General features: G+C 41.9%; 5 protein-coding genes across 14 annotated transcripts; 2 read left to right on the top strand and 3 right to left on the bottom strand.

The window, feature by feature from the left end:
- Positions 1–6415: 6415 nt before the first annotated feature.
- aars1 (alanyl-tRNA synthetase 1) lies at positions 6416–27457 on the bottom strand. 2 transcript variants are annotated; one of them, XM_034236165.1, is made up of 20 exons: positions 27338–27457; positions 24314–24471; positions 24030–24218; positions 23545–23690; positions 22397–22588; positions 20840–20984; positions 19348–19493; positions 16538–16646; positions 16231–16381; positions 15580–15704; positions 14460–14604; positions 14201–14379; positions 13429–13542; positions 11950–12156; positions 10952–11136; positions 9998–10106; positions 8821–8934; positions 8537–8743; positions 8035–8148; positions 6416–7257 (listed from the first exon to the last, which is right to left on the bottom strand). In XM_034236165.1, exons 2-20 carry the CDS (start codon positions 24455–24457, stop codon positions 7078–7080), a joined length of 2901 nt encoding a protein of 966 aa, XP_034092056.1. In that variant the 5' UTR covers positions 24458–24471; positions 27338–27457; the 3' UTR covers positions 6416–7077. The 2 variants fall into 2 exon arrangements, with proteins under 2 accessions (XP_034092056.1, XP_034092064.1); XM_034236173.1 differs by having other exon boundaries at positions 24314–24467; positions 27338–27407.
- Positions 27458–28546: 1089 nt separating this feature from the next.
- exosc6 (exosome component 6) lies at positions 28547–29955 on the top strand. Its single transcript, XM_034236184.1, has 2 exons — positions 28547–28892; positions 29269–29955. Exons 1-2 carry the CDS (start codon positions 28564–28566, stop codon positions 29813–29815), a joined length of 876 nt encoding a protein of 291 aa, XP_034092075.1. The 5' UTR covers positions 28547–28563; the 3' UTR covers positions 29816–29955.
- Positions 29956–43110: 13155 nt separating this feature from the next.
- On the top strand, positions 43111–70659 carry cunh16orf70 (chromosome unknown C16orf70 homolog). Of its 2 annotated transcripts, none has more exons than XM_034236246.1 (16): positions 43111–44311; positions 44482–44564; positions 45773–45856; positions 46167–46210; positions 46630–46709; positions 46817–46911; positions 57630–57694; positions 59393–59505; positions 60466–60599; positions 66202–66285; positions 66829–66911; positions 67695–67738; positions 67824–67873; positions 68485–68543; positions 68759–68831; positions 68986–70659. In XM_034236246.1, exons 1-16 carry the CDS (start codon positions 44248–44250, stop codon positions 69079–69081), a joined length of 1251 nt encoding a protein of 416 aa, XP_034092137.1. In that variant the 5' UTR covers positions 43111–44247; the 3' UTR covers positions 69082–70659. The 2 variants fall into 2 exon arrangements, with proteins under 2 accessions (XP_034092137.1, XP_034092127.1); XM_034236236.1 differs by having other exon boundaries at positions 57597–57694.
- Positions 70660–76506: 5847 nt separating this feature from the next.
- On the bottom strand, positions 76507–92892 carry b3gnt9 (UDP-GlcNAc:betaGal beta-1,3-N-acetylglucosaminyltransferase 9). 3 transcript variants are annotated; one of them, XM_034236032.1, is made up of 7 exons: positions 92684–92892; positions 91135–91498; positions 89559–89678; positions 78839–79198; positions 78006–78247; positions 77659–77914; positions 76507–77576 (listed from the first exon to the last, which is right to left on the bottom strand). In XM_034236032.1, the coding sequence occupies exons 2-7, from the start codon at positions 91249–91251 to the stop codon at positions 77232–77234; spliced, it is 1440 nt and encodes a 479-aa protein (XP_034091923.1). In that variant the 5' UTR covers positions 91252–91498; positions 92684–92892; the 3' UTR covers positions 76507–77231. The 3 variants fall into 3 exon arrangements, with proteins under 3 accessions (XP_034091923.1, XP_034091937.1, XP_034091930.1); XM_034236046.1 differs by having other exon boundaries at positions 78839–79195; XM_034236039.1 differs by having other exon boundaries at positions 91135–91438.
- A 2109-nt stretch (positions 92893–95001) lies between these two features.
- On the bottom strand, positions 95002–108130 carry bbs2 (Bardet-Biedl syndrome 2). 6 transcript variants are annotated; one of them, XM_034236208.1, is made up of 18 exons: positions 107832–108130; positions 107327–107493; positions 106843–107070; positions 106005–106130; positions 105659–105721; positions 105086–105163; positions 104776–104880; positions 103661–103747; positions 103365–103500; positions 101969–102108; positions 99571–99700; positions 99299–99470; positions 99094–99223; positions 98302–98421; positions 97915–98052; positions 97576–97688; positions 97301–97449; positions 95002–95657 (listed from the first exon to the last, which is right to left on the bottom strand). In XM_034236208.1, the coding sequence occupies exons 2-18, from the start codon at positions 107441–107443 to the stop codon at positions 95551–95553; spliced, it is 2139 nt and encodes a 712-aa protein (XP_034092099.1). In that variant the 5' UTR covers positions 107444–107493; positions 107832–108130; the 3' UTR covers positions 95002–95550. The 6 variants fall into 6 exon arrangements, with proteins under 6 accessions (XP_034092099.1, XP_034092091.1, XP_034092110.1 ...); XM_034236200.1 differs by having other exon boundaries at positions 107327–107461; XM_034236219.1 differs by having other exon boundaries at positions 107327–107416.
- Positions 108131–118081: the final 9951 nt, after the last annotated feature.

Below are 118081 nucleotides of genomic sequence, written 5' to 3'. Positions count from 1 at the left end.
ACCTTCCCCTGCAGTGGGTGGGAAGGTCCTAATAGCCCCAAACAAGGCCATGACCACGAAAACCGCTATCGGCATCCTCAATTTCTCACAGATACAGACCAGAACATTGTGATCAGATAAAGTGGTAGCAGGGTGATCCCTCCCTGCTGGGTGAGCCGACACTGGAGTTGAGTTTACACAGAAAATGACACAGCTTTGAGAGTGTTCCCTGTAGCATTTATAACCTAAAGTAGTTATTTCCTCCTGTCGCTGACCCAACAATACACAGTTCTCTTTTGGTCCTCGAGTGGATTTAAAAACAGTTTTAAGAAATATAGTTTCCAGTTCAATTCATATGGCAGGGCTTTGTCAGGGTAATCAGTCAGGAAATAAAACGGTGTGTGAATGTGATGTTCAACCATCTGACAGAAGTAATCCAACTACATGGGCAATTCTGATCTCCTCAAAAATGTAATTATTTATTTTCTTGGCCCATGCTACAACCTTCCAACCGTATCATGAAAATTGGGCCAGTCGTTTTCTCGCTTTTCTTGTCATAATTTATCATCGAGGTCTTTTTTTTATTCCAGGCCAGATTTATGCTAAACATCACTGCACTAAAATCATTCCTCATTGCTGTCAGCGAATCCAGGTTCTTTTCACATCCAGGACTATTTTTACACCGCTTATGTGCTGAGGCAAATGTTAGTAAAGCCTGATTGCCTGGAAATGTGTCATTGAGCCTTGTACGACTGCACAAAGCAGCCGCAGCAGCACTGTAGTTAACCACATTCTATATGTTCCTGTGGGGGAAAGGGAGGCACATAAAGCTAATTGAATTATTATGAAGGGCTATGGGTTAATTCAACAGAAGGACTGTAAATATGAACATCTAAAATATGGACACTATTTTTTGAAAGGGGTATATCTGTATCTCAACCTTTTTTTACATACATATACATTATCAGGAATATGTGACATTTTGGGAGATACATTTTGTAATGTAAGATGATTGATACCACTGTGTTAAACATCCATCCATCCATCTTCTCCCGCTTATCCGTGGTCGGGTCGCGGGGGTAGCAGTTCCAGCAGAGAGCCCCATACTTTCTTTTCCCTGGCGACATCAACCAGCTCTGACTGGGGGATCCCAAGGCGCTCCCAGGCCAGCGAAGAGATATAATCCCTCCACCTGGTCCTAGGTCTACCCCTTGGTCTCTTCCCAACTGGACGTGCCTGGAACACCTCCCTAGGCAGGCGCCCAGGTGGCATCCTAACTAGGTGCCCGAACCACCTCAACTGGCTCCTTTCGACGCGAAGGAGGAGCGGCTCAACTCCGAGTCCCTCCCTGATGACCGAACTTCTCACCTTATCCCTAAGGGAGACACCAGCCACCCTGCGGAGAAAACCCATCTCGGCCGCTTGTATCCGCGATCTCGTTCTTTCGGTCATGACCCATCCTTCATGACCATAGGTGAGGGTAGGAACGAAAATGGCCCGGTAGACGGAGAGCTTTGCCTTCTGGCTCAGCTCCCTTTTCGTCACAACGGTGCGGTAAAGCGACTGCAGTACCGCTCCCGCTGCTCCGATTCTCCAGCCCATCTCACGCTCCATTGTTCCCTCACTCGAGAACAAGACCCTGAGATACTTGAACTCCTTCACTTGGGGTAAGGACTCATTCCCTACTTGGAGTGGACAGTCCATCGGTTTCCTGCTGAGAACCATGGCCTCAGATTTGGAGGTGCTGATCCTCATCCCAGCCGCTTCACACTCGGTTGCGAACCGATCCAGTGAGTGCTGAAGGTCGCAGACCGATGAAGCCATTAGAACCACATCATCTGCAAAAAGCAGTGGTGCAATCCTTAGTCCACCGAACTGCAGACCCCCTCCCCCATGACTACGCCTCGAAATCCGATCCATGTATATTACAAACAGGATTGGTGACAAAGCGCAGCCCTGGCGGAGGCCAACCCTCACCGGAAATGGGTCCGACTTACTGCCGAGGACCCGGACACAGCTCTCGCTTTGGGAGTACAGAGATTGGATGGCCCCGAGTAGAGACCCCCTCACCCCATACTCCCACAGCACCTCCCACAGTAACTCCCTGGGAACTCGGTCATACGCCTTCTCCAAGTCTACAAAACACATGTAGACCGGATAAGCGTACTCCCAGGCCCCCTCCAAGATCCTTGCGAGAGTAAAAAGCTGATCCGTTGTTCTACGACCAGGACGGAATCCGCATTGTTCCTCCTCAATCTGAGGTTCGACAATCGGCCTGACCCTCCTTTCGAGTACCTTAGAGTAAACTTTCCCGGGGAGGCTGAGTAGTGTGATGCCTCTGTAATTGGCACACACCCTCTGATCCCCCTTTTTAAAAAGGGGAACCACCACCCCGGTCTGCCACTCCTTCGGTACTGTTTCCGACTTCCACGCAACGTTGATGAGACGTGTCAACCATGACAGTCCCTCAACACCCAGAGCCTTCAGCATTTCCGGGCGGATCTCATCCACCCCCGGGGCTTTGCCACTGTGGAGTTGTTTGACGACCTCAGTGACCTCCCCCCGGGAGATTGGTGTTGATCCCCCGTCATACTCCAGCTCTGCCTCTAACATAGAGGGCGGAGTTGTCGGGTTCAGGAGTTCCTCAAAGTGTTCCTTCCAACGCCCTAACACTCCATCAGTTGAGGTCAACAACGTCCCATCCTTACTGTACACAGCTTGGATGGTTCCCTGCTTCCCCCTCCTGAGGTGTCGGACAGTTTTCCAGAACAACTTTGGTGCCGCCCGAAAGTCCTTCTCCATGTCTTCTCCGAACTTCTCCCACACCCGCTGCTTTGTCTCGGCCACGGATGAGGCTGCTGCTGCCCTTCGGGCCTGTCGGTACCTTGCAACTGCCTCGGGAGTCCCCCGGGATAACAAATCCCTGAAGGCCTCCTTCTTCAGTCGGACGGCTTCCCTGACCACCGGTGTCCACCAGGAGGTTCGAGGGTTACCGCCCCTTGAGGCACCTAGGACCTTGAGACCACGGCTCCCCGCCGCGGCTTCGGCAATAGAGGCTTTGAACACCGACCACTCTGGCTCAATGTCTCCAACCTCCACAGGAATGCCAGAAAAGCTCCGCCGGAGGTGTGAGTTGAAGGCCTCCTGAACTTGGGCCTCCTCCAGACGTTCCCAGTTCACCCGAACTACACGTTTGGGCTTACCAGGTCTATCCAGAGGCTTCCCCCGCCACTCGACCCAACTCACCACCAGATGGTGATCAGTTGACAACTCCGCCCCTCTCTTTACCCGAGTGTCCAAAACATACGGCCTCAGGTCCGATGATACGATAACGAAATCGATCATGGACCTTCTGCCTAGGGTGCTCTGGTACCACGTACACTTATGAGCATCCTTATGTTCGAACATGGTGTTTGTTATGGCCAATCCATGACTAGCACAGAAGTCCAGTAACAAACCACCACTCCGGTTCAGATCAGGGGGGCCGTTCCTCCCAATCCCGCCCCTCCAAGTGTCTCCATCATTGCCCACATGTGCGTTGAAGTCTCCCAGCAAGATTAAAGAGTCCCCTTCAGGAGCCCCATACAGGACTCTTTCCAGGGTCTCCAAGAAGGCCGTATACTCTGAACTGCTGTTGGGTGCATAAGCACACACAACAGTCAGAGTTTTCCCCCCCATAACCCGCAGGCGTAGGGAGGCGACCCTCTCGTCCACTGGGGTAAACTCCAACAACGAAGCACCTAACCGGGGACTTGTGAGTATCCCCACACCCGCCCTGCGCCTCACACCTTGAGCAACTCCGGAGAAGAATAGAGTCCAACCCCTATCCAGAAGTAAGGTTCCAGAGCCGACGCTGTGCGTAGAGGTGAGCCTAACCAGATCCAACTGGTAACGCTCCACCTCCCGCACAAGCTCCGGCTCCTTCCCCCCCAGAGAGGTGACGTTCCACGTCCCCAAAGCCAGCTTCTGTCGCCTGGTCCGTCGAGACCCTCCGCTTTCACTGCCACCCTTCTGGCAGCGCACCCGACCCCATCGCTGTTACCCGTAGGTGGTGGGCCCGCGGGACGGAGAAGCGGAGGTGTTGCCCACGTTGCCTTTTCGGGCTGGGCCCGGCCGGGCTCCGTGGCAAGCCCGGCCACCAGACGCTCGCCGACGAGTCCTCATTCTGGGCCTGGCTCCAGAAGGGGACCCCGGGCTTCCTCCGGGCCGGGTATCCTCACTTCTTGTGTCATCTTTCATGAGGTCTTTTGAACCAATCTTAGTCTGGCCCCTTGCCTGAGACCAATTTGCCATGGCAGACCCTACCAGGAACACAAGGTTCCAGACAACACAGCCCCCAGGTTCATCAGGGCACACAAACCTCTCTACCACGGTAAGGTGCTGGTTCTGCAGAGAGGGTGTTAAACATCATTTACTTAATTGCTGAAAATATTGTCTATTGTCTATTGTCTATTGTCTATTGCAGTGTTTCTCAAACTTTTTCATACCAAGGACCACTTAACCAATAAAAAAACACTCGCGGACCACCTAACTCCACAAATATCCAAAAACACATCGTTTTTTACAAATCGCCTGAAAATTGTACAAACAAGTGGCAACATGTGTGACGAAGGTGCTTATCTGGGCTATATCATGCAATCGAAAGTGAAACTTAAGCTCGTTCCATTGCGGAGATATTCCCGCGAGAGTGCGAAAAACTTAAATAAATTTATTTATTTAAAATGTGAAATTTTACCAATATACTCACGGACCACTAGGGGGCGCTCACGGACCACCAGTGGTCCGCGGACCACACTTTGAGAAGCACTGGTCTATTGTCTACTGGACGGTCAAGGCATCAAGAAAGGTGCAGATACTTTGAAATTGGTGCTACATAACCAGAGTAAGAACGGAGCAAAAGGAGTTGACCTATTCCAATTTGCTGAAAAAAAACTAAAACAACTAAAAACCATTGCAAACTCTGCTCATTTGCATATACATCTAATGCTACAATTTGGTCAAAATCAGCAAATTGTTAAAAGAAAGGCTAAAGGCAGGAGACAGTTAGCATAAACTGAAAATGGGAATAGCTAGCCAGCTTGTCTTTGCACACTTCTCCAGGTCAAAAAATACTAACATAACACTACTGTAAAACTCTACATTTTTGTTTCTTCACAAACCGTGTGTTGGGAAGTGTGTTCAAGAGGCGCTAGTAGACTAATTGTAAACTGTGGACAGATCTAAGCAATTTTTTTTCAAGGTTAGGCTAACTCTCTACTTTCATACAGAATTGAGTGGTATCAAAACATCATCTAACTCCTGGCAAGCAGGCAAATTAGTGTTTTTCCTTTCAAGTTGTTATATTCAATGCTTTATCACTCATAACCTATTTATCAGAACCTCATCACTGAGAGACACCTCAAAATCTGATCACTGCCGGTGCGGGCTGTTGCCAGCGTGCTGCTTTTCCTCATCAGTTCACTGGTCTGCATTGAACAGGAACAGCTCCCTAGCAGCAGTCACTGTCGCTGTGGGTTGTAAAGCTAACACTCATACCTCTGTCAGTTATGGTGCTAGTACCCTCTATCAATTATGAAGTAGGACTAAATGCTGCTTAGATTATACATCTGCCATGCCAGCAAAACATTGGTGGCTCATATGAAACAGATACTGTAGGGATTTAGAGTTTGGAAGTGAAATCTTTCCACGTGGGCAGCTTCTTTCTGCCAGGCCTTAATGTCCTGTTCTTGAGAAGGACTACCTTTTGAACAAGGTAGCACACCTGCAATTACTCCATGTGATCAAACTCTTTGCATCTTATGCTATTGAACAAATAAAAGCTTCATGAAACATTAGGTGGAAGTCTGATGTTGAGTTTGTGGGGAGCTTCGGTTTTCACTGCCAGGTTATAATTGGGCATTAAGCTAGGAACATTTGTTTTCCTCAGGAGATAATAAAGTAAAAACCAAGCTACAATGAGTCAATTTGGACCCACTGGAGGACCGAAAATAGGCAATTGTTTGCTATCGAGTTCAAAATAACATTCTCATTTTCAGTTTCATAGTTTAATTTTGGGTTCCTACTAGACCAGGTTTTTTTTTTGTAAAAGTCTGTTCTGCAGTGAAGTCAAAAATGTGTATTTCTTGTGGAAATACTCAGATATACTGTATCCTAATAAGCCTGGATGTGACATAGGACAAGGAGCCCTTTTTTTTTCATGATTTCATTAATTTGGGCCTGAACAAGGTACACAATATTCCTTCTTATTTAAACTGACACCATTAATAATAAATGCTGTGAGAAACTCATCATTTTTGTTCAGTGATCCACATCGAATGATCCGTCTAACCTTGTGGTGTAATTGATAGTTGATGTTCAGCGTAAAGTTTACTTTCCTCCTGAAATGAATCACCAACACTATGATGTCATCATCACTCATAAAGGAGAGAGGCAGACATGTAGCATAACCAGTTGTTTTTATTCCATTCCCATAACATCACACTTCTGACATGAAACAGCTAAAAGACATTTTGCATTCGACGTATTCTTGTGAGCAAAATTAAGTTACACAGATGAAGGATTTGACACGTTCATAATTATTTTATACAGTTAATGAAATATGTTTTACTACAATAAACCCCATGTCTTCTTACACGTCAGATAATGGCTTGTTATTCGAAAAGCAAGACTATGTTACAGCTAGTGCGTGTACAACTCTAGTGCAACCAATCACAGGGGAGAGCTCAGGCTTCTGCTCTCACCGATGGACGGAGCCACTGTTTACAGATCAGATCAAAGGACATACAGTGCCTAAATCCTTTTAGAGCTGGGCTGACTTATTTACTTCTTTTTCCAAGGCTAACATTAAGAGTTAAGTTGATTTGCAGTTTAAAGCAGCCAAAACCAATTGGGCTTTTGGGGAATGAATTAAATAAAGGGTTATTGTTTACTTCTTCAAAAGGGAGAGGAAAAAAGGAGAGGAAATGGACCGAGGAAAGGACGACGTGTGGTGATTTCTAACTCAGTTAAGACCGTTACCTTATTTCCCCTTCACTACTCGAACTATGTTTGCAACCTAAATCTCCTCTCCCCACCTGACACACAGCCCCCTCTCTCCTCTTAGTTCTCTCCCAGTTTAAGCTGTGCAAACTGGTTGGCCATCTGCAGCGCCTCCTGCATGCACTGTGTGTTCTTGCCCGTGGCCTGAGCGGACATGTCCTTGCCGCCTCCTTTGCCGTCCAGCAGGGGGCACAACTCCTGAACCCACTCGCTGGCCTTTAGACCGCGTTTAGCCACATCCTGAAGAGAGAAGGAAGGTTTAGGGTTAATTAGTTTGAACAGGGATAATTCACCCCAAAATTACAAATACCTACTTATCTGTTTATATGTAGTGCTGTTAATCAATCTAGATTATGTTGGTGTGTGTGTTGCGTCTTGGCAACAACGGTCATAGCCTCAAAAATACAATTGAAAAAGTAATCAGCAATGTCTCAACTCCACAGACCTTGTTGAGAGCAGTTCAACTATGTGCTTTCTACCCTGTCACTGCATTGAACGAAGCGTGCATCTAGCAATGGAGAAGAGGCTCGAGGTTGTAACGGCACAAGATGTAAACATTACAGCGGAGGTGATTTTTTTTGGCGCTTTGAGAACCGCCAGGCAGTGCCATGAATCCTTTTGTGAAGATAACTGTGTAGTAAATATTGCATTTATTTATAGAAGAAAAGGGAAATAATAAAAATTCTAACAGTAAAATTTATTTCTAACTGTTTATTTTGCATTTTGCCTCTTTTTGGAAATGTAATTAGGGATAGAGAGACTAAGAGAAAACAAAAAAGAACATTATTTAAGAAGGGCTGGATTATTTACACAATATTACCATCATTGATTTACCTATAAATCAAGATTTTATTTGTATAAGTATCACGATTATTGTCAATATCAGTGTATCCTGACACTCCTGACTACAGTGAAGAGTAAAAACATGTTGTTTTTTGTTATATTGGGGTGTACTGCCCCTTTAAGACATGGCCCTGAATGGCCGTCAGCATGAGACTGAGTGAGTGGACATGTTACCTGTGGGACTTGACACAGGCAGGTGATCTTGCCAGCTTCCGGGTCTACAGTGAAGAGCATCGCAGCGGTCTGAGGTGATTGCGACTTCAGCAGCTTCAGGGACTCGTTCAGGGCCTGAGAGAAGGAGAAAATAAAAAAGTCAGATAGGAAAGAGGGGAAGAGTAGAGACAGGGAGGCAGGACAGCGAGATAAAGTCTCCTAATCAGCACTATTAATGTCTCAAGGTCAGAACTAATGGGCCACAGAGCTGATTTAGTCCCATGGCAATAACACAATGAGATAAGTTAAGAGACGGTCTGAGAAAAGTGCAACACTGCAGAGATAAACTGGAATGTAATACGGTTTGTAGTTTTTGGGAGTTTGAATTATAGATTTCCTTTTCTTCTACTTGGACAAAGTTGTATTTAAAGTGAATTAGAAGAATACAAAAAAGGTAGAAATGGCTTTGTTTGGAATTCAGTTACATTCTTTCAGTGGACTTCTGTTAACAGTTCTTGGTTACCTTAGCTGAGGCCCCGGTCTCCATCTCCATGACGAGCAGCGCTTGGTTGGGGCTACTTTCGATCACCTCCTTGGTCTTTTCCAGGACTCTCTTCTGGATGTCAGCCTTGTAGCTGCGGTCCAAGTCATCCATGGTCTTCTTCAGGCCCTTCAGGGATTCCCTCATCTCGTCCTTCTTCCACTGGGAGATCACCGCAGTGCCTATCAACTGCAGAGAGGACGCACGTGTTGGTACCGTCTCACAGAGCTGCACTGGAGGCTTCTGAGCACAAAGATGCCATTTACCTCCGTCATGTCGGCGATGTCCTTCTGGATGTCCTTGTTGGGGTCCGTCTGCTGCTTCACCTTTTCTCCCAGTGCGGACAGAGACTGGAGCAGGGAGTCAGCTTTCCTCTGAGCCTGATGGATGTGAGACAGAGGCAGCATGAGCAGTGGAGCAGGAGTGAGATGAGAGGCAAAGATCAGGGAGTGAAGGGAGTAGGGATGGGTACCGAGCCCCGGTATTAAACGGGCCCCAGGGCTGAATTATTAAAGACCGTGGTACCGTTAAGCTCCGACGTTATCGGTCTTTTTATCGGTACTGGAGACATGTAAAATATATGTCGTATGTATTATTGCTACACAAACATTATATTGCATTTTTAGTGTCACCAACTCCGTTTCTAATACGCAAAAAGACTGCAAAATGCGTCTATGATTATTCTGAGCAATTTGTCTAAACATTTAGCAAAAGTGCACCACATTCAGACGGAGAAATGCACCGGGTTCGACTGTCGTTCTAGTAGCTCTGTCGCCCAAAACACTTGTTTCTTTTGATGTGAAATATTATGTATTTAATTTAAATAAAAAGCAATGTTAGTTTTGTTCATAATTTATTTAGTTAGTTTACCTTGTTTTTTTCTCCAAAAGAACCGATAAGAGTACCGTTAAAAGACCGGACCGATAAAAGTAGTAGTAGTACCGTTAAAACCTTTACGATTCCCATCCCTAGAAGGGAGACATTAGGGAAGAAGGAAAAAAGGAAGAAGAGCCGTGGAAGCAAGAGGAAAGAAGAAAAGAGGAGGATCAAACAGCAATTTTTGTCTAAAAATAGTAAAGATGAATTTGTCCTCAGGCCAAGAGAGAGAGAGGGGAGAAATTCTACATGTAGCTCCAAGTTCAGCATAAGACAAAAACAAGCTTCATTAAAGGTTCATCCCTGGGCTTTCTCACCAGGGACCAAATTCAAATATCTAGTCCCTAAGACTGAGATCTACTTAGGGTTTTCAGTCAAAGGCAGCAAGAAAACCACCAACACGGCCTGAAAGAAGTTGGACATACACTGTAGGAGAATAAATATAGCTTCTTTAAAATGCTTGCTAAATTATTTTCTATGCAAGTAGAGGCAGGGTAGTTGTGTCAGATGGGCATAAAGCTTAAAGCAAGTGCATACGTTTGTGTGTGTGCGTGTGTGTGTTCTGACCTTCTGGGCCTCTGTTCCTGTCACAGCAACAATGCGGCGGATGCCCTTAGCGATGGCCTCCTCTGAGACGATGACAAACGGCGCGGCGTGACCCGAGTTCCGCAGATGGCTGTGGATAAGAGAAACCAACAGCACGTTACCGACAGTGTTACACAACTGTGGGAGGCAGATAATAAGGAGAGCGGTTAGGGGAAAGGAGGACATTACAAAAAATAAATAAAAAAGGGATTCTTTGAAGAGGGTGCGGATTAGAACATCAAAGATAACATCAGGAAGAACTCCAACAGCGGAATCATTTCAAACTAAAACGCCGTGATTTAGTTGACACCCAATTAAAAAAAACAAGATAAGTGCAAATGTCTCCTCCTCTGCCTGAATCAGGATCAACTCTTTAGACATGCAGGGTTGTTTTCAACACCTTAGCACATGAAATGCAGCTCGGAAATCATTTAGACAGTAATCGAATATACTTGCTGTATTTGAGGCATTCAGGTGAATTTAACAGCCAGGAGCAGATGCTGTTAAAGTCAGTGCAGCACGTCTAATCACTGGATGTAGCTCTACAAACTGTTCCAGGCTCCGACTGCACGCGGCTGTTTCACAGTAAAAACCCACAGATTGCATTTCCACTTTGTCAGACACTTGTGAGAACTGTTGGCTTCATGCAGACGCAGACATTTCTTTAGAAACTGCAGGTTTGGAGTGGAACATGCGCTGTATCATTAATCAGCAATGCCATAGACGTAACCGTGAATACACAATCAAAGCAGCAGCTCATGTAGCAAAATCGCTAACAGGTTAAAACTGTGGTCTTGTTCTGCTAATTTACCAAGCTTCAGAAACATATTCAACTGACAGCATCATGATGTTATGGAGCATGTGGTTTGCATCCCCTGTCACAAGTCAGCATAAGAAATGCAAGACCGCCATGAAAAAGTAAAGCATCACACTCACGTTCCACCACAAAACTCGATGGAGGTGAGAGAACCAGCGGTGCTCTCGGGGTTCTCCAGCAGCTCCTCCACGGGGATGCCAATGGACACGACTCGGACCGGGTCGGGGTACGTCTCATCGAAGACGGCGCGCAGACCCTGGATGGCCTTGGCTTTTGCTAGTGGGGCATCCATGGCGTAAACTGGCTGGAGAAAGCAAAGTGTAATATTTAGAATCATTATTATAATCAGGGTTAAAGGTTGGTTCAGTCCCTCATCATCTTATTAAGAGACATTAAAGAGCTCCTATCATGCTATTTCTGACATATATTATGGGTATCAGACATATAAAAAACATATCTATGATGTGTTTTGCTCAAAATACCAAACAGATCACGCATTTTAGACATCCCTCATATCCCTCTATTTCAGCCCCGTTAGAGAATGGCTGATTCTCTGCTGGCCCCGCCCCCTTTTGAGCAGCTGGCACACTGTGAGTTCTGTGACGAGCAGGCTGTCTGCTCTGCTCAGATGCAGCTAAATGCTGCCGTGATGAAACACCATATCATGTTCCAAACCACTTCAAGGAATATTTCTGAAACAGTATGGAGCTCAATCGCTTCTTTTCTTGCAGGTTTACTACAAGGTGAGTTCCTTCTTTTATTTCCTTTAACACATACTCTCTCCAGTACAGGTTTCTGATAGGGCCGTTGGCGTTAAGCCAGCCAATATTTCTGATATTGCGTCATATCGGCGGCAAATCTGGATCAGCTCCGTTGTACCCCCGTTTTTAGAGATTTGGGTACGGAGGAAAAGAGAGAGGGTTTTGTTTTCTGACACTTTGTGAGTTCCCTGACACACCGGGGACACATTTAAAAAAAAAAAAAAAAGAAGTACATTTTGCATGATAGGACACCTTGAAGCCTTTATTCTGTGTAGGTTTTAGCAGAGGATGTTGGATAGAATTGTCACTGATGCATCAGAATCATTTGAAAAAGACATGTGAATGTTCCCACTAACCTTTGCATCTTTTATGATAGCACAAGCGATCTCCTCCGTCCGGCGGACCTCCCCCGTGCTCAGGGCGCCTTTAGCAGTGAAATCAAAGCGCAGACGGTCGGGGGCCACCGAGGAGCCCCTCTGGTCTGCCTCCCCCAGAACCCCCCGCAGGGCGAAGTTCAGGATGTGTGTGGCGGTGTGGTTGCTCATGATTGGCCTACGACGGGCCTGGAGAAAGTATATCAGCAAATACGTGTCAGATAAACAGATTTGATACAGATGCTAAAAAAGTGGAATAAACTACTCTAGGTAACACTTTATAACAACAATCATTATTACTTTGTAAATTGATTTGAGTTAATAGTTATTGTAATGTTAAAAAACAATAAAAAGGATAACAAATAATGTTTATTAGTCATGCTCTAACTCGGTGCTTCTCAAAGTTTTTTCAGTAATGTACCCCCTTTGAAACATTTTCTCAGCCAAGTACCCCCTGACCGACCCCGGACATTTTTGACAGAAAAAGCCTATATAAATAATTACAATATAGTGATGTTCCATCAGTGTTTGATTTATTAACTCCTTAATGCACAAATTACAACAAACTAAGGATATTTTCATCTTTATGCATGAAAAAAAAGATTTTTCCAAGGAGTTTTTCAATTGAATTAATATATGTTTAACAAACCAATGAACAAAATGATATATTATTAAAAACTATAAATACAATACACACATGTAACATGTTTATATGAGGACCCCTTAGTGGTTCTAGGAATATTTTATATCAAATTGTGTTTTCTATTTAACTTATTGCACTAAGATTATTTTTGTAATCATGCATGGTATTTTTTTAATTAACCTTTTTATTTATTTTTACCTCACGTACCCCCTGCAGTACCCCAACGTACCCATAGGGGTGCGCGTACCCCCATTTGAGAATCACTGCTCTAACTGATATTGTTATATTATATATATATATATTGAATCATAGCTGATAAGACAATAAAAAAAGAATTATTCAATTTGTATAAGTGAACTATTATCAGTTTATGGTTGCACACATTATATCATTAAATATACTATATTAAGCATATATTAGTGATTAGCCAATGGTTTGAACATTTTTTAGAAATTGTTTGTAAAAACAAACATTTTAGATATATAGATGGACAAGAAAGCAATCATTTTATTTACTCTAAATACATGTATTTATTTATTCTATCAAATAATGTTTATTGACAGTTTACAAACCAACTTTAACCATTAATTAAGTGTCAATCTACGTAATGATTACAAATGTTTGGTTATCATTAACAAACACTTGGTTATGGAATATAAAATGGTATAATGTGTCTAATATTTAACTCATAAAATAACCTTAAAAATAGCATTACTTGCAATAAAATTGGCAACTATGAATTAAGCATACATTAATGATGTTCTTTATATAGTTTTACCCAAGTGTTGATAATAGATTTCAAATAGTTATGTTCTCACCTCATCGAGGCGTAAGGTGACGCGGTCTCCGACCTTCAGAGTGCCGTAGACCGTCCCCAGATGGAGAACATAACCTCCTCGAACCTGCGTGTTCTTCACCGTGAACTCCATCCGCTGCCAAGACAGGAAAAAAGACGGATAAGCAAAATGTTCGGAATTGTCATTTCAGAAGTCCCGTTAGTTTAGTTACAAAGCCGTGTTTGTTTTGTTTTATCAATTTTAAATACATTTTGAAGACCCATGCTTCAGATTTGGACGTTTTTTAAGAAATGTTGTTGATACAGAAGATAACATAACACTAATTCATTAGCAGAAGAAGTGCCTTTAGCAAGTTTGAGAAAAATACCAAGACATACAAAAGAAAAAAACTAAGTACCGACATTTGAATGGATTTTTTTCTGACATGTCTTTTGACAACTGTGAAATGAAAGTGTTTTCACGCCATCAAGGGTCTTACTTGTGAGACTACTTGCAATCTTTCATCTGTTCTCCTGTCCACATGCTGATATTTCCAACTTACATCATGGTCTTATTGCCTGCAGCTATCACAACCCATTTAAACAAACACTGACTAAGTGGCAGTGTTTGTCATTACTCATACATTTAAAATGAACAATAGGTGAATTACTTTTAGCTTTGGAAGAACCTGGATTTGTTTTTAAATGCATAATTATCTATATTAACTTTAGTGAAAAAAGCAAGCACCAAATCTCATAATGTTTTCACAAAACACTCAAACAGCCTCAGTTTTCTTCATTTGTATTTCACTTACATCCTCTGTGCTGTCGTCCTCTCGAACCATGTACCCCTCGTCGAATGTCTGCCCTCCCTGCTCGGCGTAGAAGGAAGTGGAGTCCAGCAGCACGCCGCACTCCTGACCCGTGGTCACCTCGTCGCAGAAGGCGCGGTCGCAGCGCAGAGCCTGCACCGTGGCTGAGGCCTGCTCAAAGTCTAGACACGCAGACAGGAAGAGAGTTAGCAGTCAGTCGTGTGATCTTTAAATCTGCCTTTTGAGAATACAACCCACTTACTGTAGTTGCCGTTTTCCTCAGACGTGTATTTGTATTTGGAAGAGTCGTCTGTGGCGGGGATGTTCTTGTTCCTCAGATCTTCAATGGCATAGATGTCCAACATGATGTGGTCCACGTCTCCTGCGCCCTTACCCTGGGACTTTATCTACACACACAAAGTCATTGGTCAGTTATACACCCAAACTCTACAACAATTGAACACAAGTCAATTTATTTACATGAATGTGCGACATTTCTTCTCAAAGCAACAATACTCCTGACAACATTACAAATAAAAGTGTGTGTACTTTCCAAAACTATATTTCTCTCCTCCTCCCCAGTGTTTAATAAATGAAGTCCATTTGCCATTTTACCGTTCATGTTAGAACATATACATTGTGGGGGGGGACGCAATTTATTTTGTGCACCTGTACAATCTAACGCATTAAATCACTGCAGGAATACATCGCATCTTTGTAAGCCTTTAATGTTCAGTTTGTGTTCATATTCTCTTCAAGCTATGTTTAACTAAACCTCAGTGTAGAAATCTCTGATAGCTTCAACCAAAAACAACCTTTACAAGCTTCACAAAGTTTGGACTTTCTGTTGTGTTCTATTAGGTATACTTAGGAAATATAAAAACAGATACTGTGACTGCAGTGACAGCATGTCTACACACTTCACTGTTGTGTTGGACAGCAGTCTGAGGCTGCAGTAAACATGAAAATGCATTACATGTTAGACGCTTTTATCCAAAGCTACTTACATACTCAATACTGTGGGCAATCCCCACAGGAGCAATTTGGGGTGAAGTGTCTTCAGGGACACAACGACATGCTGACTGCAGTGGGGTTTGAACCTGTGACCCCCTGATCTGAACACCTACGCCACACGCCTCCCTACATCAATCTCTTTGCAAAACTAACCAACAAGGGATAAGCAGAGGGCTGTAAAGTAAATGAGGGATTATTTAAACAGCAGGTGCACCGCTTCTGGTTCTGACTTACAGTGCAATACTGGAAAACGCTGACACAAGGGGAACAAGTGGACCCACGGGAGAGGACACAAAACACTGCTCAGTGGAGTTTCCCCTCCCAGCTAAGGCAGATTCAAACAATCAGTTAACATCAGTCCTCCTCACCTGTGCTGCCTTCTTCTCCTCCTCAAAGGAAGCCACGTCCACCGCCATGCCTTTCTCCTCTGCGATGAGAGAGGTCAGGTCCAGAGGGAAGCCGTATGTGTCGTATAGCAGCCATGCTGTGTCACCTGGTGCACACATAGGGAGAAACTAAAGCTGATTGATATGCAGGAGACTGTTTGAAGCTACAATGCTCAAAGACTCCTTGAGTCAAAGAGAAAATATGTTATTCCAACAAAGTAATGCAGTCAGCAGCAAAGAGTTCGATGTGAGGGTATGTAAATGTAAGAGAAGTCACGGATAGACTCGCATTTTAGCACTAGCTTCAATTTGTCGCCCCGGGACAAAGAAGAAGTGCAATAAAAACCCTGAGGTAGACAACAATCTGTCTCAATGACTTATTTTGTGATAGATCTCTCATTAGTATTTTGGCTTTTCTAATTGTAGTCGCTTTCGTTTAGAAAATCTGAGCGGTTCAAAATAGTGAATAATAAAATGTAACACATTATGTATGGTGAGACAGACATGTGAAAAAAAGAGAAACTTATCCATAATGACTACGACCAAATCGGATCAGTTTAAATAAAAGACTAAAAACTGAGCAATGGAAGAAAGGAATAGAGGAAAGGGCAAAGAACACTTGAACTCTCTCACCTGGAATGGTCTTGCTCTCTCCCAGACTCATGATCTTCCTGTCGAGGATACGGCGCCCCCTGCTGAGGGTTTTGAGGAACTGCACCTCCTCCTCGTTAATAATGTCCTTCACCACTTCAGGGTCTTTCTTCAACTCAGGGAAGGCATTGCCCTGAAGAAGAGATGACGTGAATTGTGGATGGACATGTAGAAGAGAGGGTATTGTGTTAAAGGATGATAGAAAGCTCCAAAGTGAATATTTAACAGTAGAGAACAGATCAAACATGATATGTGCACAATATTAAGGTGAAAGAATAGAAAACCTCACCAGGGAATCGACCACCACATCCACCAGAGTGGCAAAAAAGCCTTTCTGGGCTCCGAGCTTCTCATGGGAATAACGGACTGCGCGACGCAGGATCCTCCTCAGCACGTAGCTAATGAAGGAAACGGCAAAATATCATAATGAAGATTTAAATATCATTCTAACACAAAATCTATGGTGTCATTGCTGAAACATTAAATTATCCAAAGTATGATTCTGTACATCAAAGACTAACACACTAATTTCTCTTCAAACACACATTACAGTGTTCTAGTGGTATTTTTAAAAGGTCCCCTATTATACTGTTTTTCATCAATATATTATAGGTCTCAGATATATACAAAACATGTCTCTGAAGTGTTTGGCTCCAAACACCAAGCAGATCATTGTAGCATCCCATAATCCCCGCTCTGTTTCAGCCCTGTTCCAAAAGTGTAGTTTACTAAATAAAAACGATGCCAAAATCTCTCTTTACTTTCGTTGACGAAAAATGAGGAGACGAAATATTATCAAAGATAACGTTACATCTCTGATAGTCAGTTTTTCTCCCAGCAGTTCTATTTCCGGTGCTGCGGCAGGGCAGCAGCTGTGTGTCTGTGCTGCGCGCAGCGGTACATTTGAATTACACCGGGCAGCGGCACACTGTGAACTGTCAGGAAGACTCGGGTCTAACGAACCTTATTTAACAGAAAATAAAATGGCAACAACAGGGCTTGGGAGCAGTGGTTGCGTTAACCGAATACCCCCCCCGTCAGCGCGAGTGAGTGACGAGTTGTGTACAGACTCGACGGGTAATAATGGATTATGACGGAAATGTTACGATCCTGTCCGTCAAAATGACTGACAACGAAAAAGTCTAACCCACCACTGCTTGGGAGAAAGAAACGATGTGATATTTGGGCCCATTTTTGCTACAATGAGGCGAATCCATTGTTTTATCAGAAGGGAAGCAATGTGGCCATAACACAGCTGGTAAAACACCACAAACCTGACCAGATACTCTCTGCAAAGCTTCTTAATCATTCAACCTGTGTTTTTCATCAAATAAGGATAAGATATAATCTTATTGTGAAATACGTTTGACTAAAATGACGAATTATTGGTTTTGGCTAGACTAGTTTGACTGAAATGTTCTACAGTATATAATCTGATTATAGTCTGATAGTTTTCTTTGACTAAAATAAGACTAAAATGCTCAGACTTTTAGTCGACTAAAACGTGGCTAAATAAAAAGAGGATGAAGGTGACTAAATATGACTAAAACTATAAAAAGGAAATTGAACACAGGACTAAGACTCAAACTAAATGAAAAAATAGCTGACGAAATTAACACTACTCCCCACGCCCCTCAGAGAGATATTTGGTTAACAAGAACACGATGGTGCTCTAGGAGGAGATTCAGGTGATAAGGTGGGGGGTTACCTTGGTTGGTTATTGGCTAATGGTTACACAAGCTAAAAAAAACCTTATGACATCATAAAGTGGCCAAATTCTGATCAGTTCATTTTCAGACAGGTTTTTTATATAAATGGATCAGGACTAGGGGTGTAACGGTATCCGTATTCGTCCCGTACCGTCACGGTTCGGACGACACGGTTCGGCACATGCAGTCACACGGCGAATACGCCTTTTTTTACGAGTGGGAAAAAAGTCTGTCACTCAGGTCAGTATTACACTATATATAATCCAGGGGGCGGTATTGCGCCTAAAAGCTGTTTGCCAGCAGCCCGTAAATAGCAAATGAAGAACAAGAACAAAACACAACAAAACGAACACAATACATGAAGAAGAACAGTTAGTAGCTACGGCGAGTTCACACAACACACAGGAGCTAGAAGACCCACCTGCTTCTTTTAAATCAGGTGTGTGGGAACATTTCGGGTTCCCTGTGGACTACAACAATGATGTGGATCGGACGAGGACGGTGTGTCGGCGTTGTTCGACAGCGGTGCGGTATGCTAGTGGTAACACGTCAAACATGCTCAATCACATCCGAGTCACTCTCAGTCCCCAGCGAGAGCGTTTTCTCGACGGCAGGTGACATAGTTACCGCCAACAGATCTGCCCTCACTGCTGACAACGTAGACAAACTCATCTTTTTGAAGAAAAACTTGAAAATAGAGTAAAGCTTGAGTACCTTTATTTAGGCATAATGGCCTCACACACTCAAGTGAATTACACATGTTAGACATTGCTCCTAAAGGTACAGATTTTATTTAGTTATATTTATCATTGTATTTATTTTATATTTTGACATCAGGAGATGTCATACAGTTCTGTATTGCCTTTTATTGATTGTGATTGAAACACTTTCTTATTATTTATTTAATATTTTCAAGACATTCTTTTTAGTTGTTCAGCTTATTTAACCTTTTTGTTTGACATCAGCCAATATAAATAATATGGCCATCTGAGTGTGTGTGTTACTGTTTGCGGTTTGTTTTTAACTGTGTAATACAGTTAACGATTCAAAATGTTATAGTTCCTTATTTTCATACCAAAACTTGCACTACTGTTACAAATAAATAACAGCAAAAAAAATTATGCATTTGGGACTTTTTTTTGCTTTTCCTTGTTGTACCGAACCCGTACCGAACCGTGACCCCCAAACCGAGGTATGAACCGAACCGTGACTTCTGTGAACCGTTACACTCTTAATCAGGACAAAAAGAGAGAGAATCTTTTTTCCTGAAACTTTCAGAATCTCTTTACACAGACACATGTTTATGTATGAAAAAGTGGATTTTGCATAAAGGTGACCTTTAAGCTTTGTAATTCCCTCCCTTTTCTGCTCTGCAGTGTTTATATCCTACCCTCTCCCTGTGTTGTCCGGTCGGCCGCCGTCTGACAGGGCGATGGTGATGGTGCGGGCGTGGTCAGCCAGCACACGGTAGGCCATGTCGATGCCGTCAGTATCCTCGGCTCCTACTTTACCAGTGTAAGGTCGAGCACCTGTGCCCTGAAACAAACACAAATTATGTTTAAACTAGGGCTGTCAGTCGATTAAAATATTTAATCGCATGATGTCCATAGTTAAATCGTGATTAATCACACATTTTCTATCTGTTCTAAGAGGAATATTTTTCAAGTTTGTAATATGGACAAATATGCTTTATGCAAATATTTGTTTATTATGCGATCCGAATTATCTAACGCAGCACCCCCATCTGCGAGGCTCCACTAGCACTCGCACCCCCCCCTCCACAAGCGAGCGGCAGGAGAGGGGCTGTCAGCATCAGCTGTGTGCTTGGCTTGCCGTTTAACACGCCTTTGTGACAAATACACATGCGTTAATCGCACGTTAAAATAATTAGTGGCGTTTAAAACAAATGTGCGTTAACGCGTTATTAACGAGTTAACTTGACAGCCCTAATTTGAATGCTTAATATATTAGTTGTGTAATACATTTCATTGTGGAAATGGTACACCCAAAAGTCCATTGACGAGTTCGACAGAAAAATATCCGGCAACTATTTTGATAATCAATTCTTTGTTTTAAAATATTTTTTATTGACGAGACGATTACTGTTGGTCCAACAAAACAAAACAAATGTTTAAGACTGCAATGTCAAAACTAGCTTCCAGTGCTAATGGATCAGCTGCTTCAGGCTCTACAGCAGGCTCTATGTGTGACTACATTTGAATTGATTGATTCAACAGAGATCTTTCCACACTTGTATTCAGTTATAGGGCTGAACGATTAATCGATTTTAAATCGAAATCGCGATTTGAAATGATGCGATTCTTTTTTTTCCTTTTTTTCTTTTTCTTGTGTGTCAGTCATCCACACCAATCAGAAGTGCTGTGCTCCACATGTACCAGCCATTGTTAACCAATCAGAAGTGGCCCATGATAGAAGGTGATAGACGGATTGATCCAATCACCTGTCAAGTATTTTTGAAAGTGCCTGCCCTTTCCAAATGGCTTCCAATGGAGCTCTCCTAGATGGTTTGGTGAAACAAAGCATCTGAGTCAGGTTAGTAATGCTCCATCACATGTTTCTATTACAGGGTGAATCTTAAACTGAAGCTTGGCTTTAAAGCAACCCAACGGAAGTTTCATGTAAGTTTAGTTCTTTCACTCGTAGCTCGGGCTGCGGGGGTGCTAGAGACGGGAGTACGTTGATGCAACCTTCCTAGCCGGAGTTATGGCCGCATTTTACAATAAACTTCCGTTGGGTCGCTAAAAAAATAATATCGCAAATCGAATCGCAATCGCAATATCTGTCAGAAAAATCGCAATTAGATTATTTCCCCAAATCGTGCAGCCCTATTCAGTTACACATATCTGGGGCCCATTTAGTACCTTCTGAATGGCTTCAAAGTATGGGACAAAGAGGTCCGTGTCGTAGTTGGACATCTTGTTCTGCAGCACAGAAACCAGGCGCTCCAGGCCCATCCCGGTGTCGATGCTCTTCTTCGGCAGGGGCTTCAGCTCGGTCTCTGACTCTCTTAGCAAGGTCGGAAGAGAAACAATCATTACAAACACAGACTCACTGATCAGTATGCACTTTGGAAGAAGAAGCATTATAATATTGTGGTAGAGCACACAGGTTTTTCTTTGAGTATCAAACAATTCTGTTTAGTTCAATTACATTTTGGATTATTTTGGATACAAGCGATTACTGTCTATTTTATTGGACCATAAAATAGACAGTCGGGAGGCGTGTGGCGTAGTGGCCTAGTGCGTTGGTGTTTGGATCAGGGGGGGCACAGGTTCAAACCCCTCTGCAGTCAGCATGTCGTTGTGTCCCTGAGACACTTCACCCCAAATTGCTCCTGTGGGGATTGCCCACAGTATTGAGTATGTAAGTCGCTTTGGATAAAAGCATCTAACAAGTAACATGTAATGTAATACCATTTCTGTCCTGGGTCATGCAAGCACACAAACTAAAACAACGTTCAGAAGCAAGATTAGGGCTTTACACAGCCAAGTAATCAGATTTCCTCACTTTCTGATGTCGTTTATTTGGACAGCAATAACACATAGCAACAACTGTAGAGGTGTGTAGAAATATTTGATTCAGTAGCTGCACAGCATACTGTACAAAGCAGATGACAATAAAAAGGTGTGTCCAAATTCCAAAAGCACCTAACCTTGGTTAATGGTTAGGTTTATGTTTAGCTTGTGATCAGTTCAATGTTCTTTATATAACTCACTGAACTGGTTACAAGCCTTGTAAAGCCACACAGAGCAATGATGTGCTAGTGTGAAGTAGGGCTGTCCCAAATACAATTTTTCAGGCTCCGGAAGTAAGCGGCAGCGGATATTCGGGGGGGGGGGGGGGGAAGTAGTAATCAGCAGCGAACCGCTTCAACACGTGTATTTTGGTTTATTCACGGCATTCATTTGGTTATTCTACAGTATTGTTGTGTTATAGTTATTTGTTAATGTATACAACCCAATTTGTGTTCTTTGAAATTGAAAAGGATATTGCATTGTGTTTGTTACTTTCATTGCAGTTGTATGTCTTAAGTGTAATTTGGCTTGGCTTCCTATTTTTTATGGACGTGCTTTTATTTTGAAGGAGAGTTAGCGCTGTTGACAGGAAGTTGTTGTTGCTATGGAAACAAGGTGACGGAGATTAACGGAGAAAAGTCATATCTACACATAAAGACGGAGAAAGTAAACAATAAAGTTTATGGTTAAGTGTTAGCACCCCCCGAAGAGGCACAAGCTCTTACGTTGATATTGGAGATTTCAATCAATTCAATCAAAAAAAAAGAAGAAAAAAGAAAAACGGATAACGAAATTGAAACCCGAATAGTACTCCAACGAACGAATATTCGGATATTCGGGTACAGCCCTAGTGTGAAGGTGTAAACAGCCACAGAGGTGTGTGTGAGTGTGTGTGAGTATTACCTGTTGAACTGGATGAACACCAGGTTCCAGATTTCCAGGACGTTGGGATCGTCCATGTTCACCAGGTGAGAGGCGTCCCTCCCCCCGATGCGGTCGTAGTGCATCTCGCTGCAGGGGCCGCAGGGGCCCGTGTCTCCCATCTCCCAGAAGTTATCCTTCATACTGCCGGGCAGGATGCGAGCCTCCTCCATCCTGAGAGAGAAAACAGAGAGCAGAGAGGGAGGATTTCATTAACCTCACTGTTTAAGTTCAAACTAAGATAATTAGGAAATATTTGCAAAGTGTAAAAGCCACCCCTCTTTCACCCTGTGTTTTTTATCCTGCTGGTGCTTTTTCTGTGGTTGAACCATTGAATAGTCATGCATGATACTTATAGGAAGAGGAAATATATTAGAGATACAAAGATATTTATTTACCTCAGTTACGTGCACTAGTTTTATTTCAGCTCATTGCGAGTTTTTGTGTTTTTGTAATTTACTGTCCCTATTTCTCTCCTCTCCATTACCAATCTTATCACAACCACAAATCAAATCATTTAAAATTAAAATTAAAATCAGCCAAAAACAATCCATCAGCACCCTGGGACAATATTCAAATTGTGTCCTTCCAAAATATTTATTTTTAAAGAAACAAAGCAAAGCCACCGCGTGAAATCTTTGCATGGTTATATATCATAGACTTGACGAGCAATGCGTATCATCATCATAGGAAGTATATTGGGTAAGGTAAGAACCATTTTTATCCTAAAGATCTGCATAAATAGTAGATAAAAGCATTGAAACACGAAGAGGGAAATGTTTAATTTAGTGGGATATTAAAAGAATCAATGGTGAGATATGATTTGAAACAGGGAGGAGGAGAAATGGAGAGAGAGACAATATTTTAGGCGTTTGTTGTTGGCATTGAGGAGGCTCGTTGGGACTGGGGGAGGAGAGGAAAAACAGTTCCCCTAGGAAAAATCACACAGCATCATGCAATAACATTAAACAGAAGCTGATAGACGGAGCATTTTTGCAACATTCATGCAGAGATACAAAGCAGGATCTGTAAAATAAACGGTAGTGTATTGTAGGAGAGAAATTAAGAACTACAGGTGATAATGAGGATAACAACCCAAAATCAAATAACTTCACAAATACATGTCTCACCCTAGGTCGATCCAGATCTGTTTGCACTCCAGGTCGGGCTCCAGGCCTGCTGCAGCGTCCCCCCCGAAGTAAGTGACGTACAGACGTTCAATTGGAATACCAAACTCCTTGGTCAGAAGCTCCAATGCCATCTTACAGGCCAGGTGCTGCAGGGAAGATACAGGGAGAAAACAAGACAGAAGCGTTAGAGGACTCCACATGAAACATCTGTGCCAAATAGGTGCAGGAAAAGGGGGGTGGAGTAAAATGATTAACGTAAGCTAACCACTTTATCTAAATGTCAAAATGAAGGGCACTGCAGTAGATTAAGTTGCAAGTAGGGCCGAAACCAACAAGTCTGCAAGTCAATATTAGCTTATTACAGATATAATGGGGCAAGACATTTCAGTACAGAAACTAAACTGTAAATTGTCACACAGATCTTTTGATCAATTGGCCTCCAAAATCTGTCGTTGTGATGGTATGAAGGTATGACAGCGTAGTACCTTAAAGTAGTCCCCAAAAGACCAGGACCCCAGCATCTCGAAGAAGGTATGATGGTAGACATCTTTACCCACATCGTCCAAGTCGTTGTGTTTACCTCCTGCGCGGATACACTTCTGGGTGTTGGCGGCACGACGCAGCTTGGCCATAGGGTGGGAGGGATCGATGGTGTTGAGGAAGATTGGCTTGTACTAAAAAAGAAGGGGTACAAAAAATGTAAAAGAGTGAAGAGGTATAATAGAGACACCATGAAGTGGAGTGATGGGGAGAAGTATGGGTAGTATACCTGGTTCATGCCAGCATTGGCGAAGAGCAGCGTGGGGTCGTCCAGAGGGATGACGGAGGACGAGTGGACATACGTGTGCTCATAGCCGCGGAAGAAGTCGATGAACTTCTCGCGGATTTGAGCTGCATTCAAAGTGGAGTCCATTCTGAATCAGCTGTCTAAACATAAAAAAGACAATCAGTAGAGTTGTCATCAAGCATGTTTAAAAGGCACTCCCAGGGGTCGCAGCAACATGTTTACTTGAGCTCCATCTCCAATTAAATCTTTCTGGCTCCCTGAATGTGTTCTAGTGACACCATGACATTTTGTATGGAGATTTATAGTACAGCTTACAGCATTGTTTTAATAGGACAGTAACTGGTCTAACCTGCCGACAGCAGTTGGGCTTATTTATAAGGTTACATAAAATGGTTTGTTTTACTAAGTAATGATTATTTTAAGCCATTATTGTAATTATAATTTGTTCACAGAACAATAACTGATTCATTGATAGAAGATGTTGGCTCTAATGGCCCACCCATTTTGGAATGATGCAACTCCTTAGTTGCATCATGCATTGTCCGCATGTTGGTGTTGATGTGGCTGCTCTTTCTAAAAGTCAGTTGAAGGAAAATCCTTCCATCTCAATTGAAACAGAAAAGCTCAAAAGGCCTGCAGATAGCACTTATCCCAAGGGCAGTTTCTCTCTGCACTTTAGCCGTGTGTGAGTGTGACAAGTTAGCACTGGCTAAGTCCAATCTGTTGGTTATATGTTGTCTGCAGACCAGACCAGGGAGGTTAAAGACCTGTCCAACCAGTCACGCCCAACAACAGCAGTTTTTGTTGTTCTCATCATTTGTGGAAAACCCTGTTGAACAACAACGCTGTTATGTTGTCAACAACTAACTGTAGTTGAGTTTATTTATTTTCTTGGAAAATGTGCGATCCTTACAAAAGGCATATACCAAGGTTAACAGCAACACAACAGCTAGTCTCACTTTTAGTTTAATAAATATTTGATTTCACAGTGAGTTAGATGGCTCTGGTTTTAGGGCAATGACAACAGTCAGACCACCTTAGCCCTTGCGGCAGGTAAGTTATTTTCTCCATGGCAGGGATATGAATCAAGAAACAGTTTGAAATGTTCTGCTCCTTTGAAATGCTATGCCTCAGAGGTTATACATTTATTTGATTGAAGCAGACATGTTCCAATAAGTGACGTCACACTTTTTGTACACTCCTGAGGCCTGTACTATGAAGCCAGTTCAACCTAACCTGGATATGTTTGAGTTACCCGGCTTACCTAATCCAAAACAAACGCGCTCTCGCTGAACCGTCCTACGACGCTGGTTATCAACTGGTTCTCTCAAGCCAGCCGTGTCCTATCTAGTTAGGTGCGCGTTCACATAAAAGGGGTGGTATATGGAGCATTCGACCAATCACAAACATGGACAAGCATACTGACAGCACAGCGTCATACTTCCTGAATGAAAAGTCAACTATAATATTAGACAAATATGAAGAAGTTAAACTTTAAACATCCATGACTTAAACTTAAACTTATCCAGGATAAAAGCCACATAGCTGCACCTGCAAGGTGAATACAGCTGGTAAAAGAAAAAGTGTTTGAATGCGTACATTAACAGGTTTATGATATCACTGCTAAGACACGAGTGGATCTGACTTTAATTACATTTGACTCGAGTGTTTCGTCAACTTAATGTGTTGCTTAAAATAATAATATTTTTGCCGGCCGTCTTTCCTGCAACGGCAGTCTACACTGTATTTCCTTTCTCCTGTAATATGACTTGATCGCTTTAAACTCCACACACGGAGCTCTGATTGGTCAGCAGGCGGTGCTTTCACTGAGTTGAGCTCTTAGCCTGCAACCTAACCTGCTCCGGAGCATGGCAGAGTGGAAGATACATCAAAGCGTCTTCAAGAAGAACAATGACATTCTACTTGTAATATTTGTTCAAAAAATATTTAATTTGATTATTTTCTTTGTTGATTCTACAGAAACTGTATTATAACTTTTACGTAGAGGTGCATAGATAGATGCATATAAATATTTACTTTAAATGTAAAGCTGGAGACATTCATTGAAATGAGAATCAGAAAAAAACCTTTACCGATGAGAAAGATTTGAATACATTAAAACAAATATGTTTGGTTTTATTAACAAGCTCCATAGCTGCAGATTGTGTTTATAATTAAAAGGGCAGCACAGTAGATTCCCAATCATTGGACTCATTTGTAAACTCGCTGGCAAAGGAAATCCCACAGCTGAGTCCTTCAGCCCTCTGGGGCCAGCATTAAAACAGTAAACAGCCACCATCCCCATCCTGACTACGACACCACCCTGTTGGCAACTAGAGAAAGTGGAGAGTGATGGGATGGAAAGTGCCTCTGCAGAGAACATACTATAAGAAAAACTAGTGCAATGTAAAGAAGGGTTTGTGTGGCAGATGACGGTTCAAGTCCATTGTTGAGACAAAACATGACAAGAGGAGAATACAGTAACCGGACTGGTGTGCACTTTTAAGGATACAAACAAGGATCAACACAATATGTTCTTTTGGGTAATTACTACATTGACAAAGAGCAACAAAACCAATCGTATCGAGTGCTACAATTAGGGAGGCAAACAAAAACAAGCTAAAATTGGTCACATCCGCAGGTCTAACATGAAGTCTCCGAGGGTTAATTTCCTTTTCTCCTGCTGACATCCCCTGTCACCTGTGCTGTAACCTAAAGGTGCACAGAAAGTGGTGCCACAAAATAGTGCCAATCATTTCAGACACTCAAATTTATTTTTAAGACAAGAACTATCAGAATTATTAGTAAACTGGCTGTAAATTACTTTCCTATGCAGAGGAACTACTATCTTGACAAGCTGACGTTAGCAATTGATATGTTAGCCAGACCGGCTACCTCAATAAATCCAGCCTGAGAGAGATTTTCGCACACATAAAACCGACTTTACTGAATGGTAGGGTGAATATTATTTATTTCAACATCCCATGAGTAAAGAATAATACTCACAGAAGTCGTTATTCTCGCAGAATGAATGTGTTACTGCTCCCAGGCGCACCGCTTTAGCCCACGCTGCTCGACCAAAAGGAAAGCACAGACATTGAGCACGCCCTCGGCAGCTGTCCATTGGTCCAGCCAACTTGTTCGTCTGCAAACGTACATTTCTATTGGACAAACCACCTGTCAAACTTAGCTGGCACATCAGTGGTACTGACTTCCCTGGTTTGGCTGATGCAATGGAAAAGACACCGGTGTCATTAGAAAATGATTGTTTAACCATTGTATGGTGTTCATATTTGTGTTACTCAGCCAGTGTTCGTGGATCTGGGTGGACCCGCTGCCTTTTTGGCCTTCAATTCAACATAATCAAACTATTTTATGTTAAAATACTCAACAGATGTTTACTTCATCTGAATTACAAGCAATATAAACAGCATATGGTTAATATTTGCCCTTTTACATTTGTTGGATCACATTAATGAATTAAAGTGCTACTTGTTTTTTTGCCCGCTGACCGGCTGGTCCTGTGGCTCATCTTTTTTTTGTAACTAGCTGATGCTCAATCTCATCCTCTTCTTCAAAGTCACTGTCAGACTCAGAATTCTCAGAAATGTGATCCTCACATTCTGAAACCTCTTCCTCACAACATCATCAAATGGTTCTCTCTCTTCCAAAATAATTTGCAAGGCCCTCTGAGCAGAGCAGAGAATCGTTTGGCCAAACTGGCGAAGCTTTATTTATTGTGTCTCGCCCCAAATTTGCAGCTTGGATAGAGTGTGATTTTTTTGGGGGGGTTGTACAGTGGGTGGTCATTGAAAATGTGTTCTGTATGTTCTTCACAGAAAATGAGCCATGGCCATTGAGTGTGAGTTTGAAAAAATAATTTGTCATGTCATTTTTCTTTACCTAAATAATGAAAACCGTTCCACAGACCCGAATACCATACAAGGGTTAAATGAGACGGATGACATTACACATTTAGTTGTTTCCCACCAGTAACAATATGTAATCGTTTTGGAAAGTAATGTGGATGTTTAGGCCAGATCACCATGACAAATATCACACATGCTCAATAATTACAATGAAAAGTGTTGCAATAATTACAATGAAAGTGTTGATTATACAACTGTTTTTGCCTATATCTAAGATAAGTCTGTGACTTAATATTTTCTCAGTGTTTCATTATGCCACGCGGAATCATTTCTCCGCTTGCTTTGTTTCGGGGGACTGTTTTTATGCCGGACTGTTTTCCACACGCCGTCACATTTCCTTTTCTCTGCACCACCATGCCGACTGACACCAAACGTGTACGCGGCCCAGAAGTTTCTCAAAGTCCGACTCTGTTTTTGTGTAAGCATGTGGCCGTTCTCCCCTCGCACGGGCGCAGAGCGGACGGTCGGCAGCGGGACCAGGTAGACGTCCGGCCGGTGTTTGTGCGCTGCGGGCTAGTGAGCCAGGCTAAAGGCTCCGCGTACATCGAGGCTGGAAACACCAAGTTGATGTGCTGCGTTTACGGCCCCAGAGAAATGGAGCGGAAAGACGAGACCGATATGAAATGTGGAAAGTATGTCCTGATTTCATTAATCAATTAATGCTTTGACTCGGGTATTGCTCTACAGCAAGTTAAACGCTTATGTTAAAACGATATCTTGTGACTTACACATCCGGCCTGAATAAATAAGCAGTAAAAAGTAGCTAATAATAAACTTAAGATAGACAATTTAAGTGTTCAACAGAAGTTAAAAGTGCAAAATGAATAGCAGAGAGTAGATTGGGTAGCCTATATCGGTTTTGTTTTTTTAAGCCATTTTGCTTCATACTTTTATGTCAGTATCAGCATCTCTTCATCATGCATTCGAGGAGACACCAATGTCATGTATCTGTAATAAATAATATAGAAAGACTTTATGAAGACAGCTAAACTATTTCTGTGTATCCAGGTTGACTACTGACATGCGTTTCGCTCCATTTTCCTGCCTGGAGAGGGGCTCCTGGATTCAGGGAAGCCAGGACAAGGACCTCTCCCTGATGCTACATGAGAGTCTGCAGCCAGCCGTGTGCCTCCATAAATATCCCCGCTCTCAGATTGAGGTTAATGTGATGGTTCTTGAGAACAGCGGCTCAGTTCTGGCCCATGCTGTCACATGCGCTTCCCTCGCTCTTGCAGATGCAGGAATCGAAATGTATGATCTGGTGCTTGGTTGTTCCATACGTCAGAATGGCGCCTCTTATGTTGTCGATCCTTCTTACATGGAGGAAAACAGCTGCAGCTCAGTCAGCAGTGAGAACCAGGGTGGTCTGACTGTAGCTTTCCTCCCTAGCCTGAACCAGATTTCTGGGCTGCAGTCAGATGGAGAAATGAATGAAGAGACTCTGACAGCTGGGGTCCGGACCTGCATCGAGGGATGCTATAAACTGTACCCTGTCATCCAACAAGCCCTGACCAAGGCTGTGCGCCGAGCTGCCCCCCCGCCATCAGAGAGCTGAAAGACTCAATAACCAATAGCATAGCTTTACAATGTGCAGTTCTTACATTCACAACACAACCTTTGTTTCTGTTTGATATTATGTTCTTACAAAAAGATTAAAAGACTGTTTTCTTATTAAACTATTTAATGATACATTTATACGGTATAGTCTGCAGTTTCTGAATTAATTGTTTAGGTTTTTTATTTCTATTATTATTATTGACCAAGGTGCAGTCGAACAGACGGTTTTCAATCTGCGACAAAATATGTGTAGGCTTTCTGCTGTCCTGATATCAATGGGTTACACCATTTTGGAGACAGGATATTAAACAAGCCTGTTTTTGTTGAGAAGTACCTGGGTCCCACTCACAGTGAGGGAGTAGTGAGCTAATATGTAGTGTGAAGTGCACATGCTGGAGTGTATGGTTTATCCATGTCCTGGATGTAGGGCCTGAACCTTTCACATCTAAATCACAGATGGACTAAGTCAGCCAAAGGTATCCTGCTCAGTGGAGCAGTTGGTCTGCCTTTAGCTTTGCCGGCGGGTTGGGCTTAAACCTGTTCCATCTGGAACAAAATTACATTGATTTTAAAACATGACACTGCAGCTAGAATGGAACCTGTTGTTTGTCAAAACTAAATTGATATGACTGTAGAATATCTTATCTATCTTATATCAATAGAGATTACCCAACTTAACGCTAACGCTGTACTGGAGAGAATATGTGTAAAAAACCAGGATATAAAAAGGTACTCACCTTGTGGTAAACCTGCAAAAGAGAAAGCGTTTGAGCTCCATACTATTTCAGAAATAATCCTTGATGTGGTTTGGAACATAATATGGCGTTTAATCACGGCAGTGTTTAGCTGGTTTTGTGCTAAAAATCTTTCTCTTCTCATTTAAAGCTACGGACCCAGAATCAGCACTTTTGTAACAGGGCTGATTCTGAATAGAGGGGTATGAGGCTACGATGGGTGATCTGTTTGGTATTTTGAGCAAAACACAGAGACATGTTTTGTATAGATATGGCCCTATAATATATTGTTCAAATATAGCATATTAGTTGAGCTTTGAGACACTTTTTTCCAAACTCTTAACACAGCAACACACCTGTATCACACTACAAATCGTTTACTGTTTAAAACAACTGTTTGTTCATGAAATACCAACTCTAAATTCCAAAATGCAAAGATACTGTCTCTACACAGCTAATAGTCTTAAACACTAGAACAGTATTTCACTATTTTAGAGTAACATAGCCAATCATTGACATGTTACACTTGTTCTTGCACACAATAGGCTCAGTGTTTTTTATAGTCTGGTTGGTTTTACCACTTTGCCTTTTTTTGGTTGAGTGTGGAATACAGGCATTTTGAGTAACATACTATCTCAAAGTGAAGGCGTGAACTTTACTTGAGAATAGTTATAAATAAAATGATGGAATTGCTGCAGTAAAAGCTGTATAAGCAACAAACAACAAAATATATCAAATATGCATGACTCCGAAAAAGATTAAACAAGGCACACGAAAACATGTTGGTGCTTGGAATAGTTTTCCAAAAGTCATACACACACAAGATTAAACTAATTTGGGTCATTGATTGCAAGACATGTAGCTTTGCGAGCTTCAGCAGATTGTGAGAAGACCCTTTGTCAATCTCAGTTTCAACAGTTTTGGGATGAAGTGCAGTATGAAGTGGATCTATAGTTGATAAGACATCTAAGATACCCTAGTTTTCCAAGAAGTAAATTATAGATGAACTGCCTCCAGAGGTTAATGGATATACATTGCATTGCCTTCATTTTGAGCGTATCTGAATATTGGGGGGATATACACAATGTACAGTGGGAAAAAAAAGTATTTAGTCAGCCACCAATTGTGCAAGTTCTCCCACTTAAAAAGATGAGAGGCCTGTAATTTTCATCCTAGGTACACTTCAAATATGAGGGAAAGAATCCAGGAAATCACATTGTAGGATGTTTAATGAATTAATTGGTAAATTCCTCTGTAAAATAAGTATTTGGTCACCTACAAACAAACAAGATTTCTGGCTCTCACAGACCTGTAACTTCTTCTTTAAGAGCCTCCTCTGTCCTCCACACGTTAACTGTATTAATGGCACTTGTTTGAACTCGTTATCAGTATAAAAGACACCTGTCCACAACCTCAAACAGTCACACTCCAAACTCCACTATGACCAAGACCAAAGAGCTGTCAAAGGACACCAGAAACAAAATTGTAGACCTGCACCAGGCTGGGAAGACTGAATCTGCAATAGGTAAGCAGCTTGGTGTGAAGAAATCAACTGTGGGAGCAATTATTAGAAAATGGAAGACATACAAGACCACTGATAATCTCCCTCGATCTGGGGCTCCACGTAAGATCTCACCCCGTGGGGTCAAAATGATCACAAGAACGGTGAGCAAAAATCCCAGAACCACACAGGTCAATGACCTGCAGAGAGCTGGGACCAAAGTAACAAAGACTACCATCAGTAACACACTACGCCGCCAGGGACTCAAATCCTGCAGTGCCAGACGTGTCCCCCTGCTTAAGCCAGTACATGTCCAGGCCCGTCTGAAGTTTGCTAGAGAGCATTTAGATGATCCAGAAGAGGATTGGGAGAATGTCATATGGTCAGATGAAACCAAAATAGAACTTTTTGGTAAAAACTCAACTAGACGTGTTTGGAGGAGAAAGAATGCTGAGTTGCATCCAAAGAACACAATACTGTGAAACATGGGGGTGGTAACATCATGCTTTGGGGCTGTTTTTCTGCAAAGGGACCAGGACGACTGATCCGTGTAAAGGAAAGAATGAATGGGGCCATGTATCGTGAGATTTTGAGTGACAACCTCCTTCCATCAGCAAGGGCATTGAAGATGAAACGTGGCTGGGTCTTTCAGCATGACAATGATCCCAAACACACCGCCCGGGCAACGAAGGAGTGGCTTCGTAAGAAGCATTTCAAGGTCCTGGAGTGGCCTAGCCAGTCTCCAGATCTCAACCCCATAGAACATCTTTGGAGGGAGTTGAAAGTCTGTGTTGCCCAGCGACAGCCCCAAAACATCACTGCTCTAGAGGAGATCTGCATGGAGGAATGGGCCAAAAATACCAGCAACAGTGTGTGAAAACCTTGTGAAGACTTACAGAAAACGTTTGACCTCTGTCATTGCCAACAAAGGGTATATAACAAAGTATTGAGATGAACTTTTGTTATTGACCAAATACTTATTTTCCAACATAATTTGCAAATAAAATCTTCAAAAATCAGACAATGTGATTTTCTGGATTTGTTTTTCTCATTTTGTCTCTCATAGTTGAGGTATACCTAGGATGAAAATTACAGGCCTCTCTCATCTTTTAAGTGGGAGAACTTGCACAATGGGTGGCTGACTAAATACTTTTTTGCCCCACTGTATATGGTGAATTCGGCCCTCACCCTGAGCTCTCTGAATTATGAGATGACGACCCGGCGGCAGACATACATCTCTGGGCGGGCGTTTGATTTACCAGGGCGGGCCCACCACGACACTTACATTTCCCGGGAAATCTGAATTGTCAATGGGGGGGGCTGTTAGATGCTCGCGATTTGTCAACGGGGGGGGGGGGGGGGGGGGGGGGGAGGGAGGCGCTCGTGAATTGTTGAAAGAGAGGGGTTTTAGGTTGCCATAAGGCTGTTGACGGTCTTATATCCATTGGTTGGTTTTGTGGCACATTTGTAACGCTGTGCCAACTTGGGCAAGCACGCAGGCAAACTTGAGCGCACACAGGGTGGAGAGGTGGAGTGAGGTTGAGCGATGGAGAGAAAGGGAGAGAGAGAGAGATTGAGCGAGGCAGAGAGCCTGTGCAGCCAACACACTCTCACTCCCTAAGCGTCCAGGAGCGACGTTTGGTCAGTGTCCGTGGCGTCCAGTTGTGACGCTCCTAGGCTCCTTCAGGGTCATAAAGGGACGCAAATAGCTTTCAATTGATTGCAATGTATTCCCATCTGCGGCGGGATTTGACGCTCATGGAAGCACGATATTCGTTTGTGTCGGCTGCCCTTAAAGGCAATGTGAGCGTCCATTCCCATTGGATAACGGATAATTGTACACCCGGAAGTAAGTATTCCTCTTACTGTCGATTGATTTTACAGTGATATCTGCACTACTCATCGACTGAAAAACACCAGATTATCCTTGTTAATTACACAACATTGATTGGTTTAAATTGTGTGCAATAATTTTGTATTTTTCCCCTTCGATTCGGAGAAACAAATGTTTTTTCTGAGTAAAGGATGGCAGAAGACACTACACTACCCAGAATCCCCAGCTATCGTTTGGACTACACCATGTGCTCTGTTTGACAAACCCCGTGATAGTCCTCAAGCTCTGTGATTGGAGAGTGTGCTCCGAGGGTTACGCCGATTCTCGAACAGCACTTGAAATGGGATGGAACCATGCACGGCAGACTGTCCAAAACTGGATTTGAACGGGTCCACCGCGTCCCCCCCTCCCCCACCCCATCCCCAGAACTACACATGCTGGCTATTCTGTTTCGCAACATGTTCTCTATCTATGGCACGTCTCTACTGGGAGTTGTAGTTTTAAAAGACGTTTTCGTATTTCCCATAATAAGAAGTTGCCAGTATTAAACTGTGTACATCCCTGGAGGTTCAGGGGATAGGAAACACTCAAATTTAAAACATATAATTAATAAATGGGTGAAAATTGCTTGTGCCCATAATGGGCAGCATTAATATATATACACACATGCCAGCTAAGGTCAGAAGAGCTTTATTTAACAGCTGGTCTTATGTTTGTGACCCCTGTTGTTAATTGATAACATTACATTAATTGATAAGCCTGAAACATGCACTTGTCAAGGTTCAGAGGCAAATTTTGCAAATATGGCAGTAGCCATCGATCAGCTTAAAATAAGATATACTTTATTGACCCCAAGTTGGAACATTTGCGTTACATCAGCATGTGTAACAGTTGTAAATATGCAGTGGTGTTTATTTGTAAATCATTTAGTATAATCACACAAATTCTGTGTTTTATATTTAACAATTCTGTGTTCTTTATTTATTGATTGTTCAATACCTGACAAGGCCGGAGAGGAAATATCTACATACATCTTATAAGAGTATAATACATTATGTATAATATCAGTTAAAATAAGTGCTTCAACATAGTTAACATTGCTGGAGGTATGCACAAATATTGATAGATGTCTTGTAATGCACTATTGAGGAACCTGCGACCCAAGTTTTTCATTCAATGCAGAACTACACCATAGTTGTGTAGGCCTATATGATATGTCAATAAACCTTAGAAAATCTTGAAAGGGATGTGCAAAATAGTCATTACATACAGTCTTTAATTAACTATTAGTAGAGAATAACGAGTAATGAATATACTTTATAGGGATCCTATTAATATCTAATAATAAAAATAATGAAATTCAATAACATGCTTTAACCACTAGGTGTCCCTTTATATCAGCTGTGCACCTTTATGGTGTAACTACAGCCTATCTACCAATTGGATCAAATATAAAAGTCAGCCGAATTAGTGTTGATACTGCAAGGAGACGTATTGTGTGAAAAGAAATGTAAGATGTTGTTTAATGGCTGATATATTTAAGATCCACGTCACGTTTTCAGTTCCTCATGTTTGTCTATAAGTCTTCTCATCAGGGCTCTATAAATACAGAACTACGGCAGATATGTAATATTTAATGCAGCCGAACCGTGTATTACAATGCCGTTATGTGATGATTTTCAAAGAGAAAAGCAAGCACACTCGGAATAAAGTATTATTTTATTTTTAAAAAAGTTTTCGGTCTGTTTCCGGTATTTGTTAATGACGATGTGCTGTGAGATGTGAGACTGAAATTGCACAGGGGAAAATAACGTAGGCTATCTTTAGATGCGGATTTTGTTAAACTAATATGTTTGCGCTGTGGACCAACACTATACGTTGACGGGGAAGGGGGTAGCAATAAAGATAACACCATTAACACCATAACACCACAACATAACAGAAATAATATCGATAGCAGCGTCCCTAGCAACCACCTTGGTAACAATGAAAACGTCGCGATTTCCTGAAGTACTCTTCGTAATAACTAGCAAACTAAAGATCATGGACTCCACTGCACACATAATCTGAAATAACAACTCATATTTCTCGCATCAAATGACATCAAAACGCATTTTAATGGCCAAACTAACTTTACAATTGGCATTTTCCACCGAGAATAAAACGAAGTTCGGCCATGTTTTCTTTTTCTGCAGGGAGAAATTTGAAGATCACGTGACATAGACGTCAGCCATTGGAATGAATAGTGAAAAAAACGGGGTTTGTCAAACAGAGCACATGGTGTAGTCCAAACAATAGCTGGGGATTCTGGGTAGTGTAGTGTCTTCTGCCATCCTTTACTCCGAAATCGAAGGGGAAAAATACAAAAGCATTGCACCCAATTTAAACCAATCAATGTTGTGTAATTATCAAGGATAATCTGGTGTTTTTCAGTCAATGAGTAGTGCAGATATCACTGTAAAATCAATCGACAGTAAGAGGAATACTTACTTCCGGGTGTACAATTCTCCGTTATCCAATGGGAATGGACGCTCACATTGCCTTTAAGGGCAGCCGACACAAACGAATGCCGTGCTTCCATGAGCGTCAAATCCCGCCGCAGATGGGAATACATTGCAATCAGTTGAACGCTATTTGCGTCCCTTTATGACGCTGAAGGAGCCTAGGAGCGTCACAACTGGACGCCACGGACACTGACCAAACGTCGCTCCTGGATGCTTAGGGAGTGAGAGTGTGTTGATCTTACCTGTTAACATATACATGTTAGGCTAACGTTGCCTTGGTTAAAGAGCCTGTTGCTGTTGTTTATTGCTTTGAATTGTTTAAAATAAATATTATCTTTTTAAACTTGAATGGTAGTCAGGGGCATCACTTCCTAATGTTTGATATATTTAGAGGGAGGGAAGGAAGGTTTCAAAATTCAGATTAGATTCATTTCTACAATTTCTTTAATTCATGGTGGTTTCAGTAATCCCCTGGTAATTGAGGACATAAGTAATCTAAATGAATAATGTCTTCTTTATGACTTTCAGAAAGGACAGGAGACCGACAGGTGCCTATCAATGATTGTCAACTGACAGTAAATAAATGGAATTCAATAAACATTGAATAGCATGCATGCAGTTTGTCTGTGACTTTTCCTCCGTGTAGTCCTGACATATAGTCTCCCCATGGTTTGCTGTGCTGCCTGGGGATGCTCCAATCGCTCAGAGAAAGGAGTACAAATGTAAAGTTTCCCCAATGACACAGAGAGGAGGAAATAATGTCTGGCTCAAGTCAGCAGGAGCAATTTAACTATCACAAAAGACAACAACAGCAACAACATATGTGAGGTAATCATATTTTTCACAAAACAAAGACCACACCATTGGGAAGCTTAACGTCTGTTTAATAAAAATAAGGAACAGGGAGAGGCTTGCAAAGCTCTGGGAGTTGAGACTCAGGTGCAGGGTGAGGGTTTCATTGCAGGTCTTCAGGCTCCATTGAATACCCCTGGGGTTCTTGTGCTGAAAGAGGGAGACAGGAGAAAGGGTTAGATACATCTAGCAACCTATAGGATGGGAAATTGCTGACCTATTTTAAACGTACCATGTGTTTTCACTCTCACTTATGTCCCTCTCCCTTTGCCATCAATCCAAAATCAGCTGAGCTGCAACATAATACAGACAGGTAATAATCAACAGAATCACAAAGACATAATATGACTCTGCTAAAAACACTCACCCAAAAGTTATGTTTTTGTTTACTGTTTAGAAGTCTCAAATATCCACTCTAAATCCATATCAATAGCGATGTATCACAAAAATAGCTCTCCTTATTATTGTGTAACGTTAACTATATTATACTAGCTTGAACTCCAAGATGGATATCCTCATTTCACCACCTCCACCCACTACAATCACACGCCCCAATGTTATATTTAACTGATATGTAACTCCGTCCACCCCGGATAAAAGCACGTTAAGAAGCCCCTTTTCTCTAATTACACAACGTTGGAGGAAATAACATTAGGAGAACGGATTAATAGGCTGTTCGTGGTTAACGTGTGTTGCTAACTTTATCCGGTATCCTAGCCTAATCTGTTATCTGTAAACGTTAAATATACTGATTGAAGGGATAATCCATTAACATCCTTTATTACATGGTTTAGTTGAATACTCGATTCTGATTGGTCAATTCAGAACACGTGACACGTTGTTAATACCGAACAGACAGACCGCTGTCAAGCACTTATTGACCGTTGTTAAGGACGCTCACATCTTCAGAAAGAAGTCCGATCGATTTAACTGTATACCGTTGGGCATGCAGTTTGCTTTTCGAACTGGGACATGAAAAACAGCGCAGAATTAACGGGGCAGAAACCCTCCTTTTTACGCAGCGGTCCAGACAGAGACATCAAACGGCGACACATATTCAGTTGCCAGTTACTTTGGCATTAGGGCAGGGATATCTAGATACTTTCCAAGGTTTTACATAATGAATTGTGCTACTTTTAAAGCAAGGAGCGATGTTTTCAAATCTGTAATCAAAAAGCTCCTCAAAAACGCAAGCAGTTCCTACCGTTGGCTTTTCAAACTGACAAGAGACGCTCTAACTGTTTTTCAAATGTAACAGTTTGAAAAGCAAGCAAACTGTCTGATTGTCTTTAGTTTTCCGCTGTCGTGTGATAGCAACATGGAGGATTTTAACATTAATTTTAATATATTTGGAGAGCACAGTAATTTGGAGTAATGGTTAGTGGCTGATGAGTCCCCAGTGAAGAAAAGAAAAAGACAAGAGGGACAAGAAAACAGCGGAGAAGTAACGGGCAGAAACCCTCCTTTTTACGCAGCGGTCCAGACATAGACATCAAACGGCGACACATATTCAGTGTGCAGTTCCTTTGGCATTAGGGCAGGGATATCTAGATATTTTCCAAGGTTTGACTTAATGAATTGTGCTACTTTTAAAGCAAGCAGCGATGTTTTCAAATCTGTAATCAAAAAGCTCCTCAAAAACGCTATCGAAGCACTTCCTGCCGTTGCTACGTTAGTTCAAACAGTAACAACGGACTATTTTTCTTAGCGGATGCATGTCAATTTAAATCAATACAACTATTTTTTAAATCAATAAAATAATTTTCTAAATCCATAAAAGCATTTCAATTAATATTGGGATTCATAATGTTACTTTGTTGAGAATGTGGCCATGTAATAAGCGGGATAATGTGCAGCAACTTGGTCATTATGGGGAAAATAACACCTTCATGCCTATCTAGATCCATCCGCTTCGCGTCGGGCTCCTGATCAGCCTGTCGGTGTTCTTTTCCCCATAATGACCGCGTTGCTGCACATTATCCCTTACTTAATACACATGTGTAGTTAATTTGATTCAGATGTTCTGATAATATCCGCAATATAAATCTTTAAACGTCTTCTTACCTTCAAAAGTCCATCATGAACGGTCTATTATGCTGCAACCATAGACTGCTAGCCACAGATCCTCTCAATAGTTCCCTAACTTCCGGGGAACTATTGAGAGGCTCCACGATCCGCCATTGCTGTAAAAAACTGGTCCATTGGAGTGAACGGAGATGTCGTAACTCTTCTATTATATGGCTCTGCTTTCCCGCCAGGGTCGGCGTCATGGGGGGTCATTCGCGGGCCATGCCCCCCCAAATGAGTCACTGTGCCCCCCCAACGCAGGGTGGGCAAGCCTTGCCACTCTGCCGTTTTTTTTTTTTTAAATCATATAAGTCAAAACGTTTCCACTAAAGGTTTTTTGTGTGAAATACGTCAGAAATAAAGAATACAAATATAAAACACAGCCTGAGGTGTGCTCACTGCTGCTCTCTGATTGGTGTGTTGCTTGACCAATGACTCCTAACTTTTGTTTTGTTATCATTACGTGGCTGTGTGTTTAGATGAAAGCCCGGTGGCGATCTGTTCATCTGTTACACTGATTATACAGTAAAGCATTGGAAATAATATGATATACAGTACAGTACAAGTAGCCTACTTCTGGGTCTCTGTGTTTCATTCAAGCTCGGCTCTGTGTGTGTGTGGCACGATCGCATTTTGTGAGTGCGCGAGCGGTAACGTGGAATGTTGTTGTTAGCATCTGGTTAGCTAGCTATGCTAACGGATATAAAGAGCTGTTTCTACACCAAGGTGGAGGAGAGTCCTCTCCTGTCAGACTGAGAGGATCGTATAACCTCAGCTCAGTGAGGTAAGGACTCTCTCAGTGTTTAGATAGTTCACTTTAGTGTAAATTATCTCAGTGGGTCTCAAACGGTTTGGTCACCATTTATGTAAACAAGTATTTGTGAGGAACACATTTATATGATCATTAGCCTATAGTTATTAAAAAAATAAGAGAATAAATGAAAAACGGGTATGAAATACTATAGGACAGTAACACAAGAATACAGTTTAAAAGGGGAGTGATTAGTAAAATATCCATAAAGAAAAAGTAAATCTGTGTACAGTTCTGTTTCATATGGATGCTGAGAGATGTAGACTATCCATAGATCTCCTAATGTTGCTCTCAAAGTGCACCAGATTGATGCATTTAACTTCAATATTTTTAAAATAATCTTCCCGGGGGAGCATGCCCCCGGACCCTCCTAGAGGAGGTTAGGTCCACACCCACCTAAAACATGTTCACATGGATAGGATACTAAATACATTTGCACCCTTTTTATATGGTGGCCTATGTCCATATGTTTCTGTTTTGGTGGTTGTGCCACAACCGTGCATGTATGCACAAATCATAGGTGCGCTATACAATAGCACACCCTGCAATATGTGTGAAAGACAATAGACTTTACAGCATGTTTTTTTAAATTGAAGTTGCATTGGTGTTTGTGTGTTGGTTGTTGACGGCAGTGTGTGCCCCCCCTTGGTAAATGATTGCCCCCCCCATTCGATTTGTTCTAGAGCCGACCCTGTTTCCCGCAGCGTTACCCCCGGTCTGCACGTTGTTTCTCTTTCAGAAACACAGAGGACTGTTTACAGCAGTGGTCACCAACCTTCTTAAGCCCAAGATCACCGACCTCGGCCTAGGTGAAAGGCGAGATCTACCTATTGCAGAATTGAGTGAAAAAGACGGCCCAGACAGTGCTTCCAATTTGAGGCCTTTTATATAGGCTAATTGCATCTGTATTACTGTTACAATGAAGGCTCCATAATCAGCTCACGGCATATAGGCAGGGGTAAAGTGCTATTTTTTATGAGTGGGGGGCGGACCTCACCTCCTCTAGGGGGGTCCGGGGGGATGCGCCCCCGGGAAGATTTTTTTTAAAATATTGAAGTTGAAAGCATCAATCTGGTGCACTTTGAGAGCAACATTAAGAGATCTATGGATACCTCTCTCAGCACCCATATGAAACAGAACTGTAAACAGATTTTCTTTTTCTTCATGGATATTTTACAAATCACTCCCCTTTTAAACTGTATTCTTGTTTTACTGCCATATAGTATTTCATACCTGTTTTTAATTTATTCTCTTATTGTTTGTATAACTATAATGATCATATGAAGGTGTGCCGCGGAAATAATCTTTTGAATAATTTGTGACAAAACCGTTCTTAACACTCAGAGAGTCCTTTAGCTCACCTGAGCCCCTCAGTCTGACAGGAGAGGACTCTCCTCCAGCTTGTTGTGGAAACAGCTCCTTATGTCCGTTAGTGCAGCTAGCTAACCAGATGCTAACATCCCGGTCCCCGCTAGCACCGGTCCCTCTCTCTCCCTCTCTCCCTCTCTCCCTCTCTCCCTCTCTCCCTCTCTCCCTCTCTCCCTCTCTCCCTCTCTCCCTCTCTCCCTCTCTCCCTCTCTCCCTCTCTCCCTCTCTCTATCACACTAAATGCGCTATTGCCACACACACACAGAGCCGAGCTTGAATGACACCACACTCGACTGGTTGGCGACCACTGGTTTACAGTATGATGCGATCACAGACACGCTGCAAACGGTGTCCGCCAAAAGTCGAGTCCAGTGTCTATGGAGTGTCATTTTTATTTGTTATAGTTTGGGAAGATTGAAAATCGGTAGGGAAAGCCAGCTAAGTCGGTAGGCGGTAGAAACATGTCAAAAGCGGTCTACCGCCCAAATCGGTATAGGGTTGGCACTTGGCAGGTATGCAAATGCACGACTCACACAGGTTTTTAACAAAAAAAGGTTCATTCAAACCATGGCTCAACTACAGTGGTATACAAAACAAAATCACTTCAATGAGGAAAAACACTAGGAGTATGAATAACCAAAGGATTGTGGAAACAATCGGGGGGGGGGGGGGGGGGGTCGGCAATCACAGGAGTGGGAGACACACAAGGAAGGGAGGTCAGAGTATCTGAAACGAGAGGGAAGGTTGCTATTCAAAAATAAAGGGGAAAATCACTAGACAAAGACAAAAACACTTAACTAAACTAACATAATTTGCGAGAGATGACACCTTTGAAATGATCCATAAGCAATAAACCTGCTTTTCCGTTTCCAGATGTCAGAGCGAGAGATAGGTTCGCTCTCATGCAAAACTGTGTGCGCATAGCTCTCATTTCTTAATGGTAAGGTGTATATGTGGAATGTATGTGGAAATTCCCCTTCGATTCTATTGGCTCTAACGGTCAAAAAGACCAATGGGTTCCAGAGAAACGGTAAAAAACGGCCATTTCCACCCAAATCACCTCAGAGGTGGAGTTTGTTTTGCTAAACCTCTCTAAAAAGCTCAAATGTCACTTGTTTTGCATCAATCTTGATACAGGGTACTTATTATATGTTGCACTTTGGATTCCTAAAGCTTTTAGTCTACCTTACCATCATCCAAGGGTATTTTCACTGTAAGTAAAAACTATTTTTTTTGGACGGACACTATAATTTAGTTGTTTGACTATGTTCAATCTGAATTTTCTTTAAAATAAAAAACATCTATATTGATTCTGACTTTTCTACATCCAACTCACAGGTTTATCATTACTTTGAGACAAAAGATTATTAATTTCCCCCTTTTAGAAGTGTAGTTATGGTCATTTGTTCTGGAAATTTCATTTTCGAGCCTGAGACCTGAAAAACAGGCTCAGTGCTTAACAGGTTAATAATACAGTAAAACCCCAAAAGGTATTGCGCGAAAACCATACAGTCAATGGTGAAAACCAGCGCCATATATTATCTATATATATGGCGCTGGCGAAAACGAATTATGTTTCAATTGACCATGACGTCATCACGCCAACCGAGAGCGTGCGTTGAACACAGGAAGTTGAATCATCAGCTGATCCTGCTGGCTGTTGTTGATGCCTGAAGTTGCTGTTGTTGGGGCACTGTGTTGCTCTTATCTGCTCCTGACACTGAACGCATATTAAACCCGAGAAAGAGATACGGTGGGCATTAAGCATTACTGCCTGAAGAGCTTCTAAGTGACAAGGGAAGCGTCTCGCAGCGAGGACTTTGAATTTGCGCACTAGCTGCTGAAGAGCTAGCTTCAAAGCTTCAAGCTCCGGTGAGAGGAAGAAAGAGAGACAGTAGACCGCTCTACGTGCTTTGTTTACGTCGTGCCAGTCTGAGCTGCGATATTTTTTTTTCTTTGTCTTGAATGTGGATTTTGTTTCCTCACCTAGACTATTTACATGTATACTTCATTACCCGTACACTAGTGGCAGCTAGCTCATCAGCTAACGTTAGCCCATAGCGCATATAACCAGTGTTGTTGTCGAGCGCTGATGCTTTCGTAACCGCCCGCCTCTGACAGATAACGACAGCTAACAGTGTCAATATTCAGGCTCTGAGAAAGTGTTGTCGTGCCTCTATTTTCCAGCTGTTTGTCCCTGGATCAGGTGCTGTGTTGGAGACACAGGGCAGCACGGAAACCGGACAAGTTGATGTTAAATAAGAGCTCTTAGTAGATCATTGTGGTTAATGAACACGCCCGTCTTATCTGTTTGTTTATTCCCGAGTGGATTGCATCGATTTTAAAACCAAGCGAACAAGTAATAGGTTAACTGACAGCTGGCCTTGTTCGTTTTAGGTTGCCTGACAGGTTGCGTAATTTGTTTTCCTACAAGCTGTCAGTCTTTCCTGGGTAACTTGTTAAATAGATTATAATTTGTTTAACGTATGCATTTATTACGAGGCTCTGTGGATGTCATTTTAAATATTAAACACACTTGTGACTTGTGAGAAAGGGACCACTCTTTACCATATTTGTATTAGTTGTTTGATGGTCACATTTAGAACAATTACTCAATAGAGTTATGAATTAGAGTAGACAGATCTTAAACTATTGTGAGACTGTGTTGTGATCAGGGAGAGACAGGCGAGGAAAAAAGGGTCCCTCAGAGGGTCTCATTGTGTCTTGAGGTGAGGTGAGCTGCCCCCCACTACTTGTCAATGCTGGATCTTGAAGTGGTGCCTGAGAGATCACTAGGAAATGAGCAATGGGAATTCGCCTTAGGTAAGTTTTACAACATAACAGTGATGAAAAGAACAAATGCATCTACAAGCTATCAGTAATGTTGAAAGTCACATTTAATGTGTCTCTTGTATGCTTATGTTATTGTTAACTGCAAACGGCTAAGGCTCCATAAGAAATTGAATTTCTTCATTTCGTTGTTGTGTTTTCAGGGATGCCATTGGCCCAGGCCATCTCTATCCTGCAGAAACACTGCCGCATCATCAAAAATGTCCAGGTGCTATACAGTGAACAGGTAATAAATGTATTTCTTCATTTGTGTTTTCTCTCTCAGACACAAACACACAAGAAAGGTTAAATAGCTTGTTTAAGAATCTCATGTTACAAACAGCTCGCTGCACCCTCGCTGCGAGGGGGACCCAAGTTCCCATCAGCAAAAACACGTGGGTTTGCTATCCTGGCTCCAAAATGGTGGAATGAGCTCCCCATTGACATCAGGACAGCAGATAGCTTACACACCTTCCGGCGCAGACTGAAAACTCATCTCTTTCGACTCCACTTCGAGCGATAGAACTATTAACAAAGCACTTATATACTAATAAAGGACTGGCTTATCTAAAGCCAGTTGAGTAGCACTTGAAATGTTTTTGCTCTATGAAGCCTGATGTACTTATATGATTCTCTTTTCCTCAAGTTTGTATCTTGTTGGTCGAATGTACTTATTGTAAGTCGCTTTGGATAAAAGCGTCAGCTAAATGCAATGTAATGTAATGTAATGTTAGGCAGCAGTATTTATTTAGTTTTGTTTAGGCTGTCCTGTATTGCATTCACGTATTTTATTAAACGTATATCGATATTAGTATTGCTGATAAGATTCAATATGACAAACATTTTTGACCTAGTGTAGTGCATTAGTGTTTTATCAAATGAATTACTAAGAATATATGTGGTCCTATGTTGCACCTCCATGTTTCTACAGTATCCCAAAACAGAAAAAACAAACAATGATTCTTGAGAGGGCATATCCTGAAGGCCACCTTAGGTTCTATGACACGATTAGAAAGTGTGGGGTGAGCAAAGGGGCATTCAGTTAGTTGCAATCTGCAACTTCAGTGTACTACAAATCCTCCTTAAAAGTAAACAATCCGGATTTTTTAAAAATTTTAAACAAAAAAAAGATATAGCCTCAAATATCAAATGCATGTCAGGCTATAATTATCCCCCAAGGTTCAATAGCTATTACCTAAGGTCATAAAGGGAAGTTTACACTATCATATACCTTTTTAGATTAAAGATTGTATCAAGAGCAACTGGAAGTAGTTCATGTTAACATGGATGACACCAAAAATAAAACACATCAATTACACTTGCATTCATTCATATGAAGCAGTCTATATTTGTGTGTCTTACTTGTTTCCTAGGTTAAGTTGAAAATGAGCTGATTTTGATTGTTTGCCTGTCTGCATATCAGCTAATCTGCTTTTTTGTTTATCTCCCCTTCAGACGCCACTCAGCCATGACCTCATACTGAATTTGACTCAGGATGGGATTAAACTGCTGTTTGATGCCACAAATCAGAGACTCAAGGTGAAAGTTGTGGATTTTAGGACCTTTGAAAAGACTCTCAATAAGCTCAGGATCTGTATATGACATGTATTTATTTAAGGTAATATTAGACAGGAATTTGAACAGTGATTGAATTGAACTTGGAGTTCCACTGCAGATATGGAGGAGAGGTGGCTGTGGTATTGCACCGCAATTATTTAGCAGCAGCAGTTGCTAAACCCCACCTTTTTCTAGATAGATGTAAACAGACTTTTTAGGCATTGTTATTGACATCTAAGTAACCATTTTAATTTGTTCACGTTGTCATTTTTTTCATCTTTCTGAATGACAGGTGATTGAAGTGTACGACCTGAGCAAAGTCAAGCTGAAATATTGGTGAGTACAAATATAATACCAATATACTAATGCAAAATGTATATTGCCTTCTAGTTGCTTTTAGAAACGTGTAGGAGCGATTTCAATCATCTTAGACTCTCATGTGTTATTGTTATAGGCCTTTATCTACAGGCTCTTATCTATCTAATGGCCATTGTAATCATACACTGTACATTCTAAGTTGCAACATGAATCTTTTTTAATTACAAGGCATAGCATCTCAGAGTAATACAGCTATATAGTTAGAGGCATCCCAGTAATGGAGTCCCCCTGTGTTAATGTGTTTCTTAATGTCTGTATGTATGATTATCTTCCAGCTGAATCTGTTTTACTTCTTCGGCAAAAGGTCCACAACTAATGCAGTACATCCTGTATAAGCGTTAATAGATGTAACACAGGCTGTGTGTATTGTGTTTCAGTGGAGTCCATTTCAACTCTCAGGCCATTGCCCCCACAATAGAGCAAATAGACCAGTCATTTGGAGCTACACACCCTGGAGGTACTACAAAGCAAAAACACATTAAAGGATGTCTCACAAACGCGCCTGAATGTTAACGTTATTTAGCTTTTCATTGAATGTTTCCATTTCCATTCCCCTCTGTTCAGTTTACAATGCTGCAGAGCAGTTGTTCCATCTCAACTTTCGAGGCCTGTCCTTCTCCTTCCAACTGGACTCGTGGAATGAAGCTCCAAAATATGAGGTGAGAATCAATTTGCTTGTCAGCCAGTTAAAGAAGGGCAGCCTTGTAGTTGAAATGATTACCCTTCACATGGAACAGTCTGAGGTCATGTTCTATGTTTGCCTTGAGCACGGCTTGAAGTTGTTATGTGATGATAACAAAATATGTGTAACAGAATGATGAAACAAACACGAGAGGATAATTAGATTGTCTTGCTGCTTGTTCACTCAATAGAGTTGTGCAGGAATGAGTTCTAACACCCAGAAATGAGTTAGCATTTAACATTTCTTGTTCTCAAATGTTTGTAAATGTTTATGTGGTTAAATGCCTGAAGAATGGTCTTACGAGAATGTCAAGTTTTCTTAAGCGATATAAAATATGTCACTTATAATAATAATATATTTTATTTATAAGCGCACTTTTAATTTGCGTAAACAAAACTCAAAGTGCTACAAAATTAAAAAGGGTGAAACAAAACAATAAAAACAATTTAAAAACAATTTAAACAACATAATAAAAGCTGTGACATTCATGCCGGCATGGCATAATGTGGGGGATTTAAAAATCTAGTTAAAGGCTATTCTAAAAAGATGCGTTTTTAGGCCTTTTTTGAAAGCCTCCACAGTCTGTGTTGCCCTCAGCTGGTTTGGGAGGGCATTCCACAGTCTCGGAGGAGTGGAGCAGAAGGCTCGGTCTCCCATGGTCTTTAGTTTTGTCCTTGGTGGGATGAGGAGGTTTGCCTTTACTGAACGTAGGTTCCTCGTGGAGGTTTGTGGGGTGAGCAATTCCTTGATGTAGGAGGGAGCATTTCCATATATGCACTGATGAGTGAAGAGGGTGATTTTGTAGTCAATCCTGAGTGAGACCGGGAGCCAGTGCAGTGATTTGAGGATGGGTGTGATGTGTTCGTACTTCCGCACTCTCATCAGGATCCTAGCAGCGGTGTTTTGGATGTATTGCAGCTTCTGGATGTTCTTGCTAGGAATCCCAAAGAGAAGTGCGTTACAGTAGTCCAGCCTGGAGGAGACAAAGGCGTGGACAAGCTTTTCAGCATCTGGTAGACTGAGTGTGGGGCGGAGTTTCGCAATATTTCTCAGGTGGTAGAAAGAGGTCTTGCATATTTGCTTGATGTGGGCCTCAAAGTTCAAGTGAGGATCCATTTTAACTCCCAGATTGGTAACCGTTGGTGAGAGTGGAATGTTCTGACCGGAGAAGGTGATGCTGGTGATGGCGGATGAACGAACCTGATGTGGAGTGCCAATAAGAATGGCTTCAGTCTTGGAGCTGTTTAGCTGGAGGAAGTTGTGCTTCACACCTTTATCTCCTCCAGGCATGTGGTTATTGTGGATGATGGCAGAGGTGCAGAGGGGGTTGGGTTTGCTCTGATGTAGAGCTGTGTGTCACTTGAATGTCCAAAGCTTCTCTGTGTGACTTAATAAGACTAGTAAACATCATCAAGCTAAATATTAGCCGCCTTTAGCTTAGCAGTGGTGATATCCAGTCATGCGACTGTAGTGTAGTTTGTTTATAGCCTACTGTTAGCTTTTTACTTCTAGTGATTGCATTTACGCTTCAAAACTCATAAGAGTGGTGTTAATAAATGGTGATTATCCTGCTGAACAAGTATCATAACTGTGTTTTTGCCACTGCGATATTCCAAGTCCAATGGAAAAATAATTCAGCTTTTTGTTGAGGGAGCCCCTACGAAAATATATCTTCATTGCACCAATCTATAGATCCATCCAAAATGCTTAGAGATGTGATTGTTGTCACACCCTACCTTTGTGGCAGATTTCATGCAATTTTGAAAATAACTTTGACTTATCAAAAGGCCCCAAGTGTGAACTCCAGTTGTGTGCTGTTTAGATTTCAAATACCTATTGCGTGTTATGCAAGCAGTACAATTAGATTGCAGTAGAGAGTGTATGGACATGGGTAAGCTCAGGCACCATGATTACATTCTTCAATACAACACTGACACCCAGCAGCTTAGATTCAGATTTTCAGCACAAAATGACTTCACTCAGTGAAGTGTGCCAACTGCATGTTTAAACATACAGAAGTGTCAGATTTTATCCTTTTGTACATTTGTTTTTGGAATGAGGCTTTTACAATTACTCAGTGGTTATACTGCCTGTACTGCACAGCTGTGAGTATCTGGAGTGATGATCCGTCTGTGCAGCTGTCGGCTCCATTCTGCAGCTTGCTACTGTGAAAGCACACATCTTGATTGACATATGCTCCCTAAATTCACTTTATATCCTATTGACTATGTTTTTGCAGCTTTTCACGTCTTTGTGGTTCAGCCATTCTGCTGCTCCAACATATCCGTGATATCATAATAACTGCATTGATTTGTTTTCTCAAACCTTACATCTGCCCTTAGCTGCATGCTGATTTGGTGAAATAAGTTTGTTCAGCCATTTGAAACAATAGCTGGTGCTTTTCTAGGCATCTGTGGCTGTGTGCGTGTACAAACATGGTAGTTTCAGCTTTTTGTTTGAATTATTATCTTTTGTTGCATGTCATTAAAGCCCACCTGTAGTTTGTTTCCTGTTTGTTGTGAGTTGGTAAGATGTATGCATTTGAGATGAATTAAAGGTCCCATGTCATGGCCATTTCTACTGATCATAATTCCATTGTTGAGGTCTACTAGAATAGATTTACATTGTTCAATGTTCCAAAATTACATTGGTTTCTCATACAGCATCTCTGTATAGTCAACCCAGTCTCACGGCATTTCGTGTTCACCAACACGATTTTGAATCTATTGATTCGTGTTCACCAACACGATTTGCCCCTTTTTTTCGTGTTGCACAGCACGATTTTAAAAGTAATGTATTTCTACTGCCTGCAGCACGTCTTTTTCTCCGGTCGGGTCGAGGAAGACCGGAAGCTGTGTGGTTCATAAAAACATGTTCTTACTCAATATCAAGCCACAGTTATTGCTTTTATTTGAAATCGTATAATTTCGAACTTTTGTTGCCGTCTGTGAGGAAAATAAATGGGGCTCAGAGCCTCAGAATACTGAAATCTGTATTTTTTAAATCTTTTTTTCCTTCTAATTTGTTATTCTTTTCAAAATAACACACTGTTATTTACTCACCAATAACACAAAATTATCCTTGCTTTTATTTATTGGTTTAATTCCATAATCTCTGGCTTTATTGGCGTCCGTCAGGAACTGAATTTCAAAATAAAAATAACCGGAAACAGACGTAGGCATTTCGAGCGATTACCCAAGATCCTCAGCTATGGTTTTAAGCTCGCTTATTGGATGTTTTAGCCGCAATGCATGCTGGGATTTTGTGTTTATATGATATGAAATCCGGAAAACATTTTAAAATAATACTTAATTCCGAGCGCTCTTGCTTTTCACTTTGAAAGTCATCACATAACGGCATTGTAATACACGGTTCGGCTGCATTGTATATTACAGATCTGCCGTAGTTCTTTATTTATAGAGCCCTGATGAGAAGACCTTTGGAAAAACTGAGAAAATGCCGCCGAAACTGAATACTTGACGTGGATCATAAATATATTCAACAATTAAACAACATCTTCAATTTCTCTTCACACAATACGTCTCCTTGCAGTATCAACACTAATTCGGCTGACTTTTACATTTGATCTAATTCACAGATAGGTTATATTGACACCATAACGGTGCACAGCTGATATAAAAGGACTGTAGTTTTTAAAGATATTACTGATTTTCTTTGAATGTAAGAATGTGAATACTGAGTCTGAAATAGTATAGCAATATGCTGTAAAATTATGTGAAAGCATGCATAAAACTACACATCTTCAGAAAACAAAAGTGTCCTACACTAATAATACAAAGTTATTATGGCTGTGTGTACCTTGTGTGCACCTCCTAGTGGTTAAAGCACGTTATTGAATTATTGTGTTTTATTTGATTAAAAAAATATTAAGTGTACATACTTTCATAGGGGGAAAGTATAAATATAGAATATAAAAAATCAAGAAGATACTATAAGTGATCTCTACAATAAAACAGTTTAGTGCAGAATGTACAACGATATTAATAGGAGGAGGTGCAAAACAGAAAAACGAATTAACCTTTATTTAAACATTAAATAACAGATTAAGGTCTTCTTTTAAATAAGAAAAAAACTTTGGGGGTATCTATCTACAGATAAATATTAAGCCTGATAAAGTACTTAACGTCTAATATATTGCTTTCCTGCAATGTTAACTATGTTGAAGCACTTATTTTAACTGATATTATACATATGGATTATACTCTTATGTAGATAGAATAAGAAATGTGCAGAATATGACAGTTTAATGGTGGAGATACACACATATTGATAGATGTCTTGTAATGCACTGTTGAGGAACCTGTGACCCAAGTGTTTCATTCATTGCATAACTACACCGTAGTTGTGTATATGATATGTCAATACACCTTTGAAAATCTTGAAAGGGATGTGCAAAATAGCCATAATATACAGTCTTTAATTAACTATTAGTAGAGAATAACGAGTAATGAATATACTTTATTACTCGTTTCCATTCATGTCAATTGCAGATACATGTTTAGTCTTCTCAAGCACCAAATATCAAATATCTCTCCTGATTGTTGGCATTTGACAATCACCTTACCTGAATTTTACTCAGGTGTAACTAAAGTCTGATTTAAGGGTTGTTTATATTTCACATAATTAATCAGAATCTGCAAAGTAACTCAAATAAATGCAGTGGAGTAAAAATACCAGGTTAACCTCTGAATTGTAGTGGAGTAGAATTACAAAGTAACAATGAGCTGTCATGTGGGTATTAATGCTGCGCATTATGGACACAAGCGATTTTCACCCATTTATTAATGATATGTTTTACATTTGATAACACCAATGTGTTTAATACTGGCAACTTCTAATTGTGGGAAAAACGAAAACGTTCAGTAGAGACGTCCCATAGAACATTTTGCGAAACACAATAGCCAGCATGTGTAGTTCTGGGGGGGCGTTCGATTCCAGTTTTGGATAGTCTGGCTGGTTTCAATCCATTTCACACAGCTGTTTGACGCTCTGCGTAACCTTACGGGGACTGTAGTCCTAAACGATAGCTAGGGATTATGGGTAGTGTAGTGTCTTCGGCCATCCTAAACTCAGAAATGTTGACAATCGCAATGATGCTCGAAATGTCCCTTACAGGCCTACGTCTGTTTCCGGTTATTTTTATTTTGAAATGCAGTTCCTGACGGACGCCAAAAAACCCTGAGATTATGGAATTAAACCAATAAATAAAAGCAAGGATAATTGTGTGTTATTGGTGAGTAAATAACAGTGTGTTATTTTGAAAAGAATATTGAATTAGAAGGAAACAAATATTTAAAAATACAGATTTCCGTATTCTGAGGCTCTGAGCCCCATTTATTTTCCTCACAGACGGCAACAAAAGTCCGAAATTATACGATTTCAAATAAAAGCAATAACTGTGGCTTGATATTGAGTAAGAACATGTTTTTATGAACCACACAGCTTCCGGTCTTCCTCGACCCGACCGGAGAAAAAGACGTGCTGCAGGCAGTAGAAATACATTGCTTTTAAAATCGTGCTGTGCAACACGAAAAAAAGGGGCAAATCGTGTTGGTGAACATGAATCAATAGATTCAAAATCGTGTTGGTGAACACGAAATGCCGTGAGACTGGGTTGGTATAGTATGTGTATTCACTCTCGGTCAGTGGCGAGCCGTGACTTTTATACCTATACCTATTTTCCAAAATCCTATGGAGAAATCCCATTACTTTTGTGTCCAGGAAACCCATGCGCAGCTTACTTCCGGGTTTTAGGATGCGTCACTGCACCACTTTATACACATGTATAAACCTCACAGCGGGCGGAACTTGTCATAAAGTCCGCGAAATTAAAGCCCACCCATTTAGAGGGAGGATATGATTGGTCAATTGTACTCTCTCATTGAGTTACTATAGCTGGCCCTCTGTGAATGTACAGAGGGACCAACAAGCTCTCCCGTCTTCAAAGTAACTCGCAGAGACGGCATTTAACCCTTCACATTCCAACAGAAACTGAACAGGCAGATTCAAAGGATTTATTTCTTTGGAAATGTTATTTTAAATACAATTAAATCAAGTTATTTTGGTAAAACTAATGAAAAATATAACTAAAAGAAAATATTTTTTTATGTTTTCAAATATTATTTTTTAGAATATATTAGGCCCTCAGATACCTCATTCACACCAACGGTGTTTCAGGGCTGGTTCGGAGATGGAGCTTGAATAGCACCGGGTTTCCCTGTTCACACCGCAGTGGAGCAGCCTCTTAGCTCCGGAATCCGGTTCGTTTCAAGCACCAAAAAATTGTCCGGCTAGAGCAAAAGCACCGCATACGTCACGCTTACGTCAAGGCGGTGGCAGGGGCAGAAGCGGGATCAACTCCTGAACAACAACAAAAAGCCCGCGTTTTATCCAGTTTGTACACAACGATGGAGAAACTTAACAAGCAACAGTGTCCACTGAAGAGACCAGCTACCTACTGGGAATCTGGTCTTCCGAAGAGGTACAGAGGAAGCTGGAGCACAATCAGCCATTGTTGTTGTTGTTATATTGTCGGTGTGAGCTGTGAGGGGTTTCCGCGAGCTTTGGCTTTATGAAGCAGGCACGCAAACGGTTACGTCATGACACAAACGATGACGCAATGACACAGCACCAGTCGGACTCTGGGCGGTGTGAAAAGAGCTGGAGCTAAACCGAAGAACCGGTTCTGAACTTGAAAAGCTCTAGCACGGAGCTTGAACCGGAGTTGCGTTGGTGGGAATGAGGTAAGAGAGGGCCTAGAGCAGTGGTTCTCAACTGGTCAGGCCTCGGGACCCACTTTTTCCTTTGTCAATAAATCGCGACCCGAAATTTTGAACCACTCAAATCTATTCAACAAAATATTGTGCTGTAATATACAGTGGGGCAAAAAAGTATTTAGTTAGCCACCAATTGTGCAAGTTCTCCCACTTAAAAAGATGAGAGAGGCCTGTAATCTTCATCCTAGGTACACTTCAACTATGAGAGACAGAATTGGGGGAAAGAATCCAGGAAATCACATTTTTTTTATTTTTAATGAATTAATTGGTCAATTCTTCGGTAAAATAAGTATTTGGTCACCTACAAACAAACAAGATTTCTGGCTCTCACAGACCTGTAACTTCTTCTTTAAGAGCCTCCTCTGTCCTCCACTTGTTAACTGTATTAATGGCACTTGTTTAAACTCGTTATCAGTATAAAAGACACCTGTCCACAACCTCAAACAGTCACACTCCAAACTCCACTATGGCCAAGACCAAAGAGCTGTCAAAGGACACCAGAAACAAAATTGTAGACCTGCACCAGGCTGGGAAGACTGAATCTGCAATAGGTAAGCAGCTTGGTGTGAAGAAATCAACTGTGGAAGCAATTATTAGAAAATGGAAGACATACAAGACCACTGATAATCTCCCTCGATCTGGGGCTCCACGCAAGATCTCACCCCGTGGGGTCAAAATGATCACAAGAACGGTGAGCAAAAATCCCAGAACCACACGGGGGGACCTAGTCAATGACCTGCAGAGAGCTGGGACCAAAGTAACAAAGGCTACCATCAGTAACACACTATGCCGCCAGGGACTCAAATCCTGCAGTGCCAGACGTGTCCCCCTGCTTAAGCCAGTACATGTCCAGGCCCGTCTGAAGTTTGCTAGAGAGCATTTAGATGATCCAGAAGAGCATTGGGAGAATGTCATATGGTCCAAACCAAAATAGAACTTTTTGGTAAAATCTCAACTAGACGTGTTTGGAGGAGAAAGAATGCTGAGTTGCATCCAAAGAACACCATACATACTGTGAAACATGGGGGTGGAAACATCATGCTTTGGGGCTGTTTTTCTGCAAAGGGACCAGGACGACTGATCCGTGTAAAGGAAAGAATGAATGGGGCCATGTATCGTGAGATTTTGAGTGATAACCTCCTTCCATCAGCAAGGGCATTGAAGATGAAACGTGGCTTTGTAAGAAGCATTTCAAGGTCCTGGAGTGGCCTAGCCAGTCTCCATAACTCAACCCCATAGAAAATCTTTGGAGGGAGTTGAAATGAAAATGTGATTTTCTAGATTTTTTTTTTTCTCATTTTGTCTCTCATAGTTGAGATATACCTAGGATGAAAATTACAGACCTCTCATCTTTTTAAGTGGGAGAACTTGCACAATTGGTGGCTGACTAAATACTTTTTTGCCCCACTGTATATATATATATATATATATATATAGTATACGCTTTTCAGCATACAATATTAATTAAAGTGAAATACAGGGCATATATCCTTTATGTCCATTCACAGAACTAAAGTATGCTTTTTTAGAAATACTAACATATAAACTACGTATTCTGGTACACTCTGAGAAGAAAATAAATAAATCTATTACTACCCGACATTTTAATAATATTTTATGCCATTGTTTGTGTTTCACTTTGTTCTGACAGCTGAACTTGCTGCTCCACACAGAGAGAAGAGTAAAGAGGAGATAGTCTGTGTGAATTACTTTAAATTGTGGGTAAGGGTAGATAGCCCCCATTGTTCTGTGACCTGTCAATCATCAAACCGGGGGTCATATTTCATTATGTGTTCATTTTTATCTGAAGTCGTACCCATGGATGTATAAAGAGTAGTTCTACCGTTATTCTCCGTGGGGACTTCTTGATTCTGATTTGCCAGAAGACTCAGAAAAACATCAGCAAAGATGTTTTATTGAGAAGAGAATCACTACGTAACAGAAGTTTTCTAAACCGTTTATGGTCTCCGGTACTTCCAGTCCAACGCCTACTGCATGCACAGCGTTAGAAAATCGGGCCTTCAAAATAAAAGTTTGACTTTTTTCCCAAAAAAGAAATTTTCTTTTTCCCAATTTATTTTTCTTCTCTCACACATCTGCGAAACACTCGAAACGGGTAGTGGGTCGCGACCCACCAGTTGAGAACCACTGGCCTAGAAGGCCCTGACGGCTCGCCACTGCTCTGTCCTAAATGGCTTGTTGGAGCTCCTGCCCCCCCCCCCCCCTCCCTGTGAGCCCACTGTGCTCTGATTGGTCAGCTCGCCCACTCTGTTCTGATGAGTCCACCACCGTTACAGCAGAACATCAGTGATTATGTGTTACAATGGCGTTAGCAACCAGAAAATGACACCAGTAATGACCAACGGATGAGAATGCTGCGTGGGGTCTGGGTGCCATGTTGGGGAGCGGACAGTGTGAGCTGGATTACTGGTGTCGTTTCCTGGTTGCTGTGTGGGGTCTGCGAGACAGCGAGACATCGCGAAACTCAGCCTGAGCACCATGGACCTGGGAAGGGGGGTGCTGATGGGGCTGCAGCACCCCCATCTGCGAGGCCCCACTAGCACGTGTGTGTGTGTGTGTGTGTGTGTGTGTGTGTGTGTGTGTGTGGTGTGTGTGTGTGTGTGTGTGTGGTGTGTGTGTGTGTGTGGTGTGTGTGTGGTGTGTGTGTGTGTGTGTGTGTGTGTGTGTGTGTGTGTGTGTGTGGTGTGGTGTGTGTGTGTGTGTGTGTGGTGTGTGTGGTGTGTGTGTGTGTTGTGTGTGTGTGTGTGGTGTGTGTGTGTGTGTGTGTGTGTGTGTGTGTGTGTGTGTGTGTGTGTGTGTGTGTGTGTGTGTGTGTTGTGTGTGTGTGTGTGTGTGTGTGTGTGTGTGTGTTGTGTGTGTGTTGTGTGGGTGTGTGTTGGTGTGTGTGTGTGTGTGTGTGGTGTGTGTGTGTGTGTGTGTGTGTGTGTGTGTGTGTGTGTGTGTGTGTGTGTGTGTGTGTCCCCGGCTTAGTCCATTGGGTCGTCGTTACGTCACTTGGTTCCCGGAAGAATAAAATGGAAAAATAAAAAATCTCCAACGAGGCGTTCTGGGGCAGCATAGATAGGTCTTTTCTGTGTTAGAGTTTTACTCGCTACAGGGTGTACTTTGAGGGTTTGTGACTTTTCAGACCGTTTACATGCATAAAAAGCTACATAACACACAAGGGGACGGGTAATAACCGGAAAAGCATGACATGGGACCTTTAAGTGTTTTTAGACAAAACTGATGCATTAGTAAAACAATGGAAAGGTTCATAATGCATCGTGTACAAAAGAACACATTTGGACACCTTTTTGATTGTTAACCCCTAAAATGTAGACTATTCCCAATAAGGGAAGACTCCTGTGAACATCTCAAATTATTCATTTAATCAATTCAATCTCTTTTATGGTTTCTATTGTGTTACTTTAAAATGTTCATTGAACTTAATCAAATATGTTACTCCTATATGTCTTTAATTTTTTCTCGGGGCAAGTAAGCCTTACTTCTTACTATGGATAGCTTTTTATTTTATTTCTTAAGACCTGCAAGCTTTTATTCAATACTAGAATGACTCATCTGTTGCTTGGTGGTGATGAATGCACTGCAATGTAGTAACCTCTGTTGAGTAACATGACATTTGATTCGATTGGATACAAAAAATTGTATAAATAATTGTCACTCATCAGAGATAACACTGTGTGGTGTTTAGGTTAGTCAGTGTTATGAGACTTTCACTCCACACCTTTCTGTAATTGTGTAAAATATATGTCTGTAAACATCTCGTTGTTGTTGTTGTTGTTGTTCACACAAAAACACAGTATGTACCAGTCCCCTATCACTCCCAGTTGTTTTGCCTTGGCAGCCTAACTTTGCCATGGGTTTGGCCTCCCTGCAGATTCCACACGGGGCCATGGTCAAGAGGATGCACATTTACACTGGCAACAACCTGCAAGAAACAAGGTAACATACACACACACTCAAGCCTCTTACACACCGATAGATGTCGATAGATGTCGATGAGCGTTGTGTCGCCCTACTCAGATTAGTGTGTACTGCACCGTCGTGCACCGTCGTGTCTTTTCGGCTGTGCCGACACCTTCCGCGGCCAATTTCACATGTTGAATCGGGGGCCGTTGGCCAAAGAAATCACTCTGATTGGCTGTTCAGCTTAACGAATCAGTGCAGGAGAAGCGAAACGGTGTGAGGGACCCAAACAAATTGGAAGGCAAATCTGAGATTTCATTTAACTCCAGCTCTCGACACAGGTTCGGGAAAGCCCCATGAGCTTCTCGTTGTAGAGTGAAAATGGAACGCACATGCCATTTGTTGTTTGTTTATATCATGCAGTCTGTTCTTCTTCTCTCGGTTATCACGTCGGCTGAAGTCTTTGCGGTGTGTTCCAGTGCGACACATGGCCAAGACGCAGGCAACGTGTTCTTAGGTGTTCTTTGGTGTCAGTTTGGTGTGTAAGAGGCTTTACACACACAAACTGTACATCACCTAAAGCCCCTGTCACACTGTCCCGAAATTGACACCCGATGGACACACGAATATGGAATTGTGAATTTCGCACGAAGATGGCCCCGAACCACACACGAAGGCAACATTTACATTACATTTAAGACATACAACTGCAATGAAAGTACCAAAAACAATTATGTTACAGTACTATGATACTGTACTGATATCTTCAGACTTTGTTCTTTACTTTATCCGTCTTTATATGTAGAAAATATTACGTTTTCTCGGTAATGTTGTTTCCATAACAACAACAACTTCCTGTCAACTGTCCTTCAAAATAATATATTATATCCTTTTTAGTTTCACAGAACACAAATTGGGTTATTTACATAATATGTTTACATGATTTTAACAACCCGATGGACACACGATAAAGGAAATGTTCAAATTCGGCTCTGATCGTAGCAACATCGGGCCATTCGTGAGGGCATCTAAGCCATCGTATGACCGCTGGTGTAGTTTCTCAGGCTCCGGCAGCAACTTCGTGAGCGGTGGCAAAATCTTTGGCATGCCAAAAAATTGCCGAAGGACCTTGCGAAGGTTCATTTTCGTGTTGAATTCGTGTGTCAATTTTGCCCTTCGTAAGGCCATCGTGAGGGCATCTTGTTATCATCGGTGTCATCGGGCATTCGCCCCGATCAGAGTGAGGGTGAATGCACCGATGATAACACGAAGATGACACGATTTGACAAGATGCCCTCACGAGTGCCTTACGAAGTTGCCGCTCACGAAGTTGCTGCTGGAGACTGAGAAACTCCACCGGCGGTCATACGATGGCTTAAGATGCCCTCACGAATGGCCCGATGTTGCTACGATCACAGCCGAATTTGAACATTTCCTTTATCGTGTGTCCATCGGGTGTCAATTTCGGGACAGTGTGACAGGGGCTTTAAGGACATGCCTCTTACAAAGGGTGCACATACTAGGTTCTCTAACCAGTTTTTGCAAATAGTGACTTTTATATTTATCCATATTGGTCAATAAGCACAATTCTAATCATAATTATCCATTGTTGACAAAGTAAACAAGAGCGTGTGAGATCCTTATATCCCCTTTTAACAGTTTGAAATGTGAAAAAACATTTAGTTTTAACAAAAAAATAAAGACTTTCACACACACTGTACTCTCTGTCCTCAGAGCTCCGGCAATGCCGCTGGCTTGTTTCCTTGGCAACATCTTTGCGGAGTGTGTGAATGTCCTGAGAGACCGGGCAGGGGCCTTGGGGCTTAAACTCCGCCTTCTCACTGCAGGTAACTGTTTGTCTGTGTACTTTATGTCTTGAAGACAAAGATGTATTATAGATCAACATCTGTCCAAAATGACACATATTTTCTTTCTCTTGACTTTCCATAGCATACCTACCACAATACATAACACTGCTGTGAAACTGGAGCTAAACAGAGAAATCCAACCATTATAATATTTAATACCTGGGAGACTGACCTTAAACTATTTATTATCACTTTTAATGTTCTTATCAATTAGCTGTTTTGAAGCACATTGTATAAATGATAGCAAGGGTGTATGTGGTTTATTATTCAAATGTTTATCTTCTCAAATGTTGGGAAGTTCAACCTCAGCACCTCCGCTACTATGGGTGTGGACAAAACAGAATATCAGATCCGTAAGGGAGTACAAAAGATGCCATGGCAAGCATAACAGCATCCATTTGCTTATCAGGCTTTCAATCTACAGCGCTGACATTAAACGTTTTGTTTTTACAATTTTTCATCAGGTTGATCCAAGTTCTAATGCTTTCCATGCGAGGCAAATATATATGCACTTTTCCTGGATTCCCGCACAAAAGATAAACATGAATCAAAATCAATGATGTTGCTGAACTTTGACTCAAGCATTTACTATATACAAATGCAAAATTCTACACACATTTTAAAATTCTCAAGTAATTCATATTTTAGTAGTTATGTTCAGTTTGCAAATTGGTTCAAATATGTAACTAGCTGTAGTGGATAGTAATATTTAAATAGTATTTTTATTACAGCTCTTTTTCCGTTGAACATCACAGCAAAACAAGGTAAAACGTATGGACCATGTATATCTTGACGTAAGGTAAACATAAAAAGTGATTGTGTCCAACTGGCCACCCTCAGGGAGACAACCATTTTCCCTGACATGCTGTTTCTTCATCATTTATCTAGAGACTGAATATTTTACTTTCCTGTTTGTTTGTTTGTATTGTGTGAATACAGGCTGTGGTCAAGGTGGGATGGCGGATTCTAAAGTGAGGTCGATAGAAAGGCGCATCTACTTTGGAGATTCATGTCAGGATGTACTGGGTGCTCTGGGCTCGCCACATAAAGTCTTCTTCAAGTCTGAGGACAAGGTAGGAATAGTCTGTTCCTTTAAGTGTGCATTTATTGTCATTGTTTGAACGACTTCATTGTCTTTAATAAAACCTTGCTTGTTTTATCCTGATGTTCATCCTCTGTCAACTCAATATCCACCCTGGGGTTGCGATCTTTTAATCTAAACATCATTTGAGTCTTTTAGCTACTGACATGCTACATTTTGCAAGAGAGTGTCCACATTACATTACATTACATTGCATTTAGCTGACGCTTTTATCCAAAGCAACTTACAATAAGTACATTCGACCAGGAAGACACAACCTTGAAGAAAACAGAATCATATAAGTACATCAGGTTTCATAGAGCCAAAACATTTCAAGTGCTACTCAACTGGCTTTAGAAAAGCCAGTCCTTTATCAGTATATAAGTGCTTTGTTAAAAGTTCTATCGCTCGAAGTGGAGTCGAAAGAGATGAGTTTTCAGTCTGCGCCGGAAGATGTGCAAGCTATCTGCTGTCCTGATGTCAATGGGGAGCTCATTCCACCATCTTGGAGCCAGGATAGCAAACCCACGTGTTTTTGCCGATGGGAACTTGGGTCCCCCTCGCAGCGAGGGCGCAGCGAGTCGTTTGGCTGATGCAGAGCGTAGTGCACGCGCTGGGGTGTACGGTTTAACCATGTCCTGGATGTACGAAGGGCCAGATCCATTCGCAGCATGGTACGCAAGTACCAGTGTGCTAGCAGTTACCGGAAGCCAGTGAAGGGAGCGGAGGAGCGGCGTGGTGTGGGAAAATTTAGGTAGGTTGAAGACCAGACGAGCCGCTGCATTCTGGATGAGCTGCAGAGGTCGGATGGCACATGCAGGTAGACCAGCCAGGAGGGAGTTGCAGTAGTCTAGGCGTGAGATGACGAGAGCCTGGACCAGAACCTGAGTCGCTTTCTGAGTCAGCTGGGGACGTATCTTCCTGATGTTGTAAAGCGTGTATCTGCAGCAGCGGGTTGTAGCAGCAATGTTTGCAGTGAAGGACAGTTTCTTATCTAGGATCACACCCAGATTCCTTGCAGTCTGAGTCGGGGAAACAACTGAGGTACCGATGTTGATTGTTAGGTCAAGAGTGGGACAATCTTTTCCCGGAAGGAAGAGCAGCTCAGTCTTGTCAAGTTTGAGCTTGAGGTGATGAGGCAGACATCCACTGAGAGATGTCAGCTAGACAAGCAGAGATGCGTGCGACGACCTGGGTCTCTGAGCGGGGAAAGGAACATAATTAATTGGGTGTCGTCAGCGTAGCAGTGGTATGAAAAAACCATGCGGGCTAATGACTGATCCGAGCGAGTTTGTGTACAGGGAGAAGAGGAGGGGGACCAAGAACAGAGCCCTGAGGGACCCCTGTAGTTAATTGACAAGGGTCGGACTCAGACCCTCTCCCAAGTCACCCTGTAGGTACGGTCTTTCAGATATGAGGTGAGGAGGGAAAGTGCAGAAGCCTGAAACTCCAAGTTTTGGAGAGTGGCGAAGGAGGATCTGATGATTCACCGTGTCGAATGCAGCAGACAGGTCCAACAGGATGATGACAGAGGAGAGGGATGCAGTTTTGGCAGTGTGCAGTTCCTCCGTGACAGCAATGAGAGCAGTTTCTGTGGAGTGACCTGCCTTGAAACCAGACTGGTGCGGATCCAGAAGGTTGTTCTCATGGAGATAACAGGAGAGTTGTTTAAAGACAGCGCGTTCAAGTGATTTAGACAGGAACGGGAGGAGAGAGACAGGCCTGTAGTTTATAACATCAGACGGGTCGAGAGTAGGTTTCTTTAGGAGAGGGTTTACTCTTGCCTCCTTGAGACTGTTTGGAAAGTGACCAGAAGTTAGAGAAGTGTTGATGAAATGGGTGAGAAACGGTAGAATATCAGGAGCGATAGTCTGAAGGAGGTTTGAAGGGATAGGGTCCAGAGGACAGGTGGCAGAGGTAATGAGGGTAAGAACCTCACTTGGAGAGAGAGGGGAAAAGGAGGTTAGTGTGTTGGTGGAAGGAGGGTCTGGTGACCCAGTGGTGAGTAAAGGTGAGTCAGAAAAAGAAGAGCGAATATCATCAACCTTTTTTTCAAAGTGGGTAACAAAGTCGCTTGGCAGAAGTGAGGAGGGGGGAGGGGCTTTTGGAGGGTCCAAGAGGGTGGAGAAGATGGAAAATAGTTTTTTCGGATTGGAATAGGAAGATTGGATCTTATCTTGAAAGAAAGTGCTTTTTGCCTGAGAGATCGAAGCCGAGAAAGAGGAGAGGAGAGCCTGATAGGTTAGGAGGTCGTCACGGTGTTTGGATTAACACCGTTTCCGCTCTGCTGCCCTAAGGACGGTTCTATTAGCACGCAGTGCATCATTTAGCCAGGGAGCAGGAGGGGACTGACGAGCCTGCCGAGATGTGAGAGGACAGAGAGAGTCCAGAGTGGATGAGAGAGTAGAGAGGAGAGATTCTGCAGCAGAGTTTGAAGGCAGGAGTTGGAACGAGTCAGAGGAAGGGAGGGCTGAGAGCACCGACGAGGCAAAGGTAGAGGGGGAGAGGGAACGAAGGTTACGGCGGACAAGTGCAGGATGAGAAGAGATTAGTTTGTTATGTTTGGAAAGGGGTAGAGAAAATGAAATGAAGAAGTGATCGGATGTGTGGAGCGGGTTTACAGAGAGGTTAGAAGTAGCGCAGTTCCTTGAGAATATGAGATCAAGGACATTGCCAGCTTTATGAGTCGGTGGGGACGGAGACAGTGAGAAAGCAAAGGCGGTTTAACAGGGATGTTTAGTTCGTCTATCTTCCCCGTCTGGAGGTTTAAGTCTCCGAGAAGTACAGCGGGAGGGCCAGTTTCAGGGATGTGTGAGAGGAGATTATCTAATTCCTCCAAGAAGTCCCCCAAGGCGCCTGGTGGACGGTAGAGAACAACTATGGTCAATTGTATAGGATGGGTTACTGTGACGGCATGGAATTCAAAGGTGGAAGGAGTGAAGTTAGGTAGCTTGAAGAGGGAAAAGCTCCATTTGGGAGAGAGCAGGAGACCAGTGCCACCTCCTCTGCCAGTTGGTCTGGGTGTATGGGAGAAGGAATATGCAGTGGAGAGAGCTGCTGGGGTGGATGTGTTGGATGGAGTAATCCAGGTCTCAGTGAGAGCAAGGAAATCCAGAGATTGCAGGGAGGCGTAGCCAGAGATGAAGTCAGCCTTAGGAACAGCTGACTGGCAATTCCACAGGCCACCTGAAACTAGATGTTGGATCTCAGTGGAGCATGTGGGATAGACGAGAGCAGGCCGGTTATATCGATTACGAGATACACGGGGCCAGTGATAATTGCGAGAAGACACATGAACAGGAATGGAGAAAATACACATGATTATAGCATGAGGGGTTAGAAAACTAAAGAAAAGAGAAATAAAACACCAGCTCAATCAGAGTAGGATTTGCCTCCTCTTTGCCTCCCTCGTGACTCCCGTAGGACTCCAATGTCTTTGTCAGTCTTCCTCCCGTAGGACTCCAATGTCTTTGTCAGTCTTAGCCTGTCTGACGCTTAAGCTGACGCTCCAGGAAAGAGCTACCTAAAATGGACGCCTGATTGCTGAGTTCTCACAGCTGTAGGGGCACGCCCCTCTAATTAGTTAACTATCTACAGCTGATGGGCGACAATAGACTGGCCCTGCCTATATTATAATGCAGGATTGAGAGCTGAGACCTGTGAAGCAGGTTTGAGATTTAAAATTTCTCAAAAGCGATTTAGCCGTTTTAGCTACAATAACTACAGAACAATTATACAGAGTCGAATAAATGAAACAGAGAAGTCTAATTAAACAAGAATATAACTTACAGTGGTTGCTGCGTCAATAGGAAATGTCGTAACCCGGTCAGATGTACACTGAGTTCATCAGATTTTAAATGCGGTATTTAAATGCTTTTTTAAGTGAAAGATGACTGAGTCACGCGGTTGTACTTCACGCAATCAATAGACTGGCCCTTACTATATTATAATGCAGGATTGAGAGCTGAGACCTGTCCACCTTTTACTCAGCTGAATGTGCACGGCGGTTGGCTTCTACATCTTGAATGTGGGATCACAAGAAATCATGATATACATTAGGATATCTTAAATTAGTTTAAAGGGGACCTATCATGCACAATTCAATTTGTTATGTCTTTTATACATAAATATGTGTCCCCGGTATGTCAGGGAACTCACAAAGTGTCAGAAGACAAACCCCTCTCTCTTTTCCTCCGTACCCAAATCTCTAAAAACAGGGGGTACGACGGAGCTGATCCAGATTTGCGTCCAATATGACGTAATATCGGCCCTATCAGAAACAATGCCCGACTGTTTTGGACGTAATATGGTCTTTGTTTACATTAGCAAGCATCGCTAACACTCAGAGCTAACCTGTACTGGAGAGAATATGTGTAAAACAGCAGGAAATAAAAAAAGGAACTCACCTTGTGGTAAACCCCCAAGAGAAAAAGCATTTGAGCTCCATACTGTTTCAGAAATAATCCTTGATGTGGTTTTGAACATGATATGGTGTTTACTCACGGCAGTGTTTAGCTGACAATCTGCCAGAAGAATCTCCCGCATGAGCCGGCATAAGCTCTATCCCCTCCTTTTTAAAAAATTTTTTTAAGGCTTTTTACCCAGAATCAGCACTTTAGTAACAGGGTTGAAATAGAGGGATATGAGGCATGGCTATAATGGGTGATCTGTTTGGTATTTTGAGCAAAACACTTCATAGACATGTTTTTTGTATATTTGTATATGAGACCTATGCTAATGCCTAAAAATAGCATGATGGGTGACCTTTAAGGTATAATATGTAACAAAACGCTTCAAAATAAATAAAACAACTACCATTTTAAATATTTGTGTTGAGCTGTGTGAGCATTATCCCAAATGCTTCAACAGTTTCAAACCAAGATTTAATTTAACCTCTACATTTAATAAAGGTAACAGTCCATTTCATTTAGTTTCATGTAATGGCAACATATCTCTTTTTTACAATACACGTTTTCCTCTAGTTGTTACCTTTTTATTTGTTTAAACCAGGCGAGGATTTAAGTCATAAAATGACTTGAGTTTAAGTTATCAGAGAAACACAGTTGGCAAACTTTAGTGGTTTAGTTTGTCTGCGGATTTTTTACGTGAAACCACTTCATGCTGTGTTTTAACATTTGTTTGTGGGATTCGTTTTTATGTTGATTGAGAAATCCCTAGTGGCAGAAAATTACTCATTGGCTATAAGCTTCCCTTACAAATACATTTTATATTGAAATTTGATTAAGTTCCTATGACGTGTAATCTGTAATTGGTAAACTGTGACTAACCCAACAAGCATTTTCACCCTTATTTAGCATCAGAAATGTTGTTTGTGGTTCAATCTCATTACTTCCCTCAAATCATTTTCGGGTAGCAACAGTCAAACAGCACTGATGAATAATTTAGTTATTAACTTGCTGGTTCAGTTCACATTAAACAGATACAAAGCCAATTTCAGTTATTGCCAGAAACATGACAAATAAAGGCAACATATCTCTATATCTGCCTGACCATAAAAAAGACAATAATAGCATTACTTGACGACATATATAGTCATTTATCATCTGTATAATTTTGTTCTTTTTTTATTTTAGATGAAGATCCACTCTCCGTCTCCTCACAAGCAGGTTCCTTCCAAATGTAACGACTACTTCTTCAACTACTTCACCCTCGGAGTGGTATGTAAACTCGGCCTAACTCTTGTGTGCATACGTTTGGATACTTAAGTGGTCGTGTTTTAATAAGTGTTTGTATTTATTGTTTTTTCTTGTTTAAGAACTCATCAACTTTAACTTGAGTTAGTCACCGTTTGATTTCAAGCCAGAATCTTTTTTTAAGAAGCCTGGATGAAGTCTTGGACGAAAAAAGGTTGTGTTTGATTTACTTTAGAATTGTTTAAAATGTTGAACGCTCGGCTCGTCCATAGTAATGTACTTCCCGCGAAGGAAGAAGTGCAAACATGGTTGTGGAGACGCAGTGAAGTATGTTACTGCTGAAGATGTTTATAAGAGGATGAATACATGCTAATAAAAAGACTAGAAAGGCATTTAATTTAATTCATGATCTTAAAAAAACAAAACAAAACAAAAAGCACCTACAATGTGTCTTAATTGCATGTGGCATGCTGTTTGCAGTAGATAGGACTGTGATGTGCTGGTCTTGCCAAACATGTGGCAAAGAGGCATTATTAAAGATTGGGTTTTCTGTTCTTTTTTCTTCAGGATATCCTGTTTGACTCTACAACTCACCTGGTTAAGAAGTTTGTCCTTCATACCAACTTCCCCGGACATTACAACTTCAATATGTAAATATCTCTCTGTCTAGCTACATGATTCTGTGTGTCTGTTTTTTCGTTGTGATTCCTCTACATTTGCTGCATAATGATGAAACATTCTGGACGTATTCAACGTGAATTCATTGTAAATCACAATAATAAAATGGAAATATAGTGGTTATGGTTACTGGCTGTATTTACCATTTGAACTAAACCATACCCTTTACTATATTATAAATTAACATAATCCATTCAAGGGATCATTTAAATATATTATTTGTCAAATACATACATTGTGAAAGGTACTTGGAAAATGTTAGCCGACACTGTGGTCTCGCAAACCTAGAATATAAAGTGATAAACTAATTTATGTTTTTATATATACATTCCAGTAAACATGGAATTGGACAAGTTCATACTCTATTAGCATTTTTTTAGCTTAATCAAGCTACATCTTACTAGGTAAGCTAGCAAAAACGTGCTAAAGGTCTAAACCAGTTATGAGATTTGCTCTGTGCTACTTTCTGCTTTTTTTGATAAAAAGATATTATAAAAAATATAAAATGTATTCACTAGGGATGGGATGGGAGCATTCACTATGAATGCAGATGGTTGAGATTCTGGAAAATGATTGGTACATACAATAGACCAGGTACAGAACCATTGCAGCCTCATACGGCATCATCTACATTATCTACACACAGGGCTCATATTATTAGCATTTGTTTCTCAACTTTTACCCTTTACACTGTATCATTAATGTCATTGATTTAATTTTCTATGTGTATAATTATGTTTTCTCTTTCCTCACAGCTATCATCGATGTGACTTTAAGATTCCTCTAGTGATTAAGAAAGGTGAGACCCTTATCAGTCATGTATCTCAAAGAATGATTCCAGCGTGATGTCGATTTTTGATCTATTGCTGCTTTCTCCACTCCAGAAGGAGCTGATTCCCAGATGGAGGACTGCATCTTAACCACCTACAACAAGGTGAGTTATAGACTGAGTTTATAGCACTGTTACATTTTGCCAGAGGCCGTTGCTTTGTTGCAAATGAACAAGGTGGCACAGCACTGTGGTGGGGCTGTAATGATCGGACATAGTCGCTTCTCCTGGAGTCTTCAAAGAGTTCAGCTTTCTAATTTAGACTGTTGTTTTTCTTCAATCTCTTCTCCGCATTGCCATTGTTTGATATCCATAAAAGTCTGATATTATGAAAGACTTGATTCTGTTGCCTCCAATGTTACTTCCGAGGAAGACATATCATTGCAGTCATATGAAATGACTTTTATCCACTTAACACGTTCAGAAAATGGCCTCACTTTGGTTGATGCAAATTCATATGGTCCTATATGATCTTTCAGTTTAGAGAAAACGCATTTGTTCTTTACTTCAGAGATAATGTGATGATCAACCATCTTTTTATACTTTGTACACGGAGGCCTAGCTGCAGTACTATCACCTGGAAGCTAATACAAACCACAAAGTAGTTGTTGTTGACAAATATTGTTGTACAGGTCTTGTGATCTTGTGATGCATGGCAGTGGATAAAACAAGCCTTCCTCTTCCTCTTCCTCCTCCTCTTCCTCTTCCTCTTCCAGTGGGACCAGATCCAGGAACTGCTCGGGCACCCAATGGAAAAACCTGTAGTGCTCCACAGGTACGATCATATGCTCTTGAATCTGGTCAAAATGCATCACATTGCACCATTGCTTCTTTAAATGTGTCTGTTACATCTAAGGTCATTTTAAAGTTACAATGTAGATGTTGTTTAAGGCTTTGGCAGTCTGGGGGCTTTAGGTAACTTGAAAGTGGTACTCTTTCAAATCTGTATGCAAACTGTCTCTGAAATAATGACATGTTTGTGTTTGGCAGGTCCTCATCCGCTAATAACACAAACCCCTTCGGCTCTACATTCTGCTTCGGACTGCAGAGGATGATCTTTGAGGTCAGAACACACATCTCTTTGGACTTAGCTAATGTTCCAATGTGTACAAAAGGCCTGATGCAAACAGCAGCAAACTTAAAATGATTGCTTACCTTATTAGAAATATGTGATTCAGTCCATTCTAACATTCTCTTTCTGTATTCCTCTCTCGCAGGTGATGCAGAATAACCACATAGCATCAGTGACCCTCTACGGAGCTCCACGGACTGCTACTAAAGCTCGACCTGAGACCAGTAGTAGTTCCCACTGAACAAGAAACCAGAACCACATCCCATTTTGGCCTGTCCTAAAATCTCTTACCTCTGCTGAATGAACCTCTAACCCAGAGCCAGATTCTTAACCAAGCAGACCCAACCCAGAGCAACAAAGCATTTCATACCCAGCTCAGATGCTACTCATGAACAGAAAATCAACCAGAACCTAGAACGTCTAAAATCCTGGAGGGTCCTACTTTCTCTTCCAATCAGACACATCCAGTCGGCACGGTCTACTCAACCCAGACTATCTAGGATCTAGCTGCATGGTCACAGTGCTGGACCACTGATGCATTGAAATGAAACTGATGAAAATAGGTTTTGGTTTGAATATCGCTGCGGTGCTACAAATTGGTGAAGGAATCTGTAGATCTCAAGTAGAGCTCTCCTGTTTCCATCCAGCGACTGAGTTTGCCCAGAACCGCAGAAGAAGAGTTTATCCCGACTGAAGATTGGATGGCATGCAAAGGGCAGCCTGTGTATGACATAACCTCCATAACATTGTGGCGAGATGACCTGCATTCAATTATCATCTGCAACAAATCTCTATGGAAACTGCTCTGGCCAAAGTCTTGAAATAAACTTGTGCTTGACCCACTGAACAAACATCAACACTGCCAGCTTCAACGAGTACCGCCTGTCTTCCTACCGAGACTTCACAACCAGGCTTGGCCGGCTCCATCACCACCCTCAACGCATCTAAAACCATTTGCATCAGAAGCTGCAGATCACTAACCAAATAAACAGGAAACAAACGACCATGAAATGAGAGGAAGGGGAGAACCAAACACACTCAGGGGTGTGGAGAGACATGTGGCCCAGAACACGCCCACAACAGATGTGAAGCCTCTAGAAGCAGAACCATCCAAACATCAGCGTCATCGTTTCCCTCGTCCAATGTCCTACGTACTGTTCCTCTAGCTGTCTTCAGTGGTGCCCACACACACACACACACACACACACACACACACACACACACACACACACACACACACACACCACATCACACACACACACACACACACACACACACACATGTAGTCTTGTCTGTCTCCTTGCTCCAACACTCACATGAATGGGCATCTGCATGTGTAACGCTGTTGTTTATTTCAAATTGACATTTCAACGCACAGCATTTCAGTCCCTTCACCACTATGCGTGTGTATTTCTAACACATAAGAGCTGGTTTATCTTTGTTAGCCTTTTGAGCACAAACACGGAGACATGCAGGCATGGCACGAGATTTTGCATGAACTTACTTTTGAATGAGAGGACGTATTATAAGCACAACTGGCAACCTGTTTGTTGAGTTTGTATGATCCTGCACGTTGTTAGGGGTATAAAATATATAAATATATTGCCCCGCTTCAATTATTCACACCACAACCATTTTCTTTTTTAACACACCGTATTACTTGATTGGTTGATTTGGCCATTTCCTCAGAGACTGTTGGTGGTGACATTAGGAGAGGTGTGTGTGTGTGTGTGTGTGTGTGTGTGTGTGTGTGTGTGTGTGTGTGTGTGTGTGTGTGTGTGTGTGTGTGTGTGTGTGTGTGTGTGTGTGTGTGTGTGTGTGTGTGTGTGTGTGTGTGGTGTGTGTGTGTGTGTGTGTGTGTGTGTGGTGTGTGTGGTGTGTGTGTGTGTGTGTGTGTGTGTGTGTGTGTGTGTGTGTGTGTGTGTGTGTGTGTGTGTGTGTGTGTGTGTGTGTGTGTGTGTGTGTGTGTGTGTGTGTGTGTGTGTGTGTGTGTGTGTGTGTGTGTGTGTGTGTGTGTGTGCAAGATCCTCTCATGCAGTCATTTACTTTTTGTTACTCTCCTCCCTCTTTCTTCATTTCTACATCCACGCACTGCAATTCATCCCTCAGCAATTGATTCCTGTTGAATTGCCAAATGCTACAGCCAAAGAAGTTTCAGGAAGATTTCAATTGCTGACATTTTCACTGTAGTCTCGTCCTAAGGGGAGAGTCTCCTTTCTCTTGTGTCAAAACTGCACATCAAACTCATTTCCGTGCATCCGCCTCTAAATTCAGTTCCTGGTGTCTGTTACAGTAATTACAAGGGATGTAAATAACTGACTCATGTATCTGTGTGTTTTGAGACCAGATCAGCCTGTCTTTCATCTGGATTCATTTACAGCCAGAGACACATTAACAATATGAACAATTATAACTTGTATATTGTTGTAATTGTTTTCAGAGAGCTGTGATTTAAAGATCACCATTATTTCTCTGTGAATTTACTACATTGGAACCCATTCAGGAAATTGGAAAGAACATCAGTCATTCTGTCATCATAACATTTGTTTCCCTCCCAATGTCTGAATTAAAAAAATGTTTTAATTGTAAGCATTTGAAATAAACTGTGTATTAGTTTGAATACACACGTTCTCTTTTCTTGTCCATTCATACAAAGAACCATTTAGTTTGTTCCACTATTGCTGAATGTATTATTGCTTGTGTGAAGGCATTAGGGCCCCTGTACATGAACACATGTTGCAGATGGGAGAATAAAATGCACAGTTGGCTGCTTCGAGGTGTTACACAGTATTTTTCAGTGCGGGTTAAATGTATTATGTCATGGGGTATATGGAGAAGATTTAACATTCAAACTGGCTCCACTGTGGTGTTTTATTATATGTTCATTACTCTTCTACATGTCTGCATTTCTGTATTGTTATGATAGGAACTAAAGGTTTTACAATTTGTACCCTTTATTTACAGTAAGCTACCTTGTTTTTGGCTCAGATTTCCATAGGGTTTCTTTCCGTACGAATGACCATGAGAAATGGAAGTAGAAGAAATGAATTTATGTGCAGTGCAATTCCAGTTATTCAGGCTGTTTTATTTGGTGTATCCTGGCCCTGATTATTGGAGTTGATGTACAAATGCTGTAAATTGTTGTGTGCCGTTAATCCGGCGTCCTGTTATTTACATGACCTACATGGCTTATTGGCATACACACAACTGACTCAGGCACTGGCTGAGTGTCTTATTATTCCCTCTGTCATTCTGATTATACTTTAACTTAGGAGGAGGCATCTGCTCACAGCTGACTCTTTGACACTGAGATTTTTAATTTTTAATTCCAGTCCACTCGGTATTAAACATTGTCCTTGTACGATGCTAAGGTGGCACGTACACAGATGTCATGTTGATGTTGGATCCACCTGGATGGCATTAAACTAAAAGTTTGCAGGGAAAACATGATCCTTTTTCAAATTTGGACTAGATGATATCTTTGTTTGAGATGTGTTTTTATAGTGGACAGATCTGATTTGGAATCTAGCGTTAGCATGTTGCTAGAGTTAACGTGTACTTGTTTACACGAGAAAAACTCAAATCTCTTGCTAGAGTTAACGTGTACTTGTTTACACGAGAAAAACTCAAATCTCTTGCTAGAGTTAACGTGTACTTGTTTACACGAGAAAAACTCAAATCTCTTGCTAGCCAGACCCCTTCCTAAATTAGGTATTGTGGTTTTTGGAAGCAGGAGAGTCTGTTCCTAAAATTGGTATCACAAGCAAGGGTAATGTTTCAGGACAAATGGCAACAAATAAACTAGTTTTCTCAATAAGCTCCTACATTTAGAATGTCATTGAGCAATGGGCTGTCCAGCCATGTCTGATGAACCTTGACATTTCCTTTTTCTGTCCTGGTTCATCTATAGACATGCATAGGAACACCTGTGTAATATAATCGCCCTGATGGAGATACAACTTGCTTTTGGGCAAGTACGTAAAGAAAATCAAGAAAAACACAAAACTGTTGAATATGGTGCCTGATCTCCCACCAAGCCTGTCTTTGATTTGTGTCCCCTTTGTACAAATGTTGTTGTACAGTTTGAATATGCATTTGCATCTTTGTACGTATGTGTGTGTGTCAATGAGCATTAGCAACATGCTAACATGCTTTTATGGCCATCTGTTGTTTTAGTTGACCTGTTACATAGAGAGTGACAAGTTGGTTTGTTTGGATGGGTTTTTGAGTTTGTTCATTTTCTTTGCTTTTTTGACCAAGGTTTTTGTTTAGTTTTGTATATGTGTGTTTATAACATGGTTTATAATTACACCTTGCACCCAGGAGAATGTGAAAATGATTTGCACTCCTAAAAGTTCATCTTAGGTAGGAATACATGATTTGAGCAACACAATTCTGCAAGGAAAACAGGATCTACATTAGAAACATTCCTTGTCTTCCACCATATTGGTCATTGCTCAGAAATTCGCAGAGCTTATCTTTTGTCAAAGATGATATGAAAATAATACAAAGTAGAGACAGGAATGAATGAACCAAGAATACCCTGAGGAGAAACGTACATATTTTGAGTAAACTTAGCTTGGCAAAATCATTTTTAGTAGTTCTGTACATAAAGAGAAAAAAGTCAGTTTAGTGTGTCAAAAAATATTATACATACTATATTAATAAAGTCTCAGTATAGTACATTTAAATATATGAAAAGTGTAGTAGCCTATCTTGAAAACAGTCATAATATAGTGTCTCAAACACAAACTCAGGTGGACATCGCATCCATGTTTTTCTAAATGCTTTAAGAAAAACAAGTGGAAACTTGAATCTGGAGGTCTGTGTTGCTTTTAAAATATAACTTGTTCTCTCTTTTTGTATTCTTTAGTTGAAGTGCAGGAATGAATGATTGTTATATAATTTGTATTGCTTCAGTTCAGTGATAATCTCATATTAACGCTTTGTATTGCCTGTTCTTGTTATCATAATGCTTGTCCATCTTGCTTTTTCTCATGAGAATATTTATTTGTGGATTCAGTGCATTTGAAGGCCATTTCTGGAAATGGGTCAGGTAATTAAACCTTGTGAAACTCATTGGAATGTGGCGTTTTATATCTTGAATACTATAACTTTATGTATGTAACAAGATGAGTTATTGAGCTTGTCCACTGATAAAAGGCAATAACAATACCATGTAGTGCAAAGGAAAGGACTGACTGAAAGCTTCGCCCCGGCAAATGACTTTTTACTGTGTTTGATGGCGGTAGTTGATATTACTGCTGCGCTTGATTGATTGATTGAAAAGTTATTAACAGCTTGTATATTGGGTACAGTACAGTACAGCTCAAAACATACAATTGTTAAGGGGATGCAGACCAGAGAAAGACTTTCGTCTTGTTTACATCAGGGTCCCCCATTTCCAATTCATCATATCATTTAAGACATATAAGACATATTTGACATACAGATGGCTTATTTACAATTTACATACAGGTGGGGTTTTTTTTACATACAGATTGCTTGTTTACAATTTTCATTTTAGATTTCGTTCTAATACATCCTAACCGGACATTTAAGACATACCAAGTCTACAGATATACAGTTAGTAACAGAGTCTAAAATGCGAGTATATACATAGATTGGGGGGGAAGCTGTCCATTGAACGACAGGTTGAGATTTGTACCATTACCGGGGCCAGTTTTGCAATGCTCTCCCCCGAAGGTGCTCTTTAAGAGAGGTTTTGAAGGTAAGTATAGTTTTACTTTCCTTTACAGTTGTGGGAAGAGCGTTCCACCTTGATGTGGCATAATTGCGAAACGTGTATTCCCCTTTTTTTGTGCCAAATCTGGGTTTCACATGATTTGTGGAGCTCCCTCTGGTGTTATGATCATGGTATTCCTTGACCTTTGGGAAGAATTTTGACATGTACATGGGTACCATAGAGGTGTAGTGGATCTTGTAGACCAGGCCCATTGCAAGTAGCTGTACTCTGTCGTCTACTCTAAGCCATCCTAGGTTGTCAAAGTGGGCAGGAGGTGAGGTGGGTTCTAGATGAAGGTCAAGCAGTAGTCTGACCAGTTTATTTTGCGATGTTTAAAGTTTTATTTTTAGCGCCTTGGAGGTGCTATGGTACCATGACGTGCAAGAATAGTCATAGTACCCTTGAATGAGTGCTCCTGCCAGAGTTTTCAGGGTGTTTTTGTTTACCAGAGAGGAGATCCGGTATAGGAATCTAGTTCTTTGATTGACTTTTTTTATTACATTGGATGCCATTTTGTCACAGGAGAGGTTTGCCTCAAGAATAGATCCTAGGTATGTAATTTCCTTCTTACTTGTGACAATAATGTCGCCCACTGCAACTGCGAAGTCGTCGGATTTGCTGAGATTATGTTTCGAACCGAAGAGAATGGACTCTGTTTTACCCAGGTGTAATGATCATTTATTATCGGCGAGCCGCAATGTCAACAACTCCAATGCAACAATGCAACGTTCATAAAATCAAATGCTCACAATTCATCGACATCAAAGATCATTTTGTGTGTGCAACCAGGATATGAAAAAACAATACAAATGTGGATGTGAAAAGTGATTCAGAAGTTTTTATTTCTTGAAACTGTTGATCTATATAGGCTTAGCTTATGTCACTTAAGCCATGAGCTAAGGACACTATATTATGACTGTTTTCAAGATACTACACTTTTCATATATTTAAATGTACTATACTGAGACTTTATTAATATAGTATGTATAATATTTTTTGACACACTAAACTGACTTTTGTCTTTATGTTTAGAACTACTAAAAATTATTTTTTTCATGATATTATCGACATACTAAATTGTGCCTTTTTTCATATTTTTCAACCTACTATACCATGACTTCACAATATATTTACGAATGACTTTACTATAGCTTTTTTTAAATAGGATTTTTTCCATAATTTCAACACGATGACTTATTTTATATTTTAAAAAAATTCATTTTTTAATTATATTTTCGACATACTCCTTTCAACCTAATTGTTTTCCCTATCCTTCAACATACTCCTTCCTTCCTGCAGCGATCAGACTGTATAACCATCACGGTCCCTGGTAAACTCCTACACATACAGTATAACAACAAACAACAAAGACTATACTAATAATATCAAATATGTGCAATATACAGTGGAGGAAATAAGTATTGCAGTAGCAGATTTTTTTAGTTTGCCCACTTATAAAGAAATGAACAGTTAATGGTATAGGTTTATTTTAGAGAGTATATCAAAAATAAAATCCAGAAATGTACATGATATAAAAGATAAAAATTGATTTGCATTTAACTATGGGAAATAAGAATTTGATCCCCTCGCAAAACATGTCTTAGTACTTGTTGGACAGCACAGAGGTCAGACGCTTCTTGTAGTTGGTCCCCAGGTGTGTGCCCCACTGTATATGGCGTTAATAGCTGTGCCATACCTGGCTGCTCTATCTCTCAGAACTGTTACAGGATGTATATTTTTTTAATTGTGTAATTTGTTATCTTTAATAATTTGTATGAATGCTTCTTGGTTAATATTAAGCTGTCTTTGGCTATTTTCTTGCTGTAACAAATGCACATTTCCCCTATGTGGGACGGATAAAGGTATTCTGATTCTGAAGAGGGTTGTCCTATGTCCTAGTTTCGTTTGAACACATGAGGGTAAAGGTAAAGAGTTTTAATGAAAAACACAGTTATACAAATCAAATTATTATATTGATAATACTAACAATACTGTTCACATAAAAGTATGCATGTCTGATTCTTCAAATATCAGGCTTATTCCCAAACATTCAGTAGAGATTGTATCGTGTGTCTCTCTCTGTGTGTGTGTGTTTTCCCAATGTGCAGCTGGTTCCATTTAGGCTCCATTTGTTGTTCCTCCAGGGAACAGATAGTGCGACTGCCCATTTGTGCCTCCATTAAGGGAGAGGGAACACCTCTGCTCACGATTCACTGTGAAAACACAAAGTCTTTACTCTCCCCCAGCACACACAGCCATCTCCAGTCCTGACTCTTTGCTTGCATGGGTTTAAACCCGATAATAACCACGTGTTTTTTTATGTGGATCAAATTGTGTCTCTGTGTAAACAATTAAAACCCAAAACATTCGGATTGCACATTCAAAAGTCTTCTCACAATCTTTTTGGTGGATCAAGTTCTTGCTGTCTATCTGTTCAGATGGGCTTGGATCTCATAATGCCTGATTCTCTCTGGGCTCTCTGGCTGAAAGTCTGAAGAACATTAGCCCTTTGCCAATTCATTTCTCCAAACATGGTCTGTCAGCTTGGATCATATGACTCAACTGTGCTTCTGAACACATAAAAAGGCTTTCAAGTTTTCACAGATCCTGCTTTTTGAAGCATTTTGTCCTCGTCCTTGCCCCTTCTAATGCGTGACAAACACCTGTTTCTCACCGTAGTCCGTCTCTTTTCCTTCAGTTTCTACCATCTTGTCCTTCCACCTAAATGGCCAGGATGTCGGGCTGGTCCTGTTGTGGCAGCTCAGCTCGGGGTCGTGCAGGAGGTTCCACATGAGCCAGATCTGAGGAACACTGAGGCTGTGAACAACCATGAGTTCCCTGTAAAAACACGGGTCAAATGTTTGAAGGTGGGGCGCTGCAGACGGACGGGGAATCCCGAAGGTACGGAAGCCCTGGTGACGCGATGGTTTGACACCGATCAGCTGGAGGCACATTCCCAGAAAGACATCATCAATGGGGAACAATTCCACCTGGAAGTAAAAAAAAAATGCTTGCATAAAATAATTCTCATAGAAGATATAGCCGCATATTAAGTGTCCAATTTTGATTCACCTGTTGACAAGCAGAGCTAAGTCTCCGAGCCGTATGTCCTGACATGACAAAACCCCCTCCACCAGCGTAATTTGGGTACAAGCCCCCTCCGTAAACAAACTCTGGCACATAGTATTTGGAACTGCGCCGGCGAATGGGTTTAGCATGGATAATAATATCACCCACAAACAGATCTGTGTCTGGCTTTTGACCTTGGAGCATCTCTAGTATATTCTCCACGTTAACATACACATCAGCATCGCCCTTGAAGATGAATCTGTATGAAGCAAAACAATGGGAAAAACATCAGATGTGAGTCATACTAATCTAAGAATCAGATTAACCCAATATAGTTTATAAACACTGACTTGACATGAGGGCAGCTGTTGTTAACCCATTCAAGGAAATGTGTTTCCTTCAGCGTCAGGTTGAAGAAGGTGTCGTCAAAGTCCCACAGCAGGATGTCCTTAAAGGTTTGACTCTCGTAGGTCAAAAGCCGATCCCACAGAGGCAAAGCTGTCCGATTCCTGGGAACCCCGAGGAGGAAAAGAGTGCGGATGGAAACACCATTTTTGAAAAGTCCCTCTTTACCCCAGGTCCGACGTACAACCTGAAAGTTATAACGAGGAGAGAGGAATAGATGATCTTGTTGACCAATAAATGTACAGTGAATAAATTAGTAACCTATAGGTTCAACTTGAATGACTTTCCAGCAGAGCAGACACATAAAAACAATAACTTGAATTGCAGTCAGTCTTTCCCAGTTAGGATTCCTTTATTAAACATTTTTCAGTAGGTGTTTACCAGAGAGCCAAACTATCAACATCCTCCTCCTCTCCAAAGCAAATAGCTGAGTGATTAAAACCAGGAAAAACACTGAATAAAGTTCACAATTTTAAATCTGTGTTTCTCAGGGGCTGTTCAGGGTACAATGGCATACCAAAGAGCTTTGAGTTGAATTACCAATTATGTTTGCTCATCTTGTTCCTCTGATAACTTTAAGTGTTTATATGACTTATTGTTGATATGCAATTAAAGAGTTTAGAACATGCAAGTAAAAACATGGCTTGAAACTGGATAAAAAGTTAATTTATGAGAACTTCTGGCAGAGAACCACTATGGTGAGGCATGTTAAATACCAGATTTTTCTAGCTTTGACATTTTTGGAACGTTTGGGATAACACCACATGGGATATTTTACCTGACGTTTTTCAAAATCTGCAGGGATAGATTTCACTGCAATCAGCATGTAGAGAGCAGCAGACGACCCTTCACTTCCTTCTTGTTCTTCCTCTGCTCCCCCAACTTGACATTTATCAGGCTGGTCTATGAGCAGTTTAAAGTTTCTGTTGTCCTTTTTTCTCAGATAGCCCTCAAAGTCAAATGGAGGCATCGTGGGCAGGGGCTTGGCTGCTGTCTTAGTCGGCACAGCATTTTTCCGTTGCGCCTTGGATTTCCCCTTAGATTTGACCTGAGGTTTTTGCTTGAGCTGCAGAAATTTGGATTTGGACTGGGGTTTGCAGGGAGGCAGCTGTGTCTGTGAAGGGTTGGAGGGGATCTGCTAATAAGGAGAAATGATATGAGACAGAACACAGAAGACATTTATTAAAGCAAATGAATGCCATCATAAATGGGGCCTATGATGCTCATGTTCAGGTTTCATAAATGTATTTTGTGCCTCTACTGTGACATGTTTACATGCTTTAGCACCTCTTTTTCACCCTCTGTCTGAAACCAGAGCCCAGACTGCTCTGATTGGTTAGCAGGCCAGCTCTGTTTTGATAAGTCAACCACTCATACCTCATTTACCTCATTCACACCAACAGTGTTTCAGGGCCGGTTCGGAGCTGGAGCTTGAGAAGCACTGGGTTTTCTTGTTCACACCGCAGCGGAGCAGCCTCTTAGCTCCGGAATCCGGTTCGTTTCAAGCACCAAAAAATTGTCCGGCTAGAGCAAAAGCACCGCATACGTCACGCTTACATCGAGGCGGGGGCAGGGGCGGGATCAACTCCTGAACAACAATAAAAAGCCCACGTTTTATCCAGTTTGTACACAACGATGGAGAAACTTAACAAGCAGCAGTGGTCCACTGAAGAGACCAGCTACCTACTGGGAATCTGGTCTTCTGAAGAGGTACGGAGGAAGCTGGAGCACAATCGGCCATTGTTGTTGTTGTCGGTGTCAGCTGTGAGGGGGTTCCGCGCGGTTTGGCTTTATGAAGCACGCACGCAAACGGTTACGTCATGACGCAAACGATGACGCAATGACGCAGCACCAGTCGGACTCTGGGCAGTGTGAAAAGAGCCGGAGCTAAACCGAAGAACCGGTTCTGAACCTGAAAAGCTCTAGGAGTTGCGTTGGTGTGAATGAGGTATAATACCTCATTCACACCAACATTAGTCATCTTTGGTCTATTGTTAGCCTTACGGTACCTTGAGATTTGTGTGGGATCTAGTTTTTGGTTAAAGGTGACATGTCATGCTTTTCCGGTTATTACCCGTCCCCTTGTGTGTTATGAAGGTTTTTATGAATGTAAATGGTGTGCAGAGTCAAAACCCTCAAAGTACACCATGTAGCGAGTAAAACTCTAACACAGAAAATACCTCCCCAAAACGCCTCGTTGGAGATAGGTCACTGTCCATTTGATTCTTCCGGGTACATCATGATGTCATGTCGTCCCCGGAACGAAATGGACCAATCTGTGGAGCCGTTACGTTACGTCCGCGGAGCCGTTACGTTAAGCCCCCGCTGATTGGTCCAAATTGACCAGTGCAGGCAGCTCTGCTGATTTCTCCTCCCTGGCTGCAGGCTGATAACAGACAGTTGGGATCGCGGCGAAATTCTCTCTGCAGACCCATTCTCACAGCGTTTATCAACCTTTTTCTTACTCAATATCAAGCCACACTTATTGTTTTTACTTCGGCTGTGACTTTGTGTGTGCTCAGGATGAGTTTGGCTGTGTTTCGCTGTGTATCGCGAAACAAGGAAATCACACCTCCACGGAGCTCAGCGCGATTCACAACGTCCCGACTGGTCCCGACCAATCGGAGCACACTGGGCTCACAGGGAGGGGGGGGCAAGAGCTGCAACGAGCCATTTAGTGGAGAGAGTGAATACTGCTGAATACACATACTTTACAGAGATGCTGTATGCGAAACCAATGTGAGTTTGGAAAATTGCACAGTATAAATCTATTCTAGTAGACCTCAACAATGGAATTATGATCAGTGAAAATGGCCATGACATGGGACCTTTAATTGTGTATCTGCTACGATCCCTTCATGTTATGGACTCGCCTGTACCGGCACCACCAGCGGCTCACGCAGTGGGCTCTGATCGAGCGGGACTAACAGGTTAGATATCCGCCATATAAAAGGGCTCAGAGAGTGTGTTGGCCGATGACATGTCCAGGCTGGTTGGTGTTATTCGTGTGTGTGTTACTAGATTGGATCGTTAGTGTGTGTAATTTCACAAAACCTGTGGGTTTGTGTCTTAAGGGGGGGGAGTGTCAAGGCTGCTGTCTTCCTGGTCATCTTAACTGTGTTACTCTGGGTTGTATGTAAATGAGCTGTGCGGGTGCCCTGACGTGATTGGCTGCCATCTCCTGGTCCGCCTCCTGAAGATTGTGATTGGAGCACGCCGGCCCGACGCACCCCGATCGCAGCTCACAGCCGGCGCACACCTGCTGGAGATGACTACAAAGCTAGGGACAGCTATCACTCGGGAGGCTCTGTTGCAATCAGACGCCTCACACATCTTGTTCTATTTCGTATAAGGCTTCGCCCTCTAAGGATATCGCTAATGGGTAATCCCTCTGCAGGTGTGCAGCACTGACAGACTTAATCCACGCCCACCTATGACGTGGGCCCCACCTACGGACTCACTTCCGTATAAATAGGAAGTAGTCCCTACAATCTGCTCCCACTTTTCTTCAGCACTCCGTTGCAGAAGCACTGTACAGGCACAAGCTCTTTTCAGAGCTGTTTACTAGAAAGCAAACATTTCCCCCTGGCCCCATCCTCCCTCTCCTCCGGACGGGGGAGACAGGGCGGGGCTCTGTGTTAGCCGACATATGAGTTACGACCGGCTGTGGCTGGCTTGCTCCAGGGAGGAAGCGGCTTTACACAGACGATACAGGTGAGTCCTGCTGGGGATTGGAGCACGCAAACCATTCCCCAGTTGTCGTGCACTCATTGTGTCCGTCTCCCTCTGGCCCACAGACAGCGGAGAGCGAACGCTCTCGCGGCTGCGGCCGGGGATGATTGGCTAGTCCAGGAGTCTTACTCTGTGGACCAAGCCCTTGATTATTGGATCCGAGTGGCGGGCAGCAGTCAGGCGACTCCTTCCCCTCCATTCACGGATCACCATGTGGTTCCAACGGCCCCATCCTCCCTCTCCTCCGGACGGGGGAGACAGGGCGGGGCCCGGTGTCGGCCCGGCAGCCGAGCCTATAGGTTCGGCTGCCGGGCTGACACCGGGTCACCGGGTCCCTCTATCCGCCATCTCGGCTCTGCCGTATAGGCGGTATTCTCCAGGAACTCCCGGAGATCATCGGAAAGGCAGCCGCCTAATGAGATCTCCCCGTTCCCCCGGTTCAGGAGAGCTCTCCTCCGGATGACATAAGCGGCTGCCTCATAGCCTGTCGGTTATTAGGCAGCAGGGCTCGCGGCTCAAACCAGCTGTCTTTAAAACCTGTTGATTAGACAGCACGGGCTTGTTTCCTATGTCACAGATATGCCTCCACACACCGTTCATTCCTCAAGCGGGTTTGAGCGTGAACGCGCCTCAATGTCCGGTTTACGAGCCTTCTCCTAAACGGCGACATATTGAGAGCCTGTGTGAAATGCAGCGTGTGGAGGGCTCTGGCGTGGTTTGTCACCAACCACAGCACATCCAGAGAATGTACACCCGGCACTATCAGAGTACTGTATGGTACTCAGGGTGGCGGCGCGTGTGTCTGATGGACAGATGGATGAGCAGGCGGATCGGCAGAGGATAGTCTCTGCAGTTCGCCTCTCCCCCCGCAGTTCTACGGGATACAGGGAACCCTGTCATCCCGGGAACAGTGTCTCGCGCTCCGTGCAGAGCGGCAGGAACTCTTGTTAAAAGAAAGCTTTTTTCCAGGGTTCCTCATGGGGAAGAAAATCAGGGTTTTTTACTTCCGGTATTTTCTGGTCCCGAAGGAGACGGGGCGGGGGGAATGAGACCCATCCTCGATCTGTCAGTGTCCAACAAGGGAATGGCCTTTTCCCATGCTGACAATCAAACAGGTGCTGGAGTGTGTTCACCAGGGAGACTGGTTCACATCCATAATCCTGAAGGATGCATTCCTCCACGTAACCATCATCCCGAAACACAGCAAATTCCTGCGTTTCTCATTCCTGGCTCCACGCACTTTTTCAAAGTGGGTGGAGACGGTTGGAGCAGCTACTCAGAATGGGGATGAAAGTGTTATTTTACCTGGACTGTGGCTGAATCGCTCCAGGGAGGAAGCTGTTTTTCAGACGATACAGCTCGTATCTCATCTGTCAAACCTGGGTTTCATTATCAACTGGAAGAAGAGCTGTCCTCGTCCCTCCCAGGTTATCTTTTTAACTGGGAGTGGAATTGAACTCAGCCCGCATGAGAGCGCGACTCTCACAGCGGAGAGGGGAGAAAGTGACAGCTCTCCTCCGGCGCGTCACACCCCGCGGGGCGGTGACACCCCTCTCCGTGATGCAGCTGTTAGACATGATATCAGCTGGTCACGTGGTGATTCCCCTGGGTCTCCTTCATAGTGAGGAGACTCCAGGTGGTTTATTCGCCTGTGCATCGACCCCGTGCGTCAGAGGAGACGCATGGTGTGCATTCCTCCTTCTGTGGTTTTGGATTTAACCTACTGGAAAAATCTCCACGTCCTGTCAGTGGGGGTGCCCCTGAGCAGAGTGACGTCACACACCGCAGTGTTCTCAGACGCATCTCTCGCAGGCTGAGGAACGTGCATGTCGTAGGCAGTGGGGGAACAGTGGCTAGCTCACATGTCTCTCCATATAAACGTGCTGGAATTACTCTCCGTATGGAAAGTGCTCCAGCACTTCGTCCCGTTGCTGTACAATCAACATATGTTGATTCTAACAGACACCAAAGCAGCGACGGCCTACATAAATCGTCAGGGAGGTGTTCGATCAGCGCAGCTGCTGAACACACATCCTACACAGCCAAATGGACAGCGTTCCGTGTGGTGTGCAGGGAAAAGCCTGGACCCCGTTGGGCCCCCTGCCTCGTGCTGTCGTTCCTCCAGCTGTTGCTGGACAGGAATTGGCTTATAGCACGGTAAAAACATATGCTGCTGCAATTTCATCTTGCCACGTAGGTTTGGGGTCAGCACGGTGTTTAGTCACCCTCTGACAAAACGTTTTCTACAGGGAGCACAGAGACTCAGACATGTGTCACGCGCTTTGGCGCCTCAATGGGTTTTTGGCTTTAGTGTTACGCGCACTGAGTAAAGCTCCATTTGAAACTTTAGATCAGGTCCCCCTAAAGTTCTTGTCAGCCAAAGTAGCTCTGCTATTGGCTCTGACATCAGCTAAAAGGGTGAGTGATTTGTCTGCTCTCTCTGTGGCTCCGTCATGTCTCCAGATCCAAGGAGATGGCAGTTCAGCTGTTTTGCGCCCTAACCCGGCTTTTATGCCAAAGGTGATCACAAGCTCTTTTAAATCGAGAGTGATACCTTTGGATGGCTTCTTTCCTCCTCCTCACACATCAGAGGAGGAAGCCACATCTCATCTCCTCCGTCCCGTGCACGCGCTGTCATGCTATATTGCACGCACGGCTGCTTTACGCAGCTCGTCTGTTTGTGCATTACAGAGAGCGCTCAATAGGGCAGCCTCTGTCGGCACAGCGCCTGTCACACTGGCTGTGTGAGGCTGTGTCACAGGCGTATCTCTCCTCTGGGTTGGATCCCCCGGAGAACATCAAAGCGCACGGCACCAGAGGAATTTCCTCCTCCACGGCATTGCACGGAGGAATGACAGTGGAAGACATTTGCACTGCTGCATCTTGGTCTTCCCCCTGTTCTTTTATTCGTGTTTATTTTGAGGGATGTCTCCCATTCCTCTCTGATACACTCAGTACTGTCAGAGTGAGTAATGTCGGGGACTCAACTGCGTGCCCTCTCTCCTGCCTGTCGGCACTTAGAGAGCTGCCCTTTTCCCCCTCTTTGATCGTTTTAACAAGTGGGACTTTGGTCTCTACTTTTTATAAACGACAGGTAGCCTGTGTGATGTGATGCTCCATTTACGCATGGCGAAATGGACATGGGTTATTAATTGAGTAGGTGTGTTTCTGTGCTTCTGGTAACGGACGGACCAGTGGGGCGTAGACTACATCCTGCTTCGCCCTTAACCCAATAGCGATAGCCTTAGAGGGCGAAGCTTTATACGAAATAGAACTGGGGTTACGTACTGTAACCCAGCTTCTATGAGTATAGGCGCAGCCCTCTAAGGTTCGGGCCCCACTGGCTCCGCAAATAGCTGAAGAAAAGCTGTTTGTGTGGGAGCAGATTGTAGGGACTACTTCCTATTTATACGGAAGTGAGTCCATAGGTGGGGCCCACGTCATAGGTGGGCGTGGATTAAGTCTGTCAGTGCTGCACACGTGCAGAGGTATTACCCAATAGCAATAGCCTTAGAGGGCTGCGCCTATACTCATAGATGCTGGGTTACAGTACGTAACCCCAGTTCCTGTGTGGACACATTAAGGTAGTAGAGTGTATTTGACTACTTCTGACCCGTGTTTAGTGTTGTGTGTTAGAGGTGTTTAGTTATGTGTATAGAGCATAGACTGTATATATAAATGGACGTAGTGTCCGTGACTTCACCCATAGAATTCTGCAGAGAAGCCCTTAGTAGGCGGAGTCGGCCACTAACGGCTTGACAGCAACGTCAGAGTCTAATCCCGCCTGCTCCAAATAAGGGCAAAGAGGCGGAGCCGAGGCGGGACCTGCTGCCTCCGAACTGGAAGTAAACAGAGCTAGCTCAAGCTAAGAAGCTAAGCAAACATGAAATACATGCATACCAAGTTACTGCTAACAGTGTAGTTCCCCTATATAAACGTTACATTCATAATCAAATGAGACAATCTGCAAGAGAATTAGCTATATTTTGTTATTCTTAATGCTTGTCATTCACACGTTAAGAAAAGAAGTACCGATACATAGCAGAACAATTGTGGCGATGTTCAGCTTAATAAGCCTTGTTCAACATAATTTATTTAGCTAATACTACAGCAGGCGAACCAAGTCTGCGTTTCGCTGCATTCCTTGATCTCCAGTTATAACGACGGACTCCACCGCCCGGAGCTAACGGAGCCGCAGTGGGCTAGCTCCGGGACGCCGGCTGGAGCTAGCCCCCTGCGGCTCCGTTAGCTCCGGCGGCCACCACTGGGATAATTGGGTCCCCTATTAACATTTGCTCCCGTTTAGCATTATGGGCGTCATAGCCATAGACTATAAAAGTCTTACCCAAGGCTGAATCATAAACTAAAATGTATATGTATGCATAAAGGGTTACGTCCTTAGCTGGCTAATAAGTAACACGCTAAGCTACCAAGCACACAAACACCTGCGAACGGGGTTAACATGTATAATATTATCATTTTAGACTTCTTGGAAGTTCTTTTAGTACATTCAAGCGCACAGCACGACATTTTAATTGTCTGGTATTTGTAACAATATTCCCTAAAAGGCACAATCACCACGAACACGGCTAAAGCTAAAGGGTCAAGTACAGTACATTACATTACATTGCATATAGCTGACGCTTTTATCCAAAGCGACTTACAATAAGTACATTCGACCAGGAAGACACAACCTTGAAGAAAACAGAATCATATAAGTACATCAGGTTTCATAGAGCCAAACATTTCAAGTGCTACTCAACTGGCTATATATAAGCCAGTCCTTTATTAGTATATAAGTGCTCTGTTAGCAGTTCTTTGTTAGTAATTCTATCGCTCGAGGTGGAGTCGAAAGAGATGAGTTTTCAGTCTGCGCCGGAAGATGTGCAAGCTATCTGCTGTCCTGATGTCAATGGGGAGCTCATTCCACCATTTTGGAGCCAGGATAGCAAACCCACGTGTTTTTGCTGATGGGAACTTGGGTCCCCCTCGCAGCGAGGGTGCAGCGAGTCGTTTGGCTGATGCAGAGCGTAGTGCACGCGCTGGGGTGTACGGTTTAACCATGTCCTGGATGTAGGAAGGGCCAGATCCATTCGCAGCATGGTACGCAAGTACCAGTGTCTTGAAGTGGATTCTAGCAGTTACCGGAAGCCAGTGAAGGGAGCGGAGGAGCGGAGTGGTGTGGGAACATTTAGGAAGGTTGAAGACCAGACGAGCCGCTGCATTCTGGATGAGCTGCAGAGGTTCGTCTGGTCTTCAACCTTCCTAAATTTGTATCGCTTTTAAACAGTACTATGACTAACTAACGTTGTAGCCTCTATGGTTGTAGCCTAGCAGAGTGGACAAGTTGCTGTTAGCTGACAGTGAGGCATGTACATGTCCATCAAAGTGACCACGCCCTAATTTATGCAAAAACTTTAAGACCTAATATAAATAAAAGGTTCGTGTTAGAAAACAATTCACTCACAGATTCATAATCATGAAGGTGGAATCTAACTATATCGATAATAATATTTATTGCATCCATGGGTAGAAACATGTTTTTTTCTGCTGTAAAGTTGGGCATTTTAACATGGGGGTCTATGGAAATGGCTCCTTTCTGCAGCCAGTCCCTAGCGGCCCATGTATGAACTGCAGTGTGTGGCACTTCCGTATTGGCGTCCCGGCTGTTCCCCAGAGTTTGCCGCTTGGTATAGAGTAGTATGTGGTGATATGTGTTTAGCGTAGCGTGTACTGTTATGTGTTTAGAGTAGTGTGTTTTGTTACCCCTTAGTTAGCTGCATTTCCCCGCAGCCTCCTCCGATTAGTGGTGATTGATTAGTGATTTCAGGTGTGTGATTAGGCTCACCTTTGGAGTCCTCCTTCTGTTATTTAGCGGGATACCTGCGCCCTTTGGGCTCCTTTGTTTGGCTTAGGCTATTTTTTATTTAATCTTGTTGTACACCTTCATTGTTATTTATTAAACCCTATTATAATTATAACCAAATCCATTCTGGTGTGTGTTGTGTTCCTCTACCCTAGAAGGGAACGTAACATACTTTGCATCAGTGGCGTAGCCACCATAGGGCCAGGGTGGGCCCAGGCCCACCCAGTTTACTCATTGACCCACCCTGAGAAAGCTTCGGTGTGATTTTTTTAATTTTTTATTATTTTAATAAAAAAATGTATTCACCCATTGAGAATATCCAAGAATTCAAAGTGAAATTCAAGTGAACAAATGTGTTATCCTCTGAACCAAACTCATTTACGGTAAAACTGATTGTTGGTTCCGGCGCGCGCCATAATAACGTGAGAGGCAGAGAGCTGCCTGCAAAATAAATGATGGCTCAAAGTTCACTAATGAACTTTGGTTTAAAAAAAAAAAGCCAGACTCCAAGAAGAGCCCCCACTGCCCTCATCTAGCAGCGATCTATACGATCATTTTCTGATGACGATGAAATAGTTTTATGTGTGGTGCAGATGAGAGAGCTGTTCAGAATGACACCAAGATGTTGTGTTTGTGCTCTTGATAAGCCATTAAAACAGTAAAATACGTGTCTCCTGTTCACCAAAACATACCCATCTGTTATGGAAAAAGAAAGTATTCTAAAAGTAATCTGCCACCGGTACCGGCGGGGATTGTTGTTAGCTTCTGATGCGCAGAAGAAAAATCTGGCCCACCCTATTTTTTACAGGCCCACCCTAAAATACATTTCTGCCTACGCTACTGCTTTACATTGGTGTGAATGAGGTATAATACCTCATTCACACCAACGCAACTCCGGTTCAAGCTCCGTGCTAGAACTTTTCAGGTTCAGAACCGGTTCTTCGGTTTAGCTCCGGCTCTTTTCATACTGCCCAGAGTCCGACTGGTGCTGCGTCATTGCGTCATCATTTGCGTCATGACGTAACCGTTTGCGTGCCTGCTTCATAAAGCCAAACCGCGCTGAAACCCCTCACAGCTGACACCGACAACAACAACAATGGCCGATTGTGGTCCAGCTTCCTCTGTACCTCTTCGGAAGACCAGATTCCCAGTAGGTAGCTGGTCTCTTCAGTGGACCACTGCTGCTTGTTAAGTTTCTCCATCGTTGTGTACAAACTGGATAAAACGCGGGCTTTCTGTTGTTGTTCAGGAGTTGGTCCCGCCCCTGCCCCTGCCCCCGCCCCCGCCCCCGCCTCGACGTTAGCGTGACGTATGCGCTGCTTTTGCTCTGGCCGGACAACTTTTTGGTGCTTGAAACGAACCGGATTCCGGAGCTAAGAGGCTGCTCCGCTGCGGTGTGAACAGGAAAACCCGGTGCTTTTCAAGCTCCAGCTCTATTAGAGATGTCCTGCCCCTTAGCCTTTCCGCTACAATGTGTTGGAGCGCTAGCCAATAGAAGTTGTAGATATTGCAGAAGTAAACAAAGGACTACAATCAAGGTGTTTCATGCAGGGGGGGCTAGCATTATGACTTCTGTTTGTACAGCATTATGTTTGTGTCCTTCATTATAAAAATGTGTTAGAGCTTTTGCAAGTCAGTCAGATGGACATAAAGGCAAACGTTAATATTAATACAAATATACTGTATACACACACATTGAAGCACTCAACATAAGCTATACTAGTATTTACACAGCACATGCACTGTGCAGTGCTTCAACAGACCAACAAATGTCTCTTTGTGAGCACAAAGACCATGACGCTGGAAACACTAAACCAAAACGGAAACAATGAGCTAAATGTTAAAAAAGGGTAACCAAACAAGCACATACATTCATCACTTGAATTAAATACGGTCATACCCCTTGAGACTCCTGGCCGACTTTGGCCCCACTGGCGCCCAGCAAGGTCCTGCTGGGGCTGGTAGATCCGTGGATTTCCAGCTTCAGCAAAGGCCTGTCCCACTCAGAGGAGAGCACGGCCTGGAAACATGGGGGGGATTTGATTAGACATTCAAATAAATCTAAAATATTAAGGAGAATTATGTAGCAGTAGTCCAGTTAAAGGGATAGTTTATATTGTTTGAAGTTGTGTTGTATGACATTAAATAAAATATACATACACTGAACAAAAATATAAACGCAACACTTTTGTTTTTGCTCCCATTTTTCATGAGATGAACTCAAAGATCTAAAACATTTTCTATATACACGAAATAACCATTTCTCTCAAATATTGTTCAAAAATCTGAAAAAATCTATGATAGTGAGCACTTCTCCTTTGCCGAGATAATCCATCCCACCTCACAGGTGTGGCATATCAAGATGCTGATTAGACAGCATGATTATTGCACAGGCTGGCCACAATAAAAGGCCACTCTGAAACGTGCAGTTTTGCTTTATTGGGGGAGTCTGGGGGGGTCCGAAATCCAGTCAGTATCTGATGTGAGGGGTAGGATTAGGGTTAGGGGTAGGGTTAGGGTTAGGGTTAGGGTAATGTTGTGAATTGAGTGGCCCATGGTGGTGGGGTTATGGTATGGGCAGGCGTAGGTTATGGATGACGAACACAGGCCACTCAATTCACAACATTACCCTAACCCTAACCCTACCCCTAACCCTAATCCTACCCCTCACACCAGATACTGACTGGTTTTTGGACCCCCCCAGACCCCCCAAATAAAGCAAAACTGCACGTTTCATAGTGGCCTTTTATTGTGGCCAGCCTAAGGCACACCTGTGCAATAATCATGCTGTCTAATCAGCATCTTGATATGCCACACCTGTGAAGTGGGATGGATTATCTCGGCAAAGGAGAAGTGCTCACTATCACACAGTTTTTCAGATTTGTGAACAATATTTGAGATAAATGGTTATTTTGTGTATATAGAAAATGTTTTAGATCTTTGAGTTCATCTCATGAAAAATGGGAGCAAAAACAAAAGTGTTGCGTTTTTGTTCAGTGTAGTAGCTTAAGTGTATGCTACATTTAAACGATGTTCACAGCCGTTATCCTTGCTTCCATGAAAGCAACCACACTCCATTGAAAGAAACTGTAATTTGACCTTGCGAACTTCTCCACTGCTACCTCAATCTGTTAGCTTGTTTGTTTGATTATGTAACTTCTGTTTTAATGGATAGTTCGGATCCACCAAGGTCACCCAACAACACAAACTAACTAACCGAACAGGGCAGTGGTAGATCAACAACTCCCCTGTTCTGCTAGGTTTATTAATGAATGCTTTTGTCAACCGAGTCTGGGGGGCGACTGTTCCCTGTTGGATACTTAAAATGACACCAATTATTCACTGAGCCTTCTCAAGGAGGCTAAAATATGTTCTGCTGCTGCAGTTGCTTAGTAACTGGACAGGTACTCCTGAATCTGAACTATCCCTTTAAGAATTTGACCAAATCTCCTTTTTCCTATTGGCTGCTTCCTCACCTGCCGGGCATAGAGCAGCACACAGAACAGCACCAGCAGCAGCATCGTGCACATCACATCTGCCTTCACATGGAGGATCCTCCTCATGGTCACCATCTTCCTCAGCATCTTCTTCATTAACCTGACTTCAGTTAAGTGTTGGACAGGATTCAAGGCATTCAGGCAGTGTGAAGGAGCCACTGCAGTTCATACTGCTTTGCAGACAGCAGAGCACGCTGAACCGGAGTCAGACTAGATTCTGGTTTGCAGGCTGTCTTCATATCACTGGATGTACGTCCAAACTGTCCAACTCCATCCTCCTCTTCTTAGGTACCAATAGGCAGAGGCAATAACAACAACAGATTTCCATCATCTTTGATACTCCCTGTTTATAAAGAGGAAATTGTTACCGTCCCATTTGCTTGTTGTCAGGAGGATTATTCAGAAAACCATCTTGTGAAAATGCAATACAAAAATGTGGTTTTCTGGAATATATATTGATTAAGCAGTAAAGGATATAATCTCACAATAATTCAATGAAAAACTTCACATAAGTGACTTTAATAATTTGTCTAGCTCACAAGGTAGGGATGTGAAAATAGATACCTTTTTTCTAAATGCGGAAATGGTCATGTACGAAAAATTGCACTTTATTTCTACAAAACATTAGAAATCTGCATTAATCAAACACAAATCTTTATTAAAAAAGGGGACTGTATCATCTTTAATAACTCGGTTAAGATGGTTGGTTTTTACTAAAAAGGAGTGTCCTACATATTGTGAAATAAAATTGCTTATTTCTGTACAAAATGTTAGACAATTTCAGTACATTCAAGTGCCATTCTTAAGAGATTAAATAATACTTTGATGATTATACGGATGAATCGTCATTCATTATTTTTGGGCCAGGATAATTGTTATATGACATCTGTATACAATCAAATATATAGCATATTATTTCTGTAAAAACAATAGACACAACCAATCAGGCTCTTTTTCTCAATTTGTTTTGAAAGTGCTTACTTCAGGGTTTTGGTCATTTGGAGGTCATAAGATGTCCTGGCATCTTTGTTAAATGAGCTTTTCAACAAGTAACGACATGCTTCCCCCTCACCTCGAATAAGTTACTATTCAGTATTATTTATTTAAAATGATCCAACATGTCATTGCTTGTTGGTAAATTAATCCCTTTTCTTGTTTCCCATCGATTGATAAACTCTGTTCTGAAGGGGGAGTGTCTCTTATGTAAGTGAGCATGAGGGTACCAACTCTTTCAAAGAACACTGTGTCCCAACATCCACATCATTTGCAGCCATGCCCAAATAACGCCCTGTTATTGATGTGACAGTTTAACCACAGTATATATGTATATGTCTGAGAGCAGCAATGTCACAAAAGCGTGACCAACAATGAGGAAAAGTGTAGCAAACTTCTTGCGCAATTTACACAGAAAGTATAATTTATCGCCAAATACAATGGGCATGTTTTAAAGTATCAACAACTAGCTGGTTTGATTAAAACGCTTTAGTTATTCAATGTTCGCTGACTGATGCAAGTCATTTAAACTTACCAGACGAGACGGAGGAGGTTAAAGTGGTAACATCTGGGCAACACAAATCCACTCTGCGCAGCGACACAAAGAAGATGATGTAAAAAGTCCCGAGGAGAGAAGAGGAGGGAGCTGTTCACATGCTGTCTGTCTTCAGGTGTGTGCGTGTGTGTGCGTGTGTGTGTGTGTGAGGAGGGTAAGAACATCTACCTGGCGCTGAGCCTGTCTTCTTCACGAGCTGCTGACTGCTTATGGTTGCCTTCACGTGCTGTTGGACATTGTTACAAACAAGTACTTTGTATTTTTGAACGGGTTTCTAAGGTAAAAATAAGCTTTCGTCGTATTGGCAATTCACATACATGGCATTTGCTCTGGTGTAAATGCGCACTGAACAAATATAAATAATATAGACTTTTTTGGAATACAATACAACAAGACCAACCTTTTTTTAAATACCTTTTAAAATATGTAGGCAACAATGCAAGTGTTTACAACGAAGGAGTTAGGCAGGAAATGCGTAAAGAATATATACTAGTTTAGATGTATTTGAATTTATGAGCGAGTAGTCAGACGACGGAGCTAACAAGGAGCACCTGAATGCAGCATCTTGATCCTTTTTTTTCCTTATCACGTGACTTAAACCAAAGCGAAGCTACTTCAAGCCAGATGCCAGCACAGCAACTGAGGAGGATTGTGAAGGGGGAAAAAGACAAGAGGAATAAATAAAAGTGTAGAGTGTGAGTTCATGTTCTGATGAGTCATGTTTTTTTATTCTACCAGTAGGTCATATATCAAAGCCAGATCCAGAATAATTCATCCGGGAAGTAGTAGGCTATTGGAGATCATGTCATTAAAACTGAGCGTCACTAATTATGTTCAATATTAAACCTCACACAAATGAGTTCCTATATATTTAAATATTTCTACCACCCTAAGCAACATGCAGGAAAGCACACGCATGCAGACACTCTCGGCATAGGCAACAGTAATGGTGATTCATGAATCATGACTATGTACTGGGTCTTGACTGAACCATCGGTGGCGCCTATAGAAAACAGCTTGTGCGTGAACATGTGTGCATACAATTAGACCTATAGACATAGGCGGCGCGTGAGGCTCAGGTTTGGGAAGGCTAAATAACTTTTTTTTTCATCTTACGCTGCCCGACTCCGGCGTCTATAGAAAAGAGATCCATTCAGTGAAAGCACCGCCTGCTGACCGATCAGAGCTCAGTGTGCGGAGTTTAAATCTATCAAGTCATATTACAGGAAAAAGGAAATGCAGTTTAAACTGCCGTATGCAGAGAAGACGCCGACGTGTCGCACTTATCATTCATATCACACTGACATCACATCATCAATCAGATCATCGATCTCACAATATTTCCTTATCTGAGTCAGCTTCTCGAGCCGTATCTGGCCGTGCAACACTTAGTTACATTGTCACATATAGGCTACTGTATGCAGATGTATTATTTTAAGCAACACATTAAGTTGACGAAACACTCAACTCAAATGTAATAAAGTCAGATCCCCTCGTGTTTTAGATGGGGCAGTATCATAAAACTGTTGTACGCTTTCAAACACTCAGTAGTTTATTTTTTAACGAGTTGTTCTGTATTCTCCTTGCAGGTGCAACTATGTGGCTTGTATCCTGGATTATATGTTTAAGTCATCATGGATGTTTAAAGTTAATTTGTCTAATATTAGTTTACTTTTCATTAATGAAGTATGATGTTGCGCTGTCAGTACACTTGTCCCTGTTTGTGATTGGTCAAATGTAGCTAACACCGCCCCTTTCACGTGAACGCGCTCTCAGCTGGAGAGAGAAACCCTGGCTTGATTTACCGAGTTGATAACCAGCGCCGTAGGACCGTTTAGCGAGATCTCGTTTGTTAGGGTTAGTTATTAAGATAACTCCAGCATATCCAGGTTATGTTGAACTGGCTTCGTGGTACAGGGCACAGGTGGCTGCATAGCAGCGCTAATGTCAAAGACATTATATTTTACCAGGATGCAGTTACACAAATATTTAGGAAGGCTTAGCCTTCCCTAGCCAACAGCACCCGCCGCCCCTGCCTATAGAGAGAAGATACGTTTGGAAAAGTGCATGGTAATAAGTTGACACGTCAGCAGAGTTGTGGCCCTTAGAACCTGCTGGATAAGAGAATAATAAAAGATATGTAGCATAGCCTACATGGCAGATATATGTCCCAACATTGGAAGTAATCTTTTCCCAATTATGTCGTTTTTGCTGAGCAGCCAAGCTTTGTTTAAAAACTGTCTAGCACACATTCTAATAGAGATCACAACGTTTCCAAGAATACAAAAAACATGCAATCTTTTAAAACACAATTCATTTAATAACAATTTCTGCCACAAAAACACACTTACAATCTCTCTCTCTCTCTACAAAAGGTAAACACACAGCATTGGTCCTCTTGGTCAACTATTATTTTAAAATGGTTTTTTTGGCTACAAACACTCACCAGCTTGGAGCAGAGAGCCTGAGCGTTCGGGGCTCTGTCTGAGAGGAAGCTGCTCTCCAGCTGTGCTCTCTCTAAACATCACTGTCAGCTCACGGCTGATCCAGCATATTTCTACAAACCGTCATGGAAAAACATTTATTTTATAAAAGTGCAGTGTCACCTGGAACTTCTCGAGAACATTCAATGGATATTAGCTCAACTGCTGCCAGGTTGTTATTTATTCCTAAATCACGGTTAAAGATAGATTAAGGCTACAACAGCGTTCCTTTACATGTGTAGTTCTCATCCCACTAATCTCAGTCCAACCTTGGAATTGATAAAGGTTAACATAATAGCTCTCATCCGTTGTTCTTGTCCTTTCAATCTATTGTCCTTTTCTGCATTCCACCTCCCTTTGCCCTCAGGAGGATGCAGTGCCAGCTCTCATGATCCTAAACAGTGCGTTGACGTTGTTGCTCTTGATGGCGTCTCGACAGGCAGAGATCACTTGGTTCTTGGGCTTACCCACTGGAGAGAAGTAGGAACAGCAGGAAAGATGGATTAATATGAGGAGAACATATACAGTGGGGCAAAAAAGTATTTAGTCAGCCACCAATTGTGAAAGTTCTCCCACTTAAAAAGATGAGGCCTGTAATTGTCATCCTAGGTATACCTCAACTATGAGAGACAAAATGAGAAAAAAAAAAATCCAGAAAATCACATTGTCTGATTTTTAAAGAATTTATTTGCAAATTATGTTGGAAAATAAGTATTTGGTCAATAACAAAAGTTTATCTCAATACTTTGTTATATACCCTTTGTTGGCAATGACAGAGGTCAAACGTTTTCTGTAAGTATTCACAAGGTTTTCACACACTGTTGCTGGTATTTTGGCCCATTGCTCCATGCAGATCTCCTCTAGAGCAGTGATGTTTTGGGGCTGTCGCTGGGCAACACGGACTTTCAACTCCCTCCAAAGATTTTCTATGGGGTTGAGATCTGGAGACTGGCTAGGCCACTCCAGGACCTTGAAATGCTTCTTACGAAGCCACTCCTTCGTTGCCCGGGCGGTGTGTTTGGGATCATTGTCATGCTGAAAGACCCAGCCACGTTTCATCTTCAATGCCCTTTCTGATGGAAGGAGGTTGTCACTCAAAATCTCACGATACATGGCCCCATTCATTCTTTCCTTTACACGGATCAGTCGTCCTGGTCCCTTTGCAGAAAAACAGCCCCAAAGCATGATGTTTCCACCCCCATGTTTCACAGTATTGTGTTCTTTGGATGCAACTCAGCATTCTTTCTCCTCCAAACACGTCTAGTTGAGTTTTTACCAAAAAGTTCTATTTTGGTTTCATCTGACCATATGACATTCTCCCAATCCTCTTCTGGATCATCTAAATGCTCTCTAGCAAACTTCAGACGGGCCTGGACATGTACTGGCTTAAGCAGGGGGACACGTCTGGCACTGCAGGATTTGAGTCCCTGGCGGCGTAGTGTGTTACTGATGGTAGCCTTTGTTACTTTGGTCCCAGCTCTCTGCAGGTCATTGACTAGGTCCCCCCGTGTGGTTCTGGGATTTTTGCTCACCGTTCTTGTGATCATTTTGACCCCACGGGGTGAGATCTTGCGTGGAGCCCCAGATCGAGGGAGATTATCAGTGGTCTTGTATGTCTTCCATTTTCTAATAATTGCTCCCACAGTTGATTTCTTCACACCAAGCTGCTTACCTATTGCAGATTCAGTCTTCCCAGCCTGGCGCAGGTCTACAATTTTGTTTCTGGTGTCCTTTGACAGCTCTTTGGTCTTGGCCATAGTGGAGTTTGTAGGTGACCAAATACTTATTTTACAGAGGAATTTACCAATTCATTCATTAAAAATCCTACAATGTGATTTCCTGGATTCTTTCCCCCCATTTTGTCTCTCATAGTTGAAGTGTACCTAGGATGAAAATTACAGGCCTCTCTCATATTTTTAAGTGGGAGAACTTGCACAATTGGTGGCTGACTAAATACTTTTTTGCCCCACTGTATATATGCAAGAAGCAACTACTCATATAGAATGCCACACATGATTTTAAGTTTCAAAGCACTGTTAATTATAGAGCGGACACTATTTAGAGGCCTCAATTTGCAGCAGACCCAAATACATAAGAATACACAGTGCCTTACCTCTGAGTCTACCAGCTCGCTGTATGGCCTGGTTGACAGACTTCAGGCAGGCCAGCAGTGCATTGTGGTTGTTTGAGCGGATTTTATACTCGTTGATCAGATCTCTGTTTAGATCGTACAGCTCCCTGTAACGCTTCTTCATTGTAATCCTTCAGAGGGCAAAAGTATTTGGAAAAAGAGGGAGAGAAACAATTGCTTGTTAAAAAAAGATTTTATATCAGTATTAACAGTGTATGGTGAAATGCAAATTGTTGATAATAATGCACAATACTCACATCTCACCCATCAGGCGGGCATCCTCTGCCTGCACCAGCATGTTCCTGATGTAGTTAGAATGGTCGGCCATGGTTGCAGTCAATTTCTGGTGGACAGAGTGGAACTCATCCACCTATCGGACAGATATTCAAGCCTCAATAAACAAAAGACCATCTCTCATATGCTCTCTGACTTCTCTTGGCCTTGACCAGCCTTTTCAACAGGTGTTGTTGAAGTGTGACGATGGATTCTTGGAGTAAAAGTGGAAAGTTCTACATGTTCCCCTCTCTGGTACAGAATAAAGGAATTCTGATTCTAAATAAAAGCATTAAAATATTTGAATCTGTTGAAAGTCTGACCTCAGTGAGTGTAGTGCGTAGCTCCTCAAAGTATACAGGGAAGTCTGCTTCTGCCGACAAATCCTCTTTAGCGAGGAAGGAGGCCAGTGATTGGACCAGATCTCCTGCCAGGTCGATGTCATCAGTTCTCAGAGTGATCTGATTGGGCAGTTTGAGATGGATTAATGTCAGATTGTAGCTGATGTTCAATAAGTAATCACATTCTGTTAATGATGTTTGTTCATTTTTGTTTGTTCGGAAATACATTCTTGAAAATACATTTTTAAATAGTGCTAAATAAACAAGTCCCATTGATTTCATTGGTAATCTTAAAAGGATCAAATCAAACAAGCTCAAATCTGAATGAAGCTAACAGCTAAAGACGTTATTGTTGTTGTGCGTTTGTACCTGTCCATTGCTGGCCATACTGACGGACAACAGTCCCCCTCCTCTTAGAGAACTAAACGTGATGTCAGGACTGTCTACTCCCTCAGGAAGCAAGAAGTTCTGATTCAGCCACATCACCACCTACACACCATACAAGCACATGATGCAAATCAACAATAACATATAGAATATAATAGCAAAGGCATATCAGCATGTTATTGCCTTAAACATGCTGTGGGACTGTTCAAAATCATGTTTCTGCTGCATTCCCACTAAAGCAGTTGTTGCTGTGATAATCTTTAGAAGTCGCTTTAAGCTCCCAAAATAGTACATGTAGATTTTATATTTATAAATGTTCTGTCATAGCCTTCTTTTAAATCTTTAGCCCTATTCAAAGGCAGCTGAAATCAACAAAATAAAACCAAAGGGACAACTCTGTGCTGAAGCTTGTTGCAGGAAACCGTCAGCTGTTACACAAACTCCTCGATGGTCAGGGGATAAATGGTTTTGTTTTGTTTCTTACCCATTGGCCAAACGTTGCTAGCCTTAGTCTATTTTGTCAACCTAAAACTGACTGAAAAAGTCTGATCGCTGGCTAATATTATTGGTCACTGCAAAGTGACGTCTGGCTACGTTTCTCCAAAACTTTACTATGTTATGTTTTTCTCCAGGCTCATGCGTTTTTTACCCTAACGCTGTAGCTCAAACCTACATTCAAATGAAAGTGAGGATTGGCAGTTGCAACTCCTGGTTTGGTGTGCTGCAGCCTTTTTATTGTCCTCCGTGTTCCTAAAAGACGCTCTGACAGCCTACCCGTTGTGGTCGATCGTTGATGCTGAAGGTGACCCTTCCGCTGGGCTCTGCAGCCGAGGAGTCAACCGTGATGTTATACATGGAGAAACGGGGCAGCTGACGGGTGATTTCAAACACGTGGAATTGAGTACTGGAGAGAGAAAAAAGGGTGTTCATTACACTGATACTCCAAAGCAAACACACTTTACACACTCACACATCCTACCTAGTTTTCCCTCCAACAAAAGCTTTAATGTGCAGATCCACTGGTATATCTTTTGGGGGGACAATGGGGACTCGGACACAGCCGGACAAATTCTGGGCGCTGGGGTGGACGACGTGACTCTCGCCCTCAAATATCCCCTCTGCGAAGATGAGCACTGCACGGATGATGGTTTCTGGAGAAGATACAAAAGAGGATCAGGGACCCGGGACTTTGTATTTACTCAGCCCTTAAACAAGCTTGAGTTTCTCAGCTTAAGTGCTAAAACACTGTACCATTTGGTGTTGAAATGCTGAGCTCTACATGAGCCTTCTGTGTCTCTGTAGCAGGTCGCACCGAGAGCGCCGTCTGGAGCTGAGTGTTGGCAGGTATGACGCCCACCCCACTGTTTGTCTCTGACACACCCTGAAACAATGGTACAGTTTGTGTGGATGTTTATAAAATAATATGCAGCCAGATGTGAAATCAGACTACTATCCCTGATGTGGCCAAAATATGAAAGTAATACGAATAATCGTTTCGGTATAATCAATAATTCCACAATCATCCTACTTCAAATGACTCTGAAACGTCTGTCTGTTACACATCTTCATAACAATTTGGTTTTTACTGAGGTTCGGTGATATGGAATGCTCTCATATTCTAATATTCAAGAAGGTTGTTAAAAGGTTTGTTTTTATCTGCACAATGCTATTTTAATAGATTATTTATGTGAACTTCTCGTTAAGTTATTTTTTCTACTTTTTAAAAAAAAATTCTGCTAGTGTGTGAGATCTTGTCTTTCTCTATATTGCGTTAGTTTTTTTGGTACTTTCCTAATGGATTAAGGCAGTGGTTCCCAAACGGTGTGCCGTGAAGTAAGTCCGGGTGTGCCGTGGGATTTTGTGACAACCATACATTATTATTGCAATATACAACTACACAAAAATAATAACTTTTTCTCCTGGCAATGCTAATATAAACAGCTAGCTTATGTAGGCAGGCAGAGCGCACTAGGTTTTTTTTCTGAATTAACGACCGAAGAAATCGCTGCATGTCTTCGGATTACATCTCTGGACTTGAGGGGTGTGCTCTAGGTCGTTACCAGCGTAAACTAGAGCTGTGTGGGTTGTTGGATGTACAATGTATGGAATTACGACCCTCAAAAGTGGCCTTCGGTCGATTTTGGCAGCATCTACGTCTATCTTCTGGAAACACCAGGTGAATACCCCACTTGTCACAATAATATTATCATGCCAATGCATATATGTGGTATTTTAGAGTTGACTATATTGATTAAGGCAATCGACTATGATATTCTGTATGCACCTCGCGTGAAATGGTTGATACCGGAAGTACGGTGTCGCCCTCGGCCCAAAACCCGTATGTGTGTGTGAAAGAATCTCCACGTGCAATGCTGCATAAACATGGCTGAGTCAGCGATAACTTTCGAGGGGTCCCATTATTTTGAGTTCGTCCGAAGAATAGACAGGAATGTGACGGTGAGGTGCAAACTGTGTCCAGGCCAGAAGCTGTTATCCACTGCTGGAAACACCACGTCAAACCTCAACAAACACCTGCAAAGAACACATGCTAAGGTGAAGCTACCGCACAGCTATTTGTTGTTTGTTTATATCACGTCGTCTGTTCTTCTTCTCTGTCTTCCGGTTGTTGTGTGTTTTGAATGACAAATACACACTACCGCCGCCTGCTGGTAAGGAAAGTTATTGCCACTCACGCATGCGCAGTTCGTACGTGCTCGGCGAGTAAAGTAACGAGTTACTTTATGTAGATAGTAACGAAGTAATGTAATATATCGGCAAAATATTTACAATAGCACATGTTTAAATACTGATTGCTGAAATGTTACATTTATAATTTGTAGTTCAGGACCATGAACAATGCAGCTTCCTTGCATTGACAGTTCTCTGTGCTGAATTTCTGCTGAGTTTCCTTTGCCTCATTTTTTATTTTGTGACCTGTCTGGTTTAAATGAGTGTGTTGCTGCTTTGATGAAACCTAATTTGGTAAAGTTTCAAATTAATTTCTGAAATATTTCGTTAATAAATATTTCATGAGTAATATAGTTGTCGGTCACATTTTATTTGGCATTAGTAAATAATTATGCACATTTACAGATATTTTACAAGATATGAGTGATAACACGTGTTATAAGGGCTATTTTTGCACAATAGGTGTGCCTTGAGATGTTTACTTGTCCTTTGGTGTGCCTTGGGCACAAAAAGTTTGGGAACCACTGGATTAAGGCATACACTGGAGAGTGGTGAAGAAACCCTAACCCAAAAGTTTTTTTGCAGCTCTTTATCACATTGTCTGTTATTTATGTATGAATTATTTTTCATTTTCTACTGCATACATGTAAGCGAATAAACAATGCATTTTGTGTTTTTTCTTTGAATTAGACATTTTGAGTTAAAAGTATTTGAGGGTATCAATCAAGAAATGTCCAGGAGTTTATCAGTAAATTCAGTTCAATTAATGATAATCTGAAAATAATCTGCTATCATTTATAACACATGTTGTCAAGAAAATGTAAATCTACATGTTGTCCATTTCAATAACACCTTCTTTAATCCAACCAAATACTATTCCCCATTTCTACGCTCTTTGTCGCTGTACAAATAAAACTTAAAAGACAAATAACAACAAAAAGTATAGAATAAATATATGTACCTTGGCATTCTCTTCATAGTTGCGTAGCTCCAGCAACAGATTCTGTCTGCGTTGGCTGAGCTCTCTAATGAGGTCCTGTTCAGCACTGGTGTCCATCAGATTCCCTTTAAGGTCTTTGCTCGCTGGCAGGTAGCCTCGCACTACAAGATACACACATTTATTACACTAAGGACTTTCATGAGTCATTTTCAGGTTCATATTTGTATTTTGTACCTCTACTGTGACACGATTACATGCTTTAATGTTCAAAAAGCTGCAGCACCTCTTTTCACCCTCTGTCTGAAACCAGAGCCCCGTCTGCTCTGATTGGTTAGCTGGCCGGATCTGTTGTGATTGGTCAACCGTTTAGAGATTCCCCGCCCCTAAGCCACGTACAATATGTTGGACCGTTAGTCAGTAGAAACTGAGTGTTAAAAAGTGATGTCACTATTTCCCGGAAGTAAACAAATTAGTCCACTGGAGGCATTTCAGGCATGGATGTATAAGAACTGGATACAGCATCGGAGGCGGGGTCTCGTTCTTTCCTATGAGAGCTGCTCATTGGCGCATGAGGACAAAATGGCCCAACTTTTGAGAGAGCGAAACGTCACAGATTACCCGTCATGGCTGGCTGTCAGAGCAGAAGAACCCGTATGTGCGCTCACAGAGCATGCGCCCCTTAAGCCCCGCCCCCCGAGCTCCCACTCTCGGCTCATTAGAATGAATGGAGACAGAAAATAAATCTAGATTCGGCTTTTAGTGCATTTTACAACTTGAAGGACCTAATGATTATAATAAGGGCTATAAAATAGTTCATACTGGGTAGTTTATTTCATTTAAAAAAAAAAATATCCGCTGATTTACAGACGTCTCTTTCCCAATGTTAGTCAATGGGAAGAAGTCTTTCTGGGCCCAGGGACGTCACGAACTGATATGGAAATTGTAGTACTGCCGTTTGGACACAACGAATATTTTCATCAGAGTCCGGCGCACTTCCTGGGGGCTTGATTTCAGGCAGTTTGGGGTGGGCAGGAGTGTGGGAGAGAAACTTTGAGATATTAGCCTTTGCAGACCATTTACATGCACACAAACCTATATAACACACTACAGGAAAGGGAAAAGCCTAATAGGACCCCTTTAATTGTTCAGTTCTCCCCAATCATGTTCGATTGGTTGCATGCTTTGCCTGAATAAGGCTTAAAGGACAGCTGAGGCAGACAGGAATGGTGCTATTTTTTAAGGGATTTGCTGAGAGCATTAAATAAACATTTAGAAAATCAAAAAAGCATCACAAATTAAACTCAATACATCTCCATTGTACTTAGGTGAAAATGCAAGACTACAATTTTTATAAAATCCTTAACCACAAAACAGATATATCCATTTTAGTTAGTGAGATAATGGCAGGCCGACATACCCTCTCCCTCTATGGAGGTGCAGATGAGTTGTTTCTGTCCATCCAACCTGTAGTCCCCCTCCACCACTCCGGCCACAGAAGATGAGAAGTTGTCTTTGAAAATGACCTCGCCTGTGCGTTCGCTACGAGCGTCAATCTGACATAAAAAGGGGAATTTGATGAAAGACTGAAGATTAATGAGAGATACTGCGGAAATAAATGACTTGTTGTATCCACACAAATCTTAATACAAATGAGATTTCTGAAGTTTGATTGTTTGTTTTCTAAATGATAGGCCTGCTGGGCTGTGTGCTGACCTTTCCATTGGACCAGCCAGTGATGAGCTCCACCACACCATCAGCATTCAGGTCAAACGCATGGATGCTCATTGCATGATTCTTAGACTGATTGGTAGAGAATAACACATGAAAGAAAAGCAAATGGAGACACATTATCAAAAGTACAGAAGGTATATATTTTCCCATTTACATGTATTGCTATTGATAGAACAAAATGTGTGAGATGCATAGCGTTAGATATCAGCCATTGAACTATTTTTTTTCTAGAGAATTTCTCCTACCAACCGTATTACTACGCTGAAGGAAGTGTACATCTACTCCTGAGCAAAAGGCGTTTGCCCATTCTTTGGCAGGTGTAGTTCCACATAAATAAAATAGTCCCCATCTCATCCCTCATCGTCACAGCACAAAGCGTCTCGGACTGTCTTTTGTGCCTGTAGCCATCAGGCTGCAGAACCAAGAGTTAACCATGTAACCCATGAAAAGTAACCCGTACTGTTTGTACAAATGACTTTGACCTGCACTCATATCTGCACACATACATGTAAATATATTTAACAATCCAAACTCAAATATGTATTTATGTTCATTCAAATTACCGATGTTTTACCATGTGGTGATATATTGTTTTAACAGTTACTTATATGTTATTTTTATTGCATTTGTGTGAATCTGTACTGTCCTCTCTTTCACTCTCACTCTGTTGCTGTTTTATACTCCTGAAATGTCCTATGGGGATTAATAAAGGTCAATCTTATTTTATCTTAGTTCTTACAGGAAAATACTCCCAATAAGGATTACTTGAGTCAGGTTTTGGAAAGAGACATATCATATAGTGTCATTTTGTTGCATTATATTTAGAGAAAGCAGATCTCTTTGGACCATATTTCCAACAGTCTGCAACAATCTTGATTGATAAATCACACTTGAGGTCGGCAGAAAAATATATTAGTTTTGATCATGGGGAATGTCCCTTTAAAACGATTTAAGACAATTGATTAACTATTAAGCTCTTGCAGGCTCAAATACTTGAGGAAATGATCATTTTTACAATAGCAGAAAAAGAAAAAAGGAATCAAGCCTGCTGAGGGAGAGTGTGATGTGTCCAAGACAGCATTCTCGTAAATGAGTACCTTAATCCTCCAGTAGTGGGCGGTGCGGTCATAAACTCCCACAGTGCCATTAGCCAGGGCATAGCCAAACCTGCTGCCATGCATATAGCAAAGTGATGTTACAGTCTGTACGAGGAGAGAGGGGCAACTTGTTGAGTCAAAAACATTACTTTTCTTCAGCACAAAACAGATAAGATAATAACCAAGATATGAGTAAATATAGTGCATATATTAGTTCAAATGATATAGTCCCCCACAAAAACATAATTTAAAGTCTTTAAAAACATACTTTTGTGAGTATTGAAGAGGGAAATGTGTTGCATCCATTTACCTCATTTTCAGTCATTTCAGCCACAAGCTCATCCTCTTTGAACACCCTGATGTCAAAATCATCTGATCCTACCAGGAGCTGTAAACATAATGCAAAATGCCTGACTTAATTCTCCTTCAAAACAATAAATGATCATATCAATATGATTGAATCTTTCATAGAATTAATGTCTACAGTTTAGTCACAAGGGCTGTAAAATGTCTCTTTACTCACTAAGCTTCTTTGAGTTTTTTTTTAATGAAAACTATCTACTGTATCTTTTCTTTTCATTTTGACTTTTGGATTGAACAATTCTCTTGTTATTGGAAATTTGAATATGTTTGGATATCAAGAGTCAGAAAGAAACGTACGCTGCCATACTTAGAATCCAGTACCATACATTTTATAATATTAGCATGGTACATATAGCATATTAGCATGGTACCTGCTTGAAAAGATATGAAAAGACACTGAAAAAAAAGGTGTGCAGCATTCAAATGTTGACCTGGGAATTTGAAAATGAATGTTATGAATAAAGCTTCAAAGCCTCCAGGACGCAAACCCAGCGACTTCACAGTGACAGTCAGGACTTACCTCATTTTTCCCATCCCCAGTGAAGTCACAGAGCACCAGAGATCTGACATTATCTCCTGTTACCTGAAAACAAGACACTTGATTTATTAAGTTGTTTCAGCCAAGAAATGGTTTTCTCAACAGGGACAGTAAATAGTCAATTTAATTGTCTGCTTGTGTGAAATGAACCGTCTTCTTCAAATAAATAAGTCAAACAATCTTAACCGACAAGATAGCTAGAAAATGGTTGGGTATGCAGACATATAGTTAAAGTAACAGTGTCATTTGTTCTGTGTTATATTGCTTTTTAACAATACCAATTTCTTGACAGATCTGTAATGTATCCTCATATTGAAATGTTGCTTACTGTCCAGAAGCGATCATTGCCCACATAGTCAAAGCCTTGTAAGGCGCAGTTCCCGCCTATGATGGCAAGAGGATTCGGGATGTCCCCGAGCTTTCCCAACACGATAGCATTGGCCCCATCGGTCACCTACACACACACACACACACACACACACACACACACACACACACACACACACACACACCATCAGCAAAATCCCTCAAAAAGTCACAAATAGATTAACCCCTTAAGTGCATCAGCTTTGTTCAAACATCCCTACATTCGGGGCTCTATACGAATAACTCTAAATACAGTATAACTATGTGAGCATCCATACTGATGAACAATAAGCGATGTTTTTTTTAAACGGGGAAAACACTGGATTCAATTGAAGAATTCTGACTTTTTTCTTAGAACTCAAACACATCTTTACATTTTGTCCTAATCCTCTGCTGTATAAATTAGTAGTGGTCCAGAGTGTACATCATTTACCATTCAGTACTTTGCAAATGCTACAACACATTTTGTAAAGCACTATGATCTATCTTATTAGTTGTTATAATATAAATAATAATAAGCAAACAGTTAAAAAGTAGCTTCAGCTGTGCCGCACACAAACGCTGACAGCCAATCATAATCTCTCCTAGCCTCAAAGGGGAGATATCTATACTAGAGTTTACTATAACTTCTTATAGAGTGACACCTATATCAGCAAAAAGATGATAAAACTGATGAATTAAGGGTAATCGGAAATGTTACACAAAAAACAACAACCTCTGATTACCTATATGCTGCAATTATTTCATTGTTTCAAGACTCCATTCCTGGTAAGGCCTACAACTACATGTATATATCTCACCTCTCTGTAGAATATATCAGCATTGTCATGGACATCATATGCCAGCAGGTTGGTCTGGGAGCCCACCAACAGTGTGTCCCCTGTCAAGTTTGGTCCAAGCGTTCCTGCCGTCAGACAAGTGACTGCCTGGTTAATGTTGAGGAGTGAGATGTCAGAGTCTTGTGTGCTCTGGCTCAGTCGGTGGGCAACAGGTCTCTGACCACGAGCGTGAGGGTTATGGATGAAAACCTTCCAAATGGAAACAGGGAGAATTAAGGGCATGAAGTGAAAACATAAGTATGACATAGTAAGTATTAAAAGAGTGAGGCAATGACTGTAAGTCCAACAAATATGTGGGAAAGGACTGTAAGGTAGGGGAGAACATGGTCACAACAAACATGGGATATGCAAATAAATCCCTCAGGAAATATTAAGCACTTAAGACAACAACCATGCTAAGCTCCAAAAAGTTATGTTGGAATAGTGCACATGTTATTTTCCTTACCTTTCCAGCCTGTGTTGCTGCAGTGAGGCATGGGTGGACTCCATCAAATTTCCCAACAGTCACCATGCGAGGGTTAATCTTGTGGTTCAGCTTCAATGTGAATATAGGGACCAACATGATGCCTAATGTATATCCCTATATGAGAGCAGTAAAGCAGACACATAGGCCTACAGCGAAATACAACATTATTTACACTCTTTTTGGATAGTAAATTGGAAAATTAAGCACATGGGAAAAGTATCTTGTATATGACCAAGCGAAATGCGTGATGTTGCCACACTAATGAAATTACAGGCTTTACCCCAGTGGAGAGTTATGTTGCCTAGCAACAAGAGTTGCAAGCTAAAGCTTCTCTTCTGACTAATCTCCCTGTCCTCTGTGGTACAAGAATGCCAATTATACAACAAAAAGACACCACGTATGATTATTTATCCAACCGTAAGAACTGTTTCAATGACAAGCACGATATGAATTATTCGAAGAAAATACAATGCCCTATATTTACCTAGAATACTTTGCTAGCCTAAGCTAGCGTCGTTGTCTTATATGTTGCCGGAAACCACACCAGCTATTGAAGACAGTAACACATACGAGTTAAAATGTTTTTGGAAAACCGTACCAAGTTGGACAAGCAACCTCACCTGGGCCTCTGCTTTCCAGTAAAAGCTGTATTTTGGTTGATTAAGCTAACCAGCTAATGAGCTAGCTGGAGAGCCCGACAACGAAGTGATTCCCTGTCAACAACAACTTCCTGTCATTGGTTTTTCAAAATAAAAGATTCTGGCAACGTTTTTGCACAGGACTAGAGCTGGCAGCATGTAACCTCAAATAAATAGCCTACATTTATTAATATAAGCCTCCTATCCATCTTTTAAGACACTTCTACTTTGCCAGAGTAGTTCATATTAGACAGTATGAGGTAGTGTCATACTATTAAGTGCCTTGGCTCTTTGAAGTGCCTTCAGACATTCATCTGTTTGCACCTTGCAATTTATTTCTTATAACAATTAACTAATTTCACTGAACGGTATTTGATTTTACATTCTGTTCTTGTTTATCTTATTCCATGTACACTGTCAGTCAAAAGTTTGGACACACATTCAAATTTGAAGTTTTTTATTTATTTTACATTTATTTTTAAATACTGAAGACATCAAAACTATAAAAGAACACATATGGAATTATCTAGTAAACAAAAAAGTGTTAAAAAAATCCAGAATATGATTTATATTTTATATTCTTCAAAGTAGCCCCCTTTTGCCTTGATGACAGTTTTGCACACTTTGACGCCAAGAAACACAAGGATTGGACATTAGACCAGTGGAAATCTGTACTTTGGTCTGATGAGTCCAAATTTGCCATTTTTGGTTCCAACCGCGGTGTCCTTGTGAGACGCAGAGAAGGTGAGCGGATGTGTAGCTCCCTCCAGTAAATGACACGAGGCATGCTGAGGTCTTGATTAAATACGGGGTGTATTCTTGTGGGACCTATTCCAACCCGTGAGAACTGGGTTGTAAGACAAAAAATATATAAAAGGTAAACAATAAATAAATATGGATTATATGCATGTCATCACTGTTAATGCCGCTAAATAAAACAATCAACGGCACACATATCCCACACAGCATGTAGCACAAGCTAACAATAGCATGTAGCACAAGCTAGCGCATAGCATACATACATATAACCTGCAGCTCAACCACACACATTTAGACAAACAACCAGCACAAAAACGTACCTCGTAGGCTGCTAGTCATCTAGAGGGGCTGATATCTTTAACTGCATTTTCCCCTTAGTTTCCTTAGATTGTCTTTACATTCTGCGTCGCTCTGCAGTTGCGACTATCAAGTGCGTCGATTAAACAAACAGGTGTAACACAAAACACAGCAGATTAGTTCCGCCCCTATTAATGTTGCACATAAAAGGTAGGAACCAAAAATACAATGTGGAACAAAATAAACAACAGAGAGTGAAGACTGTTACACTCCCACCAAATCACCTGTGATTTCCATAACATTTTTAGAAAACCGATATACATTAATGTAAAACTAAGAGTGTGAGTGAGAGTAACTGAGTCTTAGTCTGCTTCCAACAACAACACTGTCTTGTGAATAGGCCTTTCAAGGTAGACAGGTTTAGCGAGGCGCTTTCCCTTTCCATCCAGGGTAGAGTCGCTGATAAGCAGCTTGAGCCTTCTCACTTTTCCATCCCCTCCTGGGTACACTTCCACAACCCTGGCCAGCTTCCATTGGCCACGCAGTATAGTGTTGTCTTGCAGAATGACAACGTCATTTACCTTGACGTTTCTGCGGTCCTTGATCCACTTTGGTCTTTGTTGGAGATGGTACTCCTTATGCTGCTGAAGGCACTTTATTTCTTGAGAGAGTGTTGCTTCTTGAACCATCTCGATTATGGTCAGCTCTGCTTCTCTCCTCTCCTCTAAGCGTGTGGCTTCACAGGACCTTGGCTTGAGACCTTTAATTTCCTTTGTAAGGCGCTTGAGTCTGGCAAAGGCTTTAACCACTCTTGACCAGTCTGAGAATTTGTGAAAGTGATCTAGTAGCGACTTTACTTCGTTTGCCTGGGTATCATGAACCTGGGCCTTCTTAAGCTCTGGGTCACTACTCATGATCTCTCCCACCTTGACTTCTCCACTTGGTAGCTCTTTCTGTCAAAGTAGGTCAGGGCCTGTGAACCAATTTGAGGCTTGAAGTTGCTGTGCTGTGAGACCTTTGGAGGCCTGATCTGCAGGGTTATCTTCAGAAGCTCTTTCGAAAAAGTCAGATTCCAGCACCTCGCTGACATCTGCAGGTGAGACTTCCTTAATCTGTGTTCTACAGACGTAGTGTACTTCCCTTGGGAGGTTTGAAGACTGGAGACTTGGTATCACTTGCTTCACGGTTACCTGGTGACTTCCTCCAATCATATCTCCAATGTCGAGACAGGGATTGCCAAAGCCGACAACACTCCAGCCCAAATCTGTTCTCTGTGCAAAGGGCTGGTTTTCTTCACCATGCACCACTTCTCTTGGGACGAGAGCTTGAGGACAGTTGTAGCCGATAAGCAGGCCAATTTCACAGCTTTGCTGAGGAGCGATCTCATCTGCGAGGTGTTCAAGATGAGGCCATGCCTTTGCCGTCTCTGGTGTGGGAATATGGTCTCTGCTTGCAGGGATGAATTCTCTTGAGTAGGTTACTGGCAGAGGTATTATCCTGTCTGAGTAGATTCCTCTCACTTGGAGAGCAGTTAGCTTCCTACATGACATGACTGTGCTTCTTGAAGCCATTGTGGAGAGCTTTAGCTGCACTGCTTCGTTCTTTGTGCGAAGAGCCTTTGCCGTTTCTTCAACGATAAAGCTTGTGTCACTCTGTGTATCGAGGAGTGCATACACAAGTATTTCACTATGTGGCTGACTCCCACACTGGAACGATTGTGGATGTATGGGGGTCTTTAACATTCTGGAAGACTGTATTGGATGTTGCCTCATGTGGTGTGCTTGCCGCTTTACCTTGTGGACGTTCCATTGTGCTTTCTCTTGCACCATCATGGTTTGTTGACCTTCTTTCTTCTCTGGTGCGATTGTCGTGGAGACAAGTTGGATGTCCCTTTTCGCATGTTTCGCACATCTTTCTGTTTTTACATTCCTTTGAGCGATGGCCAGATTTTAAACAGCCAAAGCACAACTTATTTTCTTGAACAAACTTGACTCGCTCAGAGATTGTCTCATTCCTGAATTTGTAACATTTGTGCAGACCGTGTCCTGTCTTCTCACAGAAAAGACAGTTTTTGGCGTCTGCTGTTTCATTTGTCTCTGTAGTCAATACGTTTGATACAGGACTTCTGTTCGTTAAAATCTTGCCTTTTTCGCTTTCTCTTGATTTTAGAGCATGGAGAGATGTTATTGGGTTGCAAGCTATTTTGGCTTCACGTGTGAGAAATTTAACAAACTGGCTGAAGGTTGGGAACATGTGATTTTGTTCTTCCATTTCTGTGACCTTTCTGTTCCAACTTGAGGTCAACCAGTCTGGAAGTTTAGCAAGCATCTTTTGGTTTTCGTTGCAGTCGTTAAGTACCTCAAGTCCTTTGATCTATGACATGGTAGCCTCACAGCTGCGAAGGAAGTCAGAGAGCTCTTGAAGTTCTACGCTGTCTTTGGAACTTATCTTGGGCCATGCATCAAGCTTATCTTTGAAGGCCTTAGCAATGAGGAAAGGATTACCGTACCTCTCTTCTAGGATGGTCCACGCGGAATGATAGGCTGACTCTGTGCCTAGCAGGAAGTAGCTCTCTATGGCCTTCTTGGCGGGTCCACCTACATACTTTCTTAGATAGTATATATTTTCTTCAGCTGGGATGTTTTTGCTGTCAACGAGTGTACGAAAGGAGACCTTCCAGTCATTGAACCTCAGTGGGTCACCACTGAACGTTGTAGGTTCAGTCACAGGTAGACGACTTGCACTGATGGACTCTGCAAGAGCTCTGACAAGAGCTGAAGTACTGTCTTCTTGTTTTTGTTGTGTCACAGCTTGAGGTGGTGAGTGGTTTTGCAGTTCACTGCTTTTATGCTTGAGTTCTTCTTTCACAACCAGAGGAACATGTTGATGGAGCAGCTCGCTAATTTCTTCGTCTGAGCATGCATTCTGTTCATATACTTGATGTCTCGCCTTTGCAGCTTTTAGCTTCTTTACTGTTTCTAATCGCTCTAGTTGTCTGCGCTAGGCTTGTAACTCTCTTTGCCTCTCAGCATTTTCTGCCTCCTGTTTGACTCTTAACTGAGCAGCTTCAGCCTCCAGTATATCAAGTTCTTCGATCTGTTGTTCCTGTTCTAGCATTACTTCTAAAGTCGCTTCATTTGCAGCAATTTCAGCAGCGGCTTCTTGTCTTTTGATAGAAGAGAGGAATGAACTTCTTGATGTGGCTCTCGAGTTGCTACGAGAATAAGTCGAGGACCTGGTGACATGAGAGCCATTACTTCTCTTAACAGAGGCAACAGATGTGCATACAGACTGTCTGGTTTTTACCAATTTCTTCTTCCTCATGACTTTCGTCCTTTCTTGTGTCCATTCGTTCTCTTGCAGTCTCAATGATTGTCTTTGTAACTGCTTCACAGTAGGGCTGGGCGATTTGGCCTAAAAATAAAATCGCGATTTTTTTTCTAACTAATGGACAATTTTCGATTTAAACCTCGATTTTTTTCTGTTTTTTTCTAAACAAACCAGACCAAGGCTCTTTTAAGTGAACGACGGGAGCCGGCTCTCGCCCGCGAACGAGCCGTTTTTTTTGCGGAGGGATCTAGATCGGCATGAAGGCACATTATGCAATGTGCACATCATCCCGCTTATTACACATGGCCACATTCTCAACAAAGTAACGACATGACTCCCAATATTAATTGAAATGCTTTTATGGATTTAGAAAATGATTTTATTGACTTAAAAAATAGTTTTATGTATTGATTTAAATTGACAAGCATCCGCTAAGAAAAGTAGTCCGTTGTTACTGTTTGAACTAACGTAGCAACGGCAGGAACTGCTTCGATAGTGTTTTTGAGGAGCTTTTTGATTACAGATTTGAAAACATCGTTGCTTGCTTTAAAAGTAGCACACTTCATGATGTCAGACCTTGGGAAGTATCTAGATATCCCTGCCCTAATGCCAAAGTAACTGCCAACTGAATATGTGTCGCCGTTTGATGTCTATGTCTGGACCGCTGCGTAAAAAGGAGGGTTTCTGCCCCATTACTTCTCTTCTTACTTCTATAAGAATAAAACACGGAGGACGGAGATCTCTTTTCCTCCCCCTCTACAGACCGCCCAGCAGCTGATGTCAGAGCACGCTCCCCTCTCCTGCAGGGGGGCGTGGTCAGCTGCAGCTCACAGAATCAGCCCCCTGCAAAACAGCGCTGGAAAAAGCAAATGGAGCGAAATGAGGCATGGCTAAAATGCAAGATATTTTTGGTATTTTGAAAAAAAATATATATTTACATACTTTATATAGGTCGATACAGTAGCCCCTTTTTAAAAAAAATAGTTTGTATAGGTGTTGCTATCTGTTTTGTGTAGCGTGGTTCTACAAGCAAGTCAATGCATTCATTGGGTGGTATCAGAGATTTACACGGGTCTGTAAATGCAATGAAAACAATTGGCCACAGCTAATCATTTATATTGAACTTTATTTACTCTTGAATACTTCAGTACAAAGGATGTATTGAATAATTTAAGTGATATATGTGTACACAGAGCTGCAGATCGGGTAGTCACAGGCAATGTGGCTGAGTTTTGTGCGCGTTCTGGAAAGTGAGAGAGTAAGCTACTACGGAGTCCCTTAAAGTAAAACAAATCTGCGGAGTCTAGAAATGTTTTTAAATCGCGATTTTTCGATTCAGCCATTTCACAAACCGTAGGAAAGTAAAAATGCAAATTAATCGTTAAAACCGAAAAAATCGCCCAGCTCTACTTCACAGGTGTCTTCTCTGCGACGTGTTTCATGGTCGGGAATGTCAATGAGCCTCAACTCTTCATAAGCAATATTCACATCATTGGAGGTCTTCCTTACCTTAGTGATGTATTCATGCAGCAGGTCATTAGAGCATTGACCACTTAGCGCTTGTTTGGCTTCCTTTGTGGTATCTTTCCACCTTTTGTAGCTCACACTGAAACGGTGTACAAGTCTTGTTACTTGCTCATCATGCAGTTCTTGACCCTTTTCCGTTAACTTCCGGACTCTTTGGCTCCTTTGTGGCTCTTGTGTGGAAAGGCTATCCATTTTTGGATCTTCAGTTGCCTGTGGTTGCTCGTTTTCTACTACACTCACTTCATCACTCTTAGTGTAAGACTCAACATCTGACATTTTACTTGTTTACTTAAGTTTGTTTTTAACTCTAATATTTAATTATCTTTAAAGCTAAGCAGTTAGCCAATTTAGATATTAGCTTTGAGTTATCTTAAGCTTATACGCAGCTATTGAGCCTTATTTAAATGAAAATCACAAGTGATAATGATATAGGCAAACAACAACAAAACTTGGTACATTTCTTCAACACTTATTACTTGAAAGATATTGTCCTTTAAATGTACTGTGTTACTTAGTCTGCAAATACTTACTGCAGATACCTTAATACACAAATCAATATGAATAACCTTTAACTTCCATTAGAAAGGTAAGTAAATAACATTAACACAGATTATATGAACGATGCAAATGAAATGTACCATTTTCTTTGTATGGCACTTTAAAGTCTCTTTGTTGCACCTACATTTACACTAAAACACCTGGACCCTTCCAGAAGTAGTTGGATCTTGTGCTGCTGTGTAGATGGCTGCTATAGCTGCACACGCTCCGACGGAGATGTCCCGTGCCGTCCATGGATCGCTGCCGTCTGGCGCCGTTTTACTCGTCTACTCATGCGGAGCAGTCGAGTTCTCACTGTAGCTCCCTCCAGTAAATGACACGAGATTGAGGTCTTGATTAAATACGGGGTTTATTCTTGTGGGACCTATTCCAACCCGTGAGAACTGGGTTGTAAGACAAAATATATATAAAAGGTAAACAATAAATAAATATGGAATATATGCATGTCATCACTGTTAATGCCGCTAAATAAAACAATCAACGGCACACATATTCCACACAGCATGTAGCACAAGCTAACAATAGCATGTAGCACAAGCTAGCGCATAGCATACATACATATAACCTGCAGCTCAACCACACATATTTAGACAAACAACCAGCACAAAAACGTACCTCGTAGGCTGCTAGTCATCTAGAGGGGCTGATATCTTTAACTGCATTTTCCCCTTAGTTTCCTTAGATTTTCTTTACATTCTGCGTTGCTCTGCAGTTGCGACTATCAAGTGCGTCGGTTAAACAAACAGGTGTAACACAAAACACAGCAGATTAGTTCCGCCCCTATTAATGTTGCACATAAAAGGTAGGAACCAAAAATACAATGTGGAACAAAATAAACAACAGAGAGTGAAGACAGTTACAGGATGGTTTCTGCATGTGTGGTTCCCACCGTGAAGCATGGAGGAGGAAGTGTGATGGTGTGGGGGGGCTTTGCTGGTGACACTGTTGGTGATTTATTCTGAATTCAAGGCACACTTAACGAACATGGCTACCACAGCATTCTGCAGGAGCCAACAAAATATAAATCATATTCTGGATTTTTTAACATTGTTTTGTTTACTAGATAGTTCCATATGTGTTCATTTATGGTTTTGATGTCTTCAGTATACATCTACAATGTAGAACACATTTAAATAAATAAAACACTTCGAATTTGAAGGTGTGTCCATACGACGGAGAGGACCACACTTAGAAAAAAAACCAGAGAGATTTCGAGAATAAAGTCGTAATAATACGAGAATAAAGTCATAGTTACGAGAATAAATTCGTAATATTACGAGAATAAAGTCGTAATGTTACGAGAATAAAGTCATAATTACGAGATTAAAGTCGTAGTTTCATAAGTGACTTGAGAAGGAGACAACAGCAACGTCCTGCAATAAAATGAGGAATATGGAGCATCTTGTACTTTAGTTTAGGTTTCTCAAATAACGAAATAGGCTACTTAATCTTTTGGCACATCAGCATCAGATGATCATAAGTAGCCTATCAGAACTTTGAAAAGGTTGTGCAATAAACTATGTCTATTATTTCGAAGAAAGAACCAAACGGACTTGGAGGAGATTGTCTTCTTTCTGCAGGAGGAAATGGCTAGTTCTGGCCGACTACCAACCCAGTCTCACGGCATTTCGTGTTCACCAACACGATTTTTAATCTATTGATTCGTGTTCACCAACACGATTTGCCCCTTTTTTTCGTGTTGCACAGCACGATTTTAAAAGCAATGTATTTCTACTGCCTGCAGCACGTATTTTTCTCCGGTCGGGTCGAGGATGACCGGAAGCTGTGTGGTTCATAAAAACATGTTCTTACTCAATATCAAGCCACAGTTATTGCTTTTATTTGAAATCGTATAATTTCGGACTTTTGTTGCCGTCTGTGAGGAAAATAAATGGGGCTCAGAGCCTCAGGATACTGAAATCTGTATTTTTTAAATCTTTTTTTCCTTCCAATTTGTTATTCTTTTCAAAATAACACACTGTTATTTACTCACCAATAACACACAATTATCCTTGCTTTTATTTATTGGTTTAATTCCATAATCTCTGGCTTTTTTGGCGTCCGTCAGGAACTGAATTTCAAAATAAAAATAACCGGAAACAGACGTAGGCATTTCGAGCGATTACCCAAGATCCTCAGCTATGGTTTTAAGCTTGTTTATTGGATGTTTTAGCCGCAATGCATGCTGGGATTTGGTGTTTATATGATATGAAATCCGGAAAACATTTTAAAAGAATAAAATAATACTTAATTCCGAGCGCTCTTGCTTTTCTCTTTGAAAGTCATCACATAACGGCCAGAGTTGGGTGTAACGCGTAACGCGTTACTGTAATAATATTACTTTTGTCGGTAACGGAGTAGTGTAACGCGCTACTTTTATAATTCAGTAATCACACTACAGTTACTAATATTGCCCCGACACGCGTTACTTCGTTACTTACTAAAATCAGTCATAATCAAACTGACAGACGAGAGGGGTTTCCGCCGCAGGTTTATATGTACGTAATCTGCGCGACTTGCGCGTCCACATCTCCACGTGCAGTGCTGCATAAACATGGCTGAGTCAGCGATGACTTTCGAGGGGTGGAGGTATGCCCATTATTATGAGTTCGTCTGAAGAATAGACAGGAATGTGACGGTGAGGTGCAAACTGTGTCCAGGCCAGAAGCTGTTATCCTCTGCTGTAAACACCACGTCAAACCTAAAAAAACACCTGCAAAGAACACATGCTAAGGTGAAGCTACCGCACACGCTATTTGTTGTTTGTTTATATCACGCAGTCTGTTCTTCTTCTCTGTCTTCCGGTTGTTGCCTGTTTTGAATGACAAATACACACTACCGCCGCCTGCTGGTAAGGAGAGTTATTGCCACTCACGCATGCGCAGTTCGTACATGCTCGGCGAGTAAAGTAACGAGTAAAGTAACGAGTAAAGTAACGAGTTACTTTATGTAGCGAGTAACGAAGTAGTGTAATATATTACTTTTTAAAAAAGTAATATGTAATATGTAATATATTACATTTTTTTAGTAATGACCCCATCTCTGATAACGGCATTGTAATACACGGTTCGGCTGCATTGTATATTACAGATCTGCCGTAGTTCTTTATTTATAGAGCCCTGATGAGAAGACCTTTGGAAAAACTGAGAAAATGCCGCCGAAACTGAATACTTGACGTGGATCATAAATATATTCAACAATTAAACAACATCTTCAATTTCTCTTCACACAATACGTCTCCTTGCAGTATCAACACTAATTCGGCTGACTTTTACATTTGATCTAATTCACAGATAGGTTATATTTACACCATAACGGTGCACAGCTGATATAAAAGGACTGTAGTTTTTAAAGATATTACTGATTTTCTTTGAATGTAAGAATGTAAATACTGAGTCTGAAATAGTATAGCAATATGCTGTAAAATTATGTGAAAGCATGCATAAAACTACATATTTTCAGAAAACAAAAGTGTCCTACACTAATAATACAAAGTTATTATGGCTGTGTGTACCTTGTGTGCACCGCCTAGTGGTTAAAGCACGTTATTGAATTATTGTGTTTTATTTGTTAAAAATATTAAGAGTACATACTTTCATAGGGGGAAAGTATAAATATAGAATAT

Source organism: Gymnodraco acuticeps, unplaced genomic scaffold (assembly GCF_902827175.1).
Source record: "Gymnodraco acuticeps unplaced genomic scaffold, fGymAcu1.1, whole genome shotgun sequence".
Classification (NCBI taxonomy): domain Eukaryota; kingdom Metazoa; phylum Chordata; class Actinopteri; order Perciformes; family Bathydraconidae; genus Gymnodraco; species Gymnodraco acuticeps.
The sequence above is the reverse complement of the archived record's forward strand: the minus strand, read 5'-3'. Positions and strand labels throughout refer to the sequence as shown.

Excerpts from the sequence above, each read along its gene's own strand:
- cunh16orf70 (XM_034236236.1), top strand. The coding sequence starts at position 44,248 with ATGCTGGATCTTGAAGTGGTGCCTGAGAGATCACTAGGAAATGAGCAA. Across the intron at positions 44,312-44,481 it reads GCAATGGGAATTCGCCTTAG|GGATGCCATTGGCCCAGGCC; the intron begins GTAAGTTTTACA and ends TTGTGTTTTCAG. Across the intron at positions 45,857-46,166 it reads CCACAAATCAGAGACTCAAG|GTGATTGAAGTGTACGACCT; the intron begins GTGAAAGTTGTG and ends TCTGAATGACAG.
- aars1 (XM_034236165.1), bottom strand. The coding sequence starts at position 24,457 with ATGGACTCCACTTTGAATGCAGCTCAAATCCGCGAGAAGTTCATCGAC. Across the intron at positions 14,380-14,459 it reads TGAGGAAAACGGCAACTACA|ACTTTGAGCAGGCCTCAGCC; the intron begins GTAAGTGGGTTG and ends CTGCGTGTCTAG. Across the intron at positions 13,543-14,200 it reads AGGACGACAGCACAGAGGAT|CGGATGGAGTTCACGGTGAA; the intron begins GTAAGTGAAATA and ends CTGTCTTGGCAG.
- exosc6 (XM_034236184.1), top strand. The coding sequence starts at position 28,564 with ATGCCGGACTGTTTTCCACACGCCGTCACATTTCCTTTTCTCTGCACC. Across the intron at positions 28,893-29,268 it reads ACCGATATGAAATGTGGAAA|GTTGACTACTGACATGCGTT; the intron begins GTATGTCCTGAT and ends CTGTGTATCCAG.
- b3gnt9 (XM_034236032.1), bottom strand. The coding sequence starts at position 91,251 with ATGAAGAAGATGCTGAGGAAGATGGTGACCATGAGGAGGATCCTCCAT. Across the intron at positions 89,679-91,134 it reads TGCTGCTCTATGCCCGGCAG|GCCGTGCTCTCCTCTGAGTG; the intron begins GTGAGGAAGCAG and ends CCATGTTTCCAG. Across the intron at positions 77,577-77,658 it reads TTAGCTCTGCTTGTCAACAG|GTGGAATTGTTCCCCATTGA; the intron begins GTGAATCAAAAT and ends TTTTACTTCCAG.
- bbs2 (XM_034236208.1), bottom strand. The coding sequence starts at position 107,443 with ATGTTGGTCCCTATATTCACATTGAAGCTGAACCACAAGATTAACCCT. Across the intron at positions 105,164-105,658 it reads CTGGGGATGGGAAAAATGAG|CTCCTGGTAGGATCAGATGA; the intron begins GTAAGTCCTGAC and ends TTATGTTTACAG. Across the intron at positions 99,471-99,570 it reads CAGCATTTCAACACCAAATG|AAACCATCATCCGTGCAGTG; the intron begins GTACAGTGTTTT and ends TATCTTCTCCAG.